The following is a 118,838-nucleotide window of genomic DNA, read 5'->3' as shown; positions in this document are numbered from 1 at the left end:
TAGCCCTGGATAGCTTGCTTCTCCTCTTGTCTGCACCCACCTTTGCACAGGCACCAATGTAATGAACAGCTGCAGAACTCAGAATTCAGACCACAGTACCTGCATTACATCAGAGTTCACTAGTGACCAAAACAGGACTTTGCATAGATATGTAAGGCAAATCAGTTAATCAATGCAAGTTTTATTATCCACCCCTGCAGTGCTGTCCTTTGAGCTATACTTCCAAGCAGGGTTCTACTCTATCAGGTCCCCCCATTTAGTGTTGGTGTATTGAGGCTCCCATCACAGCAACGTTGTGCTTTCATTAAAGCCAATGCTTTAAATTGCTGAGTGTTGTACCTTGTCCCTGAGGGACTGACATCTCCTTTTTGCTTGTAATATGTAGATACTTACACTCTCAGTTAGTGGGACACTGCTCTCATGCTGTATGGTTGGTTGGCCAAATTACACAATGTTTGTTTACTACATGCTGGCTCTCTGGAGCAAATACATTTCAAAAGTTATGGTAACTGTCTTTCAACACTATTTAATGATGACACATTTGCTGAACAAACATTGGAATATTGTAATTTCATATAAATATTTTTTATTTCTGCAGGAGGCTGATTAGAATATTTAGTTCTTTTCCCAGTGACGTGACTCCTGGTCATACTGAAAACAGTAAAAAATCGGCTCAACCAAGATTTAGCATGCTGTGCATAAACACATATATTATACATATTTTGTAAAATATGCATTATACTTGCATGACAATCTCTGTCACAGCTTTAAATATTCTCTGTAACATAACCATGTAGTGTTTATGTTAAGTGTAGAGCTTAACAGTGCTCTCCATCTCCAAAAATTTTCCCAGCATCAAGAGATGTTTACCAAGCAAAGCTTGCTTCTCTTTTTTTCTCTTAGCTGTGATCCAGGCACCTGGCTCCTCCCTTGATCACACCATTCCCAAGATCATCCTCCCCAGTTCTCCCAGCTTCTAGGAATAAAAATAATAAATCCCATTCTTCTGCTTTTTAGAACTGCCCACATATCTCACTTGGCTTTCTCTTTTTCAGTTATCTTATGGAATTCCATTTCCCTCACCCGGATTTCTTCCATGTGTGCCCGGACACCTGCCTTGGTTTCCAAAGTAAATGCTATTATTTTTCTGAGGTTGAGGGTAATTGGATCATCAGTTATGAAACCTGCAAGGCCCTGGGAGCTTCACTGGCCATCATAAGCACCATGGATGAACTGATAAGATCTGTGCTTGAGTCTCTATGCCAGCACCAGGACAGGAAACTTGAAAGCAAAACCAATAAAGTAAGATTCCAGCCCCAAACTGCACCCAGTGGTGTAGCCAGGAGCAGATACTTTGGGAAAAGCATCACCTCTGTGTGGGGTAATGGACAGAGATGGAAAAGAAGAGGTAGGGAAGACAAGACTGGCTAAACTATGATGTTTCTTTGCTTTACAGATTTTCATTTTATGCTATAAGGGCGAAGCAAACCACAGCTTGCAAAAGAGGAACAGCAAGTAGTGGTGGACAGATAGCACAGCCTTCAACAGCAGGTTGGTCCCTCTGTCCATACTGGGCACTTGGGGTCAGCCCCTGGGGCAGGTCTCTCTCTTAGTATGGTGGGACAGGGCCCTGGAGGGCTGTTGCATTGCTGCTCCCACCTTGAAGGGATTTCTTAGTGGATCTGGGAATGACCCATCCTGGGATGGGGACGTTCTCCTGACACCATATCCAGGCTGCTCCTGGCTTTCGATAGGAGTTTTGGGAAGGACCAGGGACTGCACAGCAATCCCCTATGGATACCCTCAGCCAAACACTACCCCTTCTCTCCTAGAGAGGAAATTTCAGCTTTTCTTAATGCTTTGCAGGTAGTTTTCTTCTTTTCCTCTTCTTGCTCTCCTGAGCATGCTGGCATTGCAGGTTTGAGGTGCAGGGTAGTGGGCCATGTGCATAATTGAACCAAGGGAGGATCAGCTCATCCTTGAGCCCCACCAATAACAAATGGGTCTGCAGCAGACCTGACAGCTATGTCCTCTGGAAGGGAAAAGAGACCCTGTAAACAGGACTGATCAGGAGATGGGGAAGAACTGAGCACAGCTTCCTTTGATAAATCCCTACATGGGAATCTATCACCAACACATAAGAATTTGTATTTTCATGAGACTTTCTGCCCAGACAAGCTGGATGGCCGTTGCTGCTGGAGCACTGCAGCAGCAAATCCTGTTGATAATTTCTATGTTATTTGGAAAGAAGACTTTATCTAAAAGTCACTCAAATGCATAAACTATGCATTTGGGTTGAATTAATTTCAATGAATAGGTTTCTCTGCTTGACAAGGGGGTCAAAAAATGGTGGGGAGGGAATTTAGTAATAACAACAAAACCAACCAACCAAATAAAAACCCAACCTGCCTCCCCCAAAAAAATCAAAAAGCAAGCACACAAACAAAAGCCAAACCAAAAAAACTACTCCAAAACAATAGCAACAAATAATCCCAAACAAAAAAACAACAACAAAAAAAGCAAAACACAAACCCAACCCTCCAAATCCCCAAAACTCGAGCAAAACCCGGGTGTCTGCATCAGTCTATGTGCTGACACTCTCAGCAGTGCCTGGAGAGACGCACACATGTAAGTTTTGTCACTCAGGGAAGCTTTTCTGAGTTGAAGTTTCCCATGTTTATATATGAACCATGATGTGCCACCTGTGCTTTCACCTGAATTATCTCAGTAAATTGAGGCAAACCACTTTGATAAGCTTTTATTGATGTTGTAGATCTATCCATTATCATCACTGTGCGTGAGGCACAGGCTTTTCTGATTTCCCATTCAGGGGCTCATCTGTGCCTCCCAAGCTGATCTTGATCCTTGTGGGAAGTGGATTTGCAAAGCCTGAAATCTCCTGCAAAGACATAATGATGAGAATGGGGCTGATTCCACCCCAGCGTCTCATGGGATGGGCATTTTGGGGTAGGCATGTGTCAGATGGAGGCACTGTGTTTCTCCTCGCCTCCTGCTGTTATTGGGTAGAGCTGGAAGGGGTTTTTTTTGCAAACCCACTTGTGTTTGGCATCACATCTATGAACCTCAAAGCCCTTGGCTTTTAGTGTCCCGCACCCTTCACCCATCTCCTGCAGGGAGGTGCCAAACCTGCAGAATAAAAATTACATTGATTAAGAGGAGGAAACTTTCCCAGTTTTGCAGAAAAGAAGAGGTGTGTGGGGGTTCTCCTGTTCTTTTCCCGCACTTTCTCATCATACTGCACCATTTCAGTGGTGGGTGCCCAAATTTGAGAGGAACTGGTGTGCGTACAGTAAGATCTGCGAGGAGCATATGTGGAGCGTGAAAAGCTGTGTTGCTGCATGGGTCTGATGGGAGCTGTGGGGTTACCGCGCTCTGCCAGCTTTTGGTCTGCAGAGCTTTAGCAGGGGGAATATGAGACTATTGCACAGACCCCAACATCTTGGAGAGATGGGTCAGGGCATGAACTGGGTCTGAAATGGAGCAAAGCTTCTTTTTACATCAACAGGCTGTGGATACACTCACATTTTGGGGTTGAAGGGTGTGTCATCCACCCATCTCCACTCCTTTTGATGCGACCTTACTCCAATCCACACCGGTGGTGGGCTTTTGCCTGTAATAACCTTGATGTGCTCCTGGAAAATAGAAGTGACCAGTTGATTCCAAAATCTCTCTGCGGAGGGCTTCATGAGGTGCAAAGCCATGGAGTAAATCTGACTTCCAAACTCATGAGACATGAATGTCCCCCATGCTTTGAATGCTTTTCCAAGCCCTCCTGCTGCTAGGCATTTTTTGCTTCCCCGCCCACTCAAAAATCAGGACTTTTGGGTCCTTTTCAAGCCTTCTCCCTATTTACCCTTTCTTTCTTTTCCTGGAGTACCACCAGCTGAGAGTCTTGATTTTTGCAGCTTTTTGTGCCTTGAGTCCAGTTTCCCAATTCCTCAGAAAGCCAGTAGCATCTTTCCCCATGTAGCTGCCAGTCCTGGGGACACAGCTTGCAGCCAGCATAGGCTGCAAGAGAAGAAAAAGCCATGAGACACCCCACAGGGTGGTCAAGGTCTTCCCCAGCCACCAGCTGAAGGCTCTAAGGGCTTCCCCATTTCACACCCTGGCTCTTTTCCCATCCTTGAGTTTTTTCACATCATTGTGGTTTTTCCTGCTCAGCCACCAGACAGAAGGATGATGACTGCAGCTGGGTGACCACAAGGACAAAACTGCCTGGTGAGAGAGAGAGCAGGATGGTGAGGAACCTCCTCTCTTGGGATGACCCTGCTTCTCTGTGGAGGAGGGATCAGCAAAAGTTGCATGGAAAAGATAATTCTTCCTTGCAACACTCTTCTTTGCAAAGTAATGCTTGGTGGCCTCACAGCCCCAAGGGCTTGCAGGAGAAGCCCTCCACAAAGCTCTCATCTGAGCATTCCCAGCAGAGCCAGGAGGAATGGAGGATTACCTGTGGGGCTCTCCACTTGGGGCTTGCAGAAATACCGCACCAGGGATGAAAATATGTATTGCTCCTTCTGGTTCCTTCCCTGGATCTCATCATCTGGCTGGGGAACTCTCATCACCACTGGCTGCGGAGATCCCTGAAAAACTTGGAGAAATGATCGGGAGGGATCATTTGGGGATAAAAGCCAAAAACCCCACAAAACCAGGTTTCATTTTCTTGTGCAGTTAATTAAGCCAGCCTGAAAAACACAGCTTGTATACTCCACCTTTTTTTAACAATAATGTTTTTAACTTAGAGAGAACTTACTCTTGGCGGGTGATGTTGCATCTCTATGGGACAACCTCATCCCCTCCAGAGGCTGAAATGCTTGAAATAAACCCTGATATCCCCTCTCAGGCTGCTCTCTGAGGTGTGAGATGTAGGTAAGAGCTGATTACTTACCCTGCACACTCAGTACCACCACCAGGACCAGCAGGATGAATTGCCCCAGCCCCCCAGCTTTGAGGAGGAGCCCGTGCCACCATGGACAGGAGTCAGAAGCTGAAAGAGGCCATATTTGCTTAAAAAAAATGAAACATGAAAAAGCTGGGCTTTTAGAGGAAAAAGAAAAAGCCCCTCTGTCAAGCTGGTGACTTGGAGCAGAAGTTTACAGCTTCTTTGCTTCCTCTAAAAAGTAAATCACCACTGATGAGGTCTAGTGTGAGGGCATCACCCACGGGTGGTTTCTCAGGTGGTGGAGGGGCTGCAGGAGCCTCTGGAGCAGCTTTGGGCACCCAGTGATGGACCTCGGGGGACCTGAAACCTTCTGAAATGGGATTAATTTTAGAGCTCCCAGCAGAGCTGGGAGTCAGTGAGACATAGGTCTCCCCAGCTCTCATCTCCACCAGGATTCCAGACAAGATCTCAGCAGCTTTCCTTCCCATTCAGGTGTGTTGGCTCATGTTGGGCTTCTTGGACCCATTCACCTACAAAGTAGAGTCTCAGAAGCAAAACTGTTCTACTTCCAGATGTTTGTCAGCCTCCTCCATCCCCTTCTTGCTCTTTTTCCTTCTCTTTTCAAGCCAGAATCCCACCTTAGAAGACATTTAGTCCATCCAAGGTTCTCCGCAATCTTGGAAACCTCAACACAGGAATGGAGAAGGAAGCAAACCCAAGAGCAAACAAACTCAAAAGTCTTCCCAAAGCTTGAAATAACCATGTTTCCCCAAAACAGGACTTACCATAACGTTTCTCAGCAGGAGAAGAACCATCTCCAAGATGCCTTAAATCAGCATAAACAATTTCCCCAGCCATGACTCAGAAGGTTACAGGACCAGCCCTAAAGTGACAGTGTCCTTGGACAACTTTTTGCCTTATGAGCTATGTACTCATGCCTTCATCCGGCTCCAGGAAATGATATTGACCAGGGCTTTTATCTGTTTTTTTTTTTTTTTTTTCCTTTTTAATATATATATATTCTATAGCCTTCCCTTGTAAATGAAAGGCGGTGAGGGAACGGGTGTCCTCCAGCCAGAAGGAAATGGCACATCTGGAGTAGGTGGCATGCCTGGAGGTGTAGAAACACCTATAGGTTTGATGGTTGTGTAAAACATCTGTGAAAGCATGCAGAAATTAATAAAAATAATTTAGGAAAGCCTTTAAATAAGGTTTTTCAGGGTAAGGCTGAAGTGTGTCAGGGGCTGTATTGGTGTGGCCACAGGCAGGTAGCTAGATGAGGAGGCAGGTGGCATTTGGTGTATAGGCTGGGAGTGACTTGGGATGCCTTTTGCTCTGTGTGACTTCTTCTGCTGTTTTTGACACAATATTTGGCCTATGTTTGATCCTATGTCAGGGAGATCCAATGTGGTCAGGAGTGGCCTAGCTCCTGTTCTCACTAGGAGGAGGTGAGAGTCTGGATTTCCTGCAGGCTGCTACCGAATTTTATTATTTTATTTTATTGCTTTATTTTATTTTGATTTTGAGTTTTCTCCTGCAAGCCCATCCCTTCCACTCCTGATGTGTCCTCTTACGCCACCCAGACCCATGCTTCCTCCCACATTTGGGACACCCTGGCCACTGATTGGAATGACCACCAATTCCCAGCCTATGCTGATCTTTTTCCCTCCCTTTCTTCATTTTTTTTGGTGTTAACTCAGGTTTTGGCCACTGCTGTAACACCCCCAAGCAACACCTTTTTGTAGAGTTAAAACCAATGTTTTTTGCCTCAGACACCCAGAAAACAGCAAGAAGAAAAGTAGAAATTTGCCTCAATACCTGCCAGCAGCAAGAAATGGGGTAAAAAGAGGATAAACCCAAACGTCCAAAGATCTCAGAAGGAAAAGCATTGCATTATTTTATTTTTTAATTAATTTTTAAAATTTTTTTAATTTTTATTTTGGGTTTATTGTTCTTATTTAAAAAAATTTTTTATATTTTTATTATCTCATGTTTATTTTTATTTTATTTTCCACCCGCAGCGTCTGTTACTCTCACAGAAAGTTTTTGTGGTCAGCTGCTGTCAGTCAGCTTTCTGCCCTCTGCAAAAGCAGCCCCTCCAGTGGTGTGTAACCACTGATTACAAAAAAAACCCCTCAGAAATGTAAAATAAAGTAGGGTTTAGGGTAAAATCCTGCAATTGGGTAGCTTAATTGCAAGAGCACTTGTTTTTTACATTTCTATATTTAAAAAATGGTAAAATCGGCTGAAGGGAACTGCACTTTATCCCTAAGGTCCCTTTTGGGGTGCCTCAACATCCCAGGGCAGAGCGATCCCCATCAGCATTTCCCCCTCCTGCACACCAAAAAAAGCATTTTTGGATAATCTGTCTTCCCCAGCTGAGAAAAAAAGCTGTAAATGCAGGAAAAGGTGTTGAAGGGTGTGCAGGGTAGAGCTGAAGGGGAACCCCTGGTTCGGTGGGTGGGCAGGCAGGTGGCCCTCAGGCAGGCAGGCCCATAACCCTGTAGGAGGTACAGGAAAATCCCTGGGAAAAAAACTATAAAATAAACCAAAATAACTTTTTTTTCATACTGTGTTTCTGTTTCTCTTCACAGAGAAGGTTATGCCTCAGCATCTGGCTTGTTCCCACCGGGTGAGGAGGCTTGGGATGGGCTGGGGGACTAAGGGGAGGTGATCTTAAATTTTAAGTGTGGAAGAGAATTTCAATTGCTGGGAGAAGTTTTAATTGCTGGAGAAAATTTTAATTGGGGGAGAAAATTTTAATTGGGGGAAGAAAACTTTAATTATGGGAGAAATTTTAACTGTGGGCAGAAATTTTCAATGGAGGGGATTTTAATAGGTGGAGATTGTTTTAATTGGGAGGAAAAAACTTTAATTTGAGGGAGAAAACTTTAATTTTGGACAGAAAATATTAACTCAGTGGAGAAGATATTATCTGGGAGAGAAAACTATTGGGGAGAAAGGTTTGCAGGGAGGAAAATTTAATTATGGTCAGAAAATTTTAATTGAAGATACTTTAATAGGGGAAGAAGATTTTAATTGAGGGAGAAAACTTTAATTGGGGGGTGAAAGTTTGATTGTGGGAGAAAACTTTAATTGCAGGGAGAAAAATTTAATTGAAGGGAGAAACGTATAAGTAGGGGGAGAAAACTAATTGAGGGGAGAAAACAATTTGGGGAAGAAAACTTTAATGGAGGGAAGTATGATTGGGGGAGAAAATTTTAATTGCAGAGAGTAGATTTTAATTGTGGGAGAAAACTTCAACTGGGGAGAAAAGTTTCATTCCAGGAAGAAAATTTTAAATATGGGGAGAAAACTTAGAGCGCTGACAGCCTTTGTGGTACCTCTGACAGATGGAACTTTGCTTGGCAGGTGAGGCAGGAGCAGCTGTATACGTGGAACCCCAAAAATGGAGGAAATGAGAGATTATTCCAGATTTTTGGGCATGGAGAGGAGCAAGAGGGCAGGTAACTGTAGGGCAATGAACTGAAGAATCGCTGGGTTTGTTTTTCTTTTTAATACTTCTGTAATTTGAGAACAAAACCCAGCTGAAGTAAGGTTGTAAGGGGGTGAGAGGAAAGCTTTTTCTAGCACTTCCCTTGAGGGAAAATTTTTATCACTCAGCAGATGGAACTTTTGCTCTAAACAGCCCCATTTCAGACACTGTGGGTTATTTTCATTTAGGATTAACCCTTCCTGAGGCACTCAAGTAACTGATTCTTTTGGGTATATTTTTTTTCACAAATATTCCAATTTTCTGATTTATTTTGGATGAGAATAAAGAAATTTTTGAAGAGTTGAACTGTTAAAAGCCCCAAAAAGAAGTTTGGTCTTTAAATGCAACTTGGACACATCAGCAAAATATTTATTAAGTACTTCTTGCCCTTCAACCTGCCCTGTTTCAGGTCTCCTTATTTTGCTCCCATCTCTATCATCCTCTTGGTCCACAATAAGGTAAAAAAGCAGCTTTGGGAGTCTTTTCCATCATCTCAGTCTATTCAACCAGGGACAAAGATTTTTGGGGAATTTTTTTTGATTTAGAAATTTGTTGATTTTTCCTATTTGCTAAATTTTTTTATTTGTTGATTTTATATATATATATATGTATATATATATATATATATATATATAAAATTAGCTGGCATATTTGGTTTCTGACTTACTTTCTAATAACATTTTTCCAAGAGGAAGAGGGGAAAGGAGGGTTTGTGCCATGAGATTTGGTTCATGTGATAGATGGGGACAAAAAAGGAAAAGCTTAAATAAAAAGTGGGGGTAGTCCCACGAGGTGAAACCACTAATATTTTTAGGTAAAACTGGTAGGAAACAGAATTTTCTTTGCTCATAGTGAAGGGAAAGAGCATATCCTTGATCACAGGACCCAGAGATGGAGGCACCATGACTTGGATAATTTTCAAGACCCAAAGTGTCTCAGTTTAGGTGGAGAAAAAAACTCCACTGAACTTTAATAATGAGGTAAAACCCAGAAATTAAGGCATGATTTTAATTATGGTGCATCTCAGGAGTTTCAAGCTGGAGCTGTGGAGGAGATTCTCCATAGAGTTTCCATAAATTAAAAAAAAATATATAATTTTGGAGAAGAATTTTTTTATATTTCTCACACAAAATGACACCAAGTCCCCCAGCATGAGGAAGAGACCAACCTGTCATCATCTGGGCATGACCTAGAGCATGTTGCTCCCCTGGAAACTCTCACAGAGGCACTGAAGGTCTGTTCTCGTGCAGGTCACAGCCTGGACATGAAGCCGGAGGCACGTGTCGCCTGCCAGGTGATGCTGGCAGCGCTCTTCACGGCTCTGTTTGTCACAGCCATCACTTTTGCAGGTTGGTTTTAGGTCTCACGAGGAATGTCTCTGAGATATTTTGAGTTGTTGCACATGTTGCACAGATCTACCTCCACTTCTCCTGTGGAAGACAGAGCCCACCCAACCTGCTGTCCTATTTCAGAGCAGCCTTTCTACAGAAGACCAAACTCATCCCCTTGGTGCAGGAGCTGATGTCATCCAGAAATCCTTAGAAAAGCAACAGGAAGAGCCATTTCATACATACAACCACCCAAAAGTATTGTTTTCAGAGAAGAATGGGCCTAGAGACGTTGGCTTGAGTCCCAACAAGCTAAGAAGTCTGCAGGAACAGGAGAATTTATTTTCTGTCATTTTCACTACTTTTGCATTAATGATAGAGAGAAACACCCAAGAGCATATTAGGGATAGGATTATTTTGAAATTCCTTTTAAAACTGCAGTTTTCTGAAGGCTACCACCCTGTTTCTTTCTTTGAAGGGGAGGCAATCATGTTTCTTGGTCAACACCACAAGCTGGGCCATGATTTGAGCTTATTTTCTCCCATGATTTCTTTTGGTATCTTAATTTTTCTTTTTACTCACAGTTGAGGCAGATGCAAGACCTTCAGAGACCATTGGGTGGAGGATGACCTCCCCACTCGAGAGACGCAAAGGAAAGGTGCTGCTCCTTAACACTGTTCTATTTTTAATGACAGTGCAGGCTTTTCAGCCTCATCCCCAGCCCTACTTTCAGTGCCCCTTCAACTGGATCAGATATAGAGGAAAATGCTACTATTTTTCGGAGGCTGCAGGGAACTGGACATCCAGCCAGGACAACTGCTCAGCACTTGGTGCTTCCTTGGCCATCCTGGACAGCATGGAAGACTTGGTAAGGAGACAAGAGGACATGCTTAGCATCAGGAAAAAAAACCCAAATCAACATATTTGACACCTTGTGGTTTCTTTGAGAGATCTGGGGCAGGAACTTGGGGAAGAGGGTTTTCTTGAGGCTTAGTCATCATGGGTCTCTTGAAATTCCTCACCAAAGCCAACTGCTGCAAGAACTGTAGCTAGGTGACACATCTTGTTAGCAGATGGAAAGGTTCAAGCCCCAAAGAAGCCCTAAAGGAGCACAAACAACTGGTAAAATGGAGATTTTTTGTTAGAAGGAGGTAAAAACCTGTTTTCCTCTTTTTTAGAGCTTTGTGATGAGATATAAAGGCATTTCAGAGCATTGGATTGGCCTTTTGCGGAAAGATGAGGAGCAGCCATGGCAATGGCTGAACCACTCACTTCTATCACACTTGTGAGTCTGTGTTTGTCATCGTTACGTTGTTGGTTGGTGTTTCCCCAGCCACGAAATGTGCATTTCTTCTGGCACTTGAGGTGCATCCAGAGGCAGTAATGGGACAGTGATGTTTGGGAAGGGCAACACTGCATCTTGTTTCTCTCCTTGACCTAAGATATGGGAGTGGTGTATTTGGTGAGAAAATACTGAGATTAGATGTTACATTGTAAGTTCTTTTTTTTCTTGCAAAGCTTTGGATTTCTTATTAGAAATAGAAATAAATCAGCATCAGTGTTGGCATATTGATGCTGAATAATTTCTACTCCTATATAAGAAATATATATTGATATTTTGGCATGTTGATGCCCAAAAGGATGCCCGAGAACTGAAATGGGGGGAAGACTATGTGTGACTTTTCTCCTTTTTCCTGCTGAGCCTGTCTGAGGGGGATTTTCTCCTCTGTCCTTCCAGGTTTCAAATCCGTGGTGGTGGGCTCTGCGCTTACCTGGATGACAACGGGCTCAGCTCCTCCTACTGCAGCACTGAGAGGAGCTGGATTTGTAATAAACCTGAGCTACAGAGCTCAGGCAAGGGCAATGGGATGAGACGGGCTAAAAACCTCTGTGTCAGCTCCTTGGGTGCTGAAGGGAGGGCTTCTCACACTCAGATACCTGCTGCACCAAACCTCAAAAAGGCTTTGAATCCCCTGCATGAGGGGTTCTTGAGGGTACCAGGGGACCAACAAGGTGTTGATGGGAAAGGGCAACCTTTGGAGACCCACGTAGGGCAGTCCTAGGGGATCCTGGGGGCTAGGGCAACCTTGGGGGTCTTTTTAGGTCTAGGGCAACTTGATGAGAGGTCAAATGCAGACGCCTCCTGCTTCTTAGAAAAAAAATTTATTATATTCTGAGCACATTTATATAAATTGCATGTTAATTACTCGGAAATACATCCTGAGCATGGAGAGGGAAAGAGTGGGGAAGTGAGTGTGAGCACATCCTTGTGATGACAAAATCAGTTTTAAAATGACGCAGCAGCTGGCATTAATGCAAAGCCTGCAAAAATTAAGATTTTTAATCTGGGTTGGAAGCCTGGCCAGTGATGGGCATTGGGGTCAGCAAAGGAATTATCAGAGAAGGCTATATGGGAGGAAAGGTCAAGTTTTCAGGTCAAAACCAGTTCAGTGAAGCCCTGCTTCTGTTAACAAGCTTTGAATGAATTTAATGACAGTGGCTTTGAGATGAGACGAGCTGTGCTGAGCTCAGACTCAAAATCCCCTGGACATAACCCAAGATAAAGACATCTGTGATGAAGGTAGGACCATGAGTTGAGCTGGAAAGGACTCCAAGACCTGGAAGAGAAGACTGGAGGAGCATCAAGGAGCATTCCAAACACCATGGTGCAACCAGGTGTGGAAGGATCCTGTCAGCACATCAGCCCTTGGGGGACAGTTTGATGGTTGAGAGGAGCACACAGAAGTAGGGGAAGACCTTCTCTCCACTGAAGGAAGCCACAGGGAAGGTGAAGATGCACTGGCGGCTGCCAACAGCATAGAAAGAGACCTGTCCCACCTCGTAGTCCAGGTAGACCCCAATCTCCCCATTGAGGAGTGGGATGGAGGTGTTGGATGGAGCCGTGAGGGCAACGCAGAGCTCATCATACTTCTGCAAGCCCCAAATCTCAGTGCTGGGCTTGAAGAGGACACGGCCTTTCCTCTGAACCGACTCACGGGCCACTCCCACGGTCCAGAAGCGCCCATTGGCCTCCACCTCCCAGTAGTGACGGCCTGAGGTGAAGCCCTCGCTGCCCAGCATGCACGGATCTGTGTCGAACCGGCCGGGACCCTCAGGCCACCGGCGCTGAGGTCTGCCCCAAGTGGCCTCTTTGAGGTCCTCGGAGAGGATCACCTCAGGACCCACTGTGGCTGGATCCAGGGTCACATCCACTGAAAAGCAAGACAGAGAAGGGATCAGAAGCCACATTTAAGTGTAGAGGAGGCACCCAAAAACCTGATTCAAAAGTCACTGCCGACTTTTCAAAGAGAAAGGGAGAGGAGGGGTGAGGTTGGAGATGGAAGAGTGAAGAGGTGGAGGTTGGAAATGGAGGATATCCAGCTCAGGTTGGAAACAGAGGAGTCAAGAAAAGGAGACTCTCCAGTTGAGACTGTAGAAGGAAGAGATAAAATATGGATGCTGGAGATGGAGGATCTCTAGGCCAGGTTGGAGATGGACGAGTCAAGACACAGAGGCTGGAGATGGAGGACCCAGGGATACAAAAGGTGGAGCTGAAGAATCTCCAACTCATTAGACATCTCATTTGATGCAGCCTCAGAAAACACCAGGAATTAGTACTTTGCTCCTGCTTTGATTACCTTCAAACTGTTTGGCAGTGTGGTAGTCCAGGGCAAGGTCCCATGTGCATGGCCGTGGTTTGAGGAAGAAAGCCATTGTGCCTGCAGTGTCCTCCCCTTCTGGCTGGAGGCAAAAGAAAGGGAAAGAAAGGGAAGGGAAGAAAGGGAAGGGAAGAAAGGGAAGGGAAGAAAGGGAAGGGAAGAAAGGGAAGGGAAGAAAGGGAAGGGAAGAAAGGGAAGGGAAGAAAGGGAAGGGAAGAAAAAATAAAATCAAATTATTGTCCTCCAAACAGGCCCTTATCAGCTTTCTGCCCATTTTTATGTCAGGAAATGGGCTCAACCACCACATCTGATCAAAATACTTCAAGAAAATGCCAATTTTTTCTCCAACAGTTGTAACAGAGCTTGGTTCATTTATGGAAAGTCCTGTGGAGAGCAGTTAAATCAATTAATTTCCCAATGACTATGAAGGGAACATGAGGAGCACATTTGGATGGACGCATCTACCTTGTAGATATTATTATAACCCAAAACCCCATTCCTTGTGCTGGTTCAGGGCTGAATCCATCTTAAATACATCTCTACCTCCACCATTCATCAACCAAATCTGACAAAGTTTATTTGAGTGAGGAAAGTCCTTGAAATTGAGATAAGCCAAGTCTACCTCTCATGTCCAGAGAAATCCTTTGAGGGGGGAGAAATTTGCTGCTGGTCCTGGAGAAAATGTGTGCAGGGGAGATAAGAGCTGGCGCTGAAGGGCCTAAAACCCATCCTCCAGAACCTGGGGCTTTGCATGCAAAAAAGGGCTTGCCTGCACTAAAGGGCCCTGGAAATGAGTAATAAAGCCAAAAATGGTTGAATAAACCATGTTGTTATGGTTGAAAATGAACAGGTTGCTTCATTTCCTTGTGTTCATTTCCTCAGCAAATCTGCAGAAAGGGGGATTAAAGCAGGAAGGGGATGAGTAAAAGTGAGGAAAAGGTAAGAAAAACACCCTTAAATGAAGATAAAAGCAGGAGACATCCTCTTTCTCACCCAGATTTCCCCAGACGGATTGTTATGAGCAAACATCACTATGACCCTCCACTGCAAAACACCATGAAATCTGAAACAGAGACCCTGAGGTCAAAGCAAGGGCAAATCCACTTTCCTTCTTGTGTTGATGTGATGAAGAGAAAGCTCAAAATCCCCTTTTCCCCCCAAAAAGACAGCAAGTTGATGTAACCACCTCTCAGCACTGTGAGTTCCCTCCTCTCTCAAACCTTTTTGGTGTTTTCCTTGGTGTCACCGGTGCTGTTTTCGGGTTGCTTTTCCTCCACTGGCTGCTTCTCCACTGGGTTTGTTTCCACTTGGGATTTTTTTCTCCCCTCTCTGGCACAGGCTCAGCCAAAGCTCGGTCCTGTCTCTGCCTCTGCCAGTTTTTATCGGCCAAGAAGGGAGGAGCCCTCTAATCTCTCACCTGCATATGGGGCCGTGACGTGCTTTGACACTTCCTGCACCCTCTGATTGCACCTTTTCCCCCCATTTCAGGGCCATTTACTTTCAGGCATTGGAGAGGGAAGGGAGGAAAATTAAGACAGCGCAAAAAATATGCATTATTGCACTCACCACTAGGAAGAAATTGGTTAAATTTTGCCCCCTAGCGGCCCAAATCTGGCTGTGGCCCCTTCTGCACAGTGGAGCTGAACAAGGCAAAACAGGGACAAGGTTGAGAGCAGATTCCAGGTGAGGGATGAGACAGCAATGCCTAGAAATGAGCCAACCTGGGAGAGATAAAACATGTTTAAAGAGAACTATGGGAGAGGAAATTTGCTTTTCCCACTGGGGCAGGTTGTGCTGGGAGCTGAGCGCAGGAACACCCAAGGGCGGTTTGATGGCAGGCAGCTTCACCCTGTGCCACTGCCAACCACCAGCACTGCTTTCTCCTCACGGGAGGGCAGCATGGCCACAGCAGAGGCACAAAACCGGCATGCTGAGAACAGCCACAACTTCCTCTCTCAGTGTTGAAGAGGCAAAAACCCCTCGGGGTTGCATGGGTGCTGGAGGCAATGGGTGAATCGCCACAGACTGTGGTCATGAAGATTTTTGGGGGACCTGTAGACACCTGCGAGGTGAGATCAGCTTCCTAAGACCCATCAGACTTTGCTCCCTCCCTTCCCGCCCTCCCTTCCCCCCCCGAAAAATGGTGCAAAATGAAAATGGTTTAATTTCTTGGTGGGAAAGCAAAGCTCCAGTGCCTGGTTGTGGCTGCAGGAGAAACATAAAGTGAGTTGATCCCTGCTTTCCAGAGAAGGCAGCAAGGGGCCATTTTTTGAAGATTGTTTGCTTTCCTCCCCCAAATAAATTAAGATTTTAAAGGTAGAATTATACAAATTATCTGGGTCGATCACTTACATTTTTTTAAAATAATTTTTTATTTTTATTTTTCTGTGTATTCAGGAGAAAATCCAGTCTCACCTGCTATCCCTAAGGAAGGTGTTGGCAGAGTTTCCAGACTGGAGAGTGAAGGCAGTTTCTAGACTGGAGAGTGAGCAAAGAGAAGCAGCATCAGGACTACCTGATACAGGGGGCCCCTTGGCGTTTTGACAGTCCAAATGGGTATTTATTTTTCCCCAAAACCCTCTGGAAGAAACACGCAGGATCATCCATGAGGTATCCTTGTGCCCTGCAAAGCCTCAAACCCAGTTGGAGTGGTTGGTGCAGCTCCTGGGCAGGTTTGACCACCCCCATGTGCAGGTGCTTATTATCAACACTTTTAATCACTGCATTTTCATGGCATTGCTCATTTTCATCTCAGACTGCTTCCTAAAGGGACATTTGTTAATATAGAATTAACCCTCCTCCATGCTTTCCAGGGCCTGACGTGGTTTTGGACAGAATATAAACAGGAATGGCAACAGGGAAGGGGAAAGAAGGAAAAGCATGGGGTGAAGTGCTTAATTATGCTGCAGTCGCTAATTAGCCACATCCTCAGCTCTGCCCCAGTGTCACAGCCCCCCTGGCTCCAGCCAAAGTGCTTTTGTCCTTTAGCTTGAAAGGGAAAGTCTGGGGTTACAAAGGGGTTTTCTGTCTCGTCCAGGAGACGAGCAAGGCTGAGTGGCTCCGCATTGAGGCCAAGTTCAAGTGGCTGTGCCAGCTGCTGGTGGAGCAGGAACATGTGGTCCTGGGGTGGCTGGTGGAGCTGAACGACTCCTTCACAGCTGCCCAGGCCAAAAAATCATCGCAAGTGGCTGAGGGGATCACACAGCTCCATGGGCTCACGGGGCAGCTGGAAGCCAAGCGCTTGCCCCAGGTGAGAGCCCTCCTTACCCAAAAGCCCTTCGAAAGTGCTGCCTATGAGATCCTGAACCATCCTCCCCCTTTTTTCTCCCTTTTTATTTTTAGGATGTTGGGAGCATAGTAAGCAGGTATGTGGAAACTGGTCACTTTCCCCCCCCTTGTCACCCCACCTGTGGAGAGGCATTCAAATATCCCTCGTGCAACATCCATCTCTGTCATTTATCCTCCCAGCTGTAGTGATATGAGGCTTCACTTCCCCTCTGGGCTCCCCATGGAGCTTGAGAAGAGCCTGAGCTCCTGCTGCCGCCAGCGGAATGCACTGCGAGAGGACCTGGAGGAGTTCAGAGGTATTTGGGGAGAGTTCTGGTATTTTAAGACAATTTGGAGGCATTTTGGGAGGAATGCAGAGGTATTTGGGATAATTCAGTTATTTTTGTCATAACTCAGAGATACTGGGGGGGAACTCAGAATTACTTTGGAAGGAATTTAGTGGTAGTTTGGGATAATTCAGTTATCTGGGGAGAAGCCAGAAGGAAGAGGAGGTTGTCCAAGGGAAGGCAGCAGCAGGCTCAGCACCCACTCACCGCTCATGTCCTTCCCTCCTCCCAGGCATGGGTGCCTGCATGAGTCTCCCTGCAGTGAAGGCAACCCTCGAGCCTGGCATGGCTCCTCTCCCACAGCTCTTGGTAGACAGAAAAAGCATGTGGTGGGATGAGGAGGAGAAGCAGAATGAGGCTGGAGAGGCCCAGTGAGGCCAGGAGCCAGCTGGCAGCTGACAGGGGGTCTCCACCCGGAGATGCAGGACACAGACACAGTAGCTGGACTCTGCAAGATGCTGCCACAGCCCAGAGCCCGGGGTGCTTCCCGTGTTCCCCAGGACACAAATGGCTTTCTGTCGAGCTTCCCTCCCAGCTCAGATCTTGTCACAGGACAAGATCTGTTCTGCCCCAAATTTACCGCCAGCAGTTACTCTGCTACTTTAACTAGTGAGCGGGTCTCGCACTGCTGCTCAACATGAACGTCATGAAGTAAAAAAATAGGAAAAAAACCTCCAGAATTTTTTTGCATGTGCATAGGATAGATATTACGGCATTTATTGCTTCTGCAGGCTAGGGAGAGAGCAGCAGGCTAGCGAGAGGCAGCGGGATACATAGGTCCGGGTCCTTGGGTGCCGAGTGGCGGACCTATCCCGGTGCTTAAGTGGTCGGGGGACTTGACTGCGAAAACCATGCCCCGCTCCTCCCGTCGCTGGAAGCCGCTTTCCCGGCTCTGGCTGTCGCCGCTCAGCTCCGGCGCGGTGCCGCGGGGAGTCACCGCTTGTCGCGCAGGGGGTGTTGTGGGACGGGGAGGATCGATCCCGGCCGCGCCTCGCCCGCCCCACGGTGCGGCTTTTAGATGCGGAGCAATGGCCACCCCCCGCTGCGGCTCTTTAATTCTGTTTATTTTATTCTGTTCTATACATTCTATTCACACTTCGCCCTCCTCTCTGTGCAGCCCTTCCGGCGACACCTGACAGCGGCCGTCCCGCGATGCAGGTCTTTCAGTGACACGAGGCGACAAGTCACTCCCTGGCGCGGCTTTTAGAGCCTCGAGGGAGCAGCCACACATCAGTGCAGCCCCGCCACCACCGGCTGCGAGCCTGCTCCAGGGCGGCTTTCCTGCGGCACCCGTGGGCTGGGCTTCCATCCACCAAGAAAAAAACAAACCCAGCTACAACGCTACAAATTGCCCCTGGAAGTGAAGCGGTTGGAGTGCACGTGGGCACCGAGGCGCTGCGGCTTCAAGAGCTGTTTTATTAGCCCGTTCCCCGCACCCCCCAAGAAACCTTAAGTAAGGTAGAAACAGCTGTTTGCTTTTATGTGCATGCATATAGCAAAAATGTACAAAAATAACAATTTCTGGGGAAAATATTTATATCTAGCACAGCCCTGGCTTCTCCTCCTGCTGCAGAAGCCTTGTGTAGGCTGAGATTCTTCTTAATAAAAGGACAGTAAGTGCCTGAAATACTTAAGTATTAATTAAGCATGAAGTTTGTCTGCCGTTAACTAATTTTTCAGGCGTTTCCTAGAAAAAAACATACTGAAAAAAAAAAGGATTTTAGGGGGTCTTTCCCTTCCTTTCTGCCCCGAGATATCAAACTTCAAACTATGGCTTTATTTGGTCTCAGTTCCTTACGTTTTGTCCTGTCCCGTTCTGTCGTGCTCTGCCCCATTGCACCTCAAAGTGTGTTTTATCAGCCTTATTCATAACTATTATAATTCCTGATTAGTATTTTTGAAATTATTTTTACGTGGATTTTGTTATTTTTATAATTCTATACTAAAATTTGCAATTACAGTTAAACATATGTAATTATATTTTTATATATTATATAAAATATATTGAAACTTAGTTAACATTTTAATGATAGTTAAAATATATAAAAATTATATTTATATATAATATGCTAGATCATATATATTTAACATACTTTTATTATTCTATAGAAAGGAAACTTTCAGCTCCAAGACCCTCCTTTAGTTCAGTTTCCGATTAATTTTATTGCAAAACTTCATTAACATTACTCCCTCCTGGCATTTCTGCTGTAACACTACCTCCCCCCACAGATCCTGAATATAGTAGTTCTTTTCTTTCCCCCCCTTTGTTTCTTATTTTTGCCATCTAATTTGGGTGCTGACGGACAAGGCTGGGTTTTTATTTCACCCTAACACACCCCCCCGCCCCTCGTTCCCCAGCTGATATCCACATGAGCTCCATGGACCTCTGCTCACTTGCCACATTCCTGTTTTGATCCCTGTTTCCTACAGCCACCCTCTGGCCGCACTTTGCTTCCCCCGCTGCAGCCGGAGTGGCAAAAATTCGCCTTGTAAATAACTCATCCCTCCTAACGCCCTCCCACTCCGGCCCCGCTGTCGCCGCCTGTGTTCGCTTCTGTCCTCTTAAATCCTTGCTGGCCTTGTCCGTGGAGGCGGTTTCATCACTGGGGCAGTGGGAAAATCGGGTCAGCCCTACGTCGCTTTCGCCTGGCAGGTCCCGGATGCCAACACCAGGGTCCCGCCCCGTCGCCAGTTCCCGGAAAACCCTGGCCAGGCCCCTTTTTGTGCGCACTTCTCCGAGTGCCCTTTAAAAACAACTATGGCTGCGGGAAGTGCCATAAGATACCTCCAGGAGGAAACCACCTGCGCTGTCTGCCTGGACTTCTTCCACGACCCTGTCATGATCCTCAGCTGCGGCCACAATTTTTGCCGCCGTTGTCTCGATTGTTGCTCGGTGGATGCCGCCGGCGGTGGTTCCTGTCCTCAGTGCCGGGTCCCTTTCCCGCACGGCGGCTTCCGTCCCAACCGGCAGCTGGCCAACGTGGTGGCTGCCATCCAGGAGCTGGACACGCCGGCGGCGCAGGAGCTTTGCCGGAGGCACCAACAACCCCTCACTCTTTTTAGTCACCGGGATGGAATCCTCGTCTGCGCTGCCTGCGCTGAGCGTCGCGCTGAGCCCGCTGTGCCCCTCGAAGAGGCCGCTCGCTGGTACAGGGTGAGCGAATCTCCGTCTCAGACACTCTCTCCCTGCCTGAGAGACGCTAAAACCCCAGTTTCCCTTAAAACTCTTCCCCCAGAATATGTATTTTGAAATGGGGAAAAGCTTTTTTCCATTTTTCCAGGAGAAAAATACTATGAGCATCCAAAAGTCAAAACTGAGCTGCAATGCTGCAATTTGCTGAGGGTTAAGTATGAAATAGGGCAGGAGTGTGGCAGTTTTGGGACCAAAACTAAATATTGGTGAATTCAAGCTGCTGCTGTCAGCCAGTGCCTTTGCTATGGAGGATTCCTGTTCTGCTTCCGGGTGTGGAGGAGAAATGGGGGTCCCCAAGGGGGGTTCGGACTTGGCTGGGTGTTCAAGGAGGGGGGAAAGGGGGAATGGGAACTGAAGGGTGGTGGCAACTTTTTTACAGGAGAACTTGGAAAGGTAGGATTTCCCAGCCTGGCTGGAAGGACTATAATGCCCATTTATCAGTATGTATTTACATACCTTTACAGATGAGGTGAGACTATACATAGAGCATACCTATAAAATTAATTATAACAGGGATATGCATGAACATATCTGCTTCAGAGCAGCTGGAGAGGAAGATGAGGAACGGGCCACCTGATTTGGCCATATTGCAGGTGCTTTAGGGGTCCCAGCCCTGCCTTATCCCCCTCCTCCAGGAGCCCAAACCCCTTTTTTCCGGTTGCAGAAGCAGTTTGAAGGTTCCCTAAAAAGCCTGCAAGAGGAGTACGAGCGACGTGCCAGTCTCAGCGAGGCAGCGAAGGAGACAAGACAGGAGATGCTGGTGAGTGCTGCTGCAGTTAAGGTGCACTGTGGGGGCCAAAGTGCTTAATTCCCCACTCCAGCAGCATCCTTATTCTCCTTCATCCCCTAGACTCGAGTCAGTGCTGAGAAGCAGAAGCTGCTGGTGATGCTGGAAGAGCTCCGGCGGGTTTTGAGTGAACAGGAATCACGTTTCCTTGCCCGGTTCCGTCGCCTGTGCTGGAGGCTGGAGGAACAGCAACGTGGTGAAGCTGCCAAGATAACCTGGATCCGGCAACACCGTGCTGAGCTCCAGGCCAAGTGCCAGCAACCGGATGTTGATCTGCTACGGGTGAGCCAAAACTGTCCCCACAAATCCCTCTGTTTGCCCCCACCCCTTGGCTTTTATTCCCAGGAAAACAACCCTAAGCATCTCTCTCCCTTCCTCTCCAGGATGCCCAAACCACCCTGAGCAGGTACCAGGGCCAAAAAGCATCACCAGGAACACCAGATTTGGGCCAAAATCCTCCACTTTTGGGATCTCCTCCTCACCCTGCATTCTTTTCCTCTGAGATTTTTGCTTTTGAGCTGGAGGGGGTTGGTGGTTAATCCAGAACTTGGTGAAGATGAGGGAAATCTACCATCACATCTTGCAGGAGCTGGACTCTTGCCCAGGGAAATAAAGATGTCCCTGTGGTTTTCCAGTGGTGGGGAAAGGAAATTTTGGGATTTCTTGGCATTAAACATCCCAATTTTCCCCCCTTGAGGTGCACAGAGAGAAAGGTGCAGCCGTCGCTGCCATCGCTGCCAGAGCTGGAAGCAGAGCTTGAGGATGTTACCCGGAAAACCAACACGCTGGCAGAGGCAGTGACACAGTTTAAAGGTGCTTATAGAGGAAAAATTGACAAAAAAGGGGATTTATGAAGTAGAAATGGGAACCTAGGGTGGGACTGGGAGGAAAGAGAACCCCAGGGTTGCCAAATTTGGCTGGACAGTGAAAGCATCACTTTAAATCCTCTTTTAATTAAAAGAAAATCAGGGATTTATTCTCTTTATAGCAGCCTTAAGGCATAGGAAACTGCTGGTGGGAGATGCAGAGGGCTGTTGGTGGTTAATTGGCACCCAAATTAGGACATTAATTATATGTGGAGGCAGGTGATGCCCCAAATGAAGGGGGTTATGTCTCCCAGCTCTGGTGGTCTTGCCTTCTCCTTGCTGCAGGGAATGGGTGGATGTGGGGCAGCCCCAGAGCCAGATCCAGAGGTAAAAATCTCTGGGATCATCTTCTATTTCCAGACATCTTGGGCTGTTCACTGGCGGAAGACTCAGGGGGATACCAGAGAGGTGAGTCAGGCTTCAAGGCTGATGCTCAGATTCAGCATCCAGAACTGGGGCTCAGCTGCAGAACCTGGAGCTGATGCTCTGGTGTGATTTTTGAAGCTGATAACCCTGATGCATAGAGCCCCACTAACACCTCTCTCCCGTCCAGCAACCGTGACCCTGGATCCAGCCACAGCTCACCCCCAAATCCTGGTGTCACCAGATGGCCGGACTGCAGGCCGCCGGGAATCACCCCCAGCTCCTCTTCCCTCAGGAAAGGAGCGTTTTGAGTCTCTCCGCTGTGTTTTGGGTCGGCAGGGCTTCGTGGGGGGCCGGCACTGCTGGGCTGTGGAGGTTCGTCCTGGTCCTGACTGGGCACTGGGGGTGGCTCGGGAATTCGTGTCTCGTAAGGGCTGCTTTGGTCTCAGCCCTGAACGTGGAGTTTGGGCTGTGGGGCAGTGGTTGGGGCAGCTGCAGGCTCTCACCTGGCCCAGCCCCACATGTCTGCCCCACAGCTACACGCTCCGACGCATCGAGGTGGCTCTGGATTACGCCGGCGGGCGGGTGGCTTTCCGTGATGCTGACAGCCAGACCGAAATCTTTGCCTTTCCCCCAGCCACTTTTGCCGGTGAGCGACTCCGGCCACTGCTCTGGCTGGGTGAGGGGCCAGCTCTGCTCACCTTCTGCCCCTGAATCCCCCCAAAACCGACCATGAACCTCCCAAGCACGGACACTTTCACCACCCCAGCAAACCCTGCACTCAATAAACAGCCCCAACTCCCGCCCCCGACCCATTTAATTTTCCTTATAACACCTAATTTAACAATATTAATCACATTTCACTCTCTTGCTCCTCAGTGGGAGAACAGAGATATTTTTATTTCCCACAGCACAGAAAAACAGGGAGAACGTGCTAAAAATTTTTGGAAAGCTCACTTTGAGGCTTTGCTTCTGGATGCCTCGTAATAAGAATTTGCAAGTGGAAACATTTCTGCTTAGGATTTGCAAAGAATTTAAGGGAAATGGGCTAAAACCATCTCTTGTGCCTCCTGGGATCACTACGGCTCATGGTTTTACCACTGCCACAATGTGAGCAGGGAGAGAGGCCACAAACAGGATTTTATCCCCCACTGCACTGCCAACAAGTTGAACAGAAGGGGAAAAAATAAACAAACTTGTATCTTGAGGCAGCAGAAGGTTGTTACTAGGGTTAAACCTTGTGATAGAGACCTGTTATCAGCAAGCACAGGCAGGACTGGGCAGGTCTCTGCCTCTTACAGCCTCAGTCACTCCACCTTCGCTGCCAGACTTGCCTCCCCATCCACAGACATTCTTGACATCAGACTGAGGAAGAGGAGGAACCACAAGGAAAGGCAGCAGGGAAGGCAGCTGCTTTTATCTTCGGGGCCCTAATTTTAAATAACTGCCTTGACAAACCCACAGGTCACCGCTAAACTCAAATTACAGTCCTGGTCAGTTGTATAATTAGTTGTTTCCCTGTTTGGTTCATGGTGAGGTTGGTCCTGGCGCAGCAATGTGTAAATCAAAGTGCTTCTTTGCAGCATCCTGCTCCAAAAGATAAGCTTCCCACACTCCATTTTATCCAGTTTTCATGTGAATAGCTTAACGGATATTTAATTTAAAAGTACTTAAAAAATAATGAAACATAAACAACAAAAAAATCTGCCCTTCTGCATAGCTCAGCAGGTCCAGAGATGGCTCTCCAGTGTGGGAGAGGGGGAGAGGGTGGTCAGAATCAGTCTCTTTTCACCCAAAGGCAACTCACCAGCATCCCAACAGCAGTTCCAATGGCAGATCCTTGGGCAGGGAGGGTGCACAGCCCCCGCTCCTCGAGCAGAGCCAGCAGATGCACCTCACAGCCCTCCCACAGAGCCGCCACTGCAGCCCCTGAAACCCTCCCCAGTGACAGAGACACCTCGTAGCAGCCCACAGAAAGAGACTTTGGGGAGTAACTGAAGGGGTTTTTTTTCCACAAAGCTGGAGGCCAGGGTGGGAGGTGGATGTGTTTCAGGGAGGTTTGGGGGTTGAGAACGAGCGTTCTTGGGGGGTTTTTTATCCATTGCCTTCTGCTTCTCCCCATGCTGCCCCTCTCCCACTAACACTCTCAGGATTCAGACTGGACTTGGAACGGTGCACCCGAGGGAAGTGTGGCAGGCACTGAGGAGCAAACCTGAGTGAGACTGCAGGTCCTCCATGAAGGTGGGGACATGAAACCTCCCGTGCTCCTCACTGGGGTCCATTTTAACTGAAAAATGGTGGAATTATGGGCATGGGTTTACAACTATTCAGGTTAGTAATTGGCAGGTTTTGGCAGGTGCTTATAAAAACAGGACTCAAAAGGCACTAAAATCAGCAGCTCATAATACCTAAGAGGACACCAATTTGTGTATATTTTGCCCCAAAATACAGCTCCAGTGCAAACCAGGGAGGTGTAAGGGGTTTTATCCTCTGCTTTTGGGGAGGTTTGCTCCATTTTGGGCCTTTTCCCCAAAGGAGCAGCCAGCATGCTGAGAAATGGTGATTTTCCACCTCGAAGTGGTGCTCACAGGGAAGAAATTCCCAACTTAGGGATGAACTGGTTAAGAAAAGGTGGGCACTGCTGCCTCCAGGAGAAAGTGCTGTTAAACCACCATCCCCTTTGTTTTTGAGAAAACTGTCACTTCCTAAGTGAAAATAAGAAGTGGAGATGGGCAGGAAACAGCTCCAAAAGTATCCCTAAACCCTCCCAGAATTAACCCAGACCCTGCTTGGGGGGAGGGGCATAAATCTGTCCAAGTGTCACCAGTTTGCCCAGTTTCCCCCCCCCACTGGCCTTTTCCCCTCTTATTTAATTTGTTGTAATAAAATGTCATTGTTTTGTTTCATTTTTTCCATTTCATAACTTTGTCTGCTCAGAAAAGAGGTTTTTCTCCCCAAAATGAAGCCTAGCAGGACGCTTCTCCCCACCAGGTTCCCTCATTGTCCAAAATCCCCTCCAAAAAGCCAGATCTGATAGTTTATTTAAGCTAAAAAGAGCCTTTTTTAACAGCTGAATATAGGGGATGAGACCCTATAGTGCATTATAGGGTTTGGGCAGCATGAATGAAGCTGGTAGCTGGGCTGAGCAAAAGAAATTTGAATTGTGGGGTTTTAGGTTTTTTTGCCTTTTATTCTGTAAAATAATTTCTCAGGCACACTTTAGACCTGAATTTCCCCCACAGCAGCATGAGATGTGGTGAAGGAGCACACCAAATCTTCCACATGAAAACACACCAAACCCCAGAAAACTGAAAAAAGGAGAAATTGTGATAGACTGAATAAAGAATCTTGTTAAGCTTGGCGATTTATTGTGTCCCTCATAACCTGGGATTGATGTCTTAAAGTGTTTTCAAGCCAGGTAAGGGAGAGGGCTGATAAGAAGCACATCCTGTGGAAGTGTGGTAATGTTTTTTATCATGCCAATTTCCTCTTTTCCAGTGAGGCACAACTGGCACCACTACACGGTCATGAGAAGCAGGGCCAAACAGCAGTCATGTCATTAGAATGGGCCATAAACCATTGCTGTCCCCCAAACTGACTTGGACAAGTTAGCAGCATGGAAGGGTGCCATGGGGAAGGATGAAGGTTCAGTGGTGGCAGGACCAGGGGAGCATGGGGGGCACCCCCCAGGCTGGGTGGTGTGAGAAAACTGGGGGTGTGCCCCCAGAATGAAGGCAGGGGAAGGAGTGGGGCCAGGGGATGTCCCCGAGCCAGGTGGAGGGTCTGGGCCTGCCCCCCAACCCATGGGATGGGATGTGGGGGACAAGAGGTGGAGTCCTTGGGGTGCTGGTTGCCCCACACGTGGGTGCTGGTGCAGCAGGCTCAGGGTGCCCCTGCAGCAGAACTGCTCTTTGGTGGGGCTGGGGGTGGGTGGCAGCCTGAGCAGCGCTGCTCCCTCTCCCACCCTAGACCCAGGGGGGCTTTGACATCATCCTCAAGCCCTGGGAACGTAGTGAACAGGTGGGACCCCAGCAGAGGGTGCTCAGAGCCTCCAGGATTCCTGTGGAAGGTGCAGTGGTGACCCCACTGTCACCACTGTCCTCACCATCCCTGCCATCTGCTCTGTCCCTATGTCCCTCCCCTCTGTTCCCCCAGGTGACCATGACTGTGCAGCAGGTACAGCAGTTCCTACACCACTCATCCCTCACAGGTCCTCAAGGTGCCCAGTGACGTCATTCTCATCTGTGTCATATTCCCTGGTCCCCTAGGGTCCCTCAGCCACACCCTGTGGTGCTTCCCCCAGGTGGGGACCTTCAGAGGGGTAGGGACTGCCAAGGGTATGGGAACGGTCTGGGGTGGGGATACCTGGGGGGGTTGATTTGTGAGGATAAAGACACCTGGGGGGGATTGAGACAACTATGGGTGGGTTGAGGACAATTACGGGACAGGGTGGTTGGGGACATACATAGGGACAAGGACCTCTAGGGTCTGGCTGGGGACCCAGGGACATCAGGGACCCCCAAGGAACTCAGATGACACGCAGGATTGCAGGTCAGGGATGGATGACCTGCCCATGTTACAGTGGCCCCATTCCCAGCTCCATAACCCTCTGCTCCCACTGTACATGTTTTCTGCATCAGGGCTAGGCTCATGATGGTCGTATCTCTGTCCTCAACAGTCAGTCCAGGAAAAGAATGAACTTTATCCTGATGCCTATGCTTGACAGGCAGTGGTTATGTTGCCATAAAATCATGGTGCCAAGAAACAGGAAGACATTAACAGATTAAAGGATGTTCAAGCCCACTGTAGAGACCAGATTCGCACTGCATTCCCGCTGTAAATGCAATGTCCCAAGAGAAGAGATCAGGAAGGAGCACTTTGGCTCCCAGACCACACGGAGATGCTCCAGCTCACTCCTGCTGGTTCGAGAGTGGAAATCATTGACCCCATGGGGCCACAGCACCGTGCCTTACCCTGCTCTCACATCTCCTCTCCAACTGCTGCTGTGGCTCCCCACCCCAGTAGCTCTCTGCCCACAGATTTCCAGCTGGCCTCCCATCCTCCAATGCAATCCTCCTGGGAATCTGGAGAAGCCAGGATGATCCTGTCAGGGACCATGAGAAGGCTGGGGAGCCTGGGCCCATGTCCTTTTGCTTACAGAAGCTGCAGTAGTCTTCCTACAGCATGGAGCCAGGGGATGGATGCTGGCAAGTCTGTCCTCCCTCCTGGAGGTGCCCTGCAGCCAGAACTATATGGAGAGGAGATGTCATTCCGTGCAGAGCACGGTTGAGCCCGGGCTTCTCAGGGCTCAACCGTGGAAAGAAGGACTTCTGTTAAGTGTGGAGAGGAGGTTTTGATGACTAAGATTTTGGCTGATGCAAATTCAGAAAAAGATATGAAGTTTTCAGAGAAGTTCTGGAGGCAATAGGTTCAAATGAAATTGGGGGAAAATAACACTGCTGCAAAGCCAATATTGCCTAAAAGACCGAGGAGGAAAAATGACTCCAGGCCAATTTAGGTTGGAGATAAGATGAGAAGAGCAGAAGCTTTAATGAGCCCCCAGGCCCCAGGAATACAAACCACCACGCGTGCGTTTGGACACAAGTTCTATAATTTTATAATGATGTCCATCCAATCCCTGCTCGCCCACCCCCCAGTTCCACCCCACTCCGCCCCTTGGCACACCCACTTGGGAATTGAGTCTGGGGGAGTTTGGGACCCTTCTGTCATCATCTTCATTCTCCTCTCCGCACGTTGAGTCCTTGGAGGCCCTCCAAAGTTCCAGGCTTTAAGGTCGTTATGCCTATGTTTACATCTTCTGGTGCAGGCCTTAAGGTGTTTTTCTACAATTCTACCTTGATAAGGAGACTAAATAGCTAACAGAATTTTGAGGGATTGATAGGGGACGGGGTTTGGTATGTGCAACTGTTAAGCTACTGCAGTTACTTTTACTGGAAAATACTGGTAAGAGATGTAATATCGTGAGACAGTAAAAGAATGCATGTTAATTATGCTGGTAGAGACCTCAGTGTGAAAACAATACCTGAGTTATATGCTGCTGTAGTTACTTCTACTAGAAATACTGATACATTAAAATCTACATCCACTACATAACTACTTTTAAAAATCTATAAAAATAAAAAAATCAAAAAATCAAAAAACTTTAAGGCATCACCAACTGCATCCAATATAGGAGAAACCAGAGAAAGAACCAGAATGGTGCTGGAAATGCTGCTGCCACAAACGTCCCAGCAGTGATGAGGTAAAGTTTCTGGAGTAAATATCCACTGTCTTCCAGAAGTAGATCTGAACCTGCCAGCCAGTCTTGGACTTATCCTCCAGCATGTGGCAGCAGGCATCCAGCCCTGGGCTCTCAGTCATTTGAAATTCCAAGGTATCTTCATCCCACAGCATCCTGATCCCCTGCAGCAGGGTAAGATGTCCCCATCCTCCTCCAGCACCTTCAACCTCCCAGCACCCCTAGTCCCCCCCCTCCTCAGCCTGACTTCCCAGCACACTGTCCTGATGGTGTTGGGGTGGACAGTGGCAGCAATGGTGACTGCCTGGATATGGCCCAGGGACCCCTGCCCAGCACCATGTCCTCCCTTGCAAGGACATCCTATGGTTTCAGGGGACCCCCCACCCATCCACCCCACCCATTCTCACCAGGCAGTGGGTGGTCACCAGTATGTAGGGTTGTGAGGAGAGAGGCATTGCCTCTGTCCCCCTTGGGTGCCCACAGCTGAGCCTGCTGGGCGCTGAGCACTGTGGCTTGGTGGGACAGCCAGAGTCCCAAACCCGCAACCGTGCATGTCCCCTAATGCCCTAGTGTTTCCCAAACTCCCAAACCAGCACTAGAGGTCTTTGACCACATAGCTGTCCCCAGACTCCCATGGTTGTCCCCAATATTCCAAGGGCCCCAACACCCCTGACATCCCTGTCCCCACAGATCAATCACCCTGGATGTCCCCACCCCTGATGGTTCCCATCCCCCTGAAGGTCCCCACCTGGGGGAAGCACTCCAAGGTGGGGTTGAGGGGTCCCCACAGAGCCAGGGAATATGACACAGATGAGAATGACGTCACTGGGCACCTTGAGGACCTGTGAGGGATGAGTGGTGTAGGAACTGCTGTACCTGCTGCACGGTCATGGTCACCTGTGGGGACAGAGGGGACACGAGGGACAGAGCAGATGGCAGGGATGGTGAGGACAGTGGTGACAGTGGGGTCACCACTGCACCTTCCACGGGAATCCCAGGGCTCTGCTGGGGTCCCACCTGTTCACTACGTTCCCAGGGCTTGAGGATGATGTCAAAGCCCCCCTGGGTCTGGGGTGGGAGAGGGAGCAGCGCTGCTCAGGCTGCCACCCACCCCCAGCCCCACCAAAGAGCAGTTCTGCTGCAGGGGCACCCTGAGCCTGCTGCACCAGCACCCACGTGTGGGGCAACCAGCACCCCAAGGACTCCACCTCTTGTCCCCCACATCCCATCCCATGGGTTGGGGGGCAGGCCCAGACCCTCCACCTGGCTCGGGGACATCCCCTGGCCCCACTCCTTCCCCTGCCTTCATTCTGGGGGCACACCCCCAGTTCTCTCACACCACCCAGCCTGGGGGGTGCCCCCCATGCTCCCCTGGTCCTGCCACCACTGAACCTTTGCCATTCCCTGTGGTACCTGGCCAGCTTTGCGGTGGTGGCTCTGAGGCAGGGGGTGAGAGGGTAGTTTTGAAATCAATCTTGCTTAGAAAATTCAAAAAAACAATAGGTTAAATTTTTTATTAACTTGGAAAGAAATCCCTTTTCTTTGGGCAGCTGTCCCAGCCCTGGTGCTGGCTGTCCAGTGCTTCATCTGGGGGAACTGGATTTGCAGCAAATGCCATGGTGCCTGGGGTCAGTGGCGGGGGTCAGAGGCTGGCCGGTGCTCTAGTAGGGTGGTAGGGACAGGGATGAGCCCCCCTGCAGCCCAGGGGCAGCCCTGGCTAGGGGCAGCTCTGCCAGCCCAGGATAGGACAGGCAGCAGGGGCACCTGCCTGGCCAGAGGCCCTGCGGGACAGAGTGCTGGCCCCTGCTCTCCAGAAGACAGGCTGTTGTCCCACACTGGCCAGGGCCATCCCCACACAGCTCTCCAGCTCAAACACCCGCATCCACCAGTCCTCCCCATCTATCCTGTGTCCGCCCCTCCTCAGCCCACCTCAGACCACAGTTCCACCTACTCAGCCATGCACACAGAGCCTTGCTCACCCACTGCTGGCAAACAGCTGGAGCTCACTCCCCCCTTCCCCAGTGCCCTACAGGGCCATACCCAGCTTGTCCTGTGCCCTCACTGCCACTTTAGGCCTGTGCTCCTGTCTGTGATTGATGCAGCCATCTGTGCCCAGCAGCTCAGTCACACCAGGCTGGGAAGGAGAGAGTGGCTGGCTGCAGTGTTGAGCCCAATTCAGCATCCCCAAGTAACCTTTCCCATTCAGCTTTCTCTGAGGAAACTGAGGCACGAATCCCCACAGATACTCAGCATCTCCCTCCCAGCCTCAGTGCTCCCTGACTTATCCTTCCCTTTGCCATCCCTACCTTTTTGGAGAGCCACAGGGCATCCTTGAGCTGTGCATTGGATGTGTACTGGCCCCTGTCACTCTGCATCTTGAGGTGGGACCTGCCATTGGGCAGCTTCCTGGGGGCCAGGGCACAGGAATCATCAGTGCCCAGCTCTGTGGTACCCTGAGCTTCATCCCACAGTGCCCCAGTGGGGCATGTCCCTCCCGACTCCCCCACAACTGCTGCAGGAGACCCATGCCTGTCCCACCATGCTGAATCAACCCCCCACCAAGCCTGAGCTCAGGGCTGGATGAGGCAGCACAGCAGGAGCTCTAAAACCCTCGAGACCTGGGGCAAGGACAGCTGGCCCTCTGTGGCCCCGTTTGCTTCCCTGCCCCACCCAGACCCCCTGACTCCCTCTACCTCTGCCAGGGTATGACTATCCTGCACCCCAGGGCCCAGGGATGGGTCCCCATGTGCCCCACCTGTAACCATGCTGTTGTGCTTGCTCCTCTGTGATGATGGTAGTGGTGTGTACAGCGTGGCTGATTGGCATTGGCGGATAGAACGGGAGTGTGTCAATGTGCCTGGGGAAGACAAGAGCCACGGGTGGGTGATGGGGACAAATGAGTCATCCCAGCTTGGGACAGCACCCCAAAACCCACAGGCTTGTAGCGCACAGCATCCCCCTGCCTGCTGCTCTCTGGGAGAGGTTTCCGGAGGGGTTCCCATTCCCTGGCTAACAGACAGGGCGGTGAAGGGGGCTCAGCAGAGTCAGATGCCAAGGCAGACTCCCTAACCCCTATGCCTGACACTGGGCACTGTCGGCACCCGACCCCCCCGTCCCACCCCTGCAGCCCCCCGATACACCAGTGCTGGGTGCTACTCACGGGCCAGGCACCTGCATGTTGAGGTCCCGGTCGCAGGACAGGCACTTGTAAGGGACCAGCAGCTGCCTAAGGGGAGAAGGAGTTTGGTGAGCTCCTGGCGAGGCCGCAGTGCTGCCTGCACACTGGCAGCAGCAGGTGCTGGGCACAAGTGAGCTCACAGGCAGCAGCAGGTGCCGGGCATGTCACTGCAAGGATTCACAGTGTTTGCATGGGGAACTGCAGGGTGTTGAGCCTAATTTCCCCCCCAGCAGAAAAACGAGACAAGCAATGCTGGCACCTCTGAACTTTGTAGCTGCCCAGGGCAGGTAGGGAGGGATGTGAGAGGCAGGGCACAGGTGCCCATGCTGCCATCTGAACCCCAGTGTCACTGTCTTGTCAGGACTCATGACCCCCCTGCCCCTGGCCAGGAGGGCAGGTCATGACCCAGCCCTTGTGGCGCCGTATGTTGTGCTCCTGCCTGCAGGAACGACCTGCTGTCCCCTATCCTTTCACCTCTGCACCCACATCCCAGTTTTGGTTTGGAGGGCTCCATTTTGCAGATGCCCCTCCTGGTACCTCCTTTGATGTGGCGAACATGCTACTGGTGGATGGAGAATGCAGAGTCATCATGCTTTGTCACCATCCCTGCGGTTCGCTAGCTATTCTTGTCCGATGCCAGGGTACCACATGGGCACTGGCTGGGATAGCTGGAGTAAACGAGGCCAGTGCTGTCCTCAAAGCCAACACCATGCCCATTGTACTCACTGTTTAATTCCTGCAGCATCATCTGCAGTGACTGACATCTCGTCTTTGAGCTCTTTGATCATCCTTCCCCAGGTCTCCTCCAGCTGCTTCTGGAAAGGTCCCAACTCTAGGCGATCCAGCTGTGGACAGATGCACATCCTCAGCCAGCTGCCCCAGGATGGAACATGATGGTCCTCAAGCAAAAGCCAAGATGGGGATCCTGAGAGGGATGCTGCTTTGGGCTTCAAAATCCCCAATGAGCCAGTTTTGTGCAGTGGGGACAAGGCACCCCGTACCTTGGAGTCCAGCGCATCACGGAGCTGCTGGTGGACCTCCTGCCAGCGCTGCTCCTGGCCCAACACTCGTTTCAGCATCTCCCGCATCCTCTCCTCCAGACTCTCCATGCTCGCCTCAAACTGGGTGCAATTGACTTTGCTGCCCAGGGACGCTTTATCCTCTTTCTACCAGGGAGGAAAGGCAGGACAGTGGTGGGGACAGGGTAGAGGTTCAACAGGCAGGGCCAGTGTCCGCTGGGGACAGAGGTGAAACTGCTCCTGCAGGCACACTGTGCCCCTTTTTGGGATGCATGGCCTGCTCACCCCATCACCCCTGTGGGGTTGATTCCACCAGCTGAAGGGACCCAGGGAGAGAGAGGAGATAGAGGGACCTGGGAAGGGATCTGCAGCCAGTCTGGAAATACACTCTCCCCCCACACCAAAGCCAGTTTTGCCACTGAGCACCCAAAGGACAAGGGGCATTTGTCATCCTGCCTGAGACTCCTTGGTTGGTGACAGGCCCCTCAAGACTGTACCAGCAGCAGCAGGTCCTCCTTGTCTGCTTTCTTCTCCAGACTCTCCAGGGACCGGAACAGAGCCTTCCAATACAGAAAGCATTCCATGACACTGCAGCAGGGTCAGAGCTGCCTCTTGGCCAGCCAAGCATCCCATGCTCTCTGCTACCCAAAAACCTCTGGGAAAGGCCCTTTGAATCCACAGAGTGCTGCGAGCAGGTGGGCAGGGGATCAGATCTCTGGTGGTTCCCAGGCTGGGGTGTGCCTGGGGGATACTCCAACCCTGCAGGGGGTTCAGCCACCCACCTCAATATCTTTCTGCTGCTGGCGATGGTCATCCCGGAGGCTTCCTGTGACATAGCCAAGCTGCTCACAGTCCCCTTCCACCCGCACAACTGTGGCCTGGATGCTCTTCAGCAGCTCCTCATCCTGCTGCACGGAGGAAGACGACAAGATGATGCCATGCCAGTGGTGTCTGGCTGCCCCACAGAGACAGATTTAGGGTACTCAGCCAGTGCCACAAGCCCTCAGTGCCAGCACAACATTTGTATCAAGGCTTTAGCTTCCTGCTCGCTTCCATGCTGCTGTCTTGTCCAAATCAATTTGGGGGACAGCAAGGGGCTGCCCCACATTACAGTGAACACAACCTGATACGAGGGTCCTGACACACCCTCCCAAGCCCCCCATGCTGCCATTTGCCCACCTGGCTCTTCTGTGGCAGTGAGCTCTGCACCTGCTGTGGCACTAAGGAGTCCACCCGCTCGCGGAGCATCTCATAGTCGTGTAGGAGCTTCTTCAGCACCTTGGTGTCTGAGCTCTGGTCAGGGCTTGCTGCCTTTGCCTGCTTCTGCTCCACACTCCCCACCATTGCCCTCAGCTCATCCAGCTGCAGGAAGGGGAGGTAGGATGGATGCAGCCAGCAGACCTGCATGCCACGGTGGCTCAATAGCCCCAGCCAGGCAGGGGATGTGGCCAGGAACCCCACAAGGAGCACCCTGTTGTTTGGGACCAGAGTGGGACTGCTCCTGCTGGACCTCACCTTCTCCTTAAGCTGGTTGGCTGTGACCAGCTGCTTCAGTGTGGCCTTAGTAATCTTCTGCTCCTCTCTCAGCTCCTTCTGCTCCTCTCTCAGCTCCTTCTGCTCCTGTTTAACCTCCTGCAGTGCAGGCCTGGCCAGTGAGATGAAGGCACAAGTAGGCTGAGTTTCTCCACGGCCACTTGGAAGGTGTCCCTCACCACCCAAACTGGATGCTCCTGGCCACCTTCCAGGTTCCCTTGCAGCCCCACAGGATACAAAGCCCTCTCCCATCCTCTTACTCCAGCTGGGAGATCTCGTCTCTGCCATCAGCCACATGTTGCTTTCCGAGGGCATCCTCCAGCTGCCTAATCTGGGAAGGGTGGTGTTAGCAAAGTCAGAGCATGGACCTTATGTTCTCCCAGCATGAGGGTCCTTTGTTTGCCTCCTCCCTGCCAACTCCCCCTGGCACCCCTGCAGCCCTCTCAGGGACTGCCACAGGCTCACCTTCTCCTTCTCACCCTGCAGGTCACTGGCCAAGCCCTGCAGGTCACTGGCCAGGCCCTGCAGGGAGGTCACCTGGCCTTGGAGCTCACGCAGGTCTCTGGTGATTCTCTCCACTGCTGGGTGACCTGCTTGGGATCCGGGCTGTGTCCCGGTGGTGCCACTTTGGGCACTGGGGGTCCCTGTCTGTATCCCTGGGGTGGTGCTCTGGGTATCAGAGCCTGACCCCAGGGTTTCCATGTCTGAAATATGGGGCTTGGTAGAGGCAGACTGGTCATGGAGGGACAGCGGATGGCCAACAGGATCCTGGAGGTTCTGCTGGAGTGGGATGAGAAGACAGGCAGCAGTCAGGACCCAGGAGCATCCATAATTGATCTTGTGCACAAGCCAGAGGGACCCTTGGCAGCTCTGGCTGCCCTGCACTGGTACATCCTCACCTTCTCTCCTTCCCAGCACCCATGTTCCCCCCTTTTTCAGGGCTGTTTAGTTCAAAGAGCCTCAAGATCCCTTTGGCTAAGGCAGGCAGTGACCTCTACCACTGTCCTGACCTGCAGGCAGAGGTGGGGGACTCCTGGTGGATCCTTTCCTCTCTTCCCTCCTGGTGCCCTTCATGCTGGGCAATACCCAGGGCCACAGGCCAGGGATGGCAGGGCAAGATGGTGAGGGGCAGGGAGGGTGTGGGGACCCAGCTCTCTCCCTCCTGCACTGGCAGCAGCTCACCTGGCCAAGAGCTTTCTGGATCATCTGGACGTCTTCTTCCACGTGGGACTGTGCGGCCTTCATTTCATCGACCTCTTTGCGGAGATCCTCGCAGAGATCTGTGGCCTAGGAGAGGGAGGTGGTGAGGTTGAGCCCCCGGAGAGGGTCCCTGGGTACCTGCAGGACCTTCATTCCTGCCATGTTCTCCATGTGGGGGGCAGTGCAGGGTCTGGCCAAGCCTGGTAGCCAGGCACTGTGAGCAGCACTCTCCATTCATCTGGCAGGGCCAGATCCAGGGGTGCTGAACCTCTAGCACATAGAGGCAAGGGCACTGGCTGCTGCCTTGGACCCACACCTTGCTGATGGTGGTAGCTCACCTGGCCAAGTGCCTCCTTGATCCTCTGGATTTCCTCTCCCATGCTGGACTGTGTGGCCTTCATCCCAGCCATATCCTCATAGGGATCCTGAGATAGAGCTGTGGCCTAGGAGAGACGGGTGGCAGCGGTGAGCCCCAGGTGAAAGCTCCACGAGAGCTCCTGCCCCTGCCCTGGGCAGCTAATGGCACAGCCTGCGTCAGCAGAGACAGACTCTGCATGAAGAGGATCCAAAGCACCCAGAGAAGTGTTTTATCCCCAGCTCTTCCTCCCAAGAACCCCCTTTCCCACAGTGAAACCCCAACTGCCGCTATGAGCTTGGGCTTCAATGAAACTTTGGTATAAGTGCACAGACCTCAGAGGAGGATGGGGGTATCTTAAGGGGAGCACTCCGGGGGCTGGGAGGAGCCTCTACATCAGAGATGCCACTCTCTTTGGCTTCAGTCTTCTCCACGTCGGTGGCCATGGAGGTGACTGGAGGGCCACTTTTGGTCCCCTGCAGCAGGTCCTTCCTAGACAGCTGCTCCCCTGGCTCCTGGGGCTGCTGCCCCATGCCCTGGGCTCCGGCCTCAGTCCTGCCCTCCTTCTGCAGGCCAGGGTGTGATCCAGCAGGCTGGGTCTCCTCCACAGCCGAGGGGAGCACGTCTTGCATGCCCAGCAGCCTCAGGTGATCCAGCATGAGCTTCAGCAGTTTGCGGAGGGCCTCTAAGTTGACGTTTACCTCGGGCGTCCCGATGGCATCATCCAGCAGCTGCAACAGGCTGACTGAGGCCATGGCTTCTGCCCTGCCCCAAAACACAGCACCTGTCCTGGGTGAATGGGAGCGTTTGTGCTCAGAGGGAACCCAGCAAGTTAGGAGCTGGGCAGCCAGCAGCCCCCTTCCTCCTCCTCCTCCTCCTCCTCCTCCTCCTCCTCCTCCTCCTCTGCCTTTCTGAGCCCCAGCCACACGCATGTGCCTGTGTTTGTGCTGTCTCTTGTTGCCAGGTAACACCTGGCCCCGGCAGCCGGTTGTAACAGAGCTATGGAATCATGGAACACATCGGATCGGAGGGGATTTTTTAGAGATCATCGAGTCCTGTGCTTCCAGCCATGGTGGGTCAGGACCTCCTGGCTGTAGGGGTCTTCCTTGATCACCCCCTGGTTCTTCAGCCACCCCACCTTCGGGGGGAGAACATGAGGTTAGGGACCTAAAAATTCCCTTGCTCCCCTTGCTGTTCATCCACATTCCATCTTGGGCTGGAGGGGACAGTGTTAGGTGTACTCCAACCTCCTCCATCCCTTCAAGTGTTGCCCCACCTTGGGGTGCCCCTGTACAGTGCAGTTGAGGGCAGTGATGCAGCCACACAGAGTGCTGTGAGTCACCAATGGGTCAGGAATTGGGGGCTGAGCAGAGAGCATGCTCCTGGAACTTGAGGGGCTTCAGTATCGGGCATGGAGACACACACACATGGACACATGGCCTGAGTTGGGGACCTCTGGACAGTCCCACAGTGCTGAGGAGACCAAGGCAGCTGGATGCGGGAGTGTCTGCTGGCTGCTCTTCCTTCTTTGGGCTCCTAGAGATGGGGGGCAGGTGGCACCCCAAAACCCCAAAGGAACCAGATATATGGGGTGCCAACCACAACCAGGGGGGGACACAACTGTCTGGGCAGCTCCCCAAGAGGATCCAGATTTTGGGGTGCCCTTCACAACCCTGAGGGGACCCAGATGTCCAGATGGCCTCCCAGAACCAGGAGGGGGCCCAGATGTCTGCGTGTCCCCCCACAACTAGGAGGTGCACCTGCTGGTGCTTGTCTGATGGGAGACTGTCCACCACTCTCCAAAGCTTCCAGACCAGGAGGCTATGGAGAAGAGGACACAATGCCCACGCACGCTGTTTCCACATATACAGGAGGTACATACTTGGAATAGTGTCAAAAAGAGCATCCTTGGTCTTAACAGTATCTTCTGTATATGGTTTGGTCTCTTGGTGGTGAGTTGATGGCAAAACAGCACTGTCAACCCCTGCTTAGCTGAACTGATCCACATAAAAAACTAATAGATAAACAATCCCCTGCTTCCTCTGTATTTACTAGCATACTCCCAGTCCAGATTATATGTAGTTAAGAGGACTTTCTTGCAATCTCAGCACTCTGCTCTTAAGGAGTTATTTTAATGGTAGAAGAGTGTAATTCTCGCCGAGGTTACAGCTGAGTAACTAGTGAATTCAATAGGGTTTGGTTTTCTTTCTATAGCTAAAGGAACTCAATACTCTACAGTAAGGAGAGGATAGTAGGCTAAAACGAGTTAAGAGAGAAATTATTTATTTGTAACACATTAGGAACACTGTTCACAGTACGCCATTAACAGGGTGACTACATAATGAGGTGATCATAAAAGGGTGACTTAAAAAGCTAGTTAAAGACAAAGCACAGACTACAGGCTAGTCATGGAAACTGGTAGGCTTTTTCCTCCCATATGCAAAGCTGCACAAATAAAGACTGTCTCATACTGTTTCTGCAAAGGTAAAAGATTGATTTAGTCAATCGGTACATTTTATTTATTTTGTATAAACATACCAATACTTAGATTAACATTTCCATACAATTTACGATGTTTAATTTAAATACAGTATTATGTCTCATTAATTTAAGGTGCAATTTATCAAAATCTACAGTAAATTATTTTTATTTTAAATAATCAGTTGTCTTTGGCACGCTTCTGGTTTGTTTCAATACAAAAGTGTAGGACTGAATTGAGTATATAACACTGCAGGAACTTGGAGGGGTTTTTTTGTTAGCATATGAGTGAGATATTATGTTTACCACAAGCTTATTTACAAACAAAGAACTGTATATGAATTTCAGTTTAGTTTATATATAAAATGGCTAACTACTTCAATGTGCAAGGCAAAAAAGAAAAAATTGTTACAGCAACTCCTCCCTTGAGAGAGTGGTTTTTGCACCATGGAAATCTTGTATAAAATGTTTTAGAAAATGGAGATTTCTTATGAGGAAGTTCTCGGTGTTTCTTAATTCTATAGCAAGCCACCCGAGGACATGAATTTCTGGGTCCAGAAATGGTTCATAAGATACAGTTCATAAGATATATCATATTGGCACTGTAGTAGTGTTGCAGCTATAAACTTGCATGTTCAACTCGCAAACTAAACCAAGGAGCCAAAAAAACCCAACTGGTCTGGGTAAAAGGTTTAGTCAGAGTGGCTTCTTTCTAGAAAAAACAGTCCAATTTCTATATATCTTGATAATATATCTGGTTTTATTCCAAAAAGGAAAGGTTTAGAATTTGCACTGTGCATTTTCATCTTCATGACCTATGCTTCTTTTGAGCTGACTATTATTTGGTTAGAATCAAAGGTGAACAACAGAAAATGTTCTTTTTTCTCTTTCTGATGGAAATGTACTAAGAGGCCATCCAAGTGGACCTAAATAGGTGAAATATCAGTTTACAAAAGCTCTTCAAATGCCAGAAGAGCAAACTTGTAGCAACTGATTTCACATCTGAAGGCCAATCCCAGCAGTTGGCACTCACGTGCAAGGCATGGTGAAACTTAGCTACATAAATACTAGAAATTCTTCCATGCCTAATTATTTCATAATTAAAGAAAACTAAACTCTGTTCACAGTAAAATGTACTTATTTCAAGGCCCTTCTGGTCTGTTTTTTCCTGAATCACGCAAGTAGTATCCCCTCAGCTGCAGAAATTAGCAATTTGGCAAATGATCAAGTTACAGGAGGTGTCAAGTACAGTGCGACCTGTTTAGAAGGCAAGGATGTTAAAAGGTATTTCATATAGGTGCTTCGTGATGTGGTAAGGTGTGAAATGTTGTCCTACTCCTGAGTAAAACACATTTGGCTGTCCCAGCTAAGATACCCACTTATGAGCATGCTGATTCCAAAGAGGCATTTCATAGCCTCAGCAAAAATGTATATTCTTAAAAAAAAAAAAAAAAGTATTGTACAACTGTCTTTTTCTTCAACCTATCAGCACGTACTAAGAGTGGTGAGTTCAAACTGTTGAGAGAGATGATGAGAAGGGGGCAGAACTGGAAGGTTAATCAGAATCTGTGTAGTAAATCAAATGCTAGTGAGACGTAATTCATTCTCAATTATCCTTTAACCTTTTTGAGATATTGCATATGGCCACGTACTTTAGTGCTCCTGTTTTACCTGAAAGCTACTGGCTTTAGAACTGAGATGTCTGTGTGAAGGATATGGTGTCAGACTTATCTATAGCAAAGCCTCCATTGATGTAAGATTTCTTGGTCTCTCTTCCATCATTATCAAGTATTGTTGTTTCCAAGGCAAAAGGATTGACTATGTTGACTTCAGAGGTGACATCCATCTGCTCCAGCTCCTTTTTAGAGAGCTTCTCCACTACCCCTGTACCAAAGGCATCTCCCAAGACATTCACCATTGTTCTGAATCGATCCCTATGGAATAAAAAATGTTGTCAGACAAACCATTCAGGATGTTACTGAGAAAATCCTTTTAGTAAAAGTAAGCCTACTCTAGCAAATGCAGCACTGTTTCCCTCCCAGTGCAGATTTGGGGTAATTCTTCAATTAAAAGAAAAAAGTCTTGTAGAACAAGAAACAGAATTTTGCCCACATGTATTTGAAGAAGCCTGGAGTCACTTTCATGACAAGTTATTGTGTATAGGTCATGCAAAAATGCAAGTCACATCATTTGTCTGTCTAGAGCAGAATTCCATTGCTGTGGCACACCCTTAAAAACGTTGCAAGGATCACCTCTCAGGCCCTGAAGTATGCTACACAGCTGGTTTCCTTTGTGATGAGAGACTGTGGGGTGCAGCAGAAGGAAGAGTCTATATTGTGCCTTTTGTGATTCTAACAGCCATGTTTTCAGCCACGTGAGCACCTAGCCCAGCATCTTCAGTATTCTGACCCAAACCCTGGAAAGGGGAAAGGCTATCTTCTGCTACCTTATCATTAAAGGGCTGAAGTTTGCCACTACTAGCAAATAGTTTGCAAAATAATACATTTTAGGCAGTAAGTACAAAAGGCAAAAATGTTAAACAAGTCACTTAAAGGAATATGATAATTCTGCACTGTTGATTTTTCTCCAAACAGAAATGTGACTTGCAGGCCTTAAAAATCTGCCACTACTTGGCAGAGGAGCAACAAACCCCTTGCAGTATAACAAAGTTTGAAAATCAGTGTGGAAGTATGGACAGTGGAAGGCCATTCTTCCTTGTTTTTCTTTTCAGATACATAACAGTGCAAAGGCTCTGTAGCAGAACAGGTTTCTCTCTCTGTGCAGAGATGTTGAGGTTGAGATATTCATAATATTTTGCAATACATTGCCAAAACAACAGTGAAGTGAATTGGCATGTCTCATATATATTCTTCTTCTAGAACTGCTGAACTCCAGAGCTAAAAAAATTCCCACATTTTTTTCCATGTGGAATAAAAATATGTGGTGGGGAAAGGGAGAGAGGTAAAGCAAAATTCTGGTAGAATCAGTCTGACAAGTGAGACAAATCAACAGAACTGGAAGCTCATCTATTATAATACTTGTAATCAATTAATTTTTCTATTCTTCATTTAACATGTGGAAGAACTCCTCAAGCCTATGCAATAAAACTTAGATAAGTTCATAATTAACTGCTGGATTGTTAATGAGCCACTACTAGCAAATAGTTTGCAAAATAATACATTTTAGGCAGTAAGTACAAAAGGCGAAAGTGTTAATAATCTACATAGCATCACGATGTGCATTCCATCCCCTGAGGTGCAAAATGCACTAGCAATGATCCCTGGTACAAAAAATTAATCTTTAATTTGCTTTACACAGTAAGAAACCTCAGTCTGAAAAATGCCTCAGTTCCAACCAGAAACATCTTGAATTATTTGTACGCTTCATGGTGGAACAGGTAGCTTCCATGATTCATACTAAGCCCAAAAATCACATAAACTGTGAACTTTGAAAGTGGAGTCAAGATCATAAAAGTTATGATTGCTATGAGAAAATGGGAATTACTGTTCTCTTTCTCTCTCTCACTCCCACAAAAGAAATAGAGGGCTTCAAATAAAATTATTAGGATGTAGATTAGAAGAAACAAAATTAAATATGTCTTTGCACAACACTTTAATAGGATTCAGAATTCCACAGGAATTATGGAAACAAGGGTCCCAAAACAATGAGGCATTCAGGGAAGAAGATGACAAAAAACACCTCTTAACTCAGGAACTCTGTGAGCTGCAATTTGCAAAAGGCTGGAAAAGTACTTTGGGAAAAGAACCAATATACATTTGTTCTGTTCTTAGACTCTTTAGATAACTGCTCTAAGCCAGTGGTTTGTACTAATCTGCACTATCCTTAACAAAGTTAAATGTCTACCAGGAATATAGCAAACAAAGCTATTAGAGCCTGTTGTAGACAGATGACTGAGAGAATGTACTTGTGGCTGGAGCTGCTTGTTTTGGAGCAATTATGTTTATGCATAAATTGAATTGATTCTTAGATCCATCCAACAGCCCTGATTTTCTGGAGACTGGCATTTCTCTCTACTTGCAAAATTGGGTTATATAATCAAATAAATTAAATAGATCTGCGAAATACATAGGTTGCTGCCAGAAAACCTTCAAGAAAATTATTGGAAAGGGTGGGGGAGGAACAGGAAGGCATTTACCTTGAGTGTAAATATGAGCTAAAGAAGACATGCAAAGATTATGAAACAATTAAGATCTCTGGATTGATACCAATGAAATATCATCCATGCTGAGTTACTGCAGATGAACAAGACCTTGGTCTGAGAACTAAAACTCACACAGTTTAGGAGGCAAAAAAGCTGTATTACATAGTAAAATTATACTCCTTAACTTGTGAATCCTGTCACGCTGTGAATCATGGCACAAAACTGAGTGTCAATGTCCTTCTGAACTCCAGGATACATTCTGCGATTCTTTGGGCTTTTGCAAAACTAACAGAGAAAAACCTCAGCATAACTCGAACAGAAAAGATTTCTAGTGAAAAGGCTTCTCTCCAGAAAGAGCAGCCAAATGGGACTGAGGGGTTTTGAAGTCCTCTGAGACAGCTGGGATGAGGCATAAGGAAAGCCTTCTGAGTTTATATGTGTTTGTTGATCAAGGTGCTGGGCCAGTGCTCTTAGTGAACAACAGCCCAACCTAAGTAGTGGCAGCAGCACAGCCCCACGTATAGCCCACCATGCGCATGCCCACTATGTGGAGTCCAGTGCCAGCTTTGCTTAGTTTATGTTGTCCTCCACTACCTCTTCACCAGTGTATGGATTTTATGTGCTTTGTTGAAATCAACTAAGATGTTATACTTGTTACATTTGATTTTTATTAATGGTGTCTGTATTTAGCATAATGTGGTGGCTGCTGACACTTCAGAGGCCCTCCTTGGTACTGTCAAGTTTGCATTATGCTCATGATTTATGTGGCTGCTACTTTTAAGGTTGATAGCACCTCTGAATGTGAGGTTATTCACTGCCATCCCATGCAGTAGGGCTTCTCTCACAATTAAAGCCATTACTACATTCAACTCTGAACAAGCTTGACCATAAGAATAATCTTTGTCCATTTCCTGCAACAGTCCTAAATGATTTTGTTGCTTTCTTTCTCAGACTCACATATTCCCAGACAACTCATGTAAACATTAAAAAAAAAAAAAAAGAAAAAGAAAAACTAATTAAATATCAAGTGCCATAAACTTACAGAAGCCAGTCAACTGCAATGATCAGAGTAACATCCTCGGCGGGCAGGCCAACGGCGCTCAGTACAATCACCATGGTGACAAGTCCAGCTTGGGGGACACCTGCAGCCCCGATGCTGGCTGCCGTAGCTGTGACACTAAATCCCAAATAAAGCCCAGAAAAGGCATTTAGAATACATATTGCTCACAGAAACTCTATTTCCTGACACAATGAGCTTACTTCACTGCAAGAAAGAAGGCCCAAATGTTCCAGTTTCCTCTTGAATTGTATCTACTCAAAGTCTAGTGTCAAGTTTATGGGACAAGTCATGTACAGATACCATTATGGTTACACTGCAAAGTAACAGGCAACACACATCTAACAAGGAAACTGGACAGATCAGAGGTAGAGGCTGAGCTGGGTTTGCAAGTGTTTGCAGGGAAGAAAAATGGCAATTTCCGGAACAATGTTGTATACCAGCTGCATGCCCTGGCCAACCCACCTCCTCATAAGGTTACGCTGGCAAGGCCTCAGAACAAGAAGTGAGAATGCTTGTTATTTCCTGTGCTGTCAGTGATAGTCTAAACTTTCCTGTGGGGTATCCAAAGTTACTGTAATTCACAAAAATCCTCACTGCCCACAAAAAGCATGCAATGGCTTTAGTCTTACCTAATGGTAACTATTTTGCCAATATCCAGTGCTAAGTCATTCAGTTGTGCGATAAATACGGCTGCTACTGCTTCATAAAGAGCTGTGCCATCCATGTTGATGGTAGCTCCAACTGGAAGAACAAATCTGGTGATTCTTTTATCAATTGAGTTTTTTTCTTCTGCACAGCGGAAGGTGACAGGCAAAGTTGCTGAACTGGCACATAATGAAACACATAAAGTAAGCGCAGGCAAAACCACTCCATTTCCTTGTCCTTCCTTTTTCTCAGAGCATGACCTGCTGTAAGACTCATATGGACATCTAAGGCAAGAAGAAAGGCTGCACCTTGGAAAAGCAAGGCAATGTTTGCTATATCTTCTAGTTATTGGAAGAAATAACAAAGTCTTGGTTATTCTCAAAATCACAGGGTACAACTGCCCTGGCATATGTAGTCACAGAAACTGTGCAATGGCTTCAACTCTATCAAGTTTGTGACTAATGAGCTGAATGGCGAAGAATTGCCTCCTTCTGGGAGAGGCAGACCCTCATTTGGTATAAGGTCAGCACAATCTATAGTGTCCCTTTGGGTACCACAGAAATGATAATAAAAGCAATATTTCAACCTCCAGGGCACTGTGAACTGTTGAGCTGATATGAAGACTTTTAACAAAGTAGCAATAAAATCAGAGCACAAACAATGCAATTACTACTAGGAACATTACAGAAAAGATGTTTCTTTTGTTTACCTGGAAGAAATCATGAGGGCTGTCAGAAGTGCCTGAGCCATCCCCATCGCAAAACGAAAAGGATTTTTCCTTACTATTATTAAGTAGATCAGTGGCAGAATTATACCAGAATGGATTGCAAGTCTGCAAAATAAAATGGACTAGTTAAACAAATGGATCCATCTCTGTCAGCTTTACTAAGATGGTGATAATAGGTATCTAGTTCTGTCCTCAAGAACACTTATGAAACACTAAGGTGACTTCAGTGACATCTATATGCAAAATTTAGAAAAAATAAATAATATTGTTAATAAATAATTGTTAATAAAAAGCAAACTAATGCTGTTCTACACTTCCTTTTGGAAGGGAGAGAGAGAGACCATATACGATTTGTCTCTCTTTCCTAAGCAGAACAAGAATTAACTGATTTATTAGAAATAATTTTAAACTGATGAAAATGAGAAGCCTAGACTAATAATGTTATACTTAAACTGAAGTGCAGAGGGTGATTTAAAATAACACCAAAACACTCCACTCTTCTGCCAAATCCTTACAATGCAGACCAGAGACAAATCAAAAAACCAAACCAAATTATTGTTCTAAGTTTATCTGCTCTTATTAGAGAACATGTTTTGGAATTAAATGTAAATATGCTTTCCAGTCAGGGACAGCTGAAATCTACATCCTTCTGCAGAAACTTCAATCATATACCTATAGAAAAATCCACACCTACTCTGAGGAAAACTGTGTAAGGTCTATAATTAAAATGTAGTGATATTACGAACGACATATATGTAGTCTCATCTCATCATCTTTAATATTGAAAGATACTGAAATATTATCCTTTGAAACTATAAATTTTTAAAATTAAGTGTGTTGACTCACTTCCTCTCTTGACTTTAGCTGCTCAGGTGCATCTGCTTGGATATTTGTGTAGCTTTCAGGGAAAAATTCATCCTTTAACTTGAGCATTAATTTTGAATACTGTGCAGTAATTCCACAGGCATATGCATGCAGAGGTTGTGGGCATTAAGATTAGAGGCAAACAGACTGATGGAAGTACATTTGAAATGAAATACATGTGAAGAGTCTGTGAAATATTCCCTATGTTTGAAGGTTGAAAGTAATTATAGCAACATCAGCTTCTTGAGAAAAGAAATTATAGCATGGAAACATAAACCGCAGAAGTGTTGTCATGTATGACCTTGGGATTTTTATTCTGTCCTCACAATATGTTCATGTGCACATTACTGTGTTGTAATAATGTTTTATGATTTCAGAGTAGTTGAAATCATGGTACTATTTGTTCTGCCAAAAACAATTAAGAGAGAAGTAGTCACAGTACAAAAATCCACAACAGCACCAAAAATCACCCATAAAATCTATGTATTATTTTCCTTGGGAAAATCACCTTTTTAAAAGCAACAGGCATTAAAGTTTTCATTCTTATGTGAAGATATGATTTATTTAGTGGAATGTAAATAACAGCATGAAACATGTATTGCAAGTAACTCTAGAAAGAAACCTAACAATTTATACAATGGTGCCTGAGAACAAACTGAATTCTGCAGAATATGTAGAAAAAATATAAAGTGGTATGGGTGCCATTTGGTGTTGATGGGGGTAAACAATTCAAGTATGTCAGTCTAAAAGCATAGTAACTTAGTTTGAAAAATTTAGATCCTCATATTTTTAGTGGTAACATGAACATAGATTTTTAAAATAAAGTATTTGTGCATATCTGCTTTCCCACCACTGATTTTCATAAAACAAATTTGAAGTAACATTTATTTTCATGCATAAAATGCAATTCACAGCAAGTAGCAGAAATTTTTAGACCAAAAATCATAATCAGTAACTGAAAATAGAAATTCTAACAGCTTTCAATTTTAAGATAGAAAGAATTTTGTCACTCAGAATCCCAAGCTGCCATTCCCTACAGCATCCAAGGATGCAGCTGCCTTGCTGCTTTCAGAAGAGACAAAGGCATGGGCAAAGAAAGTCTGCTTGCTGCAGCTTCCTTTTGGTTTTTTTTTCCACTTCAGGCTAAGTTCCCTCTGGCACTTATATTATGCTTCCTACTTTGACTTTCCTCTGCTGTAACTGCTAACATACCCTCATCTTGACACTGCAACCATTAAACTTAAGAGGCTTAAGATATTTACTGGCAAACTGGACCAAAGGCACTGGGAAAAGTCTGTTCCCTCATGGTGACCTGAGTGAAACATAAGACTGAGATGTGCTGCAAATAGTGGTGGATGAGAGCTGGTAGGGTTGAAAATGTGAAAGGTCATGAATAATAAATTTGAGAAGAAGGTGAGATTAATGATGAGCTGGATATGAAGGCTAAAGGAAAGGAAGAGGAGGATAAGAAACATCAGTCTTCATGCTCTTGCACAACTTTCTTGATAGGGAATACAAGAAATATTTAAGACAACCTGTAATTCTCAGGATCAAGTTTACAGGGACAACAATAAATAGTTACAGAAGATGCTGATGAACAGAACACACTGCAAATGGGCAAGGTCAAACAAATAAGAATGTAAACCAAAAAGACAGTGGGAACAGCACCATCTAAGAAACCAAAACGACAAGCAACATTTCTCCTGTTTGCTGAGAGGTGAGAAAAAGGGTATTCTTGCAGACTGGAAAACACAGAACAAGCACCTTTCCCCTGCAGCCTATAGCCTTGTGTGTATGTTGTCATATCTGCTCCTGTGATCTGATTACAACATGCTCTCCCTCATTTTGCAGAGAATGTGCTGCTCTCCAAAACACCTTAAACAGCACCCATGGGACACCATTCTTCAGGAGACAGAAATACTGGAGAGATCTCCCCAAGTACCCTTGAGGGAAAATGGTGTCATGTGCAAGGTAATTCGGTGAAACAGAGACTTTTTCTCTCTAAGGATGTAAAAGTGGGCACCCTCACTACATACAATTTTTTTGATGGCATCTGGGAACCTACTTAAAATTGTTATGCCTGTCAAACCAAGCCCATGGCCCCCAGCTAAACAGGAGACTATGTGGTAGTAGTTTACTTTGAAGTACTTTGGAGAAGGCACTGTGTCTTCACACATATCCTAAGGAAGACATGCCTTGTCACAGTACAAATAGTAACCATAAATGGGTAAACAGTCACAAAACTTGCTATCACATCTAAAATTGTAAAACTTGCTATCTGATGTAACATTGAAGTCAAAAGGCTTTAATAATCCATCCAACATATTCCTCCTCTGAGTCAACTGGATTTAATAACGTAGCAAACCTGCAAAAGTGATACACTTATTCTGTCAATGACTTCTATCTAACTTGTTGTCAGGGTCTCATTTATAGATTGTATAGAAAATACTAGACTCTTGATTTAGAGTCTCTTGGTAAACATCAAGTTTTGTAACCTGTAAAAATCTGACTCATTTTCCAAGTGTAATTAAAAAACTGCATAATGCACTAGATGAACATAACTTGCACTCATCTCTGTAACATTTTCAAAAAGTCATGATTCAGTGCTATTTCTGGAGCTGTAATTTTAATTTAGGAAGTAATTTTATCTCTGATTTTCAAACAGCTAGTCCAAACATACTGACTTATGCATAAAACAAAACAACGGCTTTGAAATAAATGTGTTTATCTAGCACAGATTTATGAAAAAAAAAAAAAAAAGAAGAGCTCCTTCTTGACTATTTATCAAGAAGTTTGCATTTAAGATTAAAATATTACCCTTCTGTGGTGGTTTGAAACTCCCAAGAATCTAATTTCTAAGTTCAAGCCCTCCTCCCACAGTTTGCCCCTGTGAGAGGGTTTAGTGATGGTATGGACTTGATATTTTTTTCACTTCATGTGGAGAGTTTTCAGACAAAACACAACCATTCGTTATTGGGGGAAGGGGAAAATATTTACAAAGGTTTATTTACACCCACATATATATTTACATTAAATTAAATTTCTCCTTTCCTTCAATAAAAGTCCAAGAAGAAAAGAGAACAGTCCTTCTGTCACTCCTCAGGCCACAGCTCCCTCATTTCAGTTTTTTGTGGCACTGGTTAGTGTCCTTCATTTTCCTGAGGCAGCAGATTTAAGTATGGCAGCCAGGATCTTTGTTCTTACTTTGTGGAAATTCCAACCCCCAGCCCGAGCCTTCGGGGGATTTCCTGGTAGATCTTCACTCCTCTTGGGTTAGAATATTGAAGGCAGTATTCAGTTCAATCTTACCGATGCTCTTTTGCATGATAGAAACAGCAACGGCAGCAGCAGAGGGCGCAGCCACCTCCTCCGCATTCCGTCCTGGCTCAGCTCTCAGGACGACTCTGGGTTTCTCCCAGAGTCTCCTTTCTCCCTCTTTCTAGCTGCTGCTGCATTTCGGGATTCCCTAAGGGTTTGGAAGTCCGGTCCTCCTCTTCAGGAAGTCTCTGGTTTTTGGGAAAGTAATACAGTCTTACCCCAAACCAGCTCTGTTGAGTTTACCTCTGTTTTGTTGCCAGCTCTCCCTCCTGCAGGAACATCTCTGTGTCTTTCAGCCGGCTTCACGTTATCTCACTGCTATTGGCTATCTTTTGGCTTTTAGCCATCACTGTCTCTGTTCAGGACTGCTCCGCTGCCACTTTTCAATGTCTCCTGCTGCTGCTGACAGTAAGGAAACTCTTCCAGCTCTTGATTACGGGACCCGGTCCAGCTTTGACACTATACCGGGTCTCCCGTAGCCTCAGCTGGGGGCTGGGGGCCCTTGGCCCCCAGAGGGGCTCACTGGCCCCCTGCCTCCTCGTGGCTCAGATCATGGCTACCCACCTTCTAAACTATCTTCACTACCTTCTCTTCCATTTCTGTGGGTATGTAATTTCCGTAGGGCGCACGTGGACTATTGATTGGTCCAGTATTATCAGTGAGGCAAACCATTACTACCTCAGAGAAAAGGTTTTTCAAACCACCACACCTTCTCTCTTCTTGGTTGTCATAAAGCATGTGAATGACTTTTGAAGAATAACATGTATATGCATAACGTGGGGAAAGAAGCTCTTGAACAACTTTGGATCTAGCATCTAGACAAAACACATATAAATCCTTAGCATACTGAAGGAATTATAGGAGTGGATGCTAAAGCAATGAACCAAGACAGCCTAGAAGGTATGCTTCACTGAATTGGAAATAGAAATTTAAATGCATTTAACTTACTGGGCCTATAATATCCATTTATCTACCACAAGGCTCCTTTGTAGGATAGTCTTCAGAGACACAAAATTACCTATATTATAACTAGTATCATTTGGAGCAGTTAAGTTGTTGTAAGGCTCTACTCCTTCAAGGCTCCATGTTGTGCAGGTGTAATCTCCTCCACTCAGACTATTCTACATAGCCAAGGGTTTAGAAAAAGAATAGAAAGGGATGCTTGGCTATGTTACTCAGATTGCAGCTTGTCCTTTTGCAGCTTCACCATCTAACTTTGCCTTGAAGGAGTAATTAGCAAACTGTGCAATTCCCAGGACTTCTTTTGACGTCAGCAGCCCGCTCTGCACTGGAAACAGAAGGGACCAGTCTCCTCTTTGGCATAATTTACTGTGCACTGTATTTACTACGCATTTGGATTTGGCAGGGAAAGCTGGGCCTATGCTGGTACACCTAGGGCCCAAAAGTCCCATGGAGGTTGCAACATAATCCAGATATTTGTGTATGTTTGATAGGCTGGCAACCCCTGATAAGCCATAATTCATAACCTCACTCTTTTCCAGTTTCTTCTAGTATCTAACAGAAGCCTTACTACTCTCCAAAATACAATATTATTTGTTTCAGCACCAAGCTAAGAAGATGAAACAATGAATACAAGAAAAGTATTTGTGTTTGGGTTTTGGTTTTTTTTTTTTAGAATGCAAGGCAGTGACTTTTTAAAACAAAACATACATTCAGCTAAACATGCATTCAATTCATCCTCACAGATCCTCACATAATTTTCACCAATAAGAATTTTTGTCTCTGACCTAGAAGAGTAGGTGTTATGGATAACTAAGTGGTAATCAACTGAGTGCTAAAAACTGAACACATACAATTTCATCTTTAAGAAATTACATACCCACTTATTACTGTAGCCATATAAAGACCCAATTTACGAAAGATTTCCCAGTCCTCAACTTCTACTATCTTCCCAGCAATTAAAAACACGATACCAATTGGCATATACCTAGGAAGCAAAGATAAAGCAATCAAAAATGCATTCTCAGAAATACTGCATGCTCACCATGAAATAATTTCTCTCCCACTATGCCTTCTTAAAACAGATGGAAAATATATTTTGATATTCTATTACACAACTGCAGGGGGTTTTTTTTATATTCTGTTATACAACTGACTTTATTCACTTGCAGCAAGACTACAACAGAGGTGATGAAAAAAAGATTAGAAAATCAGAATAAATGTAACTCTACGCATAGTCTAATAATTAACTGTATAACCTGGTGTTACAGAATACACAGAAGTTGGGATGGGGCATGGGCATATACCCCATGGCAGCATATGTTTATGTATAGACATAAACTTCCTTGGAGGTGGAAGTATGCAGGGCTGAGACCTATATCTGTGTATTCTGCAATCACACAAATAGGAAAGGTCTCCTGTACTTACAGGAGCTGCCCTCCAGCATGGGGGGCTGTATCTGTGTCACCTGCACCAAATAGAGTGATGTTAGCTTGATGAGATAGTATGCTCATCAGTGTGTTGCCTGATGGAGGGGTCCCCATCTGCCAGTAAACTTACACAAGGCCACGCCTTACAGACATGAAAAGCTGCACAGGCTACTGCCTACAGAAAATTCAAGTCAAAAATCAGGAATTATGTTAGCAGCAGCTCCACTGTGTTCCTTCTGGTCCCAGAGACCAGGCTGTCACAGAGACAAGTTACTACTTCAGAGCTTTGAGTAGTATAAATTAATTTATAAATTTGTGAATATATAAAGTGTATCCATTTTAAAATATCAGTTATAAATTTATAAAATGTATACGTGCCATCTCACAAACAAAATCATACCTTATCCCTGTAGAAAGCAGGGACACTTAGTTCCTCTAAGTCCTGAACATGAGGAAAGCAGAACTAATTCCTCACACTTCCAGCATCAAACTCTACCTTATTTCAAACAAGAGCTCCCAAATCTGTAGAAACATGGGGAGCCTGTAGCCACAGTTTCATGCACAAGCAAGGAAATGGATAGTCAGTTTATGAGTAAGATCCTAGAGGACATGTGCTAACTCTCAGGTCTCGCTATTGGTAATTTTCTGCCGAGTGAGACAGCCTACTTCATGGAGTTTTAACTCAGTTGGGGACTGAACTAGCTGCGTAGCACAGGACCAACTGCAGAAATTAATCTACCTTTCTTTAAGGCAGCAAGATAACACTGGACAGGTTCACTGTTTTACAGGCATCACAGTGTGCTGAGAGGTAAGGAAAACCCATGGAAGGGGCAGATCTGATAAGCTACTGTTCGTGTGAAACGTGGAGTTTCACAAAAATGAGCACAGTATTGTAGTAAACGGGACAAGGCATTCCACATACAAGGTCAAACTCTTGAAAGGATTGTGTATGCTTATAGTACTGATACTGTAATTGTGATCCGCATGGACAAGAGCTCTGTGAATAGCTGTGAAGTCCAACCAAACATTAACAGGTGAGTTGCCACATTTTTAAATTGTTTTTCCTGTCTGAGAATATTATTAGAATGTTGTCTCTCAAAACCTATTAGCAGGAGGTAAATGATGCTAAGTTGTATTTTGCATACCATTCTGGATTTTGTCCTGTGATGTAGCTTGTATATTAATTCGTATTTCTAAAGGGATCCTGTGAACATAATCACTGTCAGGGAATAATATTCAAGACTGACAAGGGCATATGGGTGATTATGATTCTACAGTCCTCAAAGTAGTCCTCAAAGTCCTCAACTGCAGTTGAACTGGTTTTATATAAACCTCTAGCAAGAGTGTCTGAAAACCTCAGGTTTCTTGTACATCAATGGGACTGTTTCTTTAGTATATAGTGAGAGCTCTGTCTCCAGTTTCTTCAGACGAATAAATTCTGTAGAAAGGAAACTTTTTACCAACCATTCTTCGAAAGTTGCTTGCTGTAAAGCACTATACAAAAGCAGACATGAAGTCCGAGTGTGGTCCCACCTTTTCAAGGACAAAATCTACTTAAAGAAGTTGTTAGAAAATACCAGTATAACCTTGGACTTACCACATAATTATCTGAACTATTCTCATTGTAGCTTCGTTCAGTGCATTGAAGAAATCCAACAGCACTTGTCCTTTCTCTCCCATTTTCCCAATAACCATTCCAAAAACAAGACAAAAGACAATCAACCCCAGTGCATTGATGCCATTGGAATACATGCCCACAATTTTGTATTCTTGGGTTTTGTTCTACAGATTAGAATAAAGAGAAAAAAAGTATCATCTGAAAACAGTGAATTTACTTTAAAGATTTTCTAAAATGAAAACACATTTAGATTTTTCTAATGACATGGAGCTCTTCCCCAATCACTCTATTCCCTTTTTGAAAGTGCCAAGTGGGCAAGTTCAGGAATGAAGTTAGAACTAAACTGAACTTGAACACTTTGTATTTTAAAGCCATGTAAGGATCTGATCAAATCCTAGCAGGGAGTAAAGCACCCGTTAATTTATATTACACAACTGCAGATTTTTTTTTTTTTATATTCTGTTATACAACTGACTTTATTCACTTGCAGCAAGACTACAACAGAGGTGATAAAAAAAAGATTAGAAAATCAGAATAAATGTAACTCTACGCACAGTCTAATAACTATATAACTTGGTGTTACAGAATACACAGAAGTTGGGATGGGGTCCTTTCTATAGACTTCTGACATGAATGACAGCAAGGTATGCACAGTCATGCGTCAAGATTTACTTCCCTACACTTGATTTACTCCTCACTGTGAAGAAAAAACCACAGATGTAGAATCCTTGTGGTTATTTCTGAGCAACTCAAGGTTTTGTGTCTGGATTTAAGATAAGTTAACCATTGAGTAACAACTAGGACACCAGTGAAATTCCATAATTTAGAGCAGAATGGGATGAATAGGTAAGTATTCATGCATTCCTCTGAGCTTGTGCAGTATCAACATACGAAGGAAAGGGTGCAATTCTTCGCTACATCCTGCTTCAGGATTTAATTCATGTCTCTTCATGAATTTTGGAACGAGATGAAATTTGGAAGGAGTATAATAAAATGTATATTGATTTGGTAATGTTTGTAGTTCTGTGTTCACATTCTATTGAATTCCTTTCTCCCTCTCCTCCAGTGTAAGTCTAGGCTTTATAAACTGTCAACACCTACAAGCCTTCCACACCTCTAATGAGAGGCTTGATAAACTTCTTCACTTTTGTCTCTCTACATTCTTTTTTCTGATTAACAAACTTTTAATTAACAAATGCCTTATATTGTCTTGCTTTCCATTAAAAAAATTTATGGTTTTTGACTCCTTTTCTTCTTTTGTGCTTACAACTATGTCACTGCTGCTCGATCATGTTGTGCTGATATACACCTAGTCTTTCTACAGTGACTGTTTTAATTTCTCAGCAAAATGAAAATTCATAAGCATATAAATTTAATCAATCTTCATCTATTATCTTTGGATTGCTTAATTACCCGTGGACTCCTCTGATGCTCTTAAACTTACTAGAAGATCTTTACAGTGATCTCTAGCACTTACTTATTAAGTTTTGTGCTCTTGTAAAATCCTCTATGTGCCATTTTCTGCCTTTTCTTCATCACTAACGGCACGAACTAAATCAAATGTAGTCTGTGTTCTTTCTCCCCACTTCATATAATATGAAGGAATACAATAATAAAGGTCGCACCTCTGAAGCCTCTGCTGTCGTAGCAGTAACAGGTTCGTCAGGAAATGTGGAGCTGTTTTTATCCACAGCAACTGTAGCTTTAACTTTTTCACGTTTGGTTTTATACTGGAAAAGTTTTTAAAAAAAACCAGAAGAACTTATTTAGAAACATGAGGAAACTGAAGAATAGACAAAGGCATAGCCTCTGCCCAGTAGAAATAAGAGAAAAACGAAACAATCTGACTGGAAGGTAGCAAACATATTCAAAGATGTTATTTCCCAATTCATTTGAGCCATTAGGGTTCTGTAACTCAGAAGCTATAGATTAAACAAGTGATTCACAGATATGTTATGAATTCTGCATGGAGCTGCTGCAGTCTTGTGGGACATGAGATAGAGCTCCTGACAATGGCAAGGAGACTTTTTGCTGAGACAGTCTGGAGAGAATTGCTTACAGCCACCCCACCTGTGGAGCAGATGCACCTGATACAAGAGCCCAGCGCCACCCCCCCCCCCATATACTGTAGTCAGCATAACTAATGCCATTATGCAAGGCAAACAGCTATCCTTTGTGGCAGAATGGGTCACATAATTGTTCCCTTTCCCCTCATTATCAGGTCCTCAAAGTTCAAGCACCAAGTAGATAAACCAGATAGACTTATTCTTCCTCTCCCCACTGGCCTCCAGATTCCTGGGCACTATGCTGACCACTGCTCTCCTTATTGGCCTTAAAGGTTCCAGGCACTCAGCCAGACAAATGGTGGTGATGACCCAAGTCACAGAACATAGAGAAGTAAGAGCACCAAGAGCACTGTTCCTAAAACTAAGCAGGTACTAGTCCTAAGGGGTAACTTGGACCAGAGCTGCTGCTGGACAGTGAGACCTGGTGGTCAGGGATGCCTCCACCATTGTCTGATTCCTCTGGGGACTGAGTGACCAATCCATATTATTTTATAAGTTTTTCAAATCTCCATTATGGTTGTTATGTTGATACAGCAACCCAAATATTAAGATCTGGCCAAATCTGCAGAGGGTCCAGTGATTAGAAAACATAAGCTAAGTGGTACTATAATAAAATCGGACTACACTGATTCTGCTCATAGAAATCCTGTGCTATTCTGATTATAAATTCTATGCTATACTAATATCCTGTTATGAAAATAAAACTTTAACAGTAACTATGATTTAGTGCCACCATCATTCTGCCAAGGATCCCTAAAAGAACCTCTCTGTCCCCTTACTGTTGGGTGACAGTAATTAATACATGAGAAATACTACATGGAGAAGTTTTATAAAGGGGAAATACACTGAGTCATGCACAGCAGCACATCAGACATCACTTCCTGGGAAAGGTTAACTACCTTACATACAAACTTTAGATAAACTGGTAGGCAGCTGCTGGGAAAAACAAAAGGAAAGTCAAGAGCATCACAGAAAAAGGAGTTGATATATTTACAGATAAAGGTGACTGAAAGAAACCTAATATATAGACAAGAGTTTCCTCTTTCATCTTGCAACTCTCACTTTTCCTGAAAGATGTCTCAAACAGACTTTGCCTTTTCCTTTATGTGGATTGTTTAGTCTAGCAATGGACATTAGATGTGAGACACATCAGGGTGAGGGCTAAATTATGCAGATTTCATGAGACACTGAGGGACCTTAAGAACAAGGAAACAGATCCTCATAAGAGCTTTTTTCTAAATCTTGTCCCCAAAGGAAAAATCCTGTCTTATACAGTTTCTGCATCCAGCTCCTGAACAGTCTTTTTGCAACACAATATTAAGGACTTAATAGCTGGTAACTGAGTGCTTATCATAATGGAAATGAAACCCAGATGCCTTAAAACATCACCTTTCTACAGGAGATTAAGATACTCCTGGACTTTCCAGAAATAGTCTTGCCTTACATAGATTTTTTTTTGGGACATAAAAGAATAATTTGTAGTTAACAATGAAAGTTAAAGAGGAATGTTCAAACTTACCTGTTGAAAACAGGCCTGAACAAGGTTCTCTGGGAACATATTCCTGTTAGAAAGCATAGAAGCATTTCAACATTATAGCATACTAAGAAAAAGTTGTTTGTATAAACAAAATGACAAATTTGCTGCTTAAAAAGCAGATCACATTTCCTCTAATCAGAAAGCAGTATATTTGGCATCATCGGATATAGAGTCCAAAGAAATAAAGGGTTTAAGAGTCCCAATGATCAGTTGACCATTTTCCTACTGTTGAATTTTTGGGCTTATTTTTCAGTATTTGGTATTTCTATTGGTATACTAAACACAGTGTATTTTTTTTCTGCTGCATCATCTCCATCACTTGCATGAGGAGTACAGGACACACCATTTCTATAGGATTTGTCAGATATAGGCAGAAAAGAAAAAAAACTTCTTATAAAGGCTGTGCTGGAAGAATCAGATATTTGGTGTGTTCTATTGTAGTTTTGAATTCAGAAATTAATCTTGGCTAATGGAAGATTCCATTGGGTTATTTCAGGGTCCAGAACCATTTTCACACAGTGAAAAATTAGGAAATTTAGTGCAATCCATTTGTGTGCCTCCTTTCCAACAGCCAATTTCAGATTCAAATGATTGCAAAAAAAGAGAAGAATTAATTACATATTTAGTGAATATCCAGTCCAGTGCAGAAAAAGCCATTTTATACACTGAAGCACAAGTTTTCATCTACCTCACAGAATGTTCACGAACTTCCACTTTTAGTTCTCAAATTCTTAAAGCAAAATCTATTAAAAAGCAAGAGCAGTTTGTACAAGCCTGAAGTTTTCCTTTATCTTTACAAGACTGTCTGGATTTGAATCTTAAATCTGATGAATGTAAATATGTAAGAAAATTAATTCCTTTAAAACAGAATTTCAGATCTCTAACTCCTAATTACAGTCTTAAATTTGTTTGCAGGAAGTTGAGCTGTAAACTATAGTAAACCCCCAAACTACTACTAATTACAATTTACACCACTCTTTGCTATAGGAAGACTTTTTGTACATAGAACTACATCAGCCCTATGAATATGTGTGGAAATGTTCATGTGGAAGTTACTGGTAACAGACTGGCTGCATTAGGTTTTATAATAAAGATGATTACACAGTTCCTCTCATCGATTCTTGGGCAAGTGACCATGAGGAATGAGATGAGCTATCCGAGAAGCTGTCATTGTGGTCATTCGTAGGCAGGAGGGGACAGAAGTTGGGAAGAGCTGTGAATTACTGGACATGGGGCTTTGGGATTGACGACTGTCAACTATCCCATATACAAACCTCAGAGAAACTGAATTATTTTCAAAGAAGTTTATCTTAACCTGGGTTGGGGCAGAGTTGCCCCAAATGACATCAGACATTTGATATTATATAGGATAGTGGCTATCTGGAGTTGCATCTGCAAATGCCATTCATATTTCCTAAAATAAAAAAATGCTAAGAAATCCAATTTTAGATATGTGCTAGTTGATTCTTACATGACAGATTAAGTAAAAATTCTACAAAAAGAAAACGGTGGGCAGGAATAGTGACACAGAACAGAGACTCATTGCAGCTGGAGAAAAAAACTCCACAAACATTATTGAGGGAACTACCTAGCCACTACTGGAAATGCAGCCCTTTTTGTGAATTTTTCTTCTAATTCCTTAAATACATTAGCTCTGAAAATCTGCACACATCTTCTGCAGACTTTTCTATGGGTTTCCTCCTTCTAACCACTTCAAAGTATCTATAATTTTCCAGGATGCTGATAGGGAAAGACTCTTTATAAGGCTGCCTTAGATACTGGTGATGCAGCAAACTTGTTGACGGTGGAACTCTTAGAACCCTTTACATACTGCATCTGTTACTCTGCATCCTGCCTTGAGGAGGGGAATACAGCACTACAATTTCAGGTGGTTGTCTATGCTGTATGACACAGAAGCTGCCAGTTAGCAATCCACCATTCAATCCTTTATGGATCTTTTCTTCATAGTAGATGAATCTTGCATATCAATTGCTGTGAAGGAGGGATTTTTCACCATTGGCTTATTAACTATAAAGTCTGTGGTGTTAAACAAGCTGCTTTCAATGTATTTTTAAATATCTAATCTGTTGCAATACAAGTTATTCTCATTAATCCAAACAACATTAGAAAGCATCTTATTGTATTACATATCCCAACTTTATCTGTGCTTGCTTGGACTTCTGCAAAAGGAATATGGGAACTAAAAATTAAAGCCTCACCTGATCAGATCGAGCATGGCATCAACAGTACTGACTTCTGGGGTACTGCCCACCCTGTCGATTTCACTTGCTCTCTGAGTCACTCCAGGTTTAATGGTCACAACTAAGACAATTCCTGCAAAGGAGAAGCAAGAGTGCAAGCAGAGGCATTGGTGCATTCTTCTTCAGTGTATCCTGTGTAGCCAAATTCTTCGTGAGCTCAACAAATGCTTTCCCTGGGCGCTCATGCAGGTAAGGTGGTGTCAGTAAATGTGTGAGTTCCCCCAATACTGGAGCTACTTGCAGGCTTGCCACTGGACTTAGGCACTTCAGCTTTGGTTTTGTATGTATGGTACTAAATCACTACTATTCACCAAGAGGGCAAATTACTTTAGCTGGGCTTTAGACGAACAGTTGAAGCTAAGTACTCTTCAGTTGAAGAGTACTACTCTTCAACTTTTGCATAGTGAATATTTTTAATTGCTTGCCCCTTATGTAGCTCTTCTTGTTACTAGCTTTCAGATATGAACACAAATGCATTGTCCTGTGACCCCAAAGTCACAGGATGTTTTGGTAAAGTTAGTTATCAATAAAGTTACGTAAGAGAAGGGCTTCAGAAAAAGAAAAAAAAAATGTGGGTTAAGAAAGACTAGATTTGACCTTGTAAATACTGAAATCAATAACAAATTTTTCATTTACTTTAGTAGCTTCATTTTAGGCATTTTTTTTATTACATGAAATACTAGGCTTTTCCAAAGGCATAACATTTTTCTCTTCTTCCCCCCCTCCCCCCCTAAAAGCCATACAAACCTAAACCAAATAAAACTACTAAATCTCAGTGAAGGGACAAAGAGGCATTTGGATGACCCTTTAACCAGCCAGGAACAGGTCTTTCTAATGACAGCTGTGAATAAAAGCAGGACTGCATTTGTGTAGCTCTGCACTATGAAATAAGTAATGCCATAACAGCATGGAACAGCTTAGAATAGCAGGAACCTTTGGAGAGTGTCTGGTTTAACACACCACTAAGACTTGGGACAACTTCAAACTTAGATACATAATAATGTTAGTCTTTATTAATTTTCCCCCCTATTCTGTATTCACAGAAATTTCCCAGGCATACGAGATAGACAGTTTTATTTTGTTTCTTATCTAAGAAGGCTGACTGAAGATGCTTCTTTAAGCAAATATGGAACATTTCAAGGTTGTTTGTAGGGAATGAACTTCCTGCAAGAGGAGATGGGGAATTCAGAGAGTTAAGAGTGGAGCCTGACAGTGACAGAGTGGGCAAAATCCTTTAAGGAAGGAGATGAGATGACAAAGGAAGCAGTATTTTATGTAATTCTTTCAGGTGTGACACATTATATACTCTTGCATGTGAGAATAAGGAACAATCCAGCACTTTTCTATTGAGGAAATTCACTTTGTAGTTGAGGTTGGCCTTTGATGTTCACTCAGCTTTCCCACTGCTGGTCACTGTTTATCTCAGCAGACAGCTCCTAATCTTCCCTGAGCTGAAATATATGGTGAAATTGCCTGTGGCTTCATATTGGGTATGAACACAGCCCAATCATGAACAGCAGGACTAACTTCTCTCTGTATCTGGCCACAAGTAACGTTAAGTTGCCTGGTATGATTCCCCGTCTCCTCTCCCCATCCTATCTTGGTAAATTAGTAATGTCACAGTGATGTACATTTGTAATCAGGCAATGCTGATGATTTTAAAAGTTACAGAATCACGGAGTACCTAATATTACAGCAATGACTGTAGTGCAGAGATAATATACGACTGCTCGCAAACCAATCTTCCCAGAAATGCTGGAATCCAAAGCAGCAACACCTGCAAAAAATAGCCACAAAAACAGTACAATAAAAAAGTCTTATAATAAAGTTGTTATTTTTGTAGAGACAACTAATTATTGTCTCTTATTTCTATGTAGGAAATTCTTCCTTATTCAAGATATTTCTAAATACCTAATTGCCAGTTGCACTTTTGAAAAACACCTGTAGCAGAATAACATATTTGCTTCTGTTTCTTTGCAAAAAGGTGGTTTCCCTGGATATTTCTAGAGAAAAGATAATTGAGCTTTCCTGATTCCTTGATGTTTGTGAATGAATTAGACTTCTTTGCCTTATCAGAGTATGTTACAACTTATTTCCATTTCCACTTAAATAACAGTTTCACTTTTTTCAGATTTGTAACTTTTGGCTTTAAAACTAAAAGCCATGGGGAGTTGCTCAGGACTCTTACCCTGGGTTGCCCAAAGGCACATCAGGCAAGTAAAGATGATTCCTGGTGGTTTTGCCTTCATTAGTGGGTTTACTTTTTTTTCTTTTTGACTAAAGCTTTTATGAAGTCTGGTTTGTTCACACTTCTCTGCCTGTATATGTCATTGCCAAGAGCAGAGGGCAGTTTTGTCAATGAAGGTAGGGAAAGTGCTGAGGCAGGTATTATACTGAGGTCAACTTAGCTTTTGGCAACAATATTATATCAAACTTCTAGTGAAGTATTTTTTAATTGTTTAAAAGATTTACAGTTATATCTGTACAAATACGATTCAGTAACCAGGGAAAAATGAGCATTGTGACTGCAAAACTTGGCTGTTTATAACAACATTAGTTAATAATTCACTGCTATCTCTTTATTATACATTTGTGATCCATTTATATTTTTATATTTATTGAGTCAGTTTATCAAAGACTGGCCAGATTGCCTTGTATAGGAAAGCAAAAATACCAGGAGGATATTTAACCTCAGAATAGCATGATTTTGCAGGGAAAAAATAGTTTGAAAAGGAAGAAAAATCAAGTTACAAATATAACTTACTGATCTTTGAGCTCAAAAAGGATCTTAGCAAGCATACTTTAACTATGTACTGATGTCCCTTTAACAAAGTATATTAACAGCAGTGACAACTTGTGCCTAGAATATTCATATAATGCTTTACTAGTTCTGTTAATTGTTATTTGAAATTCAAACAGTACTGGGAGGTGAGAATGAAGGTTATTTTATTTCATAATCTATTTGATTATTTTGGGGTTGTGGACCATCATTTATATTTCTCACCTTGGGAACTGTGAAAAAAACAGGTAGAAAGGAGAGCTTTTGCATTGCTGTGGGCTCGGCTGTAGAAATCATGGCAGTGAGAACTCTTGAAAATGGAGAGTAATAAATAATGTTTTCTGTAGACAGCAGCAGACCTGGTTTCAAAGGCTGTCAATATTGAAACTTCCACAGCTGATATATTAACTTTGAAGACTTCACATTATGTTTTTAAAAGAGAGCAAACTGGTACTGCCCCAGTTCCATATCTTTTAAAGAAACGTTCATAAAAACTAGAAATCATGGAATTTTATTCTAGAACTTGTGCCTTAAGATTTTTTTTTTTTTTGCCTGACTGTCTTGCTGATTCAGTCAAGAGCCTAATAATCATGCAAGGTTATTTCCCTGGAGTACTCAGTTATAAAGATTCTACAGTTAATATAACAGGAAGTTCCCGCGACAGACAGTTCTTCTGACTCCCAATGAAAACCATTTGCAGACTGTTATGCTCATTGGAGTTACAGAGGTATAATTAAGGGAAAACTTTGCCCCTGTCTTTTCAAACTGGATAATGACCCTCTTGGTGAGCAAGCTGTGCTAGGATCCAGCTTGCGCTTCTACTGTCATGTTGCTGCTGCTTTGCTAGTAACCACACAAACACACAAATCAGTCAGGCAGGCATGACTATTTAAGTACAAGTATGATCTGTATGCGACAGATCTGGGGTTTCGGGCTTTTCTGTAAGCTGCTGTACTCTGAAACAAAACGACATTCAGAACGATGCTTCCATTTAGAGACTGAAGTAGCATTTGCTACAAGTGCCACACACACAGGTTTGCACTGGGTATTTTATGCTGCTAAGCTCTTTTTTTCATGTTAGCTTGTTACACATAGGAAAATGTGATATATAAAAATACATTTTCCTTCAGATATATCTTACTGTCATTACTGAGCAACTGATAGTGTAATGGATAGCTACTGCCTTTCTTCTCAAGTCAAATGAAAATTAAGTTTCCCTTTGAAATAACATCATGGCTTTGTAATTTTTTTTGACATAACTGAGAGAGTTAATGGAAGATGTATTAAACAAAGCACCCAACTAACAATGATGTCAGTTCATAAGGAAACTTATTTTTCAAACTTAGATAACAAACACGCTACTCAAAAAGGAAAGCCTACAGTGTCCTAATTGCAGATTAGATCACAAAAGCAGTCTAATTAAGTTTGAACTATCTACTGTGGATTACCACTAAGCTTTTATAACTAATTAATTTGTCCTTTCCTTCCCTCAGCCTATCCTCAAGTTTGAAATTTACACAGGTTTGAGCAGATAAACTGTTAATATAGTCTACTGTACGGAGTTTAAACAGGCATGATGGATTCTCCTCTATCCCTGGGCATTTTAAAACTGCAGTATTTCAGATTAGTTTCTTAAGTTTCCTTATAAGAGATATTCTAATTCAGCTACAGCCCAGCCCCTGAAACATGGAATGCAATTTTGTGGCTGTGATACAAAAAGTGGAATGATCACAAGAGACACCAACTGGTGTTAAAATCTGCTAATCTATCTACCTCTCTGCCCATATCATTTTAGCAGAACAGAGTTAAGGTTTCAATAACTGAAGTCAAATTTTGGAATCAATTAGCTAGTCCTCTGCAATTCACCTTCCGTACTTTTTATGTTATGATCCAAACTGAAGTTCTTAGTATCCTCTTCTCTTTTTGAAAAAAATTTTTTTTTGAAGAAAGGATAGGAGGATGATAAACTAGAGTTAATAATTTTGTTTGACAGAATATTAAAAGGCATCAAAATGAGGATGGTACAGGGACTTCAACAGAAGACACATACTTTCAGGTAAGACAGACAGACATCCCACGTTAAATGCTGGGGGGGGAAAATGAAACACTATCCAGCTGTTCCTAACGTTGTAATACTTTTTTTTTACTTGAAACTTCTTGTTGGTATAACCATAAAGCCTACACATTTAATTTCCTTCTACTTCTATAGCTGCTATTTTTGATCAATTACCAGAGTATTCCTAGGACTTTCTTCTTTAAAAAATAACCACAATGCAGGACAGTACTGTGAAACTTGCAAAAAATCACAAGTGGAAAAATTGAATGATTACAACGGACTGATTTAATCCCTTGTTGTGTTCAACGGACTGATTTAATCCCTTGTTGTGTTCAACTACTGATTTTAGCATGTGGAATATGTTGTATTACCAAAGCTGAAGACAGACAGCTTCTCCAACTTTCACTTTAGAACCCCCGTCTACCTAGTTAAGTGCATCAAAACCAAGAGTCCTGTTAAGACTGAAATATAGCAACATTAGTCATCTGCAACTTTTGAAATTCCTCTAAAATTTCCTTCCTTATATTTTTTTGTTCTATATTTTTAAAACTGCTTCCCTGAACTACTACTGTATAAAGATACTTTACCTAAGGGAATAGTCTGGTTTAAACAAAAGTAAGTATGAAAACCTAAGTATGAAATGTGGTGTTCGGGAATTTTTTACCAGTAGCCACTAAACATGAAGTGTGTTCACTTTAGAGGCCTGTAAAAATGCACACGTACCAACGGCCAAATGACTTGGCTCAAAGTGTAACACACTGTAATTCTAGAGTTCTTCATTATGCTCTTGTGAGACCAATCCTATGGTCCTGTGAGATGTAGGAGTGAAAATGGTTCCATTACAGACTGGAAACAATCACAGGGATCTTCTGAATTCCAGTGCTTATCATTTGATTAGTACTCTATGGCATAACACCTACATCCTTAGCATTTGTTATACCATTCTACAGAGTGGAATATGTGCAACTGTGCATACAGATTTTTGCTTATAGGTGCTCTTTTTCAACATGTTATGAGAGACTACATCTACAATTTGGTGCTGTGGTTGACTCTGTTCAGCAGCAACAATCATACCTAAACACCTTGGCACCTTTTTTTGCTGCTCTACAAATTTCAGTGTCAACATCAAGTGCATCTCCTGCAGTACTGCTTAGCTGTTCTCAAAGTTTCTGAAGATTGGTGGAAGCTGACAGGATCTGTTTCTTCCACCATCTCATCACTTCATCTGCATGACATACTGATCATTATGTATAATCAGTAAAACTCCTTTTGCCAACACCGCTACACTTGATGATCAAGATGTGAATTTTTTGTCTGTACAAAGATTGATGCCACTTAGCCAGCTCCTAGCACTGACAGCAGGTTGTTCTTAAGTGTGACTCAGAGCCAGAGGGAACAGTCTGGCTCAAGGGCCTTCCAAGTTCACACGATTGCCAGCCATGGTGTGTTTCTCGATTAGTTTTAGGAGCTAACTGCATTTCTAAGGAGAAATTACTAAAGTATGGTGCACATAAACTGTACACAACTCTCTCAGGGTTCTGATATCTAATTCCTTACCTAATTCCCTATTGTAACAAAAATATAACAACAAAAGTTCCTGAAGAGTAGAACAGTATGGCTTTCATACCTTCTAATCTATGACTATGATGTTGATTCAAGGGCAAAATGCAGTTCTGAAACTGCTCCAAGTGCCATCAGCCTTAGTGCTTTAACTGTTGAATTTCTGGGGACACTAGAGGAATCATGAAATAATTCTCTACTTCTCCCAGGTGTAGACATTTTAATTCTTCGCGTTCATTTTGGCTCTTCTAGCTGCAATATGCAGTCATTAGGTCATAGACAAAGTAAAAATTTTTTACTGAATTTTGCAACAGACATATGAAAATAGAAAAACATACGAGCATTTTAAAATGCATATAGAGAATTTTAGTGGGTAATCCTTCTAAGGGGACCACATTGTTTTATGTAAAAGTAGTGTTATTGCCAGGGTACATGGCACCATGTGTTGTTGTAAAAAGGTAAGATTTACTCTTTAAAAAATGCTAGGGAAAAAAAAAGAACAAAGCAGTGCTGACACAGTACCCTTGATAAATGGAGAGCTGCCTGAAATGCATGAAGTTCCTTGGCTTTAAAAAATGGAGCTGGGAGTGTTTCTAATTTAAGACATGAGCAATATCAAAATTTCAGCTGCATCTAACTGTAGCATGACCTCCCTGTTCCAATGTGGTTTTGGAATGTCATTTGCCTCTTACTGAGTGTTCTCATTTAATCCGCTGATCATCAAAGAGCTGTTGGTCAAGTCATAAAAGAGATCTTTCTTAGAGGAAGGTGAAAATTTTGAATTTATTGTCATACTTTTCTTCTACTTGCAATCGGAAGCACTACCAATACTAAAACAGTATTTGGCCTGTATCTTCAGAACAGAGACATGATTTTTACTTGAGGAGTGAACACCAAATTCTAGCTCCAGTGTGTAGCAAGCCTATTGCTTATTTTCTTATTACTCTGTGTATCTAAGAGAATCCAAATTTGCATTCTTTTTCCATGAGCTATACCAACTCTAATCAGCTACTGCCAAGACAGGAATGTTATCTCACACATATAAGACTAGATTTCATTATTTTTTCATGTAAATTTTGCCATTGTTTGATAGTTGGGTGACAGATACACACAGGAAAGTTTCCTCTTCACTGCAGGGAAAGGTCCTATCTACTGTCTATGAACTTGGGACAATTCAAACATGAATTCAGAAGAACGTTTCTCTCAGAGCTTCTGAAAAGGAAGGATATCAAAGCCAGTTTTCCTCTATCCTTTTTGATCTTTGCCTATGCTCATTTTTCGAAGAGAAAACCCTTTTGTATACAGTTCAGACATTAAGTGTGGGAGGGGAATCACCATAACACTGGTGATTTCAGAGTCTATGCTTCTTTTACTTGCATGATCTTGTAGTAAAAGTCTACCCTGACAGTGATTAATCTCCTGAAAGCTCACTTTCTTCATATTCTCCCTGAAATCTAAGTTTCCAAATCAGGTTCAACAGGAATTACTGTTGCTTCCTTCCAAGAGCTGAATGGTGAATCTTTTGCTCTTTTTCTGCTATTCTGTGGAACTCTCCAGGAAATGCAATACCACGCTCCTTGTGTATGAACAAGAGTGTCAGGACCAAAGAAGTCATTCACAACTGCTCTCTGAAATACCACCCCTATTCAGGACTACAGACAGCATGATGTTATGCACAACTTCACTATTCATGAGACAACAGATTCTGATGCTGCTGTTATTGCTTTTAGATCATTCCCAAACATCTTCCACTTGATACGCATCTCATAATTTTATAATTCCTCCTGTTTGCTGTGTCATGAGGCTCTGAATGATCTTTTGTGTCTAGTCTTCCACTAGCTAACTGAATTACCTCTATAGCTAAGTCTCATCAGGAGTCAGATGTTGGCTGAGAAGACCAAGTAATGAAAAAGCTACAGCAAATGGAAGCCCCAAATACACTGTGGTATGCAGTCTCTCAAATGAGATTTTTGGTGACTCACTAATGTTTGTTACTAGAAGTCACAGAATCACAAAATATGCTGAGGTGGAAGGGACACACGAGGATCATTGAGTCCAACCCTTAGCCCTGCACAGGACCGTCCTAAAGAGTCACACCAGGTGCCTGAGAACATTGTCCAAATGCTTCTTGAACTCTGTCACGCTTGGTGCTGTGACCACTGCCCTGGGGAGACTCTTCCAGTGTCCCAACCACCCTCTGGGGGAAGAATATTTGCCTAATATCCAACCTAAACCTGCCCTGATGCAACTTCAGGCCCTTCCTTTGGGTCCTGTCATTGGTCACCGCAGAGAAGAGATCAGTGCCTGCCCCCTCTCTTTCCCTCATGAGGTAGTTGTAGACTGCAATGAGGTGTCCCCTCGGTCTCCTCCAGGCTGAACACACCAAGTGACCTCAGCCACTTGTCATACAGCTTCCCCTCAAGGCCCTTCATCATCTTTGTTGTCCTCCTTTGGACGCTCTCTAATGGCTTTTTTATATTGTCATCCCCCAAACTGCACACAATATTCAAGGTGAGGCCACCCCAGTGCAGAGCAGAGCAGAGCAGGACAATCCCCTCCCTCGACTGGCTGGTGATGCTTTGCCTGATGCCCCCCAGGACATGGTTGGCCCTCCTGGCTGCCAGGGCACTGCTGACTCATATTCAACTTGCCATTGACCAGGACCCCCAGGTCCCTTTCCACAGCACAGCTTTTCAGCCTCTCATTCCCCAGTCTGTATGAACATCTGTTTCTATTCTATCAGTCTTTCTATAACAGCAGTTCTCCTATCTACTCAAATTTCATTGTTAATTACTGTTAAGAAAAAGGATTTCTACAGCAGCTTGTGGCAATTATGTTTTCAGTAGACTTGATATTGGAACAAACGATTCTTATTCCACTAGTATGCTTGTGTCAATGCAACAGAATAATGTTTTACAAATGAAATGAAAAAAAATAGCACATGGTGAGGGGACAGTGGGAGGGAGAGATAGGAAAGAGAGATAGATGCATGCAAGTAATGCATAAGCATCTGTTCATGCTCTTTAAATACACTGAAGAAATTTAAATCAGAAAATCCGCAATTCCTACTTACATGATCTAGTGAGACTAACATTGGATTAGCACGTCAAATATTAGTCTTCTAACTCTGAAGAGGCACTGAAAAAAAATAAATTAAACCCCCAAACAACAGACAAAAGTATGGAATGCATAAATAGTTACAAAGAACAGTCCAAATACTGAAAGATATCCTGGATCATTTAGGATGGGGTTGAAAAAGTAATTGTAATGAACCTTTCTAAATGCCAGGTAGAAAGAGGGGAATAAATAGAAGACGAATAGTTTTATGGCAATAAAAGGGATCATTATAAAATGGAAGGAATTTCAACTAAGATGTAAAAAAAATCTGATCCTGGATATCAGTTTGCTAAGAGACTGTCGTGCTGCCTTCAAGGCGGTTGGCACAATCAGCATTGCAGCATTGTATTATGATCTTTTCCTAGAGAGCTTATTTGAGTCATGAAGAGAAGGAAGGCATTAGTACTGCCTTCCATGTATCTTTTTTGCAAACCTGTAGGACAATTTTAATTTTTCCTCCAGAAAACTCTAGAGGTTATATAATCTGTAGTTAATGCGTTTTCAGGAGAGATGATGCTCCTTGGTTGGAATATAGCAAAAACTTATAAGAAGGGAAGATGATACATCCATCTGCTAAAGTGGACAGGCTAAAAAGATTCATAACAGAAATCAGATTCGGTTCATGGATGTAGGAGAAATATATACCCTCTGCACTGTGGCCAGTGAAACATGTATGGACTGAATACAGAAAACCTATAGTACTGAAAATACTTGAATTCCCTCAAAATTATTGATGGTAAAATGTATAGATGGACAAGGTTTAGCTTCCAAGCTTTTAAAAAGAAAACTTTAACATGACACTACATTTTCAATTGATTGTAATATTGACACACAGGGAAATACCTTAAAAAAGTGAATGTAGCCTGGTTTATATAGTGGAACTGTTTTTTATGTCTTGAGCTCCACAACAGAAGAGCAGAAGACAGCAACTGACTTCATACCCATCCACAGTAGTACCACCAGCAGTCCCCCCAGTGATATGCCTGGGACAGGAGGCAGTAGCAGCTGATGGCTGTTGTGTACGGGCTCTTTGCCCTTGAGAGCTGGTGGTAATCACGCTCCATGAACCAGAATTGCACTTTAAAGTTTTATTACTGTAATTTAAAACCTTAAGTAATGTTGGGGCTGTCTCAGTTGAATAAGGTCAATTGATATTGATGGGAAAGGAGTAGTAGACTGTGATGGAAGTAATCTGAAGAGGATGGGCACAAAGACTTGTCCATTAATAGCCCATGACTCTGCAGTCTTGCCTGCTTGAATGACTGCACATGGACAGCAGAGACAGGACCTCCAGCATCCCTCAGTACAACTGAAGCCAAAACTCATTAACAGTAATGTAACATTTCCTATCCTTCAAACAATGTACATGGTGCAGAGGGACAAGGTGAGTTTCCTGCCTGAGCCCACATAACTAGTTTACTAATATTACATAATGAACCTGATTTTCTTGGAGGGTGTCTTTTGGCTTAAGAAATACAGCAAAGCATGCAAAGAACATGCAAATATTTGAAAGACAGTCCTTGAGTATGTTAAGCTAGACCAGAGGTCTAGTGCAAGGACTGCGCTGGCAATGCACAGGGCCTGTTAAGGATGTCTCAGTAATAGAGCATCTCTGAATAGTTGCACTTCTTGGACTTGTAGAAATGGAAAATCCTGAGCCAGCTGCAACCCCAGGAACAGTGATACCAAAGGAACATTAATTTGGAAGTCTTGGATTATAGGAAACAAAACAGATTTGCTCTCCCACTATTTCCTTGTCTGTGCTCCTTTACAGTACTGTAAAACTGTATATGTTTGACATACAATGGAACTAGCAGGTCTATTTCTGGGCACAGGCACAGTCTCATTGTGTTCCAACTTAAATTACATATACAGTGGGCAAAGTAAATAAATAAGTAAATAGTTTTTCAAATATGTTCTGATTTTCAAAAATAAACATGAGAAATTAGAACAATCTGATTATTCTCTATTTCCATTTTTTTTTCTCATTGCATTGTAGCTCTTTTGTCTCCCATTTTGTGCTTTTTGTCTTCATTCACTAAATTCTGTTGCACAGAAACTAGTACCTTGCCAAACTAGTACCTTGCCAAACATAGATACAAGGTGTGAAGTGTCACACTTTAATTTTGACAACTGAAAAGGACAAATAACCTATTCAGCATACCCATCCAGCACGCATAAGATAACATACTCTTTACACAGGGCAAACAATGGTCTCTGCGAATGCGAAAAGTCACCTCCAGGTACTTCACTGGAATATTTTTCTCTCTCAAGCAGTTGTCAGAATAAGTCAAATTTGTGGTGGAATCATTACCTTTGTACAATGAGTAAGAAGCGTAAGTAAAAGAGTGTATTGTTGGTAATGGGAAAGGTAGAACTGGCATGATGCTTCAGACAGCACCAGAAGAGTAATCAAAGCAGGCCCTGCAGTAAAGCAAGAGTTTACTTCTATAGTCATGGAAACCTAGCAGTTTTGCCAGACCCAGAGAATGGCAGACATTGTATTTATAGCTCACATACAACTGCCCTCAGAAAGGTAATTGCTACTTTTTTTTCCACTCTTCCTGAGGCATGCTGTGTGTAGCTGCAAACACCTCTGCAATTGCTTTAAGGAATTCTGGTGTCCCCCATAGCTGATTCTGCACAAACTCACAACCCAGGAAACTCCCACACATCTGTTCTAGTGTCTTTGAAGCTGTCTCTGAAGGCTGGAATTACAAGGAAGGTCAGAAACGTAAGAAAAGCTTATTTTGTCAGGGAGAAAATGTAAGAAACAAGAGAAAATATTGTAGAACTTAAAACAGACTTTGAATAGCTGATAAAATCATGTTATCAATATTGAGATCTGAGACATGTACCTGCTGTGATATGTGTTAGATCTTTTAATCCAAAGCTAAAATTTCTGGTAATTTTAAAAGGAAGGTCATTTATTAGATATGTTATACCAGCTTTTTGGTGAAGTTTTTGACAGAACACATTCTAGCCCTGAAGAAAGACCTCACACCGAGATCCATGGCTTGTAGTTTGAAAATCAGTGAGACAGCCAGCGTGAAATAACCCCATGTGAGAAAGACTTATTGAAGAGAGACGGGGAGCAGAGCCATGGTATTCCTGTAATATCAGGATGTTAAGATCCAGATCTGACGCTAGTTACTAACAAGGAACTCAGGTGCAGGAAATAATCCAGACACCTTGTGTGAATTAACTAGCTTCAGGCTGCGCATGGAAGTTTCTCCAGCTTGTGCCCAAGTACAGGGGAACAAGTCAGGTTCCTGTTCAGGAAACTTGACAGTTATCTCCAGCTTAAGTTCTGCTGTAATCCTAATAGAAAACATTTGCAAACATTTACTGCCATTACACATCGTGTGAAACTCACTCCATGAGAAATAAGGCTAAAAGTGACTAAAGGGAGTCTGCTGAGTATGCACCCATGATGAAATATACTGCACAATTCCAGAGAATTTTGATTCTCTGAGTGAAATCAGAGCTGTGAATTTCCAGAACTTTCAAAGACATTTTATTTTAAGTACTCCTAAAATCATTAGATATAAGTCCCAAAACTCTCATGCGGCACACAAGAGATTCCTCTCAATTCCTCTTTCTCCCTACATCTAAAATAGCATCTAAAAATAGCATTTTTTTTATTTGTCTAATAATTTCTTCTATTACAGCATTACTTCAAAAGAAGTGGATTTGGTGTGTGGAGTATTATATTCAGTAGAGCTGTAGTTCTGATGTCATAGCAATGATCTTGAGCAACACTCTAGGCTTTTGATTTTTATTTTCAATTTTCCCATGTCACTACAGCAGGAGCAAGAAAATACATATAATTCCTTCAAATGAATGATTCATTAGTGTACTTTTAGCTAATCCGAGGGACAGAAATCTGGAGATGCAAACAGTTCTCATATTTTGAACTGAATTATCAGTGGTGGGCTTTTAGGTCAGAGTAAATGAATTTACATTTGCATCCATTAAAATGATTATGAGGAGAACAATTAAAATTTGGCTCTGGGGCAGACTAAGAATAACTTAAAAGAGCATCACACTGCTCAGACTATTCCATCCCCAAAGGAAGGACCTATTAACCACATTTTACAATTAAAAAAAAAAAAAAAATGCTTAGTACTTATGTCCATTTTTTACTGGTCTACAGTTCAACTTCCAGGCAGGTTAGTGCAAAAATTCCACAGATTGAAACCTGTACACTATATAAGTATGTAAACAATGCTTTTTCTCTTTTACACTCCAAGGAACAGGGTTTGTGAACAAAAACCAGATTCTACAAAGCCCTCCATTTAACGAGAGGGAGGATTTTGCCTTTTGAACCTGAAAATAGACAGGGGGGAAAGTGTTCTTGCTCTAATTAGAACTCTAAATAGAAGCAGGAAGTGTGTTCCTCATCTAAACAAAGAAATCAGGTAGAGTTTTTCCACTAAGATGGAATTTCCTCCAACAAGCTAAAGTTACCAATACTTTAAATTTTGCAGAAAATCCTGGAATCTCAAAAGAGTGATTCTCACCTCTACTCTCTTTGCTGTGGGCTTGACTTACATCATTCAGTTCAAATGGACTGGGCTCTGATCATGAGACAGGCATTTGTGCACAGCTCACTGTCTCTAAAACATAAGCTGCTTGTTTTCAGGATATGACATTACCTTTTAAGACATTCTAATCATTAAAAAAGAAAACTGTGGACTGTATTTTCAAAAATGTCTTGGTGATTCTTGTGTAAAAATATTGCTAGTAACCAAAATCCAGTATTTCGACATGACATACATTTACAAAAGGCATCAAAACTTCTTAGATGCCTTTGGACCCAGCACCATGGTCTGGTTACAATTACACACCAAATGAGCCATTGCAATTGTCTCTGGTGCTCACACTTAGCCTGCTGCAAAGGCACAATAACATGACAATATTTAACTTTCTCGCAGTAAGCTAAGTAGCACCCCCTTAACCTGCTTACTAAAAAGACAGCCATTCAGGACCAGCTGATGTGTTGTCATTAGTTTTACTGTAGTAACTTTGTATGTATCGGGACCATAAATATCTGCCACTGAGCATGTGAACATGTACATAGGTTTGACAGCTGCGACCATCAGACACAGGCCTTACTGAGTTCTGCATAATATGCAAATCCCAAGGAGGTGGACATCCTCAGAATACATCTGGTCTCATCAAAGAGTCACCCAGCATGCAGGCTGTGGTGCTTTTCTTGCATGTTGTATATTTAGCCAATAATGATGAGGTTACTTTGGAGGAAAATACTTTTTTTCTCACCCCAGAAAAGGTACAGCCAAATGCAAAAAAAAGTGGCCTTGCCCCTAACAGCGAGATGCCTTAGCTAAAGACACATCCTGGATCTTCCTTAAATTTTTTATCCCCATCCTTGTTCTATTCTTTACAGTAATTTTTTTTAAAGTGTGAATTTTGCTTTTGTGCTAAAATTCAAAATTGCAAAGAGATCATGTGGTCTAACTTGACTTTAGTAAGGTTTTTGACACTGTCATCCATAACAACCCCATGGAACAACTGACAAAATACAGGTTAGACAATTGCACAGTGAGGTGAATTGAAACCTGGCTGAGTGGGCAGGCCCAGAAGGTTGCAATCACCAGCACAAGTCTGGTTGAAGGCAAGTCAGTAATGATGTACCCCAGAGGTCAATACTAGGACCAATACTGTTTAATAATTTATCAATGACTCAGTGATGGAGCCGATGTTGAAGCAGAGTGGTCCCTCAGCAAGTTCATAGGATTTTTCTGTCTGGAGAAGGTTACTGAGAGATCTCGTATCAGTACCTGAAAGGGCTGACAAAAGAGCTAAAGAGGGACTTTTTACAAAGGCATCTAATTCTAGGAAAAGTGGGAATGGCTTTAAACTGCAAATGAGTAAGTTTAGATTAGATATTGGAAAGAAATTCTTTACTTTGAAGGTGGTGAGACACTGGAACAGGTTGCCCCAGGAAGTTGTGTTTGCCCCATCTCTGAAGTGTCCAGTGCCAGGTCGGATGGGGCTTGGAGCCACCCAGTCTAGAAGGTGTTCCTGTCCATGACAGGGGGTTTGGAACTAGATGATCTTTAAGGTCGCTTTCAACCCAAACCATTCTATGTTTAAAAACTGGGAGGAGTGGCTGATACACGAGATGGTTATACATCACTCAGAGATACCTGGTGGATTTGTCTGAGAGAAGTATCTTAAGTTCAGCAAGAAGAAATGCAGAGCTCTGCATCTGGGGAGGAATAATGCAAGGCACCAGTACATGCTGGTGGCTGAGTGGCTGCAGAACAGCTCTGCAGAGAAGGACCTGAAGGTCCTGACAGGCAACGAGCTGACCATAAGACAGCAACATCTCACAGCAAAGGTTGCCAACAGCCTCCTGGGAAGCACTCTGACAAGCACTGCCAGCATGTGGAGGGAGGTGATCTCTCCAAACACAACACCTGTGAGGCCAAACCCAGAGTACTGTGTCTTGTTCTGGGTTCCCCAGTACAAGAAAGAGATGGACTTACTGCAGTGACTCCAATAAAGGGCCACAAACATGATGAAGGGATTGGAGCATCTCTCACATGATGACAGGCTGAGAGAGCAAGGACTGTTTATTCTGGAGAAGAGAAGGCTCAGAGGGATTTTTTTCATGTGCAAAAATTGCTGATAGGTGTGAATGAGTACAGAGCCAGGCTCTTCACAGTGGTGCCCAAAGACAAGACACCTGACAATAGGCAAAACCAAAAAAAACCATGACATTTCGTCTGAACAGGAAAACACTGTTTTCTGTGAGGCTGGTCAAACATTGCCTTGAGAAACTGTGGAGTCCCCGTGCTTGAAGGCTTCCAAAACGTGCCTGGACGTGGTCTAGAGTAACCTGCTCTAGCTGACCTTGTTTAAGTAGAAGGATTGGACTAGAGGATTTCAAGAGGTCCCTTCCATTCTGTATGAAAGAGGAAAAATTACTAATGTGCTTCATGATTATACACAGGTCTACTTATTCAATTCAAATTTGCATTTCTGATGCTTGGAAGGTTAACATATCTCTTTCAAAAGAGGCAAAATATTTCATCAACATCCTGAGGATGGATGCAGGTGAACAGTGAAAACCATCATGCACAAAAACGAGTGGTTCATTTGCTTGCCACGCATTTCAGCGTTACCTGCATACAGACGGCTAGTGCTTTTGTTTTCAATAGCAGCAAAGTCCTACATGTTCTATTAAAGTAGTTTCTGTTCTCTATCAGCCTTGTTTCCTTTTTCTTTACTAAAAACCTAACATAGAAGTGTAGAAAAAACATGCCCTTACTTTTATGGAAATGGGACATGCCAAGGTCAGAATCAGAGCATCTGATTCTCATCTCTTTATATTGAATTCAACTCCTGTAATCTGCAATCTTTAAAATCCAAGCATGTGTTAGTAACTACAAATGCAGTTTACTCATACTGGAACATTAAACATAAGTAAGAGCCTAATATTTTTAACAGAATGATTGTTATTTCCCCTTGCAAGTGCTGGACAGGAATACATTTAATAAATAATTCATCTCATGGTTATCCTAATGATATAAATTATTTCTGAAGATATAGGCCCGGCTTAACTCAAAAATAAAAGCTTGTTCAAGAAAAGAAATGTATTAATCTTATCTTGGCAACTTTTCCTGGATCTCCTGTCACAGAGTAAAGATCTCCTCTCCTTTACATACTAACAACTGTTTCATCTCCGTTCCTTTGGACACAGCTCTTGACTGTTTGTGCCATCATTTCTCACTATGCCTTTGGCAGCTTTCCCTTCTGGATCTTGCAGCTCTTGACATTCTCCATTTCAATTCTAACACTCGGTTCCTGTCACTCTGCATTACAGATATGCTTGAAAGGCCTTGGCAGCTTCCCTCAGGGTGCTTCTGTCATAGGCCCACTTTGGGGTATGCTCCTGTGAAATCAGTGATATTTTTGACCATGAATTTTGAGGAGCTTGAAAGTTTGTATTCAATATCCAATTCTCAAAAGCACTTTCATAGCATGACCGAAATTGACCCCTTTCATTTTCTGATCACAATGTGCTCTCCTTTTCTGTAGTCTGATGTCTGATCCATTTTCATTAATCAATCAATCAATAAGCAAACACCTGGGCACAAGTACATTCCCAAAACAGAGGCTTTGTGGAGATGAAAAGGGACAATATAGTGACCAATATGCCTTGATTCACAGTAGTAAGCTAAAAGAAAAGTCACAGTCCTTGTACCTTCATCGAAGGTTTACAAAATAAAGATAAGTTTGCTTGGCTTTCCTTCCCTTTTTTTAATTTATTTACTATTTTTAAAGGCTATTTGACATTCAGTTCAGTCTTTTTGCTTTAAGCAGTCTCCACCAAATCTTTCCAAATCTTTTCTACTGGGTGAGCTGTTAGCAAATTCTAGCATGCCATGGCAAGGTTCTAGCCAACGGCATGCTTGCTTTTCCCAAGAGATGGAAGCTTTTCTTTTCTTTCCATAACCCCTTCCTGGCCATACAGTTTCTCTCCACACTTGCAGTTCCCCAAAACTCAAGACTCCTTTGAACCAAGTGATTTTTTCCCCTGTAATTTATTTCTGTCAGGTCAGTGAATTTAATGGACTCATAGAATGATTCAGCAAATGACAGAGCTCATGCAAGGTACTTCATGAGAAGTGTGGGTCAGGAATATTTTCTTTATGACAGTAAGCTATGAGATCAGTCCTGCCTTTCTTGTGAAATGACAACATGAGACTACTTAAAACAGTTAAAACTCTCTACCTCAGAACATGCAGTTGCAGCTGTTTAACACACTCCTGAAAACAGGCAGAGAGAGATACAAGAATCTAAAAACACCTAAAGTTATTATGTCACAGCTCTTTATAATGTACTTACCAGATAACAGTACTAATCCTTCCAAATCCATCCTCATTATATAGGAAAAATTTAATCTAAATCTATGAAATCTGAATTTCTTATTATAGAGTTCCATCAAATTGTTTTCAGAGGTTATTTCCTTTAGAAAGAAAGCTAATCCACAACGATAACCTCATCAGCTAACAGTATATTTCCAGACATACCTGTGATCATACTTGATATGATTAATGGCAGAATGATGAGTTTGAGCATTCTCATCAGCAGTTCCCCAGGAAAGGAAAAGTAGACTTTATCCAAGTTAGACAATTTGCCATATTCCCGTACCAGCACGCCAACTCCAATACCTAAAAGGGACATAAAAAATGTGAGGCAAATTAGATGTAATTTACAGTAGAGACATGGGGAACAAGGAGGAAAAATAGTAGAACAGTAAAACAAAAAGAACAAGCAGTAGACATATTTTTACAGCTACGGTGGAACTTCTAAAGCAAACCAGAGAAGAGATGTTTCCTTTTAGGTTCTGTGTATTAATGATAAGCAAAGTAATAACACATATAATTGTGAATTTGAAGGATGTCTCCAGGTATGTCTTTGGAAAAATCTGATTATGTCCTCTGATTACCAGTCCAGTCCCAGTAGTGATTTTTTTACCTGCCTTCTCTAGTTCTAGAAGACTCCTGACTAATATTAAAAAAAAATAAACAGAATATATAAACGCTACCAAACATTAAAGAAAGACAGCGATAAAAACACTTTAGATGATTTGTATTGGTGAAAATAAGGCTACCCAGCAGCTACAGTTTCAGTAATTGCTGTTCTATGTAATTAGAAAAGAGTGTGACTGTAATAATTAAATTAATTTAATAACTTCCAGGAAATTCATCAACAAAAATACACTCCATATATTTCACACTCATTCCACTACACAACCAACCTACAATACCAGACTGTAAATTCAATCAATGACTGAGTCATGGCACAAGGCACTTTATCTTTGGATTAAATGAATTATCAGATAGTTCTAGCTACTGTGATAAATAAAAGATAAGAGTTCTACCAAAAGAAAATAAAGGCCAAAAGACATAATTCTTCAGTTTGACAGGCAATACCTTTATTTTCCATTTCAACATGATTTTCAGATTAAAATCACTGGTATAGGAAATGTGTTCATCAGCATTTAGAAAGGACTAAGAACTGTTGCTTCACATAGGAACTTTGTAATGCTTTAGTCTTGAATAAACTGAGTATCAAGAGATTCAATTTCTAACTGGATCCAGTGAAACAGCAAGTCAGAACTAAGTCAGAACCTTTCATTACCCACTGAGTGCTGAAAGGTCTTATTTGTATTAATGAGGCTAATGGAATTATTTACACCCCTCGTTATTTTGGGTGGATATTTTGCAGCAGAATTGTTACAACAGCAGAAGAAGGTGCTACCAGTCTACCTTTACCAGCCTCAGTGGCTCATGTAAACTTACAGCAGCTCAGGAAAGCTGCTAGTGCCCAAGTCAAATGCACCTCTTCCCTAGCTATATTTTTGATGGTGTACAAGGCATTTAAGTTAGATACTGCCGAAGAAGTTGGTGTATGGGTTGATTACACAGGCTTATAAATACCATTTGTTATTTTAGCTGATTGATGTTGTGGAGACAGACAATACCAGCAGGTTCAAAAACAAATTTAGGCAAATCCATGGAAAACTGGTCTGTAGTGTTGATACTGAAGGAAACAAACAGGGATCTCATATCCAATTCTCTACTAAATATGAAACTCACTGACATTCTCTTCTAGGAAGTGAGGAATTTTGCAAAAAACCTCCCTAAAGATTCATCATGGCTGTGGTTTGTGGTAGTTCACACCCTATTTGGTTGTTAGTTGATGCAACTACTAGTTACCTTCAAGACCTTGCCTCTAAGAGGACAAAAGGATAACAAACCATCTTTTCTGTGCTCTATCTGCACCTGCAAGACCAAGCTAAAAAGAAAATTTGGGCAGATTATAAACTCCTACCAAGTCTTTCCTGTTAATAAACAGACGGAAAATGAACAAGTTAAGCTTCCAAGTAAATGAGCTGCTTTAAGCAACTATTAAGATTTCTGATTTAGCTGTATTCTGTGCCCGTGAACATGCACGGTTTAAATTCCTTGTAACAATCTTGGATCTTAATAACCTTGAAGATATTTACAATATTATGCAAATGGCCTCGAACAGTGAATGATGACACAATGATCTCTATTTCTAATCTAGTGACTGAATTAGATGTGTTGAAAATAATTACTCTGCACTTTAAGATAAGCCCAAGCGAGATAAAATTCCATCTGTAAAATGGTTACATGTATTCAAGTTACTTTGATCCTAGAAGTACCAGATAAATAGCTAAATCTAACTATACAGTTTATCTCCATGTCTTCAGAAAATTCACACAATTTAGTGTAGGCATTTGCTTAAATTACAGCAAGACTAGACTGCATGTTTATGGAAACTTGTATAATGCCACTTTATTCTGAGCAGGTGTGACTAGGACATGTTCTAACCCATCTGCCTTTCATTCTAGGTGATGACTCATATTAGACCAGCTGGAAGTTGGATCATTCTATATTCGGCAGGATTGCTAGCAGGTACAAAGATTCACCCTCATTTTCATTCATGCATTGCATGCTCTTTTCCAGTTTGTTAGATTTCACTACAAAAACTTCCTACATGCTCTCCAAATTTTAGCAGGGCTTCCTTAAGCTTTTCCATGCACATATTTTTATCTGTTTTGTTTTTTTTTTGCTTTGTTTTGTTTTTTGGTTATTATTTATGTAGTGGCAATAGCTGAGAACAGAGTTCCTCACTCCAAAAATCTCCTGAAATTACGTTATTGCTCTCAATTTCTTGTTCATGCAATTTCTTTACCAGACAGAGCACTTATATGCTAGCATCTAGCGTACGCTGCTTGAATTTATCATGAGTATATAAGAAATTTTACTTTGTAACAGTAACAAGAGAAGGCTAGAAACTTAGCAGAATAAAATTGGTTATGTACTTGAAATGGGATAAAACTTTTTGATCCTCATCTCAACAGCCAAGTTCAACTGGAAATTTCTTCCTGAGAATTATAACACACAGAAAGTGCAGCCCAGTGTAAACATATTTCACATGGTCACCACTGCTTTTAGCATCACATTGATTATAGCAGCCCCAAGTAAGTATAGACGAAAGTCTTACAAAATCTCAATTTCTCTACATGAATGCTACTGATACACCACCATTTCTGAAATGACAATGTGCTTGCTTCCAACAACCACAAAACACACTACAGTAGGTAAAATCTTTTCTATATATTAGGATTCCTCCTTTATCTTTTTTTTTGTTTGCTTATGGAATAATTTACTACTAATTTTTTGAAGAGAAAAACATCACTTTCCTGCTTGCTCTCTTCATCTTTCCTCAGTTTCAACCACTCCACCTTTCCTCTTGTCCATGATAAATTGTTTTTATTTATTTTCTACCCCCTCTCCTTGCTTTTCCTTCTTGACATACATGGTTAAGTTGGGTTATGATTTTTACCATAAGTAGAGCAATCCTCTACTTAGAGCTAAATGACACATACTGCTTAAGGTCCAGATTTCTCTGTGAAGAATGATGGTGGAATGAGCTGCACAATCCCATGTCTTTAATTTAATTTTCTAAGGCAAATATATCCTTGCAACTGTGCATAGTACAGCACATGCTGTATAGCAGGGTGCGTACATTTTCTCTCCCACCAGCCACCAACACAGAAAGCAAAAGGTGCAGTCTGGGTCCGTGGGATTGGAACATATGAAAAGGCTACAATTCTCTTGTCTGAACCCACATTAAACAAACATGTCTTCATTCCTTGTCACTACTCTCCCAGGTAGTCTTTTTACAAGCGTGGTAACAGACATAAAATCCTTCAAAGAAAGGCTGTAAATGAGGACTGAGAGAAGTGAGGGGTGAGTATGAGAAGAACAAGAGAAAAAAACAGAGTGGAAAAAAATCACTGAAAATGAGCATACCAAGAGAAATCTGTTGGCACCCATCTTTCAGGGAGAACCAGGAGTCTCAGCTTAAAAAGCTAGGGAAAATACATGCTTCTTCTGTATGAGATGAACTGTTTTTTGGTGTTACCCAGGCAAAGGGGAGCAGAAAGTGCTGCAAAGAGTTAGCTACCACCTGCAACTGACTGCACTGGGTGTAGCACTCAATCCATCACATCAGCCAAGCCCGAGGCTTTCCAGGACCTAGGAGATGATGGTTGTGTGTGAAGGTAGTAGAATCAGTCTGGCCTGTGTATGTACCACAGAAATTAGGTAAAATGTCATTTGGAAGACTGTTACGATAAGGGTTCTGCATATTTGCAAAGTTACTTTTGTGACATTTGGGGATCTGGTGAACAGTCATTTATGACAATCTGCCCTTCATCTAGAGTGTCTTTTTGCATATTGCTGTTCTTCCCAAAATGCTGTCTAAGTAAAAAGGTAAATTATTTGTTTGGGAACAACTATAGGGCTGCTACATCTTTCTTCCAATACTGTGTTGCAGTTCATGACACAGATTTGGAAATGAGTGAGAAAAAAGCCACACATTCTGTTCAAACAAATTGCACAATCTCTGGGCTCAGCTACACACAATGGGGAGTGTCATATATTGTCCTACAGCTATCGTAAGCTTGGAAGAATGTGCTGGCTGCTCAGCAGCCACCTGAGCAACCAAATGTAAAGACCATTTACAATTTTTCAGGAAGTGATGGCTAAATACTGAAGTCTTTTTTATATAATTATATATATATATTATAATAACACAATTCATATCTTGAATTTGAAAACTCAGAACGCCTGAGTACCTGAATCAGTTAAGGACATGCAATATGTCATGACTGTACTTTCTTGCTTACCATCATTGCCATTGTGGATTAATTGCTCTTCAAAACTTGATTACATCTTTGGTAATAAGACAACATGATATTATGCTCCTTTACATTCTTTACCTTCACTCACAGGTAAAATAACTCACAATTTACAAACTAATAAATGAAGTCCATGCATAGACATGCCTGCTCCTACTTCTCCCTGAAAGTGAATATAAACCAGATAAAACAGATAGGACTCCCTAACATATTATTTGCACTCATGGATGAGAGTGGTCTGGGATGCATAGTGTTAACTGGTAGGGAGTTCTCATTCCATCAGTGTGCACAACATCGGAAAAACAGCAAATCACCTTCAACTCCCACTGACTTCATTATGGGAACAATCCTTATGAAGGAACCATAAAGACAATGAGAAAAGAAATCCATTATATATTTCTGCAGAACAAATAATGTGTTTTGCAAAGTTATCTTTTTTGAAGTACACCATGTAGATCTTTGAAAAAAAGAATTGTGCTATTTATTTTTCCTGTTTTCTCATGATTCCAGAATGCGAAAACTTCCTTTCACTGGAAAAGTTAGTGATTCTGGCTGATACTGATAGACATTGGGGGAAATATAGGGATTTTGCTTTGATGCAGCATGGAAAGAAGAAATGTCGCATGGTTCAAACCTGGTATTATTTAACTGTACTGTAGCAACGTGGACTGTGCTATTAACTAAGTGATTAAGCTCTTCATAATTTCACATGATTTGCTGTACACATGCTAAAACACAATTACTCTTATCATACTGGTGGGTCTCAACTGGATTAACTTTACAGCAGATAATTCATGGAACTGAAAAGGCAAACACAGTTCACTGGCTTGATTTGAAACACAATACAAAACATTCAATATAAACATATCAAATTGCAGCACAGGCAGGCAAGATTTTTGGAGCCCCTGATACATTCTGAGTCCTTTAGTAATATTTTATAAATCCATTTTGTTTCTGTTCTCTCCACAAGAGTTTCTGTTATCTCTGGCTGTCTCTTAGCTGCAAAGAGATACAAAGTGTCAACTACAGAACACTAAAAGAGAGGATGTAGGAGAATATATTACTTATAGTAATACTTATAAACTTAGTCTTTCAGCTTATTAATTCAGCTCTCTTTGCATTATTTTTAATACTGTTATGCATTTTACTGTTTTACACTCAACTTGACAATGTACCTCTCAATAAATATACTAATGTTGATTGAAAAAAAAAAGATTCTTAGAAAACCGCAGATAACTACTGAGGTAGGATTTAGAGTCTCAGGGGTATAACTGCATGGCAACTGATCTCTGGATGCTGCATACTGCTTGCCCAGACTACCAGCTTGCTTACTAAGACCTGTGAAGAAAAGTTCTCTCAGAAATATTCCAGAAGAAAGTTCCCAAGTCAGATCTTGGTCTACTGAAGAATATTTAGCAGAAATCTACTAGAGGAAGATGTGCCATTCCTCTGCTATGGTGAGACCCCGATCCTCTCTCTGATTAACCTGCTGAGGGGTGCAGTAGTTGTAAATTCCTTCACATAAATAACACTGTCATCTGACTGCAGTGTGAGGAAAGTTCAGGTCCCTGTGCTGGACCTTCAGGAATGAAGGCAAGGTGGAGTGCTGGCCAGAGGGAAGAAAAACCAGCTTCTCCAGTGCTGCTCCCTTTACTCAGAGCAGGTGTGAAGGCTACTGCAACCAGCAAACCCACCTAACTCTTGCTACTTTGTGTGCCTCAAGAGCCTCTAGCAGTCACTGATAACACAGCGCTGTGCTGTGCTATGCAGCCCTGCACAGGACCTACCTCACCCTTAGTCAAATCAGGGGCAGTTAGTTCACTCAGTTAGGAAAAGAGAAATTGTGGCCATTCTCCTGTGACTATGTGTGACCACACTTCCCTTGAACACTGAACCAGTGCTGGCCCAGAACATCCACGTGCAGATGGCTAACCAGTCTGATTATTTAACAATGTCTCCTACTAGATTCTCATTTTCCTCTCACTTATCTAAACATGCTGTAGATGAATTTCACATGTACATATCTTTCAAATTTTTCCACATGCAGATGTAATTTCTACCTGAGAAAGCCAAGATAAAAATATACAGCTGTGGGAAAAAACTTTATGATTGTGCTTCATCTAGCTAGAACTGCTGTAGAGAACCTACCTACAGGAACATAAAGCCCATACCACAAAAAACAGAGAGTTAGTGTGAAGAATTCATTCCTTTGTTAGACCATAACACTGTTAAAATAAACTAAGTTGTATCAGAGATATAATGTGTTTCTTTCACAGTTTTTCAGCAAACTTGTTGACTTACTAGATTTGTGAAGTACTGTACTTATAACCTTAACATAATAAACAGTACATTACCAAGATTATGTCATAAATTAAGTAATCTGAGGGAAATGACAGTTCTTTCCCTGCAGCTATACAAACTACATTTCTTCATGAATTTGGATGTGTTCTGATGAAAGCACCTGTTCTTTTGGGGAATACTGTATGAAACTCATTAAGGTTTCAAGAAGAGTGAACTCAAACTGAAGCACATGCAAAGAAGGACTTGTAGAGTGATAAAAAGAACAAGGAGCCCACCTTTTGAAAGGAGATTAAAGAGCTTGGTTTGTCCAACACGGATGAGTGAGGTAGGAATACAGAAAATGGTTGAATAGCAGAGAATGAGTAATATTTTAACTAATGGATGCACAGTGAAATTTAATACCTTTAGACTGGAAACTTTAAGGCTTTCAAAAATCAGACTGATACTAGGAGGAGGCGCAACATCAAGAAGCCTATCCAGCTTTAAGATGGAGCATGATATCTTACAGAATTTTACCTAAAATGTTGTAACCTGAAGCAGCAGTAGACTATCAGGAGGTATCTTTCTATCTCATATTCCTGTGTTTTACAGTAAGATTGAAATGTAACTTGAAAACAGTAACTGTCCTTCTTTTGCAGACCTTCCCTACAACCCCTTTCAGTTGACATTTCCAAAACCATTACCATTCTCCCAACCCACCTGTAACGTGACCCTTCTTTAACTATGACCTCTCTCCTCTGCAGTCATCCAGACAGGTACAAGTCTTACTGCCTCCTTCATGTCTCCAAATTCACTTATTTTACAAAACACTGCTTTGTCTGGACCCCTTTTCTCACTCATTTCAGATACTGTCATGTCTCCAGTCCTAGCATCTAACATTTTGCTTATATAGTCTAACACACTACAACAACATTGGCACCATTACAATGCCACTCCAAAAAAACTAAGAACTTCCCACCCTTTCCTGTAAGAGCCCACTGACCTTCTGTTCTCTTTCTTTCCACATCATTTGATTGCTATCCCAAAGCTATATGAGCACCTTTGTACCTCCTGGATAGCCCAAGAGATATTAGCTCAACAGAGTAGATTGGGAAAAACACATCTTCATTTAAGACCCCCGGAACACAAAAGAAACTAATAGGCTGTAAACGATATAAAAAAGGCGAAACGCTAATAATTAAATATCTGTCAGATTCTGACCCTTGTAACAGCTTCTTTGATGAGAGAAAAGGACAGTAAACAGGACATACTGTTCTAGCTATCCCACTGCTGGAAGGGCAATGGAATGATTGCTACTCAGATAAGCAGCTGGAAAGGCAATTTAGTGGACACTAAAGATAGACAGATAGTAACATGCAGAAACATCATTATTCTGAGACTAATAAATACATCAAAGCTTTGAGAAATCAGATACACGACCTAGAAAATTAGCTCAGATTAAGCAAGGCCGGGTTGTTTCCCATTCCAAAAGCATGAAAGGACCACAAAATTTGGAGCACTCCCTCCAGTACAGCCCTTATCTTCAGCATAATACACGATACAGATGTGATCTCACAGAACGAGATAATGTTGTGGGACTGTAAGTACAAATGCCTTGCTCAAATCCTACGAGGCTTTTGTGGAAACAAAAAATAATCAAAAATTTGCAAACAACACAAGCATTGTTTGTGAGTAGTCTCAATCTGAACATTATCTATTTGCTGGGGTATATATGATGAAAGTGTCTTTATGCTTCATTTCTAAGATGTAAACAGAAAAGAAAAAAAATATTTTTGTGATTGTCATATTTTTCCTTAAATAATATTGGTAAATTGGACACAATAATATTTTTCTGGTATTAGTATTGGTGTTATTGTTTCAAATGGAAAAAAATAATGCATTGACTTTGGTAGTTTTAGGGCTTTCCAGAGTGTAAGTTGGCCTTAGGCTCACCCTTTCCAAAGTTCCTTTCATTTAAAAGTTCAGCTCTAGTGATAGTTTCACTTCACTCTCATAAAGTGAAATTGAAGGTTTATCTTAAAACAGATAATAAAATGGGAAAACACTTTGCATGACAGAAGAACAAATAAAAGATGGGGTTTCTTTGCTTCAAAACAGCTCAAGAGCAAATGAGGCATCATGCTTAACTTCCTTTGGATTCTTTCACTGGATGACTTTCTGGCTCAGAGCGTTTTTGATCCTCAGTAGTATGTGAAGCTCTCAGATGACACTGTTAGCCCTTCTGCACTTATACTTTCTGTCTTTGAAATTAAATTCAGATATTTTCTCAGAATTGCTGGGTTTCACACATTTCTGAACAGATCCCATTCTATATCGAACTGTGTGCAAGTGCAGCAGAGAAGCGCAGAGAGGTAAGCACCACAACTGTCTAGAGAGGCACAGAAAGTCATGTGTCATCTATTCTGTTCTAAGGCATACCAAGAAGAAACCAGAATCCTCTGTCAAATTTCCATGCTACCACAATTGATTCAAGATGTCTGGACTTCATTTGTTATAAATTCTAAATTAGTACAATGTTATGCTTCAGAATTTAAGAAAGGAATCAGATGCTTGCTTTACAACTATACTTGTAATAAACTCATGAAGTAATAATTCTCTTGCTTTATTATATCCCCCTGAATTTATTTCCTGATTTTTTGCTAGTGTATTTTCTAGTGTAAGAGATGATTGATCTGTTTCATTGTTTGTAACCTTCCCACCGTACTGTGCAAGAAACGAGAAATGGTACTGAAGACAGCCTAAACTAAGCTAACAGGCCACTTCTTGGTAAAGGCAGAAGGAGGTGGAAATGAAAAACAGTGAAACCTTACTTCATATCCAAAATGGGCTTTCGATTTTTAAATTACGTTTGCCAGAGACAGAAGCAACTCACCATGAGAAACAGAAAGACTTTATAGGTTTATGGGGTTTAGAGGCTGCAGTCTACATTTACAAAAGAAACTCAGGAGAATGGTGAGCTCCCTGGATTCAGAGTGGCTTTTTGCAGGGTGAAAGGCCATCAACACAGTGATAAGTTACTAATTGTTCTGTTGTTGTCTTCACCCTGTGAGACATTCATTCTTGTAAGAATGCACTGATGGGCTTCCAGGTAATGCGGAACTACCGCTTTTAAAAGCAGCTGTCAAATCTCCTTGTGTCTGATTATGCAGGGAGCATTTCATTTAGCAGGTGTGAATACACCTGACTTACATGGGAACAACAAAAAAAATTCCTATAGGGAGATATTACTACTTAATATTACAATATAAAATAATAACTTTCATTAACATTAAAGAGAATAAATTTTTGGCATATGAACTGCTAGGGTGGTATCATAAAGCACAAACCAGAAGATCCAATAGCTGCTGCACTCATCAAATCCTGGCAAAAAGCTATAGTCACAACACTCAAAGTTTCTTCAATGCTGGTGTTACAACAGGAACAATGCATATTTTAATCCCACTCTCAAATGCGGGGAGAAAAGGAGGTCTGATGCCAGCCTCAATCTTTCAACATGGGAACTACACAAGCAAAGGGTCTGATGCTGCAGAAACTGAATAAACTTCATTTCAGAAGTGGAAAAGTCTAGTATTCAGGCATGTTCCAGCCTGAACACCTGACCTCCACCCTTTCTCAGTCACTTCACTCCTGCCTCACAGCCCCGCTTGCTGCAGCTCCGCGTTTTGCCCGCTCTCCGTTTGCCCGGTCCGCCGGGCTGCCCCTGAGCCACCTCGGACAGCTCCCGCCGCCCCTGCGCCGCCCCGCGCGGCTCCCGCCTGCATGGCCATGGCACCCAGGGTCCCTTTCTGAGGTGAACAGCATGAGCAACACGTCCATAAGCGAAGAACAGAGCGGAGGAGGAAGCTAATGGCAGAGCACACAAGTGGTCATCACTGCCTCGCACTGAAATACCTCTGACGAACACGATCTATGCCAGGCTGAAGGAAGGACGCCTGCAATTCACAGTCTCCTGTGACTGGTGGCTGTATCTACCTAAATATTGCATTTCTCACATCTTCCTTGTGACTACCTGAAGAATTTCAGTGCACATGTACTGCTGAAGAAAGCCCACTTCAGACAGTCTACTGGGGGAGGAAGTAACCTGTAAATTTAGGCAAACTGAATACCTCAGAATCGTGTTCCCCCACCACAGAACTGCTACAAAAAAAAGATAATGATCTAATAATTTTCAAAATAAGTATTAAAAAGGAACTGCAACCTTTTTGTGTATAATTTCTGAGAACATCAAAAGATCTCTGCTCTAGGACAGTGTGCTACTGCAACTCAATGCCTCAGATCATATGTAGGCAAATCACCTACCCTTTAGTTTCCACTGTAAGAAAAAAGCTGTTCTGCTGAAGAATTGCCCAGCATTACAAGCTATTAGGCGATGACACACAGACTAATGAATGAGCAAGTATTTATACATAATCAGCCTTTTACTTTCATGACTGGTTTGGCTGTATTGCAGCAGTGACCTCTTGGAGACAAGGCAATGACAAAAAATAGATGCTCCATGAGAATCCTGTGAAGTGTGACTTAAACTCTCCGTATCCAATTGCCCTTTGGACACGGGTTTCAGGGTGAGTAAATTTCAGGGACATTTCTGGTTTATTCTGACTTGATTGTAGAAATTGGAAGCAATGTAACTTTCTATATGAAAGGCTGAAGAAGCACTTGAGGTAGGTTGACTTTTAAACTGCTTTAGTCAGCTCAGCTGCTTTGGGCTCAGTAAGGCCAGTAGAGTAAAAAGATGCAAGATATGTCTCCTTTTGCAGGTATCTGTGTGAGGCTGCTACTCTCATAGTCACAGATCTCTCCACATCAGTTTGGTGGTCTGAAACAGAATGTCTGCTAAGGTAAGGAAAATAACCTCTTCAGCCTTGAGTTTTGTTTTCTTTGAAAAATGCATTCAGGTGTTTTCCAAAAAAAATGTGACACCCAAGATGCCTTGTGTATAAATTTTAAATTATCCCCTCCCCCCCACTGCTATAAAAGAAATTCCAATGTTTTTGAGAACATAAACCACAGGCAAAGAGTTGAAAGCTTAAAAGATAACACAGAATCATTACTCTTGAAGGAGGGTTTTTTTCCCTGTTTCTGTCTCTTGTCAGAGATGCACACAAGAAATAATTGGGAAAACTTTTGAGTTTAGTAAGAGTACTAGCAATGATAAGCATATTTCAATCGGATGTTGAACATGGTTTGATAATGATGAGCAGAAATCATGATTCCTTATGACAGTGTAGGAAGATCAGATACTTTCTAGCACAGCTGGACAGCTTACACAGCATATTTTCACAGCTTGCTGCATTTATTTCCACTCCTCATTCATCATACTTTTCTGAAAAACCTAAAGGTATGTACTTCTTTCAAAATCATGCGCTACTCTTCTGCTCATAAATGGTAGATTGTTCCTCCAAACTAACTAGAGTAATAACCCTCAGTACAATTTCCCAGAGTATATAAAAATGAATATGCAAATTTAATTATGAAAGGTTTGTGGACTCTAGGTATACTACAAACTTTCCTCAAGCTGTAGTAAAACCATAACATATGATTCAACTCCATCTTTACAAGGGTTTCACTGTTCTTGCATACCTTACTTCACCTCAAAGAAATACTAAAAAGGCAGGAGATAGATAGCTACATGTAAAATGTAATTCGGTTCAAAGCTCATGGAATTCTTAAGAAGACTCTCTTTGCCAGTATTTGAGAGCTCCCCTGAGTTCTGGACTGTTAATTACAGTGTACCAGAAGCCCAAGGACACAGGAGGCATCTGTGTGCACTCTCTCACTGTGAATTCCCATTGGGCATTAGGGGGATTGGGGTCATTATTGTCCCCACAGTTCCCATACTGCCAGACTTTGTGGCTCCCAGAGAAATTTAATTTCAGAATGATCCACCTATAGAATCATATCACACACTTCAGTTCAAACTACAATCACTGAAGATAATGCAAGGGGAATTTTTCTTAACCACTTCTGTAACTGGGAAGGACGTATGTCAGCTCATAGAAGGGCACCCGACAGGAGTATGTGAAAACGTAATTGTACACACACAAACACAGGAGCATATAGATACTCCTCCAGTTGTATGGTCACATTTTCAAAGCAAGCCCTTAGCACTCGGTATACAGAACTCACAAGAAAGAACCTTTCCACTTACGAAAGAGGTGAAAAAGAATGGATATCTTTCAAATACTGAATATATCAAAAAAATTGCATGTGTATACGTAAGCATAGCTCTGATCACAGCTTATAAATAGCTGGGTAGAATTCCAAAATAATAATTCTCTCCTGAACAAATTTGCACTGAAATAGGTATGTTCCAGCCAAAATGCAAATTTGCAGAAAAGTCATCTGAAAGAGAACCATCAGATAGCAAGTTAATGAAGTATTTAAAGCAGCACTTCTCTGCAGTACCAATAACGCGAAGGAAGCTCTCCAAATAACCACCAGAAAAAAAAATGAATAAAACGTGTGTGACTAGGGCCAAAATTACGTTCTGCGGAAAAGACTCTTTGTCCAAGTCCTTTGATGCATTTTCTTTGCCCTCTCTGCCCACCTATCCTTAGTAAGATGGCGTTCAACTCATTTCCCCTTCAGAAACTTGTTGACATGCAGGGGAGAAATCTTCCTATCTTTACAATGGAGCCCCTGAAAATCCCTCTGAAAGCTGGGTGGCATTGAGAAACTTTTCACCCTGAAAGCTCCTCTGAAAAATGGGTGGCACTGCCAAAGTCCTCAGTTCCCCAAAACCCCTCTGAAAGATGAGTGGCACCGCAAGCTCTTCCACTTGCAAAGCTCGCTTGGGCCATCAGAAGCTCTCCAAAGCCACCACCAATGCTGCCCCCGCAGACTCACGAAAGGAAGGCGCCGCGGTCCCCTCGGGGGCTGCGGACGCCGCCCGGGGCATAGCTCGCCCTGGGGACCCGCAGCACCGAGGGCTCACAGCCCCCGCGCCCGTCCTCCACGGCGCGGGTTCGCGCCGCCGATCACCGACCTTTGCCACACGGGCCGGCGGGACAGGAGCCGCCCGGCCAGGAGGGGCCCCGGGCCCCGCTGCCGGCCCGGCCGCTCTCGGGTACGGGCGCCGCGTCCCCCGCGCCCAGCGCCGCTCCCGCGCGGCCGCGGCAACACCGCAACGCTGCGGAGCCGCTCCCCGCGGCGGTGCCGGGGAAGGGCGGCCGGCCCGCCTCGCCCGCCGTTCGGGTGCGTCGTTAGCATCGCCCCGCGCCGCCCGGCCCTGCGGCCGCCGAGCGCCCCTCGCCCCGCCGCAGGCTCCGCTCTGCGGCCGGGCGAGGCCGTGTCGTGCCGGCAAGGCCGGGCGGGGGGCGGCGGCGCCGCGCTCCCTGCCGGCCCCCGCGCTCACCCGCCAGCACGGCGGCCACCGTGCTCAGCAGCAGCCAGTTCCTCCTGACGAAGCTCGGACAGAAGATTCCCTTCTTGATACTCTGCGCCATGGCGGGGAGCGGCGGGGCTGGGGCGCTGGCCGCCCCGCGAAGCCGTGTGGAGCCGGGCCAGGCCGAGCCGAGCCGAACCGAGCTTAGCCGACCAAGCCGCGCCGCCTGCGTGCGCTCCGCGGGGCCGCGCGCCTACCGCGAGGAGGCGGAGACGTTGCGCTTCACCTGGCAACCGGAGGGAGAGCCCGGCCCCCGCCCGCCCCTCGCCCGGCCTGCCCACCTGCCGCCCAGCCCACCCCGGCGCCCGTTGCGAAAATGGGGGGCCCGGCCCACGCCAATATCCGTAGGATCTCCCCGCGGGGCTTTATCCTGGTAGATTTACCAAAAGAGCGACGAAGGGTTTATTTCTCTGTGCAACTCCTTGAAGTGGTTTCCTTCTCCCTCGCCACCCATAAGCGTGCTTAATATTGGGACCCGATTGCCTGTGGGCTTACGGTAGGGTTTTCAGTATGTTTATAAACTCGTTGATTATGATTTTCAAGGCTAGAGATCAATCGATAACTGTAAAAAGGACAACTGCTGTTGTCTTGCTGAATGACATGAAGGACTGTGAAGAATGAAAGTTTAATTTATCATATTTAATTACAGTTGACACCATCCATTTCAAAACATACACTAGTGAGGTTTGCCCGATTTCTTTCTGTGGTGGCTGGGTAACTAAGGCCTGGAGTATATCAGCAAAAACTGTAACTGAAACCTTGTCACGTTTGCTCTTCACATGGATCTGGTTGTTCTGGGTGACAGCTTGGATAAAGAGACAAGTATGTATCTTGCTGAGTCAGGAAAGAGTGCTGAAATCCACCTGGATGAGAAGCAAGTGCCATCATCTATCCCAAGTGTTAAAACCCGGACCCAGCTGCATAAATTTATATAAAGACACATAAAAAGTGGCCATAATTTTGAAATGTGTAGAACAACTGCAATAATTTGTCTACATCTGTCACCATCAGGAAAATTGAATTGAAAAAATGCAAGGAAGCCTAGTTGTAGAAAGGAAGCAGACGAGTAAGTATTATATTAGTGTAATTAAATTATAAAAGGTTCTAGACCACTTAAAAGGAAAGCTGGCATACTACCATGTTACAAGCCAGAGCAAAGCAAAACAAAAGTAACTAATGCAAAGAAACAGTAAGAAAGACGTGACTGCATTCAGAGTTGGGTATGGAAATGTGGCAAAGTATGAGTGGCACTGAAGAGCTATATGAAGAAAAAGGCTTATGAGGTTCAAGAGTGGGCAGGATCAGGTGTATTCTGTGCAGAAGAGCTCTGACTTTGGTTCTCATTGCCACTGGATGTAATTTTTAATCTTTTTTTTATTTTCTTCCGCATATACTGTGAGTCTTAGATGTTGCTTTCAATAAGCAAAAGGTCTGATTTGTCCCAGCAGGCACCAAGGTGGTGCCTTTCTAGATAGTAGGAAAAAAATCAGTTGCAAGACAACTTCGGAATTTAGGCCTTCATTTAATTTTCTCTCTATTCACTTTCTCATGTACCCCTGCCTTTTTTTCTTTTTTTTTTTTTTTTTTTTTAGTAGCTGTTTTGGTGAGCTAGGGGATATAATTGCAATTCAGTTGTTCCTAAAGACCAGATAAAATTAGGCTAAAATTAAACTCTATGGAGTTTCTATGAGTTTTGTGTTTCTCTTAATACTTTAAGTATCCTTTTTTTCACATTAAGGATTTCATAGTGCCTTCTTGGGAGAGCTAGAATTCTCTGCAGCACAATCAGCACAGAAAAATGCTCTCCTACAGGTATAAAGCAACGTGATTGTAGCTGATATAAGCCTTCCTGGAGCTTGCAGTATCTTAAAGGAGTTGTGCAACCTTAGAAAAAACATAATATAATTATGCTGTACATCTTGTGAAGATTAGAGACATATCTTATTTTCATATTCTGCAACAGCAAGACAATATATATTGAATAGTATTGAAGACCTCTACATACCTTTTGTTTCCTATTAAAGTACAATGTTCCTGTTCTTTTCTGCTAGTGTTTAGTCCCTAAAAATATTAAGGAAAAAAAGCATGCCAAAATTTTATCTTAATACTTTGTCTTTCTTTTTTTTTCACTTCATCAAATGTAATTCTATGGACATGACCTTGGGAAAAAAAAAAGTTGATAGCACAGGATCCATGGAAAGTTAAAGAAGTGTTTTAAAAAAATTAGACAGGTGAAATAAAGATGTTTCAAGCATCCTGATGAGCAAGCTGTTTTTAATTTCATCTTGCTGTTATAGAATGACAGAAATTGGCTTTGATCCTGTATATGGAGTCAAGCTGGCACTTTCTGTATGCAGAGCTATATAAAAACCCCCAACTCTATAATAAAACTATCCAAATAAAATGGAAAAGAAAGGCAGTCCAAGCCCATGGATCATTCCTGAAATGTTGAAGTTATTTTAAAAATTAACAGCTATGGAAAAAGATCAAAAGACATAATAGTTTGGAAGACTAGCTGCCTGTAAAGCCACCAAGCACAGCTGCTGAGCAAACAAAAATTTAAATTCTATTTAAACCATTTTTATCTTTTTCTAATTTTGAGAGATCCTGGAGTCACTATGGAATTAACAGAATGCATGTGTGAAAAAATGTCAATACACTTTATCTGTAAAGATGATAAGAGTACATTCTTTATCTATATTGATCACTGTTACGGAGTTCTCAGAGGAGATCATGGTCAAGATTGTATGCGTGACAAAATGGGTTTGATTTTTGGGTTTAATTTTTTTTAATGTTAATGTTAACATACAGAGGAATCAGCCCTGAAAATCTGAACACTTGCCTGGGAAACAGTGACATGCATTGACATGTATTTTTTTCCCCGAAGGCTAAAATAATCCAGATTACTTTGTTATAGACCTAGGATCATACATAAACACATAAGTAACTATTCTTTTGAGAAGTTATTGCCACATAGTGATCCAATACTTATGTATCCCTTTTTCTGAACATTCATTTTCAATCTGTAGAACCCTTCTAACAATATTTTAAGTCAATTACTTAAGAACATAGCAAGTAACTTCACAGGCTAGGAATATTTTCAATGCCTCAATTTTGCGGCATTTCAGTGTTTCAGTGCTGGGAGAGGCAGAGCAGTCCTACCAGAACACGTACAGTACCATGTAGCGCAGAGGGGAGCAATTGGAAGCCTGCCTCTTCAGAATCCTTAAAAAAGATCATCAGAGATTGTAGTTCAGAGAAAAAAGCAATTCAGTTTAACTTATCTAGACTTTCAATTTTTTCTACCTAGGCCACCCTATTATTATCATTTGTGGTGAACAGTGGATTTCATCCATAGAAAACTAACAAAGTGCCTTTTCCTCATAGTTTATGGTGACCATAGATAAGAAATTGCATCACAGGGAATTGACAAAATTGTGGGTATTACATTTTTTAAAATGCTTTGATAAAATAACAATATTTAGCAAAGATTTCAAAAAACAGGTGCTAATAATCTACCTAAAATACAGGTAGGGTAATTGAATGTGCCTTTTTTTTTTTTCATTTGAGGCCACCAGATGGGAACTTTGCAGCTATTTTTCAATACCATAAAGCCAGGGAGTAAATACAAAATTTCAAAACACAAAGTAATCAATTCCTGTCTAAGATCTCTCATCCTAATGAGAAAAGAATCCAATAGAAAGTGTAGTATTTCTAAGTTCAGTGAAGAGCCAAAGGAGGCACAAGGAAATGCACACGGCTGTATCTTACGTGTGTAAATTAATGTTACTAAGTACCCAAAATTGCAGACTTTTTCCTATAACATGGAACCTCTGCTTCCTGACATCTGACCTCAAAATCTAATATATGCTGTGCAATATAGCTAGATAAGAAAAAAATATAAAATTCCTTTGATGAACTGACTTGTAAAATAAGTAAACATGACTTCTTTGACAGATGCTCTCAATGTCCTCAGGGGCAGATCCAATGGGGTACTGGTTTTTATTTTTGGGGGCAGGATACTTGCTTCATGGCAGTAATGTCTTTTTACTCGGAGATGCTGTTTAATCCAGTGTAGGTTAGCTCTAGAAACAGAACCCTTACTGGTATATTTAATTAATCCAACCCACTTTTATATTTTTAAAGGCATATCTATTTCTATTCTAGTAGCTCTAGAGAGATTCTTCCCATCTACTTAGAACTTCAGTAAGATTGCCAGTAGGTGCTTTATCATCTATTTGCATGTTTTTTCTACTGCCTTAACTAAGACACTCTAAACCCTATCAAATTAGTCATTCTTCTCCATGTTCTCCTCAATTGAGCTTTTTCAGAATAGTTGAATCATGGGTTAAAATATATTACTTGTAGGTAAAATGGTCTGGATTTGGCCTAAAATCAACAAGGAGAGGGTTTTGTGGTTCTGGTTGGTTGGTTGGCTTTTTTATTAAATGAAATCCTGTGCCAGATCAATGGGATTTTTAACCTTGTTAGAGTCAATGGGATCATAAGATGTTTTTTGTGTTTGCTAGTTTATGGCCCCCTAATGCTGAATATGCTTTTTTTCTACCAAAACCCAGTTTTGTTCCATGTCAACTAAATGTTTTTTATTAGCCATTTTTCATTGTTGAGATCAGAATCATCTGTATTGAACTAACATAAAAGAGTAATGACAAAAACAGAATTCTGTGATAATGGCTCACTTGTTATACTTTTAAAACCTTGGATCTGGAACACAACATTCTAGATCACATTTCATACAATACTTCTACGTTTTTTCTGGTTGCAGGCATTTAATGTTCAAGAAGATAAGTAAGCAGAGTGAAAAGGTGGCATAAAATGTGTTTCACAAATTTAATTGATAGCTATGGGCTATTCACCGAAGATTGAAGGAAAGGCAAGCTCTGAAAGTCATCACGGGCAGATAAAGTTTTACAAAGTCCAGCAGTTCTCATTTGCCAAGGAAGTACGGGAGCATATCTGTGAAGTGATCATGAGCCAGCAGTTGTGTAAATTCAGGTGCATACTGTGGTTATGATTTTAAAAACAGTTCTTCCTTTTCCTAATTATTCAACTAACAGGGAGTCCATGAAAAGAGCTAGACCAACATTATACAAAATGTCAAGGATGAGTATGAACAGCATATATTTCCTACATGAGGCTCTTCTTTAGCCTCATATGAGAAGGAGTTTTGGTAGTAATAAAAAATAAATTAATTTTTCATGATGATTAAAAAAGTCTGAGTTTCTGCAAAGTATTTAAAAATGTCAGAGAATATCAGCATAGCAAGGATGAGGTTTGTGTTGAAAGATGATCTCTTCATGGGCAAACTTGGAGTCAGTAACCAATTCTTAAATGTTCATAGAGAAGATAAATACATCTACAATCTGGAGTGGTGGCTCACCTTTTGATTTCTGTAATAGCTTGCCACCTGCTGACTCAGAAATGGACACTGCTTAAAGCAAATGACTGAGAGGAATTTGAACTGGACCTGACAACATATTTTCAAGGTTTTTGTGCTCTGGATCAGGCATTATTGTTTGCCGATGTGACTTCATATTGGCTGTTGCAAAAGAAGAAAGGTATTTATTATTGTTCTTTGACTCACCAATATCTACAAGGTAATTCCACTTCAGAGCAAGCTTACTTCACAGTAGCAGTGGCATCTGACCTCCAGTACCATGTGAAAAGGCTGCGTCCTCACTGTAATGGCAATCACCACTTATAATCTTGAAAAAGATTATAAGAGATAAAAGGTTATATTTAATATACTAAAGGTTAATAAAAGGTTACATTTTATATACTAAGAGGTATATGCTAAACATATACCATTTTATTAGTGTAATATTAATTTGTTCCCAAAATGAAGATGATGATATTGTCTTGCCATGTTGGAATAACATTGTTTCATGTTGCACAAAATGCATATGTATTACTATATGGTGATGGTGAAGAAAGGGAAAATTATAGGATAATATTCTACTACTGCTCCAGCAACCAGGCAGAATGCCCCGTTATGTGATCTATCATACAAGTAGCCATGCTAATATGTATGTAATTATAAAATTATTGATTCTTGCAGATAGTTGCTCTTTACTACTCTTCACAAATGATATAAATGAAATTGAAGGGCTCTGTTCACCCAGACGCCACTTGGAGATTTATTTTAATGAAGACATAATGAAGCAGAACACTTTCTTGAAAGAAGATAATGATAGCAAATGACAAAATTATTTTAGAACTCAAATCTCTTGGTAGCACATTGAAATAGATGAGTGGGTGAACACTGTTTAAAGAACATTCAGCAAGTTTGAGGAAATAGGTTAACTTAGATAGCCAAAGATCTGAAGGGTGAAGTTGAGAAAGGCATTCAGAGTTATTGGCTATACAACTCTCAAAAATGAGTTACAGGCACATGTTCTGACCTTCTGGCATTTTCAAAAACTTGAAAATGTTCTGTGTCCTTGACATCCTTTCTAGGCTGAGCTAAACAATCAGCGTATTCCCAATTAATCCCCAGAAGCTTTATCACAAGATTTGGCACATTAGCGCTCTATGTCTAAACCTCATATTTTTTAGCTGCCTGAACATATTAGAATAATAACACACAATTGTAAACTAAGACTCTACTCCAAAAGAATGTGAAGAAAAAGTTGAAAAATATAATGGTAATGCACTATAAATGGTCTGAAGGAAAGAATTCATCTTTTAAAATTTTTAAAAATCTCATGCTTTCTTCCAGTGCTTGAAGGAAGCCTACAAGAAAGAGAAGGAGTATTTCCAAGAGCATTTAGTGACAGGAAAAAGGGGAATGGATTCAAACTAAGAGAGAGTAGATTTAGGTTAGATATTAGGATTCTTTACTGTGAGAGCAGTGAGGCATTTGAACAGGTTGCTCAGAGAAGTTGTGGATGCCCCATCCCTGGAAGTGTTCAAGGTCAGGCTGCATGGAGCTCTGAGCAACCTGGTCTAGTGGAAGGCACCCCTGTGCATGGCAGGAGGTTTGGAACATTAAGGTCTGTTCCAACCCAAATCCTTCTCTGATTCTATGATTCTAAATCCACTTTCTTTCAACCATTCCTCCTTGTCCTATCGCAACATGCCCTTGTAAGCCCGTCTGGCTTTCTTGTAGATCCCCATTATGCACTGGAAGGCTGCTAGAAGGTCTCCCTGGAGCCTTCTCATTTCCAGGATGAACAACCCCAGCACTCTCAACCTGTCTTCATTGGAGAAGAGGTTCTCCAGCTCTCCGATCATCTTTATGGCCCTCCCCACAACAGGGAGGTCCATGTCCTTCTTATGTTGGGGATCCCAAAGCTGGAAGCAGTACTCAAGGTGAGGTCTCACAGAGCAGAGTACAGGGGCAGAATCACCTCCCTTGACCTGCTGGTCACCTTTCTGCTACAGCCCAGGACACGGTAGGCTTTTTGGGCTGCAAGAGCACATTGCTGAGTCATATCAAGCTTTTTATCAGCAAGCATCCTGAAGTCCTTCTCCTCAGGGCTGCTCTCCATCCACTCATTGCTCAGCCTGTATCCATGTTTGGGATTGACCTGACCCAGATGTAGGCCCTTGTATCTGGCCTTGTTGAATTTCATGAGGTTCACACAGGTCTCCCTCTCCAGCCTGTCCAGGTCCCTCTGGATCGTATTCGTGCCCTTCAGTGTGTTGACTGCACCACATAGCTTGGTGGCATCAGCAAACTTGCTGAGGGTGCTCCCTCTGTCCATGTTGCTGGCAGAGATGTTAAATAGCGCCAGTTCCAATACCAATCCCAGAGGAATGCCACTCATCACTGGTCTCCACTTGGACATTGAGCTGTTGATCACAACTTTTTGAGTACAGCCATCCAACCAATTCCCTACCCACTGCATGTTCCACCAAATCCATGTCTCTCCAGTTTATAGACAAGGTTGTCAGGCAGGACACTGTCAAAAAGCTTTGCACAAGTCCAAGTGCAAATGACATCAGGGTTTTTTCCCTCATCCACCAACTCTCATAGAAGGCCACCAGACTTGTCAGGCACAATTTGCCCGTAGTGAAGCCATGTTGTCTGTCACCAATCACCTTCCTGTCCTTGATGTTCCTCAGCATAGTTTCCAGGAGGATCTGCTCCATGACCTTGCTAGGCACCAAGATGAGACTGATTTGCCAGTAGTTCCCCAGATCTTCCTTATTTCACTTTTTAAAAATGGGGGTTATAGTTCCTCTTTTCCTGTCAGTGAGAACTTCACTGGACTTCTCAAATATGATGGGTAGTGACTTAGCCACTTTCTCTGCCAGTTCCCTCAGGACACATGGGTGTATCTCATCAGATTTACCTCAAGACAAACCTGAACCTTAGAGCTTTCATTCTGCCCATCCTTTCTCCATGCTTTGAAACTTGTGAGAAAGAATTTCTGCCAGAGCTGGGACAGTAAAGCCATCAAAGGGTATATCACCCCAGGAAGAAGAGGGTGACCGCCATGTGTTACCATGTCTCCATGGCTGACAAATCACAGTCCTCTCTGAACTGCAATTAAACGAATGCCAGTAGCTGTAGCTGCAAGGAAATATATGATATTTGAAAAATGCATATGGTTTGGAGGCAATATTATTTTGAGACTTGAAGCTTAGCCATTGGGCTTTGGTTCAAGCTGCACTGGAAGTCATAGGCCAAATTTGCATGATTGTAGGAAAGCCTCAGACAGCCAAGCACCTGTCTCAGTGCATTAGTTGCAGAAATAGCCTGCTAGGAAAAAGGAAGGGAAATGAAAGCAGTGCAGTGCAGAGGAGCCAGGTGAATGCTCAGTCAGTGTGATAAGTAAATCTTTTATACAGCTGTTAATTAACAAGAGACTATATTTTACTACAAATTATGCAATGAGTGTGTACAGTTCTATGGGCATTGTTTTACTATGTCATATGAGGGATGTTGTTGATACTAGTTCACAGGACACATGGCAATTACTGACACTCTAAGTGTCTTCTTTTCTACCTTTTAACTATTTTAGTCATGCCTTTCAGTGCTTCATTTTTTTAGGCCTGTGAAATGAGGATGATCACGCTTGCTTCTCAGCAAGGGTGAATCTAACACTAGTAAGGGAACAGTGCTGTAGAGGAGGTAAGGATTTGTAGTTTATTAGTTACAGTAGCCAAAGGAGAAGACTTCAGGCTTTGCCTCAGCGCTTTACTCAACCTGGTAATTAGCTTCTTAGAAATCCTTTATCTAGAGATCAGTAAACTGCATAGTAAGAAATAGAATGAAAAACACAAGAAATGCCTTTTAATTTTTTTGATGTGTTAAAATGAGGGTTTTTAGCACAATGTTGTCATGGAAATGTTGCTGGACTTGAAGTATCTGACTTTTCCAGCCAGACAGAAATGTGTAGTCACCAGCAGCAAGCAGGACTTCAAACTGTGCTTTTAGCAAGCTTTATAATGAAGTTTATGCATGGCAATTTAAGCATATTTTAACTGCTCTGACAGAAATGTCCTGTGAGAACAAACAAATCTTTCTGAAAATAGCCTTTAGAGAGGTAAAGCGCTTCTGAGAAACAGCGGTGGAAACCCTTTGTCATCCAAGAGGACATAAAGTCCCTCCATGCATCAGGACTTAACTGCAGTACAGAAAATTTGCATGGTAAGGTTTTCAACTGACTGAAATACAAAAGTATTCTAACAAGTGAGCAGCTTATTTTTTCCCATGCTGGCAAAAGTACTGTGTGAAAGTGACCCTACACTGCTGCTCAGTGTCAGCTCAGCAAGCTCAAAAGCCTGCAGAAGGCAGCAGCTGAAAGTATTCAAGAAGCTCTTTGCATTTTTTCCTTTATTTGTACATATATTCAGATGGATCAGTGTGGGTGTGTATGCATGTGCACATCCCCCTACTTTTGTCCTCATTTCACCTGCTAAAGAACATAGAGGATCGGGGACCAAGTGTGTAGCAGAGTACTCTATTTCAAGCTAATAGATTCAATTGTAGGTTCACTTCAGAATTTTCACAGAGGTGTTGCCAGTTCTCCAGGTTCTTTAGATCTGGAGACCCCATAAAGATATGAACATGACAGTAGTGTCTCATATTCCCATGCAATCAACAACAGGAAGGAGCCAAATGTTCTTTGTCAAAGCAGGAGTCACATCACAAGAATCATACTGTATCATCCTCACAAGGTCTGCTGATATTGGGGAACTCCTTTTCATCTAATGTGCCTGTGCGGTATTCCAGTTGCATCATTTGCAGTCTAAAGAAATCCTGATTAATCCTAAATGCTGTTATTTTGGATTGCGACCACATGTTTTCTTGAAAATAAGAGTACATTCTGCATTGAAAATGAAAGTTTAGTATCAGGGATAGTCTGTTGTAGCACTGATTTGTCTAGTCTCAAATTTTGTGAATGTGAAGGTCAATAGTAGTTGACTGTACTGTTACACAATCCCAAGGACAAGACAATGAATAATGTAAGTTTTTTTGGTAGAGGCTGTAGAAAATAACCATCTAAAATTTTCTTACTTTGTGGTGAAAGAGTATGTAGATAATTTGGGGCTGATAATCCTTTGTACTGGCTTGTTGAGTCACTTTTACAAGAAGGTAAGGACATACATATGGGGAGATATTTGTCTGGTGAAATGACCTGCAATGGTGGGTTGGTCACTTAGCTTTTCGGATCCAATGCACAGGTGTTCCCAAGCTGCAGGAAACAGCAAAGAATTCAAGCTAGATAGAACAAGGCACAAAATCTCAGAACATGGGAGTTCTGAGTGTTTGTGCTGAGAAATATAAAATCACAGAATCAATTAGGTTGAAAAAGACCTCTGAGATCATCAAGTTCAACCTTTGACTGAACATCATCATGTTAACTAGACCATGGCACTAAGCACCATGTACAGTCTTCCCTTAAACACCTCCAGGGATGGTGACTCCACCACCTTCCTGGGCAGCCCATTTCCCTTATAAACTAATTAGAAAAAACAAAGCCTTCTTCAACTTTGCCAGGTCATCATGGCATTTACATGTAAAACACGACTTTTCTCTTCTTTGAAGTTTAGTATTTTCTGCTAATGAGGAAATGCTTTGGATGGCCCGGTGTAGCAGATCTAAAATCTGAAAATGCCAGGGTCACTATTTTTCTTGCGAAACTGTTGTGTGTAATTGAATACAAATTTTTTGTTTGAAGATGCCGTCTGGGTAATAGCAATAGTGCTGGCAGGAAGTTCTTAGCTGGGCTATCTGCACGCACCCTTATCTGTAAATGTTTTATGAACATTACAGGTCTGCTGCAGACTGACAAATCAGTTTCAGAGTTGTGGCTGTGTATAGCTATCGGTATAGTGCCTGTAAGTTGTCAGCCCTTCTGTTTTTCTAGTTTGTGGATTCAGCCGGCCTGCATATATCAAGATCTCAATGTCTTCTTCACATTTGCCCTTTTCATGTATCTAATAGGCTACAGTAAAGTATGTGATCCTAACAATTTGTCAGTAAAAGCTGATAGGTAATTTGCCAAAGAAGAGAAAACTAATACAAAGCTTAAACAAGACTAGAAGACAGAAAAATATTTTCCCTTGACTCCCTCACTGCAGGGAAACTGGAATTACTTTGTCCTTCGTTGTTTTCTTGATAAGAGGACAGACTTACTGAATTTGTGCCCAGTTAGTAATATCAATTATTTGGCATTGTTATAATTTATTATTATAAGCGGTGTACTAATATATATTAATACGCACTTTGTTCTATTTTCTTAGATTTTGTTTGCGTGTGCTTAGGGACCAGTCCTATTCACCTCATTTTTTGTTTTATCACAGAACTGATCTCATTGTGGTCAGTGGGATTATTGGAATTACGCTAGAGAAAATTCTATGATATTATATGAAATAAAATATAACTTGTATGCATATTAGGTCACTTTTTTTGTTATTGTACAAATTTAAGTCTAGATAACAGAGGACTACAGTAGCAATAAGAAAAGCTCTTAAATAGTTAGGGTTTTTCTACACTAATTCATCGCTTGTTATTTCTCTAGCATACTTTCGTTTGTATAATTTATTTTGCTGAATAAACATCATCATCATAACTAGTAAAATAATTCCAGTGCTTTTATGCAAGAATAAGATTTGTATCATCCTTTTTTTAGGAGCTGTCATATTAAAATAAGATGTCTGCTTCTGATTGCTTACCTTACTCCATATAATTTAATATACTCCTTAATGCTGCATGGGACTTCAAAAATTCAGTTGTTGGCAAATAGGGACTCGACTGGAAATAGTTCAAAATTGCTTAGGTTTTGTGCTCTCAGCACAAATAGATAGATTAGTTTGGTTTTTGTCATTCTGTGTCTGCCTTTGATTTGTCCATCTTCAGCACTTTGAAAACTCAGCTTCAGTCTCTCCAGCTGGATGCCCCACATCACTTCGCACTTTGGAAATGGTAGTCTGATCGTTGTGTCTTGATTCTTTCCTGAAAGCAGTAAAGATAATTTTTAATGCTGTGTTTTCCTCATTTCATCCACTCATGCATGTCCTTCGTGCTTTAATTTGTTGTTTTATTTGCATGTGTGGTAGTTTTCCAGCATGCTTTGCTTTGTGCACTTTGATCTGCAGGCTAAGCATGATAGATTTGTCTGTCACACTCTCTCTTTGTGCTCAGTAGAAGTGTCCTTGTACCAACAGGCACTCGTTTCACTTCGCTGCACTGCAAGAGAGCTTACACAAGCAATCATAATACTAATGCTGTTCTAAGAAATAATTGCTGAGGCATTCATTCATCTTTAAAAAGAGATATTTTCCTCCAAATGTCTTTGAAACAAGTCAGCCCTACTTTTAATTTTGCTATGGACTCTCTGAAGTCTCTGACTTCAGCAAGCTGGATTATGCTGTGCTGTTACTATTACTCTCATCTTTTTTTGTGCCTGAGCAAAAGATGTAATGTTTCAGAAGTCTAGAAAGTTTTCAGTGCCTATAGTGTACAATTCTTTATTCAGAGAGACTCAGGAAGGATCTCTGCTATTCCTCTGTATTATAAACAATTTTAAATTTATTTAACGTGATATTGGGTACCTTACATTTGATAGGAACATTATAGAGAAACTGAATTACAAAGAACTTAATTTTCACAGAATGATGTTTTCTTCCCTCTTTTTATTTATTTTTGATCCATGTTGTAGAATGAGAGAGAATCTGACTGTGCATTATCTGTGGGTTCAGTTACAAAGTACTTGAAAATGCATCTGATTTTGGTAGAAGATCTGGTGTCCTTTGTACGTGCTCGAGACTTGAGAGAGGAGAATAAATAAGAAGAAATATTGTTGTGACTGATGAGTCAGTTGTGCTACTGTTGTCAGGTATATGAACTGTCAAGCATATTACAAGACCCTGGCGATCAGGCTGACATTAACTGCAAAGTCATTTCTGTATCTGTAATCTGTATGTATTTCAACTGAGCTCATTGCACAATCTCCTATATACCATCCATAAGAAACATGCATCAATATTTTCAGTGTATGGGAATCTTCCCAGATTTCCAAAATAGGTTCCTTGTAGAAACACATGGTCTGCACCTAAGAAAAGAAAAAAAATGCTTTTTGTCTCATCCAGGTTTTCCTTCTTAGATTCCTCCACATAGTGAGAAAACATCAGGTTCAGCCCAAGCTGGCTATTTTCCAAGTAAGTGCAAGTTATCCTATGCTGCCCTGAATCATATTTTCCCCTGAAACTCTGTTCAGAGAGAGTGATCCTGAAGGTGTGCCCAGATAACATGATGTGTGTGTGAAGAGTAAGGTGTAGGTTGTGAGCAGGTAGGCAGTCACTGCTCTTCAAACTTTGATGGAATTCTAGGCAATTTCCCTGAAAAGAAGGCTATTTCTTATGTATGTACATCCAACACAGCCTTGCACAGCCTTGAAAAAGAAGTAAAAAGAATTTTGTTGTTGTTGTTTTTATCAGCCTACTCACAAATTCCCTCCCATGGCTTAGACAAAACACTGCACATCTACATTTTTATATCAATGACTCTTTGCTGAAATCAAAGTAGACAAGAAAAAAAGTTATTACAAGCTCCTGAGTGCATTTTCACTAACTGGTTTTACATGTTTGAAAAAAAAATCTAAGACTTGCTATTTGTTACTAGAGAATTCAACACATACTCTCAAAACAAGTGTGAAAGGACTATAATGAAAGGTAGATTATGATAAACAGAGTTGTCTTTATTCAGTGTGTATTCTGTTTTGGTTTTGGCATAGAATAAATAACAACTGACAGATTTTAAAGCAACTGGACTATGTTATTTAGTAAAGATGATGGGAAAGGAAAGAGAACGGAACAATCACTTAGTAATGGAGCTTTTGACAGTTTTCTTCATGCTTCCTATTAACATAATTGAACTGTAATCTGTGTCATTTTCTGACTGCATCAAATGGTTGTTGTGGAGAAAAGGGACTGTTTATTGGCAATTTAATTAGTAGTGCTCTTAACTGCTTTCCTTATGCTGAAAACAAGTAATAATTATTCCTATTTTATGATTCATAGAATCATTTAGAACATTGAGTCTAACCATTAACCTAGTCCACCACTAAACCATGTCACCAAGTGCCACATCTACAGGTATTTTAAAAACCTCCAAGTATGGTGACTCAAATAGTTCCCTGGGCAGCCTGTTCCAAGGACTGGCAGCACTTCTGGTGAAGAAATTTTTTTTAATATCTAATCTAAGTCTCCTCTGGCACAATTTGAGGCCATTTCCTCTCGTCGCTTTTATCTGGGAGAAGAGGCTGACACCACCTGGACCCAACCTCCTTTCAGGTAGCTGTAGACAGCAATAAGGTCTTCCATGAGCCTCCTTTTCTTCAGGCCAAACAACCCCAGCTCCCCCAGCTGCTCCTCATAGGATTTTTGCTTTAGACCCTTCACCAGCTCTGTATATAATAAATTGGTTGTTAAATAGCACCAAAACATATTTCTAATCAGATGCAACGGAAGGAATCAAAACATATAACCTCTCAATTAACTGTAACTTCCAATTAATCATTTATCTGGGTGATGTGATCTAGTAAGGAATTTCTGTGCTATGGAAACAAAACTGTATTTGTAAGCAGTGTTTAGCAAGTAGTTAGGACGCAGACAGAAATCCACAAATCCAAATCTTGTAGGACACCATTAAACAGCTGCGTTTCATGGTGCGGATACCTCACAAACAGGATGTAGTGCAATAGTCTTATGCAGGGATTAATTCAGACTCTGAGTACATAAGGCAAGGAAATGACAATTAATTGAAAGACCACTGTGTTGCAAAGCGTGTGGATTTCAAGGGTGGACCTGAGATAAACGATCTGTTTGTATTGCTATTGAAGTGTTTAAGGCGACTAATGAAGGAAATGTGTATGCTTATCACTATCAAGAAAAATCAGTTTTTACAGATTCAGTTACCACAATAGAGCAGTTTGTATATGTATCTTCAAATGTAACAAATACTGTACTTCCGAAATTTACAATTATAACTATTTAATGAAACTCGACAAGTAATTAGAGTTGCTTAATCAAACTTCAAATGCCAGTAGCTTCCAGGATTAGTTTCCACTGGACTTTGATTATTTTCTTTTTTACATCTATACTTTTACATAGTTTTTAATTACAATGACATGTGATATTTTCTTACATAGGATCAGAGCATTGATTTTACAGAAATAAACAGACATGAAGAGACACACTATCTCTGCACTTTCAGTTAAACATTCATATATGCATTACAAGCACTGGGCTGTTCCAAACCAACAGCCACCTTTTGCTTTTTCTGAATTTGCAGTTATGATTCATAAAAAGTAGAAAAAGTGTCATGGAAGCACTGGTGTGTATCAAGAAAAGCTTTAATTTTATCAGATGTATTTATTTCCTGTACTTTTTGTTGTCCATCTTCTGTGTGAAGAGAGTATTACCTGTCTCCCAGAGTGGAAGAAGAACCTATTGAGACTGACTGAAGTGGGGAAGGTTACTTTCCCTGCTGGAGTATCAGTCTAATAGCTGTGCCTACAGCTTCGATAAGCTCTTCAGCAGCAGATGTGAGGATGTGAGAAATTCTTGCCTCATTACTGTGAGTCATCAGGACTGGAAAACAAACTGACACAGTCAGTCACAGTTGGTTTTTTGTGATTTGCCCTGTCTTCTGATGCCCTTCTCCCCACAACATGCTAATTTTCTACCCACTTTAAGGGGGTCTTTAAAGTTCCTCATGGATGAGTTGCTAGCATTTTTTAACTTCAGCAAAGAAATGTATTCTCTAGTTGTGTTCTCAGAAATAACAGAACACTTCCAACAAAATTTTGTCATTAAGATTAGGTGAAATTATCAGTCCTTAATAGGCAGCTGGTATATACAGCTTCAGCTTGGGTGATTAAATAAAACTAGAAAGCTGAAAGACATGTCATCGGAATGGAAAAATGCATGCCAATTTAACACTTGCTAAATTTGACCACTGTTATTTATCTTAATGTCTTTATGGTATTTAAAAAAAATGTATTTTATGGAACAAGCTTATAGCAAGAATGAACTTACTAGTTTAGTTGTAAAATGCTTTAAGTACAAGGAGTAGCAGGTCAGAGCCATTTAAAGGAGCTGATGATTTGGCAGAAAATAATACAAATAATACAAAGCTGCTTAAATAAAGCTCTAGCCAGAGGTACTGGTCTTCACTAAGGTATTTTCTAAGGTTAGAGGATGTACATCCACCTTTTTCCCTGGCATTGCAGTAGTCTGCTCAGTTCTCTATGCCAAGTACTCTTAATCTCATAAGAAAATACTGTACCAGAGATGGTGTGCATGGCTGACTTTGGCTCAGGCTGACATAAATTATTATTGCTTTTCAACCACAGAGGCATTTATTTGAGGCAAACTTTTCTTATATTTACAGACACTGACCAAAATTCCATGGATGGGAAAGCAGGAGAAAAGGTCAGTATTTGGTAAACTTCAGTCTATTTGTTTCTAAGCCACAGGTAGGTGTGTTGTGTGGAAGCAACAGTGTCTAAAGCATCCTTTCTGCGTCCTTCAGCTGCTTTTGTGTGGATCCCAAAAAGTCAATGCAGAACTGTGTTAGCTGTTACCTGCCATCTATAATGGCTCAGCAGGGGTGGGCAGGCTTATTCTGCACTGGAGCATTTAGGAGAATGTATCACTTTGCAGTATGCTGCTTTGTCTGAAGGCTGTCATTTAATTATGTGATGAGGGAGGTGCCCTAGCTGGATTTTCTCATCCCCTCAATCTAGGTAAATGATAACATCGAAGTGGGAAGGGGTCTCAATCTTTTATTTGTAAATATGATTGCTTCGGGAGGATGTCAAAGAGGAAACAGCAGGAAGGGTACATAATGCACAATTAAGTAATCTTACCTTTACTGTCGTAAACCAGACCTGAGTACTTATTCTTTGTCTGCCGCTTCCTGTATTTCATCTTGGGCTTTCTGTAACCAAATAAGCTGAATGAGGATTACTAATCTCTGGACTTTAAATGTCTCTGTGCTTCAGGTGAAGGAAAAGAAGAAACAAAGAGTATCTGTGTTCAACTGAGGAGTGACAAATATATTCTCCTGCCTGTTGCTGGTTCACATGTTCTGAGAAGAAACTGAATGCATAGACAGAGAGCCAGTATTTTCAGCATGGAAACCACAAGTCTTGGAAAGGAAGTTTTCCACTGGTTGCTCCTCTCTTCTGCCAATATATGCATCATCATCTTTCCTGCTTCTTTAGGGTATCACAAATAAGGTATTTTTTAGTCAACTTTCCAGGAAAACCACTTCAGATATCCCATGAAGATTCTTTTGATGTTTCCATTAAATAAAATTCCCTCTGGGGAATATAAGACCAGCAAGTGCTCTTTAATATCTAATTCATTACGTTGAGTTGGTCATCTATATGGGAAGAAACAATATTGCGAATATTTAGACCTTCATTTAAATGTGAATTATTTCAGAGGTTTTAAATTCCAGATCAAAATAATCAAACAATTTCAACATAACAATAAACTTACCTTCCCCAATGCAGAAGAGTGTGCAAAAATGTTTGCTTAATAAGTTTAAACTCTTGAGATGGGTATGCTCAGCAGGAGCAAATACATCCTATGCTTAGATCATGTAGTGAACATCAGTGTGCTTGTTTGCTCTGGGGCCAGACTCTGCAATTATACTCAGTCTGAGGATAGAAAATCTTTGTTGTCGACATAGCAGACCAAGTGATTCAGTATTCAAGGTACTTTAGTGATGCTTGAAATAGAGAAGAGGAAGCAAGGAGGAAGGATGTTTGTTTTGGTAGAATCTTGGATAAGATTATTCTGGGAGTTATTGAAAAACATTGGTCACAGTCAGCACAGGCTCATGAGGGGAAAGTCCTGCTTAAAAAATTAATTTCCTTTTACAATGTTGTTACCGACCTATTAGAAAAAGGGAAGACAGCTGATGTAACCTGTTTAGATTTCAGTAAAGCTGTTGATATTGTCTTTTACAGTATCCTTCTGGACAAAATGTCCAACACACAACTGGATAAACCTGTCATGCAATGGGTAAACAACTGGCTCAGGGGCCAGGCACAAAGGCTTACAGTAAATGGAGTACATCAGACTGGCAACCTGCCACTAGCGGAGTTCCACAGGGCTCCATCTTAGGCCCTGTGCTCTTCAGCATCTTCATAAATTACTTGGATGTAAGCCTGGAAGGTATTCTAAGCAAGTTTGTTGATGACATTAAATTGGGAGGAGCTGTTGATTCCCTTGAAGGCAGAAATCTCGACAAATTACAGGGCTGGGCAGTCACCAACTGTATCAAGTATAACAAGGGCAAGTGCTGGATTCTGCACTTGGGATGGGGCAACCCCAGACGTTCATACAGACTGGGGAATGAGATGCTGGAAAGGAGTGCCACAGAAAGGGACCTGGGGGTCCTGGTTGCCAAGCTGAATATGAGTCAGCAACGCCCTGCCAGCCAGGACGGCCGACCATGTCCTGGGGGGCATCAGGCAAAGCATCGCCAGCTGGTTGAGGGAAGTGACTGTCCTGCTCTGCAATGGTGCAGCCTTGCCTCAACTCCTGTGTGCAGTTTTGGGTGCCATAATATATCACAGAATAACAAAATGGGTAAGGCTGGAAGGGACCACAGTGAGTCATCTGGTCCAACCTCCCTCCTCAAGCAGGGTCATCCTAGAGCACATGGTACAGGATTGTATATTCAGACAGAACTTCCTGTGCATCACTTTCTGCCCATTGCCTCTTGCCGTATTGATTCGTACCACTGAGAAGAGCCTGACTCCTTGGCAGCCCTCCTTCAGATACTTACAGGCATTGATGACATCTCCCCTCAGTTGTTTCTTCTTGAAGCTGAGCAGGCCCAGCTTCCTCAGCCTTTGTAAGAGAGATGTTCCAGTCTCTTAATCATCTTTGTCGCCCTCCACTGGACCTGCTCCAGGAGCTCCATGTCTCTTGCTCTGAGGAGCCCAGAACTGGACACAGCACTGAAGGTGAGGGCTCACCAGGGCTGAGTAGAAGGACAGGATCACCTCCCTCAACCTGCTGTCAATGCTCTTCCTAATGTATCCCAGAATACCATCAGCCTTCTTGGCCACAAGGGCACACTGCTGGCTCATGGACAGCTTGCTGTCCATCACGACCCCAGGTCCTTCTCTGCAGAGCTGCTTTCCAGCAGGTCAGCCCCCAGCCTGTACTGGTGCCTGGGGTTATTCTTCCCCAGATGCAGGACCTTGAATTTGCCTTTGTTGAATTTCAGACAGTCCTTGTCTGCCCATCTCTCCAGCCTGTTATAACAAAGTCTTTTAACATAATGTTCAGAACAAATGTTTGTTTTACGGTATCATCCCTGTTACTGTGTACAGAAATTCAGTAAAAGTTCAAAAGCACATCATTCCCTGCATCAAGTTCTTTTCTTTGCTGTAATCCCATTGCCCTGAGGGTTGTAAGCATACATCTGAAACCACAACCTCTGGCTCCTGCTCACTGAATAATAGTAAATATTGAGGTAGCAAATTGGTCAAGTCGTTTATGTGAAAAATTTCTTGCACACTCAAAGCCTAGAAGTGTGTTCATTTACCACAGGGTGCTCGGAGTAACTTGGAACAAATTCAGCTAATTAAGTTAATACTAGAATGTATTTGTTATTATCCGAGCACTAGAGCATGAAAAATACAATTCCAGTGGGAACAGAATGGAGTGGTTTCAAGAAGTTCACAGAACAGGATATATTAGTGATAGCAGAGACTTTAAGAAATCGTTTAGTCCATTTCCCTTTTCTAGTTACAGCTGTCATCACTATTGGCATGTCTATCTAATTTGTTGGTAAAAAATCTCCAGTAATGCCAAGTGCACAGTCATATGCAAATACTATAAATATGATATTTAACTATCAGTTTATTTAACGGAATTTATAACATCATCAGAAGAGAAGTCTGTTGTGGCCAATTATTCTGCCTTCAAAGCACATTCTGATCTTGAACTCAACTAAAGGAGGATCTCCTAATGTACAGAGATCATCTGTTGTGAGAGAGATTTAGCAGATCACATGCCAATCTCCATTCTGATTTTTGGAGAGTATGGGAGGGCCAGTTACTGCTTTCTGCTGAAATTTTGTGCTTGATGGCCTCTGTCAAAATTTGCATACACCTCTGGTTTGGTTTAGAGTGGTCTATTATTAGCTGAACGCAGAAATTACTTTTACTCTTAGGACCTGTACCATGTGAGTTTTTTTTTTTTTCTGATGTAGCTGAGAATACAGGCTGCTGTGCTTAGGACTTTTTTCATATAGAGAACGAGTAAATTAAATGAACATTTTTCTTTCAGCCATTAAATGGCAGAACATTAAAAAGTTTCATCTTGTAGCAAAATTCCCATTGATGTGCCTGAAGCAAGAACACACATCTAATGTGTATAATGATTCCACAGATTTTCCTGATGAGCTTTTAATGTACTAGTTAGCTATGGCTTTTGTGTCTCAAAAGGTACAAATTATTTTTCTCTCTTACCTGTATAAAAGCTTGATGCTTGCACACATTGGTTACTTCTTTACTCAGCAGCTGTCCTCTTGTCAAGATTTTGTAAGGGATCTCATATGTGGAAAAATTAATGCTCTGTTACCAGGTAGTGTGGCAGGCCATACATATTCTTTAGGGCTGATGTTGTTTGCCTTCTTGTTCTTGTAAATTCTCCATTATAGTGATCACCTCCTGGTAATGGTTTAGTGAGTAATCTTGCTGTGTGTTCTTTAATTCCTTAGGTAAAAATGAATACTTCCCTGCATCCACCTGTCAGTGGTTGGGTTAAGACACAGGAACTACCATTCTGGGTCAGAGCTGAGGTCCATTTAGGCTTGTATCCTCTCTCTAGTAATGGTCAGTACCGGAAGCATTATCAAAATGAACAAGTGTTTGCCTCCCATTGCTGTGAGTTCTCTCCTGCCCTGAAGCATGTAGTTGCTTTACCTTCCAGTCTCTCGCTTCTTTTCTCTTCTTTTTAACTTGTCATCTTTTTTGGTTTTGGTATTGCTTTTGGTTTGGTTGGTTCCTTGCTTTCTTTCTGTGAGTTTTTGTTGTTGTTGTTTTGGTTTGGGTTTTTTTTGTTTGTTTGTGTTTGGTGGGTTTTTGTTTTTGTTTGTTTGTTTGTTTTTTAATCCTAATTTAGTTTTGGCCATAACAGCACATTCTGCTAATTACCTGGTTTCTCAGTAGCAAAATCAGAGAGTAGTGGAGTTTTGCTATGATACATGTTGGTCTTTGAAAATAAATAAGGTAATTGCACTTCTGTTAGCAATGGTCTGCTGGTGTTGATGATAAGAAAGTGAGAAGACAGATGGAAGCAGAGATACCGAGGCAGTCTAAATAAGAATGTAATGTTCTGTCTAGAAGAGCTGTTTTTTTAGAAGTGCAGCTTTAAAAGCACTGATATGGTATGTCTGTGATCACGAGAACATCCTAGGGGTACCAGAGCAGTGCAACAACAAGGCTTTATTCTGACACACTATGTAGTGCTAATGAAAAGGGTAGAAGAGGAAAAAGAATGGAAGCAGGAACATCTTTTCTCCCTTTGCTGCTCATATGTTGCTGTTGATTCTTCCTATCTGCTTCTCTGCAGGTACCATTTAGATTGTGAGCAGTTCATTTTGCTCAACAACAAATGCAAGCTTTTCTTATATTGTGCCTCAGTTCTCATGAAAGAGAGAAGGCAGATGGGTGTGGAAACTGAAGCTCTCTACCTACAACAAAAAACCCACATACATACATCACTGTAAGCAATTCTGTGCTGCCTGATGTGTTGGGGCAAAGAGGAGCTGAGTTTTCACTGCATTAATGTTCTGTTTTCTGTGCCATTATTGTTAATAGGATACCTATTGTGGGTCACCATTCATTAGGAATGGGCTGGAGGGTACTAAACAGGTATCAGATGACAAGTGGACTAGTTTTTAACCAAATCAGGTTAGAAAAGTTAATGACTTTATTAAGAGGAGTGTCCTTGGTATGTGGCATCACCTTAGTGGTTTACCCTTGAAGAGGGTTATTAATACAATTCTGAAGTTGGGTTCGTTTTTTCCTTCAAGGACCTTAAGCATTTTCCTTGATTTTGGCATGATTTTTTTTCATAGAATCATAGTGAGCTGGAAGGGACCCAAAAGGATCATATGAGTCCAACTCCTGGCCCTACACAGGACAACCCCAAAGAATCAGACCATGTGCCTGCTCGTATTGTCCAAATGCTCCTTGAACTCTGGCAGGCTTGGTGCTCTGACCACTTCCCTGGGGAGCCTGTTCCTGTGCCCAACCACCCTCTGGGGGAAGAACTTTTTCCCAGTATTCAACCTAAACCTCCCCTGACACAACCTCAGGCCATTCCCTTAGGTTCTGTCACTGGTCGCCACAGAAGAGAGATCAGTGCCTGCCCCTTCTCTTCCCCTCAGTCTCCTCTCCTCCAGGCTGAACAGACCAAGCGACCTCAGCCACTCCTCCCTCATATGGCTTCTCCTCTTTTTTGTGAAGTGACAATTGTTTTGACTGAAATGATCAGCTCAAACTGCTTAGACATTCAAAACCCCTTTTTCAACATAAACATGTACAACCCTAATTTGAAGGAATGTACATCTTTAAAAATTATTCCAATGAAGTAATCAGAGTTCTTTAAGTAGTCTGCAAAAGTGCTGGTCTGCAGAGTTTTGCTTCATGCTATGTTGAATCTGTCCTACCTCGCAAAATATTTTGTTTCATAAATTTGCTTTCACGTATGAAATGTTCATTATAAGTCATGCTAACATAATTTAAATAAGATTAAATAATTGACATTTCTAAACCATATTGCAGACATGGAAAGAAATGCACCTGCAGTTAAGGTCACTTTAGAAATCCTTCTTTCTAATTAGGTTACGGACAGGATTTTTCCTGTTGTGTGTACATGTGTGGGAATTTCATTGGGTTTTTTAAGGGTGTTGTCAATCAAATGTTCTTACCTATATTTTAATTTTTTTTCCTAGAAGTTGAGTTTACTCTCCGAGATTGGAAGGACTGTCTGCTGCTCAGAGGAAATGCTACCACCCATCACTGGCCCATACAGCTTCCACTCCTAAGAGAGAAAGATAACAACCACTAATGATACAGACTAGTACGACAAAATTGGTGATTGAATTTGTGCCTTGAAACTAGGCTAGACCTTAGGAGTGAGTCTTCTGGTGGGGTTTCTCTGAGTGCAGATATATATCATGCTCTTACTCATGGCTCAGAACCAGAACCAACTTTTTTGGTTTTTGTCCCTTTTGTCCAGGCAGAGCTGGCATACCAGGCTTGTCCGTGACATTAACCCTCTAAGTCCTATTTCAGGAAGATTGCTGCACTGCACCCTTCTGCAAAGGGGGAAGTGCAGGCCAGAGAGGCAGGAGACAATATTACTAGTTTCACGCAAAGCTGTTTAGGTGGGGATTTGTGTAAGTACAGACTGGATAACTTGGTGTGACATGAGCAGAATATAACTTTTGATGCGACATCGGGAGAACTGTGAAGAGAAGGAAGAAAAACCTGTTTTATTCTTAAGTGGAGAGATGACAGCATAACATCCCAATGCAATGAGAGCAGAGGAATGGTTTGCTGTTAAGTGAGAGCTTGTGCTGACAAACAGCTAGGCTGTAGGGCTGTGGGTGATTAAGTAATAATGCATGGTGATAGGACTGTATAAGGGAACAAAACAAATGAAGCGCTGTGTACAAGATGGATACTGTGAGAATATAACAGAAAAGAAAGTAATACGAGATATTGGGCATCAAGTTAGCAGCCTTTTTCTATATTTAGAATCCACTAAGATGAGTAAGCACTGAATTTGTGATACAAGTTCCATGAAAAGCCCAAAAGCCACAACAGCATATAAGAAAGTCTGTGCTACACTGTGCAAGGTTCAGTAAGTGCTTGGCTCTTCTCAGCTGGCTAAGTTATGGTAACATGCTGAATGAGACTGGATAAAGCTATACATTCAGACACAGTAGGGCTGTGAACTAATTCCGAGAGCAGTGTCACTCTCCTTGCAGTGTTGTGCACCCTGGTCTCTCTGTTCTTGTCAGAGGGTAGGCTCTCGGTCAACATTTAGTCCATACCCTGTGAGTTTTAGCTGCATGTTGTGAGGAAACATGCAAGCTTCCAAATTAGTACCAGTGAGGGTCTGGCAGCTAGCCCATCACTCCTTTCTAACACCTCATTTTTGAATCTATTATGAAGAATTTCAAGATAGGCATCTGTGGTTTAGGCATTCCTGAGCCTGTCTTTGGGCAGGAAGAGAGGAACTGTATGACCATCTGAGCTCCCTGTCAGCCCTGTGGTCTGTCCCACCACCATACTAGATGCACTGCACTTAGAAGGCACAGGGATGTCAGGAATCCTGCCTAGCTCTTCCTAATTTCTTCTGCAGCAGACAACAATCAAGCAGTATTATTATTTGAAAGCAAACTCCACTTGTATATAGTTTTGGTGAGACTTCCTGCTGACACAATATTCATTGCAAAGTAGCCTTCCATTACAGTTTGGGACTGCAAAGTCCAAATTAGATAGTATTGCAGTTCTCTTGAGATGGCTGTGAATGAGGGTTTGTATGAAGATGACATTTGCAATATAGTGTTAGCTTTGGCTACTTTGCCCCTCCTGCACTGAATTCCAAACCAGATACAAAATTAGGAACAGATATGATTGCTGAAGAGAACTGGAAAGACTTTCCCATGTATGACTGCCAATTCTGGGAACAGAAAACAGCATGAGGGTTAATTATTTTTTCAATGTTTTGAACTAAAGCTATGCATGGGTTTGGAGACTTTTTAACACTAGGATGTTTTGTGTGCTGTTCAGTGTGAATGAATGCAATTAAATAGTCCACAAAATTCAGCAAAAACTAAAATTTATTTTCACAGGGAGCCCCAAAGCCAATGGTATACTGTGATTTTAAACACTGAGTAACTGTTAATATATTATAGTGACAACTATCAGAATATCTACAAAGCTAATGGAAAAATAAGAGAAAGGTGACACTGTCAAAGTTTGCTTATTTGTTTAAGTGGCTCATTGTGGATCATTGCACAAAGTGCACAGAAAAATGCATAACATATTTGGCACGTTGGGCCACTTCCACACCCACATTCTTGGAAGAGCATGTGGGATTTGAAAGGAGGCTGGAGCCAGGTGAAAAAAGGCTGGGTATTTTTGTGCTTTCAGTCGCAGTGTAGATAGAGTGCTTTTTGTTAGTGTGGACATCCACAGCAAAGGGAACCAGGCCATATAGGTAACTAAAATCAGGGCATTTCTTGACTTCTGAAGGCTTTAGAATAATACCTCAAAACTCTTTTGATGTAGGGTTTTGTTGTGTTTTCTATATTATAGCATTCTGTTGCTGAACTGGTCCAGCATGTCTCTACAAAAAGACATGTGGAAACCATCTTTAGAGACAAAACAGAATCACAGAATATGCTGCATTGGAAGGGACAAAGATCATGGAGTCCAGCCTTTAACACCGTACAGAATAGCAACACGCTGCACTGTGTCACTCTAACACTGCTTCCAACTGTTTGCTGTCAATACATTTGAAGTTCTGCCTTTATCACTAATTGTAGTACAAAACTGTCTGGAACATGACAGTTAACTAAATTCTTTATCTTTGTGCTGATTAGCACAAAAGCAGAGCAATAGCAAAGCCCTTAGTCATGTATTCTGTACCTCAGGACTTTTAATCCACAATATTCATAATCCATGTTGCAAAATATAACCCTCCAAATTACAATACTGCCATATTTTCTCATGTATTATATATAAAAAAAAATCATTAACATTTAACTGTACATGTAAGCAGTGTATGATAGGAAAGACAGTCAGAGCAGGTGACAAGTCTGTTCAGCTCAGTGCAAAGTTACTCATTACTGTGGGAAGCTGTATTCAAGCAGCCTGGCATCAACAAAGCACTTGGTCTCAACTTTTCTGTTTTCCAGAAATGCCTGACAGGGCTAACAGCCTGAACTTAGTTATTTTCTGACTTTTGAAGCCTTGACTCAATGACCTACCATACTTTGTTTTTTATAGCTGTGTGTGTAATGTCATGCCACTTCAAAATGGTGCCTGAAGGCTGGGAAAAAAAGCCAGTTCTTGTTCAGACATTTGTTTCTTTGAAAAGTTTTGTTGTACAACTGGTCTCTTAAGTAAAATTTCAAAAAAGCTTGATGCCCATAAGAAAAATGTGCTTTCTCAAATTATTATAATAAAATGCTGTACTGTCATTCAATGGTATACAATCTCAAAGACTAGTACACTATCTTAATTTCATTGCCTCAAGGAATCCCTATATTATAGAGTCTTCATCGAACCTGAAATAAGTGAGGTGTAATTTCTGAAATGGAGTGGGATGAAAGGTCAGGCATGGCCTAGGAATTCACTTGTGGACTGTAGGTAGTACATAAGATGCCTAATTCTGGTCTGCTTGCACTGTAGAGCTTATTGTCTCCCAGCAGCATTCCTCTGCCTTTCCTGTCCAGCT

At 42.6% G+C, this 118,838-nt stretch overlaps 6 protein-coding genes and 4 long non-coding RNA genes across 22 annotated transcripts; 4 read left to right on the top strand and 6 right to left on the bottom strand.

Moving 5' to 3' along the window:
- Positions 1 to 2,461: 2,461 nt before the first annotated feature.
- Positions 2,462 to 14,888, bottom strand: LOC116780857 (killer cell lectin-like receptor subfamily G member 1). 6 transcript variants are annotated; one of them, XM_032676216.1, is made up of 10 exons: positions 14,801 to 14,888; positions 13,363 to 13,465; positions 9,565 to 9,933; positions 5,686 to 6,057; positions 5,094 to 5,270; positions 4,907 to 5,008; positions 4,469 to 4,609; positions 3,875 to 4,029; positions 3,544 to 3,653; positions 2,462 to 3,147 (listed from the first exon to the last, which is right to left on the bottom strand). In XM_032676216.1, the coding sequence occupies exons 4-10, from the start codon at positions 5,756 to 5,758 to the stop codon at positions 2,979 to 2,981; spliced, it is 927 nt and encodes a 308-aa protein (XP_032532107.1). In that variant the 5' UTR covers positions 5,759 to 6,057; positions 9,565 to 9,933; positions 13,363 to 13,465; positions 14,801 to 14,888; the 3' UTR covers positions 2,462 to 2,978. The 6 variants fall into 6 exon arrangements, with proteins under 6 accessions (XP_032532107.1, XP_032532106.1, XP_032532109.1 ...); XM_032676215.1 differs by lacking the exon at positions 14,801 to 14,888 and having other exon boundaries at positions 13,363 to 14,325; XM_032676218.1 differs by lacking the exons at positions 5,094 to 5,270; positions 13,363 to 13,465; positions 14,801 to 14,888 and having other exon boundaries at positions 4,907 to 5,005; positions 9,565 to 11,794.
- Positions 8,254 to 13,452, top strand: LOC116780861 (C-type lectin domain family 2 member E-like). The gene is given in 6 exon segments (XM_032676226.1): positions 8,254 to 8,280; positions 8,283 to 8,367; positions 9,647 to 9,745; positions 10,420 to 10,592; positions 10,903 to 11,009; positions 11,463 to 13,452. Coding segments are annotated over 6 exon segments (816 nt in total). The 3' UTR covers positions 11,788 to 13,452.
- Positions 11,872 to 13,354, bottom strand: LOC116780860 (butyrophilin subfamily 2 member A2-like). Its single transcript, XM_032676225.1, has one exon. It carries the CDS (start codon positions 12,971 to 12,973, stop codon positions 12,425 to 12,427), a length of 549 nt encoding a protein of 182 aa, XP_032532116.1. The 5' UTR covers positions 12,974 to 13,354; the 3' UTR covers positions 11,872 to 12,424.
- Positions 14,851 to 16,017, top strand: LOC116780864. The gene is made up of 3 exons (XR_004354677.1): positions 14,851 to 15,066; positions 15,172 to 15,452; positions 15,781 to 16,017. It is a non-coding gene; the product is annotated as an uncharacterized LOC116780864 (long non-coding RNA).
- A 3,083-nt stretch (positions 16,018 to 19,100) lies between these two features.
- Positions 19,101 to 23,749, top strand: LOC116780529 (zinc finger protein RFP-like). The gene is made up of 8 exons (XM_032675678.1): positions 19,101 to 20,151; positions 20,855 to 20,950; positions 21,041 to 21,259; positions 21,361 to 21,383; positions 21,675 to 21,790; positions 22,204 to 22,251; positions 22,397 to 22,581; positions 22,743 to 23,749. The coding sequence occupies exons 1-8, from the start codon at positions 19,756 to 19,758 to the stop codon at positions 22,803 to 22,805; spliced, it is 1,146 nt and encodes a 381-aa protein (XP_032531569.1). The 5' UTR covers positions 19,101 to 19,755; the 3' UTR covers positions 22,806 to 23,749.
- Positions 23,750 to 25,600: 1,851 nt separating this feature from the next.
- On the bottom strand, positions 25,601 to 36,881 carry LOC116780524 (kinesin-like protein KIF7). Of its 7 annotated transcripts, XM_032675662.1 has the most exons (18): positions 36,086 to 36,877; positions 35,734 to 35,838; positions 35,378 to 35,482; positions 34,661 to 34,975; positions 34,456 to 34,526; positions 34,178 to 34,307; positions 33,842 to 34,024; positions 33,445 to 33,570; positions 33,160 to 33,222; positions 32,645 to 32,809; positions 32,370 to 32,488; positions 31,626 to 31,691; positions 31,221 to 31,322; positions 30,772 to 30,871; positions 30,506 to 30,599; positions 29,879 to 29,943; positions 29,342 to 29,362; positions 25,601 to 25,654 (listed from the first exon to the last, which is right to left on the bottom strand). In XM_032675662.1, exons 1-18 carry the CDS (start codon positions 36,680 to 36,682, stop codon positions 25,616 to 25,618), a joined length of 2,466 nt encoding a protein of 821 aa, XP_032531553.1. In that variant the 5' UTR covers positions 36,683 to 36,877; the 3' UTR covers positions 25,601 to 25,615. The 7 variants fall into 7 exon arrangements, with proteins under 7 accessions (XP_032531553.1, XP_032531552.1, XP_032531551.1 ...); XM_032675661.1 differs by lacking the exon at positions 25,601 to 25,654 and having other exon boundaries at positions 29,273 to 29,362; XM_032675660.1 differs by lacking the exons at positions 25,601 to 25,654; positions 29,342 to 29,362 and having other exon boundaries at positions 29,585 to 29,943; positions 33,445 to 33,567; positions 36,086 to 36,881.
- A 1,135-nt stretch (positions 36,882 to 38,016) lies between these two features.
- SLC1A1 (solute carrier family 1 member 1) lies at positions 38,017 to 92,006 on the bottom strand. Its single transcript, XM_032675677.1, has 12 exons — positions 91,818 to 92,006; positions 77,454 to 77,594; positions 60,561 to 60,653; positions 58,835 to 58,949; positions 56,598 to 56,640; positions 54,638 to 54,742; positions 52,992 to 53,176; positions 50,845 to 50,952; positions 44,805 to 44,927; positions 44,080 to 44,274; positions 43,433 to 43,567; positions 38,017 to 40,162 (listed from the first exon to the last, which is right to left on the bottom strand). Exons 1-12 carry the CDS (start codon positions 91,906 to 91,908, stop codon positions 39,916 to 39,918), a joined length of 1,581 nt encoding a protein of 526 aa, XP_032531568.1. The 5' UTR covers positions 91,909 to 92,006; the 3' UTR covers positions 38,017 to 39,915.
- On the bottom strand, positions 88,870 to 91,529 carry LOC116780533. Its single transcript, XR_004354510.1, has 2 exons — positions 91,449 to 91,529; positions 88,870 to 89,279 (listed from the first exon to the last, which is right to left on the bottom strand). It is a non-coding gene; the product is annotated as an uncharacterized LOC116780533 (long non-coding RNA).
- Positions 92,007 to 92,107: 101 nt separating the features above from the next.
- Positions 92,108 to 114,065, top strand: LOC116780530. Of its 2 annotated transcripts, XR_004354505.1 has the most exons (4): positions 92,108 to 92,343; positions 108,718 to 108,758; positions 109,331 to 109,567; positions 113,931 to 114,065. It is a non-coding gene; the product is annotated as an uncharacterized LOC116780530 (long non-coding RNA). The 2 variants fall into 2 exon arrangements; XR_004354504.1 differs by lacking the exon at positions 113,931 to 114,065 and having other exon boundaries at positions 109,331 to 109,963.
- On the bottom strand, positions 104,832 to 109,815 carry LOC116780532. Its single transcript, XR_004354509.1, has 2 exons — positions 109,196 to 109,815; positions 104,832 to 105,376 (listed from the first exon to the last, which is right to left on the bottom strand). It is a non-coding gene; the product is annotated as an uncharacterized LOC116780532 (long non-coding RNA).
- Positions 114,066 to 118,838: the final 4,773 nt, after the last annotated feature.

Source organism: Chiroxiphia lanceolata, chromosome Z, assembly GCF_009829145.1.
Source record: "Chiroxiphia lanceolata isolate bChiLan1 chromosome Z, bChiLan1.pri, whole genome shotgun sequence".
NCBI lineage: Eukaryota > Metazoa > Chordata > Aves > Passeriformes > Pipridae > Chiroxiphia > Chiroxiphia lanceolata.
This window is presented reverse-complemented; position numbering and strand designations above follow the sequence as displayed.

What these genes read in the sequence shown, in the direction of transcription:
- LOC116780857 (XM_032676214.1), bottom strand. Translation starts at nt 5,388, where the DNA reads ATGGGAAGGAAAGCTGCTGAGATCTTGTCTGGAATCCTGGTGGAGATG. An exon ending in TCCAGGAAAAGAAAGAAAGG is followed by an intron (nt 3,654 to 3,874) that starts GTAAATAGGGAG and finishes TCTATTTTCCAG; the next exon opens with GAGCACATCAAGGTTATTAC. An exon ending in ACACCCTTCAACCCCAAAAT is followed by an intron (nt 3,148 to 3,543) that starts GTGAGTGTATCC and finishes TTTATTCTGCAG; the next exon opens with GTTTGGCACCTCCCTGCAGG.
- LOC116780529 (XM_032675678.1), top strand. Translation starts at nt 19,756, where the DNA reads ATGGCTGCGGGAAGTGCCATAAGATACCTCCAGGAGGAAACCACCTGC. An exon ending in AGACAAGACAGGAGATGCTG is followed by an intron (nt 20,951 to 21,040) that starts GTGAGTGCTGCT and finishes TTCATCCCCTAG; the next exon opens with ACTCGAGTCAGTGCTGAGAA. An exon ending in GGCACTGCTGGGCTGTGGAG is followed by an intron (nt 22,582 to 22,742) that starts GTTCGTCCTGGT and finishes TCTGCCCCACAG; the next exon opens with CTACACGCTCCGACGCATCG.
- LOC116780524 (XM_032675658.1), bottom strand. Translation starts at nt 36,682, where the DNA reads ATGCGTGTGGCTGGGGCTCAGAAAGGCAGAGGAGGAGGAGGAGGAGGA. An exon ending in TCAAGGAGGCACTTGGCCAG is followed by an intron (nt 35,483 to 35,733) that starts GTGAGCTACCAC and finishes TCCCTCTCCTAG; the next exon opens with GCCACAGATCTCTGCGAGGA. An exon ending in TGCAGGGTGAGAAGGAGAAG is followed by an intron (nt 34,527 to 34,660) that starts GTGAGCCTGTGG and finishes CACCCTTCCCAG; the next exon opens with ATTAGGCAGCTGGAGGATGC.
- LOC116780860 (XM_032676225.1), bottom strand. Translation starts at nt 12,973, where the DNA reads ATGTGGCTTCTGATCCCTTCTCTGTCTTGCTTTTCAGTGGATGTGACC.
- SLC1A1 (XM_032675677.1), bottom strand. Translation starts at nt 91,908, where the DNA reads ATGGCGCAGAGTATCAAGAAGGGAATCTTCTGTCCGAGCTTCGTCAGG. An exon ending in TTCAGGCCTGTTTTCAACAG is followed by an intron (nt 54,743 to 56,597) that starts GTAAGTTTGAAC and finishes AAACTTTTCCAG; the next exon opens with TATAAAACCAAACGTGAAAA. An exon ending in ATGGCTACAGTAATAAGTGG is followed by an intron (nt 44,928 to 50,844) that starts GTATGTAATTTC and finishes TTTATTTTGCAG; the next exon opens with ACTTGCAATCCATTCTGGTA.